Here is a 144,179-nt window from a genome sequence, read left to right as displayed (position 1 = left end):
CTTAAAACACACTACACAGACCATCCGCGTCCTGTAATTTGGACAGTTTTGTAATAATTCTATATCATTTCCCTTAGATTCTAATGCTCCGCAGGTATACAACGAAAGAATGAACATGAAGAAATCCACGATCACATGAAATTTTGTGCAAGAGTCACAAAATGCACGAAATTTTTTTCTTTTCATTTTTCTTTTAGTAATATCATCGTCTGCCCCCATTAAACCTTGTAGTTTCGTCCGGAGCATAAAAAAATGGCACAAGAAGTATTTACAAGGGGATGAACACCCACTCAAGTACCGACAAAGAGGAGACTGACAATTCACTGTGTTGCCCACCTCAACTCTTTCATCGCCCATCTCAGCTCGAAGTCCCTGCCAAGGAGCAAGCTCAGCCCTGAGACTTGCAGGGACTCCAATCTGGCGTCGTAACTCAGCTGCTCCGCTGACACAATCCGCTCGCCATTCACAATCACGTCGCTCACCGGGCCAGAAACCCCCAAAAATCTGATGCTCTGCAGGACCAATCCCTGCTCAAGGGCGTAGTTGCCAGCGATGACACGGCTCACCAGGCTTCCTGAGTGCAAGGACCTCTCGGCGAAGAACTGCACGAATGTGGAAGACCCATCCTGGATGCCCATCTCAATATCGACGCCACTGTCCACAAACAGCTTGCCTGAGGCCGAGGCGGAGGCATCTGCGCTGAAAACCACAACTAAAGTGAATGGGGTCTTCTTCACTTCGGCCGATGTTAAGCGAGCCTCTTGCATCGGCAGAATCTGGCCTTCGCTGACGTGAACGTTGATCGAATCTGCCGGTGCGGGTAACATGCGTCTCTCGCCAGTGCTGACAATTTTTGAGAAATCGAATAGATTGTACCAAGTGCCCTTGGGAAAGTACGCGTTCACGGAGGTGAGCCCCTCAGCCACAATTGGGGAAATCAATACGCTTCTCCCCAGCAGAAACTGGTCGTTGATTGCCAATGTGTTGAGATCTTTGGGGAACGAAAAGAAAAGGGCGCGGGCAATGGGTGCGCCGCTCTTGGTGGCCTCGAACATTAGGGTGTAGAGATGCGGTAGAAGGCGGTAACGAAGCCCAAGGGCTTTTCTCGAGGCTTCCGCGACAGACTCCCAGATGTATGGTTCGTGAGAATTCGTCCCAAGGGCGGCATGGTTTCGAGAGAAAGGGTAAAATGCACCCAGTTGCATCCACCTTCTGCATAGCTCTTCCGTCGTGTTGCCTGCGAAGCCACAGATGTCCGCGCCCACCATCGGGACGCCGAACATGCCCGAGTTGATGACGCTCACGATGGAGTATTTCAAATCTTCCCAAGTGGCTTTGTTGTCACCCGTCCAGTGCGCGGTGTGCGCACCCGAGCCCACAAACGTCGATCTGGAGAGGATGAATGGCCGCTTCCCTGTAACATCCCTCAGCGTTTTTTGTGTTGCAATGGATTCACACAACCCGTACAGGTTGTGCGCGTCGTACTCCAATACTCCATTGTAATGTTTGACGGTCATGGCGATAGTTTTGACGCCAAGGTTGTCGTACGTCCCAACGTGATTGATTTTGTAAGGAGGGTCGTCAAAGCGCGATGTGCCGTTCACACAGTGCAATAGGCATCGATCGTTATCACTGTCGTTTTTGCCCATCCCAAGGGTCAATGTATCAAACGAGCAAGCAGATCCGGTGCAGAAATTCGAAGCTTCGTTCATATCGATCCAGAGCCCGTCGAACGGCACCTTGTCGAAGAAATCAGCTATCTCTTGAGTCCACCACGAAGATGCTTTCGGATGAAGAAAGTCCGGGAAGTAGACTGGACCAGGCCATACCTGCGCCAGATAGTTATTCCCAAACTCGTTCTTCAGGAAGATGTCGTCCTTCAAGCCGCGCTCCAGCGTGCTGTAATTCTTGTAGCCAACACTAATTCCTGCGGTTCACAACCCATTCATGCTTCATGCAAATCAGAGCGTAAATCCAATCGACACTCAGTCTTTCAAGAAAGACACTCGTTTCGATAGATACATCTGTCATTTAACTTCCAGTTCGTAACAAGACAGAAGGAAAACGGTAATTGAAAGGGAGCGTGGAGACTCCATGAAAAAAATTCTCACCAGGATCAAGAATTACGATATATTGTTGTCCATTAGCGTGAAGCTCCTTGACAAACTCCCGGACTGTGTTCTCGTCGTACCGGACGGGGTCGAAGGTGAAGTCCTTGTATGCATCCATGTAGTCGATGTCATTCCAGATGGTGTCGAGAGGGATGTTTGCCTTCTTGTAGTTCGCCACCACGTCCTTGATTTCGTCAATGGTTTCGTAACCCCACCTGCACTGATGAAAGCCGAAAGACCAGTAAGGCATGGGTGTGGGTCGGCCGATGAGGTTGGTGTACTGATCAATCACGGCGAGAGGCGCGGGGCCAGCGAAGAAGTAGAAATCCAGCACGCCGCCGATCACGTGGTAAGTCAACATATCTTCCCCAACCCAAATATCCATGCCGTTGCTGTTTAGCATCAACACTCCATGCGTTGCGCCTCCTTCTCTGATGTCCATGTAGAAAGGGTACGCGCCGTAGAGGTCGACGTCCACTTTATATGCAGCTATGTCCGTCGCCCACAGAGTGTAGAGCCTGCCTCGAGTAAGGCGAAGGCCATCGGGGCGGGTGCTCTCACCAATTCCAAACAAGGAGTTGTTCCTCGGCAGCTGAGTGGAAATCTCCAAGTATTGGTCCTTGAAAACCATGGAGTTGAAGGCTGGCTCGCCGCTGTCTTGTCGTATAGGCGGAGTCGAATTGAACAAACACTCCCCGGTGGAGGTTCTTGTGATTGCGAAACCAAATGGCTCAACTGTGTACGAAAGCTGTAATTGGCGGTCATTGCGAGCTGGGTCGAGCCCTTCGCTATGTTCCATATCCCTTTCCTTCACATGTGTGACGAGGGAGGAAGAGTCAGGACGCGGAATGATATCCTGAGGGACCTCCCATCTCGCATGTATGGAGTCCGTGATATGCACATGCAGTCGGTCATCGCTATCGTACCTGAAACAACCATTAGGAGTTGCGTCAGTGTGAAAGGCTGCGAAGAGACTGCGGAGTTTGTTTTGAAGAAGACACAATTTGGATATTCGTTGCATACCTGGCGATCATCCGAAGTGGGCTAATGTCGGGGCCATAAATCTCTGTTCCAGTGATGAGTTCCAAATTGGCCACAAAGCCCGACCCATCGTCAAATTCGAAGACGGACGTCATCCGATGACCCGCGCCGAAGCTCCTCAAAGCCTTCGGTGAAAGTGCAGCCGTCAAGTTCAAAAAGCACAGCAGTGCCATGGCAAATGCAATGATCGTGGCTGCCATCCTGTGATCCGAAAGGGCACACTGATACTTGCTCCTAGTAATCGTCACTGTACAAGAGAAAGAGAAAAAATCCACCGCTCCGACGCTGAAACCAACCGTAGCGAGTAGCGACAAAGGCTACACCACAATTTGAGTCTACTTGAGAGAATGTGAACGTGCTCTAAACGTGTCTTGACAAGCTTCTGGACGGCTCTCCCTCAGTGCCTCTCACAATAGATTTGCGTCCAAAAAATCAGGCATACGGCTCAGAGGACCTATACTTCTTGTCGTTGACAAGGACTAGTCGTCACCTAGCTCGAAAGCCGAAAATAATTTCATGAATTTTTAAGCGAGCCCCCCTTAGAAAAGTTCAAGATTTCTATGTCTGCCTGCGTGACTACCGACGTAGAGGAAGAACCGGCCACTTCCACAACTTCGTATCTTCTGTTGAAGGACCCCATTAATCGCGAAACACACCTACAAATCAGGAACCAAGGACCAAATGAGAGGATGCCATCTGCCAGGATAGCATCTCCACTTACCGTGAAGGTCTGAACGTCATGGTAACGTGCGGCTTCCACCCCATCAGCGGGCATCAATCGAGCATCCTCTTCTTTACTCGATGTCGCGGTCACCAAATTGTGAAGCTACTCCACGAAATCGACTGCATATTGGATTGTATCTGCATGCCAAGCACCCAAGTTGCGTCTGAATCGCTTGACTCTGGAGAGCCGTGAACTCAAATAGTGTCCGTTCAAACACCTGCTAATGCAACAAGGACGACGTGACGACGCCGATTATCCACCGCATCACACAGACGAACGGGGCCTTGTGGCTCCACCCGCTTGCTGCATCCCTGAAATCAAATACTCAAATCGCGGAGATTTGGACAGCACCACTCGGTCCAGTGCAACGTCATTTACCATCCCCTCGTCGTAGTCCTGAAACATCATGTCCCTTGAGATTGGATTGTGAGGCTTAGACTTAAAACGCTGTCAAAAAAAAAAAAAAAAAAAAAAAAAACAACAACAACAACAGTCAGGAAAACTCAAAATTCATCTCGAAACAAGCAGTATTCGATGGTGAGAAGGTCTCGATTGAGAAACTGTAGTAGTAGGAACTTGTAACCCCATTCTGAACCGATCGTGGCAGTCGCGCATAGAGTGTGGACCACCTCTGGCAGTACAACTCGCTGTGCGCATTTCCTCTGCATCCTCAAAAGTACGCCGACCCCACCAAAATCCTGGTTAGTCGGGGCGAATGCGCGTCGTGGGTTCTGTTCCGGTCAGCTCCTAATCGTTCTTTTTAACCATTCGATGGTGCCTATTGGCGTGAAATCCAGACTGCGAGATCAGTGTCCTCTACGGCCCGACGGCGACGAAACGAAGGAGGTGAAACAAAAGACGAACCTCTTAAATCGTAAAAAGTAATACCCCCACCCCTCCGCATTGGGAACACTACGTTCCCATCCCTGATACGTTCCCATGCATGTCCAGTACTGTTCACTGTGTGTGCTGGGTCAAAACATGAGAACGTGGTTCCCCACTTCTACAAGAATGACTGGTCCAGAGGCTCATGCAGCCGGGGGGGAAAAAGAGCAAGTGGAAAGTGAATGGTAAAAGTAAAAGGTAACAATGATTCGGAAGGCACAACGACTTGCGGTGGTTCTTGTTTGTTGACAGAAACGCTATAAGTGTGTGCACTGATGGATGAATGAATAATTTATGCGTTCTCGTCCACAATTATTCATCCATTTACGGTCTCCATCCTCACGGGAATTGATCTGAGTGGCCTGATTGGCTCATGTGATGTATAAATAGTGCAGCCAAGCCAATCCACACGACGAGAGTAAATCTAGCACCCAACATCTGGTCGAACTAATGTGCTATGTACTGTGGGTTGGGATGTCAACACTCTAGAATAATAATATTGAAGGAATTAGGCAAGCTATGTCCATTGAAGGAGGGGGGGCTGTTGGGAGAGTTTATGACATTGAGCCACAGCCCAAACCCTAATCTTGAATCTAAATTAATTTCGCCTTAATGCAGCAGACTCTCCCAGACAATTTATTTAATGGTGGATAATAATAATAAATAGAAACATAGCCTGAAGCGAAATTCACTGGGGTAGTTAGCCTGACAGTGAGAACGGGGACTTTGTATCACACGTGGACTCACAGGTGGCGGATGCTGCTATTGCCAGCATGGAGAAATGCTTTTTGGCGGGCGGGCGGAGTTGCCCTAAAATTGATGCTTTTGATTGCATGCTTTACAGAAGGTTGCAGAGCTTCTCTTTTTACACGAGGCAAAGCCAATATGATATGGGTAAATGGCCATAACTTATACTTTAGTATGATTATTATTATTATTAGTTTTCTTTATGTTGTAATCATAAAAAATATATATTATATTTAAGTGGGACTTTGAGAACTATCACATAGACCTTTCAAGGCATTTTGTAATAAAGGCAAGGTGTGTGCATTTCTTTCAATATGATTCTTAGTGTTCTATATAGAGATATGGAAGACCTTCGGAATATTCCAGCATTGCTTCCATGGTGTTTAATATTATTATAGAGAATCCACCACTTCATGGGATTTTGGGCCATGGTAACATCTAAACCATATTTTTATACCTTTAGGTGGGATGATTCTTTATACATTTATTTTTTTGAAATCTTTTATCTCCCTTTCACCGGACTCAAATCATGAAGTATGGTGTTACTAATTTTATGAATGTTCAATTAATTACGTGTTTGATGAATGGAATGGATCACATCAAAATACATAATTTAAAACTTAACAATGCATTTAAATTGAAAAAATATTTAAATTTTATAGTATTAATATATAGTACATATTTAGTATTTGTATACACAATAAGTATATATTCACCTAATCAGGGTTAGCATAATTACTATGGTGTTTAAGTGCTACCATGATTGTATATATATCTTCGTTGCTTTGTCATATAAATTTATCTTTTATCCTTCTACCAAATTGTGAAATACTAACATAGTATCAAAGTAGTTATAATCTAAGGATAAGTTTTAATTATTTATCTTTTGTTAAACTTAGTTCTAGAAGTAGTTTCAAGGATTATATTATAGATTCAAAAGCAAACCATTATTATAATGGACTCCTTAGCAATTTTTCACAATGTTGTGTTGTGACACGGATAATAGGTGGAAGAGTAAAGAAACATTATATTATAGAAGATCTTATTTCAAAATATTGTAACAAATTATCTTAGAAATATAGAAAATAGTCAAAAGATAGTAAAACTAGAAGTGCAAATGTTGTCTTTTGCAAAGTAAGCTTCTATTTACTTTGTAAGGCCATAAATATTAGTAAAATATTTTATGGTTTAGATTAAAGGCTAAATCATTAAAATAATATAGATCCAATATTATAGTGAAGATTTCAATGAGATGACTTATTAGTAGGATTATTTTACAATTTTGTGAATCCACATTGGATGAATGTTGTACTACCATTGTCTCATAAATTGAATGGTCTAGATATAGATAAATGAAGGGCTAAGATACTTCCAACAAAGACTTGAGCTTATAAGAGGGTGTTAGTATAAAGTATATATTTAATATTTATATACACACCAAGTATATATTCACCTAATTAGAATTAGCATAATTATTATGATGATTGAGTGTCACAATAATTGTATATATAAGTTTGTAGCTTTGCCATATAAATTTAACTTTTATCCTTTTATTAAATTACAAGATTCTAACATATAAAAAATTAATATAGAATCAAATTCCACTACATTATAGTATTTGTATCTGAAATTTTCATAAGATTCTAAGGTAATTTATTTTATAATTTCTTTTTTCTTTGGTTAATTGATTCATGTATATATCTATATATATATATATATCAAATTATATGACACAAATTTTAAGTACATATATTTTAAGCTGATGGTTACAAATAGGTTGTAATAAACTTGAATATCATGTAAGATTCAAGTAGTACAATAAAACTAAAGTATCATATACTTTATAAAAAACTTGATTAAAGATCAAGGTATAAAGTTGGTAATTGTGCATCTTAATTCATTCCACACCAAAGTTGTCTTATATAATACCTAGGATTTTCAACATGAAAATTTATCATTAAAAATATCTAAAAATAGATATATGTGTAATTTCATTTAAAGAAAATGCAATTTTGTGCAAATTTTCAACTTTCACATTTTTTTCAATAAAAAAAATATCACTTTGAAGATGAACCAAAATACAATCAACAGATTAATTTTAGTAAACATGGTGCATTTAACAGTTAAACCTTTGTTGAATATTTATGTAATTGTAATCTTGTGTGTATATGGTTATACATACTTATATATATATATATATATATGTAAGTGCTTTAGGCCATACTAGCTACTTCAAAATCACTTCAGATTTATTAGAATTTCAATTTCATTTATTCAATGTTTTCTAATATGGTTTATTATTTTTCTATGATAAATCAGGGATAAATTTCAATATATATATATATATATATATATATGGATCTTCACATTCATACAAACAAACAACTAAAGAAATATCTTATTGTGTTGATAAATGTCATACACATCATACTCATATGACCTAGAATCTTCACTAAAACTGATTAAAAGTAACCTCTATTCTTGTTCAAGTAAATAATCAATGTTACTGAGAGGAGTCTTTAAATTACTACTATCATTTTTAATTCAACTAAAACATAAATATTTTGAATACTTTCAAAATTCAAATAAATAAATGCAATCCATAGAATGAAGTTGAATTTTCAAAGCAATAAAACCAGAAACATTTCTTAATCTAATACTATTGTTCAACTCCAATAAAAAAGCTACATTACTCATAATTTCATAACTTTGAATTTTTTGAGAAACTCATGTCTATTTGTAAGCATTCTTTGTAGGTTGGAAACTGACAGTACAACTGGGAAAAAACTGCTCTTGGTAATATATACATACAGACATTTTATGCATTGTTGATCAAGAAAGCTAGTTTGAAAACCCAAATTCTGAATCCCCAAAGATCCTCACCATTATATTACCAAGTAAAGGCTGAACGTGTTGGGTGCTTTGCCATATTAATTTGAAGAGGGTTCAAATGCAGCCTTCACCATGAGAACTGATATCAAGCATTCTCAGTTTTATCTTTTCCCCATCCAGGAGATTACTAAGTAAACCCACGCCACAGACATGAAGAGAAGTGCAACACAAAAATATCGTAGCAAACTAATTCCGATGTTCTTCTGTAGAGAGATATATATATTCGGTGAAGACAGACTAGCAAACCATTGTCATGGTTGAAGCAATGCCACAGTGTCTTATCTTCTACATACTATACTGCGACACCTGACATTCTCAAACTTCATGAAATCCTATCCATCTGTATATCACAACAGATGCCACCCTCAAAAGCTGACTTACCTGCAGTCAAGCACAAAACAAAGGTGCCATGGTCTGACAAGTGAATTACTGGCTGCTGCTGTGGTTGGAAAACGAGAGATTCCATTAACAAAGAAATATTTGATTGCAGTTGTCGAATTCTCAACAGTGAATATGCTTTCGGCAATGTGAAGCTAGGAGAAATGACATTCCCTGTCTTGTAAAATCCGATAAATCACCACCTGTCAGACTAGGGACACCAAATTAGCTTATTCCATACACACTACTTGGTATCATTCAAACAACGTAGTTTAAACTTCCTGTGACAAAGGCTTACTAGAAGACTCCATCACAAAAATGAAATATTTCGCTCTCTGAAACTATCAATCACAGCCGCTTTGCCAGATACCACACTGTCGGCCGTTGTAACAAAATGTTGGACATCACTTGACCCAACACCCGAAGTTTGCACGTTTTTCATCGTGGAACTGCACAGGTTATGCTCAAGTCAGATCGTGCTTCAGCATCGAGAAGTCGGACATGACCCTTCCAAGTGACATAACTTCTTCTTGTGTGACACACCCTTTCCAGACTTGTGATTGGAAACAAACTATCCAGAAAAAGGTATTAGGTCAAGGCTCCGTGGGACTGTTACGTAATCCAAGGTTAGGATCGCAGGGGCGCCATGTGGGCTACTATCACCTCAAATCATTCCACCCACTGATCACCGCAAATCTCTAGTGAACCAGCATCGCGTTGCATCACCTTCAAGTGCCCAGGTCCGACGATTAGAGAAAAGCGATTTTCTGTGAACACGAAATCTGTGTATCTTCACATCAAGTGCCTTTCGCTCTCTCTCGCTTCACACGAGCTACACCACATTCTACTAGACCCATTTTAGCGATGACGGTGATTTGAACGACACCAGCGAATCACGAGATGCGTTGTGAGCACCCATTGTCTGACGCATTTGATCCATAGCCATGACCATGAATTTGGAACTTTAGCTTCACTGAGAAGAAGCATGGCGATCGGTAAACCTGTTGGGCACATGCAAAACAAACACACACACACACACGATACTCACACTTCACCGACTGGTGCTGTCGGTGAAATTGTTTCCGCGACTTTGTGTTGGCGGTTGCGATGTCCCACTTTTTAAAACACTACTATTTTATTTTCTGAGGGAAAGTCAGGACGTTTTACTTTTCATAACATCCATCTTACTAGTGATACATGTTTGCGATATGTTCTGACATTTCTTTACAAACACATTTAGGACTGAAAAGATTTTTTGAAAATGAGTAAACACATAATCCGCAATCAAATTGATCTTTTAGAAAGGCTCGAATCTCTACGAAGTAACCGCACAATGTTTCTATAAAGTACTTTGAGCATTTTTGTAAAACTTCAAAAATCTACATTGTATAATTTTTAAAATGTTTATGGTGCAATAAAATTCTATATATATTTTTATATTTATATTTATTTATATGTTTATATATTACCAGCGTGAGCAACATTTATTTATGATTTTCTTGCATTTACAAAACATTCTAAAAGCATCAATAAAATACATGTGCTGTTACAACTAGATTCACGTTCTTGATGGATTATTTTAGCCATTCGCAGGCTTTTATTTAATCATTTAAAACCTTTATGACAAGTACAAAAACATGTATGTGTATATATATATATATATATATATATATATAACTGGTTTAAAACGCCTGAATTATAAACAAACAAAAACACCACTGTACTCACACTTCATCGCTAAATCTGCAACACCATTGGCAAGTTCACTATTGCGATGTCACACACTCATCAAACTTTGGCGTCTTGTCAAACTGCAGTTCACACAAACAAGCACCACACCGTCGAAGATCATTGTCACCAGTAGCAACAATAGCTTCCATTCGATATGTTTCTGATCTGTAAAGAGTGCACAAATCACATTGTTTGTGCACCAGCAACGACGACGAGGGGGTTTGAGATTGTCATGGCTAGAATGCAAGGCTGCGCTAGATCCGAGGCATGGTGCTATGGAAACAATCAGTGAAAGCCTCAGATGGAGCACCAGTGACTAGAAGTTTGACGTCAAAGAGGAGTTGGAAAAAGAGACCACACCGCGGATTGCTAGCACTAAAGGTAACACCTTGCCATGGACGTTGCTGCTGCCTGCGCCGTTCAGTTCAAGAGCATCACTTCGAAGAATCTGGAGAATGTAGGAGAAGATGGGTTGCTGTGTGCATCACGAGTGGACTAGGAGACGGGAGTGGTACCCACATGCGGAATCCGTTGGATGAGACAACGATGTGCACCGTCGTCGACAACCTTGCAAGATTCGAAGAGGCGGCGGATGAGGAGAATCTGAATCTCTCCCGTAGGATTGTGAGACAATGCGGTGATGGCCCGTGACAGGCAGCCAAAGTTCAAATTCCGCATGGTGAAGAGGTGTATATGCCGTCGTTGTTATCGAAGCTTACGTATGCTAAGGAGCTTCTCGTTAAATTTGGTCGGGGTATTCTGGTTTGTAAGCTCATCGCATCCGGAGTTCGTAGTCTAGGTGGCGGTCTCGAGGTTGTTCATAGTGTTATTTCATCTGATAAACTTGATGTCATGTTATCCTTTTCTTTCAAAGGCAGTTTGCATTCATCGTGATTGAACAACAATAACGTCAATAATAACCCAACCGTTGAGGTTATGTTCAGTGGCGTGAAAGTAGATCCAATGTTGATCTCCACGACTCTCCACGACGAAGCGCCATTATGTCATCTGTTGCGTATATCCTAAATCGGCAATACAGATAGCTTGAAACACAGTAAGTTTTGGTCTTCATATCCATCGGCTTCTTCCTGAAAGTTACGTTGTCGCAAGGCATTGGGATCATAGTCCGCAAGGTGCAGGAATTTGTGGTCAAGCTTTCACCCTGGATTCATGTTGCGGTTCCTAGACATTGACGATGGTGTCGGTCAGTCGCCGTAAGTAGTGGTCATAACCAAAACTTGCCTCACAACTGACTGTGGATGTGTAAATCTCCTCGTCCTCCTCGTTCTCCTCTGTTTGTTTAATTCAAGTGGGTCTCGACATTGTGATTGTCCGCTCATGTGGTTCAAGAAAGCCAATCGCTAGCTTAAAAAACGCAGCTGCTGCTGCTCAGCAACAACCAGACAAGTTCAACATGCGAGACGAAGATTTCCCCCCGTTGCTGCTAGTCTCCAAGGCCAGCCTCACAAGAAATCATGAAGAAATCAAATTATTATTTTTTTCAAATGAATTTGAATAGATTTAATTATTTATTTAATTATTTGTGTGTGTGTGCGTATATATACACATACTCAAGTACAATAGTATGCCATTGGGCACACAAAAGTCGTAGATCTTTCTAGCCTTCTTTTATGTATGTTTATGTATGCATGTATATTATACAATTTTCTCACATGCTACATAAAGAAAATAAAAGGAATGAATGTATATATAAATATGCATATTAAATAATCAAATTGCAACAAGTCATTTATTTTAAAACCAGATTACTAGATAGTTTTAAATGTTGTTATATTCAGTATTTATTTATTTATTTTGTTTGGTACCTTGAATCTTGCATGCATATGTATGTATATGTGTATGTATGTATGTATATTACTAGGCAGTATTAAAATTTTAATGAAATTCAGAATGATTTTTACAAAGTCGCATTTCCACCATCAAATTGCAATAGCACACTGTTGATAAAATATATAAGCATGTGTTTTTATTGTTACGATACTTATCTTATGTAAGCAAATTTGTATCTATACAAATTACCAATCTCAAAAATTTGTATAAATCATTCAAGCATCGTTTTATTTTTAATACTATTTATAATTCTTTAATCTTAATAGTTTGAATTATATGCAAAATTATATTGCTTTTTAATAATATTGATTTACTCTAACAATCATAATCCAGTTTAACCCATCAATGAACTTCTTACCTTAAAAATTGGATGTGATGGTTGATAACTTTAGTCCATGTATCCAAATTACTCATTTTATTTAATGCGTAATTTCATTTGTTGTGGAACTCTTCTTTTTTGTTAAAAGTATGAACGATTTTTTTATTTTAAGAAGCATGCTATTAAAATAATATAAATCCAAAATTGAAAGTATGTTTACTTGTTACTTTATCTTCTTGTGTTCTTTTGCATTACAAGATTTCCAATATATATATTTCCTAAATATAATAAAATATTGGAAATATTTAGAATATATATATATTTAGGAATATTTTATTATATTTTTTAAATATAAAATACTTTATGTAAACTCGACTATTAACAGTACCTTAAGTGAACTATGTAGTAAATATGTAAAAGACAATAAAAACACCAAAAGCTTTGTCACAAATTCACAATGGATAGTTGAATATTATTCAACTTAACAACTCTCTCAAAAAGCCATAATGTTCCTCTGCACGATAAATAGATGTCTTAAACTTTGAAATTCAATGAATATTTGTATTCTTTGCATCATATCCAATGTTCCTTGCAGTATAGTTATGAAATTGACACAGGTCATGAATTCCTTAGCACTTACAAAAATTGCTTAACATTTAATGAAGTTAACACAATTGTATGAAAAAAGGACATGCAAATAAATTAACAAATAAATAGGGATGTGCACAATCAGCACATCACATCAAAGACGAGCAGAATGATGCATAATACACATAAAATATATATAAATAAAAGGAATTGTTAAATTGACCCAACCATTTTTTCATTGGTTTTCAATCAATATTGATCCATTTAACAATTTCTTATATATATATATATATATATATATATAAACTGTTGTATTGGGTGGGGGAGGGATCATAGATACTTCCCATAATTACTCCCTTTCCAACCTTATTTATTGTTCGCCCAGCTGTTAAGTTCACACTTCAAACTTAACTTTAACGCTAATAAATACACACGTGGCGATGCTTGGGCCTGGAGCTCCCCACTTGTGGAAGAAGTGGTGAGCACGCATATACATGAACCAGCCGAACCTTTGGTCATCAGCGCTCCTTGGGAGTCCGTTCCACACGAAAACCAGAAGGGAGGGGAGGCGAAAATCCTTCGACGCAGATTACACACGGAACTGTACTCTGCACACGTGGCTCCTCCGTACATAGAAAAAAGGAAAAAGGTGTGGAATCCATCCTCCTCGTGTTTTTGTTGTTGTTGTTATTGTTCTTCTTCTTCCCATCACCGCCCGCCGCATGGACTCGGGGATCGAGCGGGCGTTCTCGGGTCGCCAGTATCAATGCAGACAACTCTGAGTAGGACGAAAGCCTAAAATTGCCACTAGAGACCAATTGCACTCACAGATGGGGAGTAGAGATAGAGAGAGCGAAAGCAGTGTGGTGAAGAAGCTCACAGTGACGAAAAACCCTCTCTCTCTGTTTCTGTCTCTCGCTTCACGAATAAACCGTTCGTCGTGGTGCGGAACCTCCGTGAGATCTCTCGACGGAGTCAATTCTCAAGCCACCCGCGAACGCACAGAACTGGCAACTTGGTGAGCAAGTGGATGCGATTGCGGGCGGTCTGAGGCGGTTAAGGAAACCCCATTCCCGAAGGACTGGAAATCTCAGGTTCGGGGGGCCCTTATCCCTTCCGTCGGGATACTTCGCCAGCCAGCAAACCTACTGTGCTCCCTCCTTCTCATCCACGCAATTGCTGTGCGTGTGCGATCGACGTTATGATTTTAGGGCTGACTTGGCGGGTGCAGCACAAGATTCAGGGAATGGGGGAACCGCTTGACGTTTGATTGAGAGATTCTAAAGCCTGTAATCTCATGACGTGGCTAGTAAACGACTTCGGCCTATTTTTTCCATGAGCTTCTTCGTGCTTGTAAATTCTTCTCACTTCATCAGAGTTAATTTTCCCACTGATGTTTTCTTTTTCTCTTTTCGATATTCTCAACGTCTTCCTGCAGTCAAAGTGCAGCCTTTTAACCCTATTCTGGTGATGAAGCATTTTGCAGGCGTTTCAAGCGGTTTGCTCCACTTTAGGGTTTAACTGTTGGGGGAGGGGGGGGGGGTGTGTGCACGTCTTCACGACTTTGGGAGTTGAATGGGTGCAGTTGGTAATAACTGGAGCTTTCAACTAATACTTATTTTATGGAAAAGGAAAATAAATAAAATTTATCATTAAGAGAGAGTTGTGCCACAAGCATCACTGAATGTGTTCTTATCATCAAGTGCTCGTGTTGGACAACAAAGGACAACAATGGACATTTCGAATTTTGTATTAGTAGTATCCTGATTGTCTTTTTTCTTAGACATGTACCCATCTTCAAATTTGGTGGAAATTAACAATAGCACAAATGATATTAACATTTACAATATATGCATGTTGGTGTTTTTCTTATTGTATTTTGGGCACTGCACCCTCTGACAAGCATAAACGCAGAATCACGCTACATTCTAGGTTTCTCTTTTTGAAAAATTAATATACAAGAGTTATGCACAAAAGATAATATATGTATTTTTTAAAAAATGTGAATCAAATTGTCTTTACTTGAGTGCTGATGTCAACACTGTCAACAACAAAAACATTCTTGAAATGAGAACATAGTATTTACAAATGAACAGAAATCAACACGTGCATGGAGTTACTTATTAAATTTAAGCCAAGTTCTGATTTTTTATTTATTTTTTATTTTAATTTTCCTTCCTTTGGATTAAAAAAATATAAAAAAAACCTGCATCAATATTCAAGTTTATCTTACAACCTGGAAATTAAAATAATTTTTTTATTACTTTTGATGGATTTGTATATTCTAATCCTCTTTGCTAATACTTGTTTTCAATAGCCGTGTTCCATGAATCAACCTAAAAATAAACAAATAAATAAATCCTACAACAACACATAAATAAACAAATAAACCAACAACAACACATAATAAATGCACTAAACATTTTCCACTTCGGAAGCTCTCCCTTTTGTAAAACAGTATTTCCAGTGCAGGGGATTTTATTTTTTACTGATTGAAAGGGAAGAAGTACAAGTAAGAATGAAAACAAATAAATAAATAAATAAATATGTGGAGAAAAGAAAAAAAGGACGCAAATTTCAAAAGTAAAAAGACACTGCCTTGTGTACTGGGATGAGAAAATTGTGCGTTGAGAATTGGATGAATATACGAGATGAATGTACGGGATGAATCGTATACGGATGAAGAAAAATTCATCCACGAACTACATCGAAAGAGTCCTTTATCATCGACATGGAAATTCATTAACGAGTCTATACAAGGTAGAAAAGAGCGGACACGAAAACCTGACCTGGAGGAGGAGGAGGACAGGAGTGAGAGAGAGGAAAGAAGTCCCCTGGTGTGAATTCGGAAGGACGAATGAACCATGTCATCCATCCACATAATGAATAAACGTGGTTTGGGCTTCATCATCCATGTTGGAATTTTGTAGGACTGGTGAAGAACCTGCAATTTCTCCAGAGAAAGCAAGATGACGAAACCCATGAAGCGCAAGGAGCAGCATGGTACGCCATTCTACTAAGATGGGGCAATTTGCCCCAGGGTAGTAAAGTTACATAATTAAATTAAAATTAAAAAAATTATACGAGTAGTGAGCTCCCTCAGAGGACGGGGGAGGCGGACGAAGGCGTGGGCCCCAGAGAAACTTAACAATGCGAGGAACGGAACGCGCGTTCAGGTCGTGGCAGGGAAGTGGACGGCACAGGCGGTGAACTGCTCATAAGCGTCGTCCGTCGTCGGTCTCTACCCAACGTGGAACGGACGCAGCCGCCAGAACACGTCGACGGTGACTGTAGGGAGGTCGGGAAAGCCTTGGGTGAGAGCCAGAGGAGGAGGGAGTTGAGGAGAGAGACAAGTGGTAAAGGGCGGCTATGTGCCAATGGGGAAAGCGCACAGCGTCGTCCCTCTGCCAAACCAGCCTCCCTCTCTCCCTCCTGTTGCCCGCTTTGCCTCCGTGCTACCCTTGCCTCCCTCCCTCGCACCGATCTCACCCTCCTCCCTCTCTTCCTGCAGCTCATACATACGCTGCAGACGTTGTTGTCCCCTTCTCCTTCCCCTTCGACCTCCCCTTCCCTCCGCCACACCGGACCCCCTCTCCCTTCCCTCCCTCCCTCCCTCCCTTCTTCATTGCCTCCTGGGAATACTTACCCTTTTACTTCATCGGCGTCTCGCTTTGCTGGGCAGGCTCCTCTCTCCAACCCACGGCATTCGTCTAGGCCTTCCCTTTAGGTGAGTTTGTATGTTTCGTAGAGCAGTCCGACCGCTTATCGCCTGTATTTGATACCAAGTCTAGCACCAGCAGCAGCAGCGATACCGTCAAAAGCCTCTCGTAGGTGAACTTTTTGTGACTTGACACGGCATGTGAGGTTTGTTTAGCTGCGTTTACGAGTTCCAGAGGCGGGCGAAGTGTTTTGCCTGAGGGTTGAGTTGGCGGCCGAGTGATTCATTACATTTCTTTATTGGTCAATGAGAGAGACGTTCTTGAAGTGTGTATGAATGAGCGTCGATGGGGTTGTGCTTTAGTGTGGGAGGGTTGTTGGGAGCTTAATGTTGGCGGTTGTGATGCTGAGGAGCAGGTCATACGAAAGTGATGAAATGTGAGGATGGAGTGTTCCTTTTTTACGGAGTTGGTAGCACTGAGAGTATAAATGAATGTGAGTAAGCGGTTGAGAATGTGTTGTTGTTTGACGTGAGGCTCACCTTGACATGGTGGTGTAGGAATATAAGTTCAATGGCTGAGGCTGGAAGTCCTGGCAGTCAAGACAGTCCACACTCGGATGATTACGGGGGTAACCATGGGAGTGGTGAGAGGGATAACTCCAGCGTTCGCGAGCAGGATCGTTTCCTGCCAATCGCTAATATTAGCCGCATCATGAAGAAGGCGTTGCCTGCTAATGCCAAGATTGCCAAAGATGCGAAGGAGACAGTTCAAGAGTGTGTTTCCGAATTCATCAGTTTCATCACGAGCGAGTATCCATTTGATATGGTTTTTCGGTGTCATATGTCGCATGTTGCCCTTGTCTTACTGTTTCTTTACGTCCGCTAATGTGGCCGTTGGACCGTAATAACGTTGGCGTTAAGTTACTGAAGCAGTTCTATTACCTCCCGTAACTTTCTTATGGAGTTAGGTTCACTCAATTGTTCCTGGTTTCGATGTCCTTTCGTCTTACTTCCTGCTTGTGTTGTACCTTGCATTCTTAGCTGAGGAAACTTGCCGTTAATGATTTCTACCGAATTCAACAGTTCGTAACATGCACAACAGCTATGTTTCTTTGCTTAGATCCCCCAATTCTGTTCCAGTTTCAGCTTTTAGCCGCTTTTCAGTTACATGTCTGCAGTCCGGAACAAATTCTTGTGAGTCGATACTTTCTGCTCCGCAACATGCAAGTTGTCTGGTTCGTGTGACTGGCTTTTCTCATAACATCACAGTGCCTTAGATCATCATTGTGCGGGTTGTCATAATATGATTGTGTCTGCTGAAGAAACGGTGATTGTCTTTGTGTCTCTTCGTTTCATAGTGGAGTCTATTTTGGTTTGATGGTTTCTTTGATCATGTGTACAATGTAAAACTTGGCGTTATTTTTGTTTGTCCTCCCTGCACCGCATTGTCTGCCGTTTTCCTTGACCTATTACAGAGCTAGCGACAAGTGTCAGCGGGAAAAGAGAAAGACGATCAATGGAGATGATTTACTTTGGGCCATGAGCACATTAGGGTTTGAAGACTACGTCGAGCCGCTGAAGGTTTACCTTCACAAGTACAGAGAGGTACTTTCGCTGTTATCTGTTCGCTCCTTTCTCAAGACCTGCTTGACTGCTCTATCTTTCTCCTACAGTTTGGTTACCTTTATTTTGGTCTGCTCCCGAAGCTCCCTTACATGCATGCAGGAGTCTCTTAATATGTGGTATGTGTTTAATTATTCCACAACACTTGTCCAACCCTAACTTGTATGCTGCTTTCAAGGTAATGAGTAGGTCAGGATTTTTGCAGTGAAAGAGCACTAGTATTTTGCTTATGGTTGATTGCTCAGAGCATTTTTTAGATCATCGCTGCAGCATGAATTCAAGGACTAATTCATTTTCATTGGCATGTGTGGTAAATCGACTCGGTTGGCTTCCAGACTGAGGTATGCTAGACCTTCACTATTATCACTATGTTCCATGTGGGAGTACTGTGGCTGTGTTGATGGTATTTTGTTGTTCTGCATTTTTAGAGCCATATTTTGATTAATGTGTTCTGAACAATGAACTAAAATGAAGTGAACTGTAGTAATTATGTCGTAAGAGGCAATACTGTACCACAGCCAGGAGTTTGTCATCTTGCTGATGGTTCTGTAAATTGCCCTGGTATGATCCAGCGGTATTTCTACTACTATTTGGTTGTGCTGAAGGAATTAATATTGCATTCCATATCTCTATGCTGTGACAGAGTTCAAACAGTTTTATCATTTATCATTTTATTTTACTGAACTATAAGTATAGATGCTTTCACAATTTCATACGTTCAGCATTTCTTTATACCTTCGTTGGTGGTGTAGGGTGCTCTGACGAACAAGGCTGGTGAATCATCTTCTGGCAAGAAGGAGGGAAGTGGCATGGTATCTCCTGGCGTTCAGGTGGGCTTGTAATGCTGCTCTTACTTGATTTTAGATCGAGTCTTAGATTTTGAAGGCCCTGCATGTTCTGTGCCAAGACTTTTTCTCTGAAGGACTGGTGAAGGTGCTGTTCGGCTCATACATCAATCACTCCTTTTAGTATTGTTGACGTACAATCAGGAATGCCAGATTGTGTACTTGAAAGGATGGTCGAGTCTACCCTTTCATTTTGTGGATCTACAGTAATGGACTTTTGAGCAAAGTGAATAACATTCAGCTAATCAGCGAGTGCATAGCCCAGAAAGGTTCAGAGCATTAATAATCAGTTAGATTTTTGCAATGATTTGAAAGTCTTTACGTTTTCTACAATTGGCCAAGTGCTATTGCACCTCGTTGTGTGGAAGAGCTTGTGTGATTCTTGCTAACTGTCGTTCTCGATTGTTAGATGGTGCAGCAAGGAGGCTATAACCCTTACATGCAAGCGCAGGTTTGTTTGGTTTTACCCTCGTTTATTCTTGCATTTTTTTCGTTTCTTGTGTTTATGATTGTGTGTTTTACGTGAATTTTGTTATGAAGTTCAGTCTACAATGCAAGATGTGTTCATTGTGAACAGCTGTGCATTGCTGTATGTGTACGAATTTCATGTTTCATTATTGTTAAGTGTTAATTTGGCACTTAAACTAATTTTGTTGGCAAAAGTAAAAGCTGATCAAGCTGTGACAGCGTTAGTTTCGTATATTGAATCATGCACTTGACTATTGCTACTTCTCCTGGAATGGATTGGTTTGCAGATGATGAATCCTGGCAACTACCAGGTTCAACATTATTAGTATTACAGGCTTCTGTTTCTGCATCTTTGAAATGACAAGGTTTGTTTTCTTTCTTCGCAATTAGTTCTGGCTTTGCTTCTTGTTGTTGTTGTTTTGCTATTGCTGCTGTCTTCTTTTTCTTTGTTTCTTTTAGGTGTCCTGCATATTTTTAGTTAAGGATTGATGGCCGTGATATGCACTATTGATCATGCAGATGCAGCAACTGATGATGGGAGCTCCTGGGTGAAAGTTGTAAATCTGTGTAAAGGCATTCGACTCTCCTTGTAGATGAAGATTAGGGAGTAACCCAGAAACCCATAGTCCTTTAGGTGTAGAGAGCTTATGGGGAACGGTCAGTTTTACGTGACGATTGAGTTAGCATAAGGAAAAGAAGAGGAAGTTAGTCGTGGATGCACTTCTGGTTTTGACAGTTCTACCCTAGCTGCTCATTTTAGATGCTGTCTGCGGAAAAATCGGAGGGCTTTTTGAGCTCCAGTCAGCACAGCGTCAGTTAGGGGATCAAGCAGTGAGGAATTTGTCAGCATTTTTTTCAACATGCTGCTGACCCAGTGCGGGAACTGTACAATCTTTGGAAAAAAAGAAATGAACCTTGTTGTCTTTGTTCTGACAGCAATTGAATAGTATATTACAGCTTTGTTGTCCTCGCATAGTGACATGAATATGTGGAGCTGTGAGGAAAGGTTTGAGAAAGTGCAAAGGATCAGTTGTATCATTGTGGTCTGATTCTATCAATTGTTGATCTAAGTAGAACTAGTTCTTGCTGTTCAGAAGTTTGTAATTTGTTGGTACCTGTGACTTTCGAAGGGATACGTAATTTTTTTGGGGTGCTACAAAGGACAATTAGTCAGTTCTCGGGTCATGTTGCATCGTATTTTTTTCACAATTATCTTCTGTCGATTTAGGCACGTGAGAGAGTCCAACTATCTATCTCAGGAAGGGTCTGCAACAGCGTTTGCAGTAATTAATCGCAGGTGAGTCATGGATTGTATGATGTGATGGGATAAGAGAATCTCTTCTGTAGCAGTTAATCTAGATCATGTCCAACTTTAGTTTTTATCTTCTCTCTCTTTCATGAGGATTTAATCGGAGAAAGATCTTGCAGGAGTTGAATATGTCCCAAGTGTACTGCAAAAAGAGGGAGTACTTTTGCATTCGAGATGTACACACGTGTACATCGGGACATATTCGAGGTGTCCCGATGCAAGTTTATCGTTTGTAGTAGAGTGATTGGAGGATGGTTTCGATCGGACCCGATATCCACGAATGCAGACTACTTGGTCGATCTTGTCTCCTGGTGGTGAGTATCGTAAGGCACACCTTACCATCTCTCGTCCTGGTGATGCAATTTAGTTTTTCTCTGAAACTCGATGCTTAACAGTGGAAAATTCAATAAGAGTTGAAATTCATGAGCAAGTAGGTGCCTTGTGCACATCTGATTCTTTAGGATCCTTGGATCTCTTTTCATGCCAACTACTGAAGCATGCGTGTGGCTGGCTCGTTTATTTTTTTGTATGTTTATTTTTATTTATTTTTTGTTTTTTCCGGGAACTAAGAGTTAACCCCTATTCAAAGGTGTTATTGAATTATAGAAAAAGTATGGGTACATGCTGTAGCATTTATTTCAAGGATCTATATTTAGATGGGAAATGTATGTTTTTGACGTATTTCTTATGAATGTACATCTAGCTATCTCGTTTGTTGTTTCAAATCTATTTGTAAACTCTGGAAGTTACTTTTGTTCAATGTGATCACTTTGAGGGTGTCTTCTATGTTATATTATTATTATTATTATTATTATGTAATCTTAAATAATACTTTTCTATTTTGAAATGTGTGTTTTTTTTGGTCTAAAGTCATCATTTTATTTATTTATTTATTTATTTGCTTTCAATTTGTCTTCAAAAGTAGATATTTACAATTAGGGGTTACAAAACTCCTGTATAAGTGATCGGTTTAATTTTTTAAAAAGTTGCTTGTTAAAAGTCTTAAGTGAGCTATGGATATTGTGAAGGATTTTGTTGAATTTATTATTGAGTGATGTTGTAAAGTGTTTTTTTTGGTTGATAGCATGGTTAATTGTTAAATATATTTCTACATTCCAAAGTCTTTGGAATGTAGAAATATTGATTAGATATTGACAACGAAGGTAAATGGGAAAAATAGTAGCCATTGGAGATTTTATTATTTGATGATTTTGCTTCACAAGATGTATTTTAGAAAGTAATTTTTGATGATAATGGTTTAAAATTGATTTAATGTTTTAATTTTTTTTCCTCTCTAATACATGTTATTTAATTAACTATATAGATGCTTTGAAGTTTGTTATATATTAAAATAAAATGTTTGTGTTTCTATCTTGCTTTAAAAAATAGAAAGAAAAAATATAAATATTTTTAATTATTTTGGTTGGAGATTTTAACATGATTTTTTTAGATTGAATATTTATACCTCTTGTCTAAAAAATTCTAGATAATATCAAAAATCTTGTGTGATAAAGTTATAATTTGAGGAATTAGTAGAAAGGTTATAAAATTAAACAATTTTGGTTTTTCATCTTAGAAAGTGCTAAGTTTTCATTTATCATATCTTTAATATGATTGATGCCTATTTTATATAGCCCAATATTATCTCTTATATAAAACAGCTTAAGGGGGGACAAATATACATGACAAACTCGGGAGATAAAGTAGTCTAGTAATTGTTTGCATGCTTCATTGTTTTCATAAAAAAAAAAAAAAAAAAAAAAAAAAAACCAAAATTGGAATTTACAGGGCTTGTTAACATTGATTGTATTAAAAGACCATATTGAAATGCATGATAATATTTTGTTGCTACAACTATAAGCATATTATAAACTTTGCTCAATTGTAACTTGGTCTCTAGTCCATTGTAGGGGAGTTACATGGGGGGATAGGCTTCTCATCTTAATGACTTTTCATCTTAATGACTTCTCAAAGGTCTCTATGAAGAGGTTACATGTATTAAAATTCATTGTAGTGCTTATATGCACAACTTTGTGGTAGAATGGAGAGTTTTTGCCTAAAATTACCAAAGTACAGCATTTGAGTTTTTTAAATGCTTTTGAAAATGTCATTCCTCCTACAATCATATTTGTATATAGTATGCAACAAATAAGGTTTCAATTTGGTTTATTTGGTAATAGTTGAAGCTGGGCTATAATAGAAGTTGTAGTATATGCCAACAAGATACAAACATCCTTCAATCATTGATTCCATACTTGCAATTACAAACATCAAATTAATAGATTCATATTTTTTTTACTTTCCTGAGAACTGATGTATTTTGATCGTGGTACAACAGATTTTTATTATAGATATTGATGTCCAAGGGCTCAAGCAATGACAAAGAAAGCTTTGAAGGCAACATATATTTTTATCAAGCCTCTAGCTCATGAAGAAGTATTCAAGAGGCATCTTCAAGAAATATAATTACCAATGCTCATTTCATTTGGAGTTGTACTTGGTAGTGATTATTATTATTATTATTATTTTATTCCTTTAGCTGTGGTTGATCATATGTTGGTATAGTTTGTGCATGGAATTTCATAGGCATAGAAACAAAGGAATAAATTTAAAATCATTTGAGAGGGGCCAAGCAAGAACTTAAGCATGCCAAAGACCCCATTTTGTTCAACTACATTCATGTGAAAAATGCATTTTCTCCATTGATACATGTAAAACATTGTATACATTTGAAAACACTATATACTTTGAAGATTTGCAGTTGTATTTGTATTCAATTACAAATACAATTTCCAATAACAGTGTATGTTGTTTCATTGGTTTGTGTGTTTTAGGTGGATTATTTTCTCTACATATACTTAGATTATGATTCATGCAATATTAAGGAGTATTTAAATCCCCCTAAGTACTCCTAGATGTTTTTTTTTGTTTGATTCAAATATTTGATGTGCAATTATTTAGAAAACATCAATCCTATAGCACATAGTGAAGCAAAGTCTCGACTTAAAGTTCTAAGTTTAAGTTGGTGAGTAAGTTAGGTGGTGATGGGTAGTAGCTAAATATGGAAACATATGTAGTGTAGATAAAACATGCTTACATGCTAAAGCAAAGGCTGTCGAGATCACAAAACAAAAGATAGAAATAGAGGCAATGTTGCTGAATGAGAAGAGGTGGAATGAGAAGAGGCCCAAGATGAGATGCAGCAGGTGGGCATGGAAGTTGCTAATTGGAGTTAAGAAGTCAAGAGTCTACATGGATGCAAAGAAGAGAAAAGGCAATCAAATTCTAGAGACTAAAAAATGCCAAAACAGTTCCACTTCATTATTGTTCATCCTATGAACATCTTTCTCCTCTCAAACTTTGCTGCACAAAATGCCAATCCATCCATCCACTTACACATGGCTGATAGTGGAGAAGCTTAATCAGAGAGGGAGGAGATAGAACTACTTAAGAAGCTAACAATTGTAATTCACTCCCAATCATGTAAGTTCAATTTGAAACAATATTCCTCAATCTAGTAAATGACTTTTATTAATAATAAATAGTCATATAGGTTACAACATACTGAAGATTCAATTTTTGATGACAACAACACAAGTTTAACTAGTTGATTTTAAGATAGTTGTTTTAATAAAATTGAAGTCAAATTTATATCTCAATAGATGATTTGAAATAAATCATGATTATCTAAGAGATTATTCTTGAGATTTTTGACATCATTTCACTATTTTTTGCAAATAAATTTTAATACATTAAATATAATCACATGTCTTAAAAATATTTTATTAATTTTTAAATATATAGATTCTATCTTATATAAATTTTTAATTGTTGTGCTAGTTGAATTCAATATTAGATACATTTAGCACTTGGAATTAACTTTTTAATATATTTTTTAACATCTAACTATTTATTAGTGCATTTAAAACCAATTCTAAGTAAAATTGGTGAAGGTTTTTTTTGGAAAATCATCAATTAGTAAAACATTAAGATCCCAAAATTTTAAATGTTTGTGTTGCTTCTTTTTTTAACATATATGAACTTTATTAATGATCAAAAAAAGTCCTTTAGGTCCTTAAAAGTGCTATTCTATATAATAACAAAATATATTATAGAAGCTAAAATTATATAATTAACAATTAAGTTCTATTCTATAATGTTAAATATAATTTTAATAACAATATTTTATTTCTTCTTTATTTAAATTAATTATTAATATATAAATATAAATATAAATAATATATATATATATATATATATGTATTACTTAAAAATAAAAATTTTATTTATTTATTTATTAAAGTACCAAAATAAATATAGTTTTTTTAAAATTAATACAAAAAATTTAAAAAGAGTTTAAAGATGTGATTATGATAAGTATCAAAATTACATAATAATAATAAAAATAATAATTCTTTTTTGATTTTATATTTTTCTTCAAAACTTTTATTATATTAATTATAGAATTACATCAATTTAAATAATATATAAGATTTTAATAGATAAGATTCTCTTGAATATTTTAATAAATTTTATTAAGCTTATATATATATATATCTAAGAATATCAATAAACTATGGACTAAAATCTAAAACTTTAAAATATTTAATAAAGAATTCTAAAATATGTAGTTATAATATTTAATAAATTTAATTAGAAATAAATAAATAAATAAACTTTTTTTGATATTTATTAACAGATGATCTCATGCACTAATGTTATATTATGCAAAGATATTTTAAGAAGAAGAAATATTGCTCAACTCTAAATTTTTTTATAAGATAGATTAATTATTTTTTAATAAGTATTTATAATATTCTTTATAATAAATATAATAATAGAAAGGTATATATTTGCTAGATACTTCTTTGTCATTATTGACATATTTTTGTGTAAATTTATGAAGATAAAAAAATTTATATGAAATTATGAAAATAAAAATAGAACTTTAAGTAATAATGTGAAAGTCCTAAAATTATAATTTTTAATGAAGGTCAACAAACCATACAATCTTTAAGACTGTTGAGACCATTAAATGTAGTTGGTGCTCTCTATAATATTTACTGTGGATTACAATAAATATTGTAGCTACAGTATTTAGAGTCTAATGGAGAAGTACTATTTATCCTCTCCTCTTTTCTCTTCTTGTATACGAGATACAACCAGATCAATAGATTTTTGGGTGTGAAGCTCTCTCTCCTTAGAAACCCTCTTATGTATATGACTTACTACTACTCTTGTGTGTATGTATGACTTACTATTACTCTTGTGTCTTTCTAAACATTTTCAACACGTTATCAGTACGACTCTCTTCTACACACTATCACAATTTTTTGCTCTAGTCTTTGACTCTTCAAACCTATTGATACCCTTGCTTAGTGTTTGCTTAATGATCTTGTTCTTCTTACTGGCCCCTCATACATTAGCTTGCTTAGAGCACTTGTTCCACTCTCTGCCCTGCTTGCTTAGAATACTTGATCCAGCCCAACTCCACCCTAGCTTGCTCCCTACTCCTTGCTTCCTACTGTGTCCCGCCCTTGCTTCGTACTGCTGCCGTCCTACCGCTGCTTGCTGCGCCATTTTATTGTTGTTCTATTGCCTTAATCTAAAATCTCTTTAAAATATATATATATATATATATATATATATATATATATATATATATATATTTTCAAGTTTAAGTTTATCATTTTATTTGACTTTATATTTTAAGGTACGTTTTACTCAACTTTTCTACTTGATCTTGTATTTTCTTTACAGATTTATTTATAATGAATGCTTCAACATCTTCAACTGCTTCTACTATGATTCCAACTATTACCAGTGCATCCCAACATTTTCAAGCTCTTTTATTTCCACCATTGACTATGGATGGAAACAATTATCTATTATGGACAAAAATGGCAAAAACAAATTTATTTATAGAACAACTCTCGAATGCCATTATGTTTGAAGAATCTCCTACAATAAGTATTTCTTTATCTCTTGCTATTTGTTGGAAAGCACTTCTTCTCCTTTGTTGTCATCTTGTACCTGCATTACAACATCAATATTTGGAAATAGAAGATCCTGCAGAACTTTGGAAGAATCTTAAATCTAAGTTTGATCATCAAAAGACCATTTTTCTTCCACGTGCGTGTCATAATTGGACACATTTACATGTCTTGGATTTTCCAAATTTAAATGCTTTCAATAGTGAAATGTATAGTATTGTCTCATAATTACGATTATGTGGACAAAGCATTTTTGAAGAAGAAATGATTGAAAAAACTTTCTCTATATTTCCTCATGTATCTGCTGTGCTTGCATAATAATATATGAACATGAAATTTCACAGTCATTCTGATCTCATGTCCTATCTACTTTTTGTGAAGAAACAAAATGAGCTACTCTTGTGCAATGCGGAAGCTCGTCCTATTGTAACTACAATTCCAGAATCTCATGCACTTAATATTTTAAAATCTAAGAAAAAATTATATAAACATGAATAACATGCTCATAAGTATCAAGGTAGTCATAGTCAAAACCATTTCTATCCATATGGAAAGAATAAACATTCTACTATTAATTATAGTAGAAAATAAAAATCAGAGATGCATTCTTGCCATACGTGTGGAACGATTGGACATTTAGCACATGCATGCCGTACTTCAGAATATTTTATTAAAATATTCTAAGAAAATAAGAAATTACGAGCTGAAGCTCGTGAAGTTCATACCAGGATGTGTCTATGGATTCAATTGGTGTTGATGACTTAGAGGCTTATATGAATGATAGAACCTATGGTGATGAATCAAATGATGTACTCATTGATTCTTCAACAACACATACTATCTTGTAAGATAGATGATTTTTTATTGAAAAATCTTCAACTTGGCAAACTAAAAATATGGTGACCATAGTTAGAGTAAATTTATTTTGTTTCCAAGAGGGCATAGCGATGGTAAAATTACCTACTTGTTCCATCATAAAATATAAACATGCGATGTTTGCACTCTCAGCACCTCAGAGTTTGATCAGCTACCGAGATGTGCGTATTAATGGTTATGTTAGGGACATAGTCTTTAGAACCTTCTAGAGACAAGTTTCTAGAACCTTCTAAAAATAAGTCTCTAAAACCTTCTAGAAGCTTCTTAGTTGGTAGAAGATGTTAGAGACATAGTCCTTAGAACCTTCTAGAGATAAGTTTCTAGAACCTTCTAGAAGTAAGTCTCTAGAACCTTCTAGAAGCTTCCTAGTTGGTAGAAGTCGCTTGAGAAGATTCCTAAATAGGAGTATATATTGAAATCGAGGCTGAAGAGTTCTTTAGTCTCGACAATACATCTCTTGGAGCTCTAGCTCACCTCTCTGGTGTTGTTCTTGTATTCATCCGATTAATCTAGTTCTTGCCACTTCTTCTTGAACTTCTTGTTAGATCTCGAGTCTGTATTTCTGTGTCCATGACAGTTTGTCAAGACTTCACTCACCTCAGATATCAGAGCTAGTTTCTTCCTCGTTAGAGTGTAGATTACTCCTATGCTTGGAAGTGTACTAGCATTTTAGAGGTTGTGGATTATCCTCCTCTAAACTGATACTTCTTTTGTTACAATATTGGAGTCTTATTCTTCTTGGAGAGAGTGGATTACCCCTTTTCTTGAAGCTATTAAGGCATTTTAGAGATTGTGGAGTACCCTCCTTTAAACCAATATTGTCTTCTTGTACACTCATTTCTATCCTTCTCTTATAATGGCCGGAGGCCAAAACATTAGTATGACGAAAAGTTCGGAGCCCAAGTTGGATGCTATCATGAATGCCTTAGCTACGTTATCGCAAAGAACTGCAAAGATTGAAGGAGTCGTGGCAAGGCTTCATAATGATGGAGCATCTGGGATGGCACAATCTAGGTTGCACCAGCCTCAAATTTCTACACTTGGAGAAGCAACTTTGCCTCAGGTTCGACAAGCACCGCTAGTTCTACAATATAAGGAGCCCCGAGTTAGCCTTTCGAACAAGTTCGATGGTATGTGTTCCAAGTTTCGAGGATTCATCAATCAAATCAGATTGATAACAGTTTTAGAGCCTGAACGCTATCCAACGGAGGAGTCACGTGTTGGGCTTGTTGGAACCTTACTTACAGGACAAGCTCTATCATGGTTTGATCCTTTGTTTGAGAAACGATCGTCCATACTAAACAACTTTGAAATCTTTTTGGAGGTGTTTGCGGAAGCATTTGGTGAACATGACAAGGTTCGATGGACTACAACAAAGATTCGGTTACTAGGACAAGGGATGCGCTCTACATCAGTCTATGCATCGGACTTCAGGTAATTAGCATGCGACATCAATTGGGATGAAGAAGCGTTGATGAGTCAATTCTATTGGGGTTTAAGGGATGATGTGAAGGATTTGCTGTTAACTCTTCCTAATCTACAAATGCTCAACGAAGCTATTAGCCAAGCTGTGAAGTGCGATAACCGCCTATTCCAATGCCGACAAGACCAATGTTCAAGACAACATATGGTTCGCCACGCCCCAACTATGTCGACAAGCAGCGTGAATTCACATTCAGAGGTAGAAGACATGCAAATTGATGCGGTACGTGTCAAATCCCTTATCCTAGAAGAAAAAAAACGGCGTACGGAGGAAGGTTTATGCTTGTATTATGATGAAAAAGGCCACAAAGTTAGAAACTGCCCCAAGAAGAAAAATCAACATATTGTCAGGACTAGGGGCACATTTGTTCAAGAAAACGAGGATGCCCAGCCACAATAAGAATCGTGCGGCTGGACAGTGAAATATTGCAACAACAACCAAGTTTCTTTCTTTCCGCTCAACCTGTCTTTTGCTTTATAATCCCTTTGCTAATTAGCCCTCAGAAATTGAGAACCTTAGCATTATTAGATTTAGGAGTATCTGCTTGTTTCTTATACGAAGAATTTGGGAAGTGTCATAAGATCCCTTTAGTACAAAAATCCAAACCTGTTCACGTGGAGGTTATAGATGGGCGACCTTTATTGTCTGGTAGTGTCACCCATGAATCAGAACCTATAGAAGTGACGTTTAAGGGCCATAGTAGTCATATTATTTTCAATATTATTAGAACTTCATCAAATCCTGTTATTCTTGGTCTTTCCTGGTTGGAAAAGCATAACCCATTCATAGATTGGAGGTTGCGAAAGATCACATTTCCCACAAAACCATCCAAGAGCAAGCCTAGTAAAAAATCCCGAATAGAGAAATCTTTATTCATTGAAGCAAGAGCGTTTATAAGTTCGTCTAACAAAGGCACATCGTTTATCATTTATGCGGCTCCAACTACCGGGGAGAAGACCTCGACAACAAGTATACCTGAGCAATATAAGGATTTTAAAGACGTGTTTCAAAAGAAAAATGCCGACATGCTAGCGGAACACAAACTATATGATTGCGCCATAGACTTACAAGAAAGAGCACAACCGCCTTTTGGCCCAATCTACAATCTATCGCAGATAGAGTCGACAGAGTTACGGAAGTACATCGACGAGAATCTAGCCAAGAACTTCATTCGTCATTCAAAATCGTCAACTGGAGCACCCACCTTATTTGTAAAGAAGAAAGATGGCTCATTGCGGATGTGTGTAGACTATCGAGGCCACATCAAGGTAACAAAGAAGAATTGTTATCCGCTACCCTTGATTTCTAGTCTCTAAGAACAACTTGGACGTGTAAGGATCTTTACAAAAATTGATCTAAGGGGAGCTTACAACCTCGTACGAATCAAGGAAGGAGATGAGTGGAAGACAGCGTTTCGTACAAGGTATGGCCATTTTGAGTATAATGTCATGCCTTTTGGTCTTACCAATGCTCTAGCGGTCTTTTAACATATGATGAATGATATTTTCTGAGAGCACCTTGACGATTTTGTTGTCATCTATTTGGATGATATTATGATATTCTCCAAAAATGAGGAAGAGCATGAAAAGCACGTTCGTTTGGTCTTGGAGAAACTACGCGAGCAAGAACTATATGCCAAGTTGGAGAAGTGTTTATTTCACCAAATAGAGATGGAGTTTTTGGGATTCGTTGCGACGACGGAAGGCTTGAAAATGGACCCCAAGAAGGTGGAAGCAATCGTGTCCTGGGAGGTTCCGAAGACGGTGACAGAAGTACAATGCTTTCTTAGCTTTGCCAACTTCAATCAGATCTTCATCAAGAATTACTCTCAAGTTGCTGCTTCTCTCACTCGGTTGACATACAAGAATAAGCTGGAATGAAGACCTCTAGCAGAGAAGGCGTTTCAAGACCTAAAAATTCCTTTTATTACGGCTCCAATCTTGATACATTCAGCCTTTACAAAGGCCTTTTATTTAGAAATTGATGCTTCGGATTTTGCTTTAGGAGCTGTACTTTCAGAAATGGGAGAAGACAAGAAACTCCATCCGGTTACATTCTATTCTCGAAAGTTCTCTGCTGCTGAAATCAATTATGAGATCCATGATAAGGAACTTCTTGCTATAGTGGATTCTTTCCAAGAATGGCGTCATTTTCTTGAAGGAGCTGCACAGCCAGTGACCGTATACATAGATCACAAGAAATTGGAGTATTTCATGTCCGTTTGAGTTCTAAATCGACGTCAAGCTCGGTGGAGTATTTTGCTATCTAGGTTAGATTTTGTTATCACTTATCGGCCTGGAAAGCAACAAGGACTATCTGATGCCTTATCGAGGAGATCGTATCTTGTACCAAAGGCTGTAGAAGCAACGTTTGATCAACAATGTATGATATTGTTGAAGCCAGAGCAATTTCAGCTTTGCGCTACTATTAATCCAATTGATGCTGACTTCCTGAATCAAGTACGTGCCGTGACCATTGAAGATTCAGTTGCCATTGATATTAAGCAGTATGCCAATGACGACAAGTTCAAGGTGGAGGGAGATCTTTTATACTTTGAGGAGCGATTATTTATCCCAAAAGGACTAGCATGACTCCGAGTCCTTCAATCTCGCCACGATTTTTCAGCTGTGGGACATTTTGGATTCAAGAAGACCTTGGAGCTTATTTCTCAAGATTTTTGGTGGCCCCAAATGTGGAAGGATGTGAAAGATTTTTTCCTCTCTTGCGACATCTGTTCAAGATCGAAGAATCCTCGGCATTGCCCTAATGGACTCCTACAGCCATTGTCGATTCTACGTTGACCATGGTTTTCAATTTCCATGGACTTCATCACAGACCTGCTATCATCGAACTCATTTGACAACATCTTGGTCATGGTAGATCGGCTTACAAAGATGGCGCACTTTGTCCCTTGCAAGAAGATATCATCCAGTGAAGTCACAGCAAGGTTCTTTCTTGATAATGTGTATCGATATCATGGACTACCAGATGATATCGTATTAGATCGAGGAACCCAATTTGTATCAAAGTTTTGGAGATCTCTCTTCGAGATACTAAAGGTGGATATGAAGCTTTCTTCGGCTTTTCATCCTCAAATTGATGGCCAAATGGAACGGGTGAACCAAGTCTTGGAACAATACTTACGATGCAGCATCAACTATCAGTAAGACGATTGGATCACATATCTGCCGCTAGTCGAGTTTACATGTAACAACACCCTCCATGCGTCGACTCAATACATATTATTATTTTTCAACTATGGATATCATCCAAAGCTTGATTTATTGAGTCCGTCAACAAATAACAATCGAGCAGCTAAAGGATTTACAAAACAACTATCAGAGCTTCAAAATATGTTGAAGCTTCAATTACAATCCGCTCAAGAATCCTACAAAGCGTCTGCAGATAGATTTCGGAATTAAGCACCTACTTTCAAAATTAGAAATAAAATATGGCTTCTTCGACGGAATATCAAGACCAAGCGTCCATGTGATAAGTTGGACTATCAAAGATTGGGACTATTTATCATCCAGAAGTAAATCAATCCAGTGGCGTACCGTCTGGAATTACCGATTTCTATGAAGGTACATCCAGTCTTTCATGTTTCTCTGTTGGAGCCTTATCGAGAGTCGCTTTTCTTTGAAGAGTGCAATGTCCGCCACCTAGTATTGAGATCGAGAACCATGAGGAATACGAGGTTGAAAAGGTACTGGATTCACGGCAAAGATGGGGCAAGTTGGAGTATCTTGTTCATTGGTGCGGCTATGACATTAATGAGCGAACGTGGAAGCCAGCTGAAAATCTCGCCAATGCACCGCAAAAGGTACAGGAGTTTCATCAACAATATCCTCATAAACCTAAGCCGGTTCGACGATAGCTTCCTTCTGAAAGTTGCTCACCCAAGAATATAAGAAAGGGAGAGAACACCACCAAAATTCATAGTTGTTGTAGTTATTTTCTCCAAGATAAAATAGAATTTTTTCAATAGCCATAGTTTGGTCTTCTGATATGGATAGCCAAGAGATAGATACTATGCCAGTCAGATTATCTCAACCGACTAGCTCACGAAGGTGACCTCGAGATGAAGAACCGCCTATACCACAATGACGACGGAGGATACCGAGTAACCGATCATTGGTGATTGTATTTGAGTCCGAGCCTGCTTACAATGGTCAGCCAGAAGGTGAATTTGCAGGATAATTTCACAATGAGGACACCGAAGTTCATGCTTGGTCAAAAGTTGAAGGAGTGGGCCTCTACCATTGGCTTCAAGGGCCGATGAACCACTTGCCTTGTGAACAATAGTTGGAATTCATAGCAGACATCATACAACAGATCTTTATTTTCTTGCGTTGGTAGTGATTAACAACAACATTGCTTCTCAGAGACCTCGAAGCTAAAAGAAGGGGTGATGTTAGGTACATAGTCCTTAGAACCTTCTAGAGACAAGTTTCTAGAACCTTCTAGAAGTAAGTCTCTGAAACCTTCTAGAAGCTTCTTAGTTGGTAGAAGATGTTAGAGACATAGTCCTTAGAACCTTTTAGAGATAAGTTTCTAGAACCTTCTAGAAGTAAGTCTCTGGAACCTTCTAGAAGCTTCTTAATTGGTAGAAGTCGCTTGAGAAGCTTCCTAAATAGGAGTATATATTAGAATCGAGGCTGAAGAGTTCTTTAGTCTCGACAACACATCTCTTGGAGCTCTAGCTCACCTCTCTGTTGTTGTTCTTGTATTCATCTGATTAATCTAGTTCTTGCCAGTTCTTCTTGAACTTCTTGTTAGATCTCAAATCTGTGTTTCTGTGTCCATGACAGGTTGTCATGTCTTGACTGCCACTTTAAATAAAAAAGAGGTTTTCGTTTTTACGAAGAACCATAAAATTATTGAAAAATCTTTTGCTATAGAAAATGGTTTATACCAAATTATGATTCGGCCTCCCATTATATTTAATTTTGCATCATCTATCTCAAAGAGTCGTGTTTCTCTCTGGCATGAATGGTTGAAATATCTAGGATCCACATTATTTAGAAAAATCATTATATGTATATCTGGGTACAATTTAAAGCCTGCAGATGTAGATTCTATGGAATTATGTTGTGCATGCCTGCAAGGTAAAATGATTACTCAACCTTCAATTTGGAAACTTCCACAAGAATTACCACCAATGCTTGAAAGATTGCATGGTGATATTTATAGTCCTATTAATCCAATATCAAGACCATCTCATTATTTTTTGGTCCTTGTTGATGCATCAGGTAAACAATCACATGTTTCATTATTATCAATTCGAAACATGGTGTTTGCCAATCTTATATTTATGCTTATTCGATTTTGGGTACATTTTCTTGATTATCCTATAAAAATATTGCGTGTGGATAATACAAAAGAATTTGCATCAAAGTCTTTTGAAGACTGTTGTACTGCAACATGAATCGAGTTTATATATTGTGTTCCATATGAACATACTCAAAATGGACTTGCAGAGTCATTTATAAAGTGTATACAACTCATTACCCGGCCACTCTTCTTTTATGAAAATCTACTTGCATCTATGTGAGATCATGCAGTTTTACATGTTGCAGCATTAATACGCCTCTGCCCTTCTTCTCTTGAAATTATTTCACCACATGAGCTCATTTTGGGTCGTGTTCCAAATGTATCTTACTTATGAGTATTTGGTTTCCGTGCTTGGATTCGAATACTAGAACTTCAATGACGTACCATTGGAGCTCATCGACAAGAAGGCATATATGTTGGTTTTGATTCACCAAGCATTATTCGTATCATTAATCCATCAACTGGCACATTATTACGTGCATGTTTGTAAAATTGTCGTTTTGAAGAAACTGTATTTCCATCTCTTCAAGGAGGAGTATCCAATCAATAAAGAAATAAAGTACTCATATTTGAAGCACCAGAAATGTTTACAATAAATTCTAATCCTAGGACATCTTTAGCAGTTACTGAAGTTGCTAAGATTTTGCATTTAAAATGGATTGCGGTGTTGTATTGTAACACGAGTATACTCTGAAAATATAAAGAAAGAGGACTTTTATTAATGTTCAATTACCTCGAATATTGGGAGCAACGACCAATTCCAGTGCAAATACTGGGAGGCCAGGGTCAGTCACCCCGTTGCAGTCAGCCGGGGCATACTGAAATGCTCCGTTCAATTCCAATAACGGGAGTCAGCAGAAAGAAAAAGGACCAATTCACACGACGGGTGAGCTTGGTTCGAAGAGCCAATTGGATCCAATTTCAAGAATCCAATCCGAGCCCTCTTACCCAATATGAGACCTGAATTGGTCGGGCAACTCAATACAATCTAATTAGAGGAAAATCCAGGTCTTACTATGGGGCTCAGCTAATCTGACGCGAAGCACCTATTTGATCCAATTACGGGAACATCTGGGTCTTATCATTGGACTCTTTTCCAATATGAGACCTGAATTAGTCGTGCGACTCAATGTGGTCTGGATTACGGGCTCCGATTCTGTTTCAGGCTGTTCCGTCCCTTGTGCCGTTCCAAGAACGTCCTTTCGGTAAAAAGATTTCTCAAAGGTAAAAACAGAGGAGAAAGCTCTGACGGCAAGAGCCAATTTTGGATCTAAGCCTTGATGGCGAGAGCCAATTTCGGATCCAAGCTCTGACGGTGGGAGCCAATTTCGGATCCAAGACGGAAGATTGAAGAAATTCAGAGGATAAGGTTAAGGGAGGGAATAAGTTTTAGGAGGTTTTTTTTTATGGATTTTTAGGATCGAGAGAGCTAGCTCCATGCTTCGGGCAGGGAAAGAAGACAGAGAATTGGTTTTTTTTTTCTTCATAGGGTTTTGGGAAGACTGAGGCAATCGTTGCTGAAGTCAGTGTTGTAATGGTAAATCGGGATTTTAATGAAGTGGGTTTGATTACTCTTGACTATTTTGTGAAATCGAATTACGTCTGTGATGAAGAATTAAAAAGGTGTTTATAGGATTGAGTATGCGGAGTGAATGAAATTTATTGGATTAATCTAACAACACAGTTAGTGGATACAAGATCGTGAGTATAAAGCGGTGTCGAAGATTAGCAGTTTGGGTTGTTCGGGGTTCACTATAACGTCTAGAGACCTACTGGCCGGGACAAAAAGGACTTTGACGAGCAGTCGAAGGGCATCCGTATAGATTTACGGTGTATTCTTGCAGTCGTTTATATTCCAACAGTCAAAAACTGATAGACTGCTTGACTATTGGCGAATCTCTATACTACCTTCTACAGCCAGACGCCCGGCGCGTTCTCGAGCAGGAAAGCACGTAATACGATAAAAGTGGTGAACCCGACGTGAAAGCTTGAGGTGGAAGGTATTGGATTTCGATTGATTTTATCTTTATTTTATGGAAAATAAAAATAAAAATTTTGAAGTATTTTTGGGAGGAGTTTCTGGTGGGGATTCTTCTAAAAGACAAGGTATGCACATGGATTCGTCTATTGCTAGTATGTTTCAAGCCTTCTCATTATCAATGCAGCAACAACAAAGCAATGATCGAAAGGAAGCTTTGGCAACCGAAGCATTGCAAGCAGTGGTCAATAAAATTGATCAATTTGATGGGAGGAATATTTCAAGGTATTTAAAATGTTATGTTCGTGAAATGGAATTAAATCAGGTTTCTGAGAAGAAAATGGTTGAATTATTTGGACTTGCCATGATACTGGAGATAAGAGACCACATTACATCGATTACGGATCGTTATGGGAATTCATGGGAGGTTTTTTCACATGCATTGAAAGACGAATATTTCTTAGAAGATGCTGATCGCGTTACTAAGAAGCTGTTTCTAGAATGGATTGAACGGCCCAATAAGAATTTGCAAGCAACAGAGCTACTAAGGGAATTTGAGAGGCAGTACTCTCAATTGTCGAAGGTAGAAAAATTGACATTGGAGCCGAACAAAGTTGATCTATTTCTTCAAGCTGCTGATGGAGAATTACAAAGGAAATTAGAACTCCTTCTTGAAGACAAAGAAGAAGATGAAGGATTGACAACAAAGTAGAAGAACGTTGAAGATGCGGTGGAGTTGCTTACAAAATGAGAAAGGAGGAAGGATAGGAGCAATATTCCGAAAATAATACAAGCACCCAAAGCTCCAGTAAGTACAACACCACCAACAATGCCTACAGTTCAACCTTCGACATCCTTATCAAAGAAAGCAGATATGGGGATGGAAGAAATTATACGAGAAATGCGAGATCTTCAAATCAAATTGGCAAGACTTCAAGAGAATACTTCTATAAACAATTCAAAGAATGTTTCAAAACAAGGATATGTACAAAGATGCATTTGGTGTGATGACGCTTCACACACTAGAAAAGATTGCAATGAATTTAATAATATGATACGGCAGGGAATTATTTGCTGGAAAGATGGAAAGATAGCATTGAAAGATAGGGATGATCTTCTTCAAACCAAACAACCAACAAATGAAAAGAATAGGTATAATCAATGAGTACATTTTGAAGATAATAGTGACAAAGAAATGGAAACTTTGAGCCATTATACTCGAAAGTATTGGACAAAGGCAACTACTGAGGTATTGGTGAAAGTAGGAGATATAGAAGAACCAATTGTTGCTTTAGTCGACCATGGTTCTGAAATAAATCTCATGTCTAAAGATCTTTATAAGAAGCAAAAATGGCCAATTGATATGGAGCATGGATGGGCAATTCGAGCAGCTAATAACACACGGGGCGAATTATATGGAGCTTGTCCAGATGTCAGAATTTGGATTGGAGAAGTTGCGACGGAGCAACATTTCTTTGTTCAAGATACAACGTCTTATCCGTTGATTTTAGGACAACCTTATATTATGGCAATACGGATGGAAACAAAAGTACTTGACGATGGTTCTGCTTATGCAAGAGTACGGAGCGAAGATGGGAGGAAAGTTGTACAATTTCTAACAGTACCTCCTAACTATGAACAGAATCGAGATAGGTTAAGGGAGAAACCATTGCCAAAGATTGTTGAAGGATTTAAGGATTTTGGGGAGGTACCACTATAAAGCGAGATTATGGAGGTACAAAAGAGGAGGTACTCTCGCGAGATGAAGGTGCCTTTGATGCGAGTTTTATTGGTATATTGGAGAATGGAAATATTATGTATAAGAAACTTAATGATTTTAAAAAAAAAGAAAGAAAAAGATTATATGATATTGAAGGAGAATTACGCAAGTTAGGTACATTGCAAGATGATGAGAGGATTTTAGGTGTTTATGAAGAAAATGGACTGGAAGATTCATTGGAATTGATTACATCTATTGGATTAAGGGATAATGATAAGATTTTTGAGATTCATTCAAGAGAGGTTTATACCATACTTGAATCTTTTCAAGCACCAGAAGTCACTGTAGAGATGAGATATAAAACGACAGATAAAAAGGTAAAGCGTGTTTCCGGGCCATTGCCAGAAGATTCTAAAGAACAAATGGGAGAAGCATCAAAAGAAGCAAGTTTAAGAGATCCAATGAGTATTGGACATCAGTTTACTAAAGAAAATTTTGAAGAATTGAAGATTGGTTCTGATGGTTCTTTATTGTCGGAGGAAATTACTTGCTTCAAAAAGATGTTGGCTAAACAAGGTAGATCGTTTGCCTTCAAATCTCATGAAATTGGGTGTATAGATCCGAATATTATAACACCTATGGATATCTTCACTGTACCACATGTACCTTGGAATCTAAGACCGATTCTAGTACCGAGGCACATTTACCTAAATTGATTGAGCTATTAAAAGAAAAGATAAAGATGAAAATATTGGAACCCTCGTTTGCGCCGTATTCTAGTCGATGGTTTACGGTACCTAAGAAGAATGGGTCACTACGGTTTATTCAAGATATGCAATCGGTGAATGCAGTAACTGTCAAGAATGCAGGAATTGGACCTATTGTGGATGAATTTGCTGAGGCGTTTGCTGGAAGGGCGATCTATTCAATGGGTGACTTGTATTCAGGTTATGATCAATTTTAACTTGCCGAAGGAAGTAGAGATATGACAACAATGAGGACACCACTTGGATTGGTTAGAATGTGCACTCTTCCTCAAGGCGCGACCAACTCAGTTGCGCATATGATGAATGGGATGAATAAGGTATTGAGAGATTTTATTCCAGAAAAGACTATGCCTTTTCTGGATGATGTTCCTATAAAAGGGTGTAGAGAAGGAGACAAGGATGAAACTTTAGATACGAGGGGGTGTCGCAAATATGTTGTTGATCATATACAAGATTGTGAAAAGATTTTAACTCGGCTTGGAGAAGTTCATCTTACATTATCGGGTATGAAGTCCATATTTGGAGTACGAGAGGTTGTAATTGTTGGACATTTATGTGGATCTTACGGAAGAAAACCAGATCCGACTAAAGTTGATGCAATTGGAAGAATGAAAGAGGATTGTGATTCTTTAACAGAGGTTTGCAGGTTTTTAGGTGCATGTGTATTTTATCGAATCTGGATCCCTCATTTTGCTCACATAGCAGATCCATTATATGAACTGTTACGCAAGGGCTACCGATTTAAATGGGAAGAAAGGCATATTCAAGCAATGCAAAGATTGAAGAAATTATTGATGTCACCTCCAATATTGAGGAAGGTTGATTATAAGTGCAATAGATTAGTGATTCTTACTGTGGACGCTAGTCCAATTGCCATTGGATGGGCTGTGGGTCAAGATGATTCAAATGGAAATAGATTTGCAGTTCGATTTGAGGCTAAAGTTTTAAGTATTCGTCAACGTGCATATTTGTAAGTCAAAAGAGAACTTTGGGGAGTCGTTTTGGCTATGAAAGCTGAAAAGGACTATTTGATTGGGGCAGTAGTAGTAATTGAAACAGATTGCTTGCCATTGCTTGGAATGATTATTAACTGTTCAACGCCAGATATTACAATGTTGAGATGGATTGCTTTTATTAAGTCACTAAATCCTGAATTTAAGCATATTACTGGGAAGGACAATTTAGTAGCAGACATGCTATCTCAAGCAAGATACGAGAGGGAGGACGAAATGGTTGAAGACATTGATGATATCGGATTGAAATTCTATTCAATATCAAATCTCAACAGAGAAGACAAGCTATTTCTTGAAGAATCTTATGAAGGAGAATTATTGGATATTGGTCATTACTTGAATACCTTGACTAAGCAGGACAATTGGTCTACAGAAAAATTCAAACAAATAAGAAAAAAAACATATGGATTTTTACTTCGAGATGGATTCTTATGGAAGAGACCGAAGAAAGGAATTGGGATGCTACGACGAGTGATAGGCAAAAAGGAAGAAAAACTAAAATTATTAAAGGAGTTTCATGATAGTTTATGGGCAGGGCATAGAGGAATCTGGACTACTTTTGCTAAACTCAAGGAACGATATTGGTGGAAAAATATGTATCGAGATGTGCTCTCATTTGTAGAGTCATGTGAAATCTGTCAATCGTATTCTAATATCCGACATCGAGATGGTCTTCATCCTACGTATCCTCTGGCTATTCATTTTAAATGGATTGTTGATTTGGTTATTATGCCGGTTGGGTTATGGCAGATGAGATATTTGGTTTTAGCTCGTGAAGATTTATCAAATCAAGTAGAAGGAAGAACATTGAGGACAAAATCTACAGAGAGGATTTGTAGGTTTTTGCTTCAAGATGTCATTTGCTGCTACAGATGCGTAGGAAAAATCACTGCAAATCATGGAGAATTAAATGCACAAGAAGTTCGTAAGTTCTTTGAAAGATGTGGGGTTAAACTATCAGTGACTAATGCTTATAATCCGGAAGGGAATCCAAAAAGCGAACGCGGTCATCCACCGATTGTGAAAGCATTAATTAAAGCTTGTAATGGGAAAGTTAGAGAGTGGCCACGGCTTTTGTCATTTGCATTATAGGCTGATCGAACAACACATAGTTTGGTGACAGGATATATGCCAGTAGAACTTATGACAGGTCAAAAATCAATTATGCCGATTGAAGAAAAGGTACTTACTTGGAGTATGCTACCATGGAAAGATGGATTGACAAGAGAAGAACTTCTGGCTATTAGGATTCGACAATTGGAGCAAAGATCGGAAGATGTGCAGATAGCATTGGAAAGGTTAAAAAGAACAAGGTTACGAAACAAGGCGCGATTTGACAAGTAACATCGATTGAAACCTAAAGCAATCGAAGAAGGTGACTGGGTACTTGTTTATGACAATAGTCTGGATAATCAACATAGTACTTTGCGGAAATTTTCAAAACGTTGGTTTGGACCATATGTAGTAACAACTGTTCATGATAATGCGACTTACTCGTTACGGGAGTTAGATGGTACAAAATTGAAAATACCAATTGTAGGGAAGCGAGTAAAAATATTTAAACGAAGACACGTAGAGATGAATATGGAAGACCTTAATGAAGGTATAGAGATTCCGTAGCAAGAAGATGAAAGTGATTTGGATAATGAAGGTGACAAAGACGAATTGGACAAAGACGTAGAGGATATATTCTAAATCAAACAACAATTGGGTAAACTGGTGCATACCGGAGGATGCACATGTTCAGAGGGGGTGGATGTCGTGTTGTAACACGAGTATACTGTGAAAATATAAAGAAAGAGGACTTTTATTAATGTTTAGTTACCTCGAATATTGAGAACAATGACCAATTCCAGTGCAAATACTGGGAGGTCAGGGTCAGCCACCCCATTACAGTCAGCCGGAGCATACTGAAATACTCCATTTGATTCCAATAACGGGAGTCAGCAGAAAGGAAAAGGACCAATTCACACGACAGGTGAGCCTGGTTCGAAGAGCCAATTGGATCCAATTTCAAGAATCCAATCCGGATCCTCTTACCCAATATGAGACCTGAATTGGTCATGCAATCCAATACAGTCTAATTAGAGGAGAATCCAGGTCTTACTATGGGCCTCAGCCAATCTGACGCGAAGTACCAATTTGATCCAATTACGGGAACATCCGGGTCTTACTATTGGACTCTTTCCCAATATGAGACCTGAATTAGTCGTGCGACTCAATGTGATCCCGATTACGGGCTCCGATTCCGTTTCAGGCTGTTCCGTCCCTTGTGCCGTTCCAGGAACGTCTTTTCGGTAAAAAGATTTCTTAAAGATAAAAACAGAGGAGAAAGCTCTAACGGTGAGAGCCAATTTCGGATCTAAGCCTTGATGGCGAGAGCCAATTTTGGATCCAAGCTCTGACGGTGGGAGCCAATTCCGGATCCAAGATGGAAGATTGAAGAAATTCAGAGGATAAGGTTAGGGGAGGGAATAAGTTTTAGGAGGTTATTTTTTATGGATTTTTGGGATCGAGAGAGCTAACTCCATACTTCGGGCGGGGAAAGAAGACAAAGAATTGGGTTTTTTTTTCTTCATAGGGTTTTGGGAAGACTAAGGCAATCGTTGCTGAAGTCAGTGTTGTAATGGTAAATCGGGATTTTAATGAAGTGGGTTTGATTACTCTTGACTATTTTGTGAAATCGAATTACGTCTGTGATGAAGAATTAAAAGGGTGTTTATAGGATTGAGTATGCGGAGTGAATGAAATTTATTGGGTTAATCTAACGAGACAGTCAGTGGATACAAGATCGTGAGTATAAAGCGATGTCGAAGATTAGCAGTTTGGGTTGTTCGGGGTTCACTGTAATGTCTAGAGACCTACCGGCCAGGACAAAAAAGACTTTGGCGAGCAGTCGAAGGACATCCGTATAGATTTACGGTGTATTCTTGCAATCGTTTATATTCCAACAGTCAAAAACTGATAGACTGCTTGACTATTCGCGAATCTCCATACTACCTTCTACAGCCAGACGCCCGGCACGTTCTCGAGCAAGAAAGCATGTAATACGATAGCGGATGGAACACCTGATGGCTTCAATGATGCACCTAGAATTACAAGAGTTTCTATTAATGAGGCTCAAAATGCAGCTGCTCAGATTGCAGTGCCATTGACTACAATACCTCAAGTTATAACAACAACAACTAAAAGAACTCGTGGACCAGATAAGCAACCACGTAAAAAGAAAGCTATAAAATTAACTATTCTTGGTATTATTTCTTAAGAAATTGCCACTCATCTTGTAGGACTACCAATTCATGATGATATATCCATGCATAATGTACCTTCAATTCCTATGAAAAACAATCTTAGAATAGGAAGGAACAAGAACAAGTTGAGTAAAGAATTATCTATTCTATATTGTGCTACAAATGATATTTGGGACAGACCATCTATTACAGTAGATGAATCATTTGCATATATGATTATAGAAGCCCTTTCTTGTAAGGAAGACGATCTTGAACCTCAAACCATCGAAGAAGTGATGCATCGCTCAGATTGGTCAAAATAGAAAACTGCTATTGAGGAGGAATATGCCTCTTTGTGAAAGAGGAAAGTCTTTGGTCCAGTTGTAGACACTCTTACATCTCACCTTGTGGAATATAAAATGGTATTAATATGCAAGCAAGATGCTCAAGGCCAAATAATCCGCTATAAAGCTCGTCTTGTTGCTCAAGGATTTACTCAATGATTTGGCATTGATTATGAATCCACATATTTTCCAATCATGGATTCAATTACATTTCAATATATTATTGGAATGACAATTCATGCCACCCTTGAGATGCATCTCATGGATGTAGTAACTGCATATTTATATGGTTCTCTTGATGTAAATATTTATATAAAAGTTCTACCTAGCTTAGAAATAGGAACTCCAAATCAACCCACTCCAAGAAAATATCGAGGTATTAAATTATGTAAGGCCTTGTATGGTTTAAAATAATCCGAATGAATGTGGTATCAATGTCTTCAAGATTATTTAATTACAAATAATTTTATAAGTGATCTACTAATCCCTTGTTTGTTTATCAAACGAGATAAAATTGGTTTTGTGATCATCGCTGTATATGTTGATGATCTTAACCTAGTGGATACTACATCTGCATGTGTTATAGCTACAAACCTACTTATACATGAATTTGAGATGAAAATGCTAGGAAAAATAACTTTCTGCATTGGTCTTCAGGTTATGCATCTAACAGATGGTAGCATTTTTTTCTATCAACTAATGTATATTAGATGAATCTGGTGAAGATTCAATATGATTGATGCTTATCCATTGTCAACACCAATGGTTGGACGTGGTCGTGATGATCATGATCCATACCGTCCATGCAAGAAAGAGAAGAAAATATTGAGAGACCAATATCCATACCTCACAGCGATTAGAGTACTTTTGTATTTAGCTACATCTATAAGACCAGATATTGCATTTGTATTTAGTGTTCTTGCAAGACATAGTGCATGTCCAACACTATGACATTAGAATGGCATCAAACATTTATTATGTTATTTAAAAGATACTGAAGACTTGGGATTATACTACACACAATTCGCAGATCCCAAATTAGTTGGATATTGTGATGCAGGATATAAATCTGATATTGCAACAGCTAAATCTCAAACATGATATGTATTCTTAAGACATGAAGCTGCAATATCATGGAGATCAGTGAAACAAAAAATAACTACAACTTCATCCAACCATGTAGAAATTATTGCCTTACATGAAGCATCTCGAGAATGTATTTGGTTGCTATCAATTGATAAATTCATTCAAACAACCTGTGGATTTTCATATGATGATTCTCCAACTATCTTGCATGAAGATAATAGTGCTTGTATTGCACAGATGCAAGTTGATTTCATTAAAGGCAACAGGACAAAGCATATTGATTCAAAGTATTTTAATTATACTCATAACTTGATTACTGATCAAGCACTTATAATTAAGAAAATTGAATCTACAAATAACCTTGCTGATCTCTTCACTAAAGCTTTCCAATTAAGCAACCATCGTGGACTTACTTATGGCATTGATATGCGGCGACTTGCTTTTCTTGAATAAGAAAGTTAATGAGCTCTTTAAATAATTAAAGAAAATGATGTTGTACTCTTTTTCCTTCATCTATGGTTTTGTCCTTAAATAAAATAAGATTTTCTTAGATAAGGTTTTAATGAGGCAACAGTTGTTGATCTTGCAAGATCACAGAAAAGTATAGATCATGATTCTATAAAAATTTTATATTATGTAAATATTATGATGAGCGAGGAGGAGGGTTGAGATCATTAAATGTAGCCGACGCTCTCCATAATATTTACTGTAGACTACAATAAATATTATAGCTACAGTACCTAGACTCTAGTGGAGAAGTACTGTTTATCCTCTTTTCTTTTCTCTTCTTGTATATGAGACACAACCAGATCAATAGATTTTTGGGTGTGAAGCTCTCTCTCCTTAGAAACCCTCTTGTGTGTATCTTATTACTACTCTTGTGTGTGTGTATAACTTACTATTACTCTTATGTCTTTCTAAACATTCTCAACAAAGACATTAGATGTCCTTTAGTAATCAGGCAAAAGATTTTGAAGAATTCAAATCTTATATCAACAAGACGGATTTTTTTTCCTATATTAGAACAAATTAATTCTCAATAAAGTTTTTGATTTTTTAACTATTAAGATAATCAAATAAATAAAGAATATTATTAAAAGATATATTTTTAGATTATACATATTAGAAATAAATTTAATAAAATCTAAAACCAAAAAAGAAATTAAATATGATGTATAATTTTAAAATTTTTCATATTATATTTTTATATTTTGAAATAAAATTTTGATATCAAGATTAAGTTTTGTATAATAATACATATCACAATAGAAAATTATAAAAAAAATAGAATATATTTTAAAACATAATAAATATTATATTATGATAATTTTTTTTTATTATGTGAATGAATTTTATTTACATTAAATGAATATGTATTCTTTTGAAGTTCAATGGATATGTATTATTTTGATTTATTTAATTTAGAATAAAATCAATAGAATAAAAACATAAATATATTTTAAATTTTTATATACACATTTTTAAGGCATCTTGCTAAATTTCTATGGAGATAATATTATTAGCTTTTCAAAAAAAAATACATAATGGCGAATTAATATCTAATAATATATTTATTACAATTAATATAAAAATATTATTTTTGAATTAATTATTTAAAAATAATTCAAATTCTTATAATTTGGATATAGTAATTAAATTAATAATATAAATGTATTAAATAAACAATATATTTATTGATATAGTAATTAAATAAATAATATTTAATTAATAATAATATATATATAATCTTCTTTTAAAATATTACTAAATTATTTATATATTTAGTGACATTTCTTCGTAGGATTATTACATTTTATTTTTTGATATTATAGTTTTATATCTTGATTGAATTTATATAGATCCAAATAGAAGTTGTATCTATTAAAGCATGTTTTTACACAAATGTATATTATCATAGTATAGTTATTTAGGTATAAAAAATAAACTATAGTAAGAAATTAATGCAAACAACCTTGTCAAATTGATAGGGTTTTAACTTGTTATTAAAATTAAAGAATATGCATGCACATTAAAATTTAGGAGTAGAATAAATTAAGCAATAAACAAAATTTTGTAACAATGTAAAATGATGATTTTTTTATAAAGATGCAAAAGAATTTAAGAGTAAAATTGCTAATATAATTATAAAAAGAATTGAAAAGATGGATAATGATATCAATTTAGAGTTTCAACTAAATTTTTCTTTTCTTTCTATGTTAAAATTTAGAAAAATTAAAATAAAAATTTAAGAAATTATTTTTAAAAAATAATTTCAATCTTATTAAGTTTTTTGAAAAAAAAAAAATAATAAATTTAAAAATCTTATTGACAATCTACTTGAATATCTCATAGAATCGTTTTAATGTGTGTACAACCTAACTCATGTCTTTGTAGCTTGTAGAACTATATAGTTTTATCTATGTCCATAACACCATGGTTTTGCAATAATAATAATTCTTTTAAACAATAACTTTATAAACATAGAATTTTGACATTTATTGTGTATTTATAATTTAACATTCAAAAATAAAAAATGATTACATTTAATAATATATATGGGAATTATTAAATTGACCCAGATATTTACTAAATCAATCCACCCATCATCATTGGTTGAAGATCCAACCAATATGGATCCAACAATGGAGAATATTTTGATGATGGTTTAGATGGGTGGATTGATTTAGTAAATGCTTGGATCAATTTAACAATTCCATGTCTCTCTATATATATACAAAAACATTAATAAATATATGATAATTTGGGATTTATAACCTTGTCTAATGCCTAAGATCATTTTATTCCACACATAATCTAAAGTCCCACAACTATTAAATTGCAATATCTATTAGCCACAACCCTTTCATGTAACCGTTTTTGTGAAATAATATCGACACTGCAGTTTGTTTTAAAATATAGTTGTACAATAACAATCCATCAATACATAATAATATAAATATAAAACTACACTATACATTTTAGAAATCAGTTACCCTTATTTGAAATATATTTTCACATCACATAAATTTGCATGTGCAATCTACTAATTCATCATGAAAGATACAAATCCATTCTAAAGCAATTTCCTAAAAAACTAAATCCACAAATTCACAAAAAAAATCATTTCTTATATATTTTTTTAATGTTTTGTTTTGGGGGGCAATAAAAAAAAAGCAATATTCCTACTTTGAACCCCATCAAACACCTTGTAAGTAAAATACCCAAGTCCAAGGTCCATAATCAGGGCAAGTCACCACAAGCTTCCCGTTGGAGGGAAACCCAGAGACTGGCTTATAAACAACCCGAATCTTCCCGCTCTTTTTTGGCGCCATTTTCTCTCCCTTCGCGACCAAAAACGCGGGATTGTCCAACACGTAGACATAACTCACCACGTCATTGAACACGTTGCGGAAGCTGACGTAGCCCTTGCCACCTAAGCAAATTATCGGTCCCTGTGGGACGGGGTCGTGGCAGCTTCCGAGAAGCTGCACACGGTAACAGCCACCCGCAGCGTGGGACACGGTCATAAGGGCCTGGGCGGCATTAGCGACGACCCAGGGCTCATAGGTCACAACGACCTCCACGGTGAGGCCGTCTAGATCCGCGGGGCCGGCATCGACGGTGGAGCGCTCCAGCAGAAACCCTAACGCGCGCGCCTCCGGGCCAAGCGAGCACGCGTACTGCGCCTTCGCTGCAAGGTAGTGCACGAACTGGAATCTCTGCGTGTGCCTGTTGCCCAGATTCACGTCGAAGTGCATCGGAGGCTCTGCCCCTGCTTGCTCCGCGCACAGCCTCAGCTCATACTCGTAATCGCCCAGAATTTCGCTGCTCAGCGTGAGACTCGCTGTTCTGTCGCACACCAGGATGAGCCGAACCGTGATGTCCATGGCTCCCGTTTCGTAAGGTTGGATCTCCAGACTGCTCGGGACTCTCACCTGGGTGGGTTTTCACATGGGCAGGACTTGGGGTTTTAGTTTGTGGGCTTCGGAGGAATGGGGTTGCCTACGTCAATCTGTGCTTCGTGGAATTCGCTTAGTGTGACTAACATGACTGGTTTCCTAATGTGGAGAGTTTTTGGGTTTGATGGTTACTTACCTCTGGATCAGCACACTTTACTGCGAAGTTCAGCATTATGTCCAAAGGATTTGTAAAAGAAAGAGTGTGGATGCGGAGTTCTCTCGTGAAGGTGTGGAATTGAATCGTCGCGCATTTGTCTGCATGTCTCACGTTGAAAGTGAGATCGAACCACGAAAACTCCCTCGTTTCATCGTTCAGAAACTTGGTTTTGCATCGATACGCCCCGGGCTTGTGAGCGCTGAACCACAGCGTCACCTCTCTCGGAGCTAATCCGGGTACATCAATTATAGGAGGCCCTTCCAGTGTGGTGATTGGAGTGTATCCTGGCTCCATGGGCGTACTCACGACCAGTCTCATTTGTTGCGGCAACTTCGTCCAATTGACGACAGTCAAAACGAAGTCCATCTTTTTCCTGGACTCCACTTCATACGACAGAGTGCCGTCAGGTAAAGGATCTAGAGCAGTCCCCCTAAGTCCGTAGAACAACGCATTCCCATCCGGAAGCGCAAACAGAATGGACCCCTCATGCTGGGGTTCATTCAGCGGCCCGGTCATCTTCATGGGCTTGTAGTGGACCTCGTACTCGACAGTCTCGCCTGGTGGCACCGCCATCACACTGCTTCCAGTGAAGTATTTGTGCGTGATCTTCGGGTACAGACACCATGGCGCCGTGGTGGCGTTGACGAGGGGGATGGTTTTGGTGACTGATCCACGCACTGGGCATTCGAAGGTGTAGCTCTCCGGTAGCTCGCTCTCCATGCACGCGCCGGTGACGGTGAGATACAACGTTTGGCCGCCGACTGTTGTGCACCCTATTCTCTCCAGTCTGATGTCATATAAGACAGAAGATGGGTGGAAGGTAATGTCGATGTTCGCAATCTGATGTGGACCCAGATACCCATCTTTTGGATAAAATGACAACTCCGACATCCACGTATCTGTGTCCCACGTATACAATGAGCCAAGCTCACCGACATTCTCAATCTGCACAACCGCATTTTGTGCGCAGTTTCCACCGACACATGTGAGTCCTCGCTACTTTGTTATGTTAACATATGTATGTACTTCTGTATTTATAACTTGAAAGAGAACAGATCCATTAGAAGTAGTTTAAGGTACTAGTTTGTAGGGATGACATGGTACTGTGGAATTTGAAATCAGGTTTGGTTTTTATTAGGTGTAGGATTTGCATGTCCTGTGAACGTGATAATGGATGTTAAAAATTTGCAAGGTATGAGTATTCAGATTTACTTGTAAACGCATAGTTTTTTTGGATCCTAGAATGATTGTGCCAAAGTGGAGGACATATGTGCTTAGAATGAAATCAGTTCCAATTCCCATTCCATTCAGCGAAAACAACACAATGTCTAGTCCTGCCATATCCATTGGCACAATCTCCACAAATCTTGGTACACGTTGCTTTGGAGCAAATACCACTTCACATATTCCAATCTGTACATACATTTAAAAAAAAAATTGAATTGAAAACCTTAATTTTCTTATTTTACATATTAGAATACCTAAAGTATGTGAAACATAATCAAGAAATGAAATCCATTTTAATCATTCATCTATTGATAAGTTTGTTATGTTTGTTTTTGTACTTTGTAATTTTGTTTGAAGTTTCACCTGATGGGGTTTCAAGCGAAGACCATTGCATGGTAATAATTCAATATCAATTGCATTCAGATTTTGATGACTTGGTTCAAATGAAATTGGCAATAAGGCCTCACTTTTATTAATGATGGAAACCTAAGAATGACATACATTTATGGTATTAGTTACATTGTTGCACATCTTGCTGCATTGCTACAATGTTAAGCTCAATTAGAAGGTAAAACAAACATACTAAAGATTTCTATATTAAGATATGATTTGATATAAATGTGTCAATTAAAAACAATGCTGATCATTGTCAAAAATAAGACCAGTCTTCCTTCTTCTTTTTTTTTCACAGAAAATCTTCAAAAATGATTTAGTATCTGGTTGAAAGTAGAATTTTAAAATCTATAAGGATCAAACACAGCCACTTGTAGATTGGGTTATGTGAAACATACCTTTATAATTTTAACTTCACCCATGTGAACATCACCAAATGATATAACTTTTTGAGATGAATCAACAAGTTCAACAATCATGGGTGTTCCTTCACCATGAACCCACACACTCATTGTGTCTAATCCATTTATCAAAAAATTTATCCTCTCATTATACTGGACATATGCTTGTGGCATGAATTTGATGATTAAAGAGTCCTGTTGACCTCCATCCATCATCCATGTTGTAGGTGGCACTTCTAATTGTGGTGTGGTGTTGTATAAACATTCAACATGATTATGTTCTGCTCCCATGTTCGTTGCTAGCAACATACATGATGGGGCTTCTCTTGTGGGTATATGTAAGAATGTGGGTCCAAAATCAAAGTGATACCAACTAAAGCTGATTGTTGCTCGATAACACAATCCATTTAATAGTATTCTGTAGTAATTGCTCTTAAAAACCTACAAGTAGAAGAACAAGTACTGTTTAATATTTTGTTATATCAGAAGACATGTGACTCATTTGCAGAAGCAACATATTTTTAAATGATAAATTAATCTATGACTTTTATAACGTTTCTTTTTGTTTTTTTGTTTGAATAATCAAATTTTGTGTGCCTAGTGAGAGCGTAGATAGGAAGCATTTAATGTCAAGAAGCAGTTATTTACATGAACCTTTTACTTAATTTTTTTTAGATCTAGTTTTTCTATTGCTCAAATAATCATGAATTATATAATTAATCAATGAAAAATATACATAATAGTTTTTTTTAGAAACATTACTTTGCATATCACTGGAAAATTCACAACAGGCCCAATTGTCGCTGGAGTAAAAGTCATTTCACAAACTATTTTTTCTTCAGGATGAATGACTCCAACCAAAGGAACAACAACCACCTCTTTTGTTTTCCCAATAAGCCAAAGAAACTCAAAAGAAAAGACACCCGTATTTGTGAGTATAAATTTTCTGAACACTCTATCATTGATGAGCACATCATTGAAATTTACAATGTGGGGCTCAGAAGCTGATAATTGCAATGGCAAAGAATCCTCTACAATTTCCAAGGAAATTTTATCGTGCACTGTATAACCTTCTCCTTTCACATTCATGTTTATTATGAAGGAGCTTTTTATATGGCACAATACATTGAAGTTTTGTTTCCCTTGACAAGTAGGAGCATAAGTCACAACAATTTCTATGCTTTTGTTACTCGGAACAACACCTTGAAGGGGCTCAAAAATCAGATCAGGAACAACCACAATTTCATTGTGAAGCCATCCATGCATATCTTTTGCATACACACCAACATCACGCTTCCGCTGATAGTTTTGTTTGTCAAATCTGAATGGGAAGGGTGAATCCTCATTGTTGTTTAATTTAACTATGAGTTGGCGGTTTTCACCCACTAGTACACGACCAAAATTTATTGTTTGTGTGTCAATAGTTAAATCTGGTTTTTCAACTTTGCCAACTAAAAGGAATGGGACTTGTATACCCGCCTCCGGAATTGTGAAAGTCCAAAAACTCTCTACCAAATCAACCTTGTTTGGCACATATTCAAAACCCATTTCATGTGATTTTCCTTCTTCAATGACACCTGTTTTGCACAAACACCTGTGCATAAGATCCCACAATCACATTTTTAATTTCATATATATTTAAAAGCATTTCTCACATTGTAAGCCAAGTTGTGATTTAAAAAAATATAAAATAGATTCATACATCCTATTACAATGTGTTTTTTTTTACAACTACTTATTAGTTTATTACATTTAAAGGCATTCTTTGCATTTGCATGTGATGTACCAAACTATAAATACATGTTGTGTGAATTAATTAGAAGCATTTAATTGTGTAATTTCAAAAGTTTAGAATACTATCCCAAAAATCTCACAATAGGTTTCAAACAGTTATGAATATGATAGAATGACCATCAATCGTTTTTACTTTTAAGGGTTAATATACATGATTGCAGAATTACTCATTTTTTTCCCTTAGATTATTGTTAGTATCATTTGTAGTTTAAAATGTATGGATTATTTAAAATTAAGTTATTAGACTATATTTTCTATACTAAGTAATAATCAGGTCTATTCAAATTACATTCATGTGTTTTTTAAAACTACATACATACATACACACACACAATGTGGTCATTTACAGAAGCAAATCTAATGTACCTGAATGGATTAGAAAGATAACTCAGCACAAGATTGTGATCAAGTTCATCTTCATGCCATTCTTGTGGAGGATCTGGAACTTGTTCCCATTCAAAACTGTATGTCATGTTTGTGGGGTTAATTGCCACAAAGGTCTTTATGTTTTGAACATTCAAGCCCAATGACCCAAACTCAATCACATTTGCTTTTGGATCCAAAGGTCTTGTATACTCACTTGGCCCACCCAGACCGGCATTTCGTTGCAATCCTAGAAGATAGTCACTCTTTGGCAAATTAAAATGGCACCATGGTCGGAGCACGTTGCCTGTAAGAGGAATGTTGATGCTATTGTACCCTGAATCCAAATACTCAATATCACACACCAAAACCCTTGTGCAATCTTCCACCTCACGAGGCCCAAAGGTAACTATGATGGTTGAAGTGGCTCCACCACCAACCTCACATGGTGAATCTACAAAATACATCTCATGCTCACCGGGGCATCCATTGTGTTTCACAATCCTCCACCTCAATGGTAACCTTGTACTACTCAAGTTTCTTATGGTGAAGGAATGAGTCCGTGATTGAAACATTGTAGTTGCTTTGAAGTGGATTGCATTGCAAGTGCATTCATATCTTGAAGAATCCGCAACCGCATGCAAATTGAGAGTTAGGGTTTTGTTGGAGCCTTGGACTATTTGGTGGGATGGCTCAATAGGAACTACTTGTAAATCAAGGTTGGATGATAATTCTATACCTTTCTTGGGTGTTTTGGAGCCCAAGGCTTTACCCACATTCTTCTCTTGACTTGTGGCTACCATGGCCAAGTTTGGTGTTGAGGAATCCCAATCCAAAAGATTATTTTCATTCTCAAACTCAATGTTGTATAAAGCAACACTGATATCCATTTCTACTTGTGTTGGTTTTTTTGGGAAAAAAGTAACCAAGATTATTTTGGATGCACCAGCATGGATGTGGCCTACGGCCGGATTGAAGGTGAAGTTTTCAATCACCGGCCAAGAGAATTTCCAATGCTTGTCAATGGAGTTGTTTATCATGGTTAGAGGCATAGTCCTTGGGAAGCCGAATCCACTATCATCAAACCACACATGGTTTTCTTGGTTCCCTGGAAACCCTATGCATTCTACTTCCTCACAATAGCCTTCACCAGTGATAAGTATACTTAGACTTGCATAAGGATTGTGTTGTATATCAAATTTTATTTCTCTTTCATATGTCTCTCCAACTTGAGGTATGAATGTTACAAGAAATGTTTCTTTTTCTTTTGGTTTTATGGATATTGTTTGTCCCGGTGAAAATGGGGTTTCTATGATTCCTTGTTGGTGGCTTAATATGGTCCATGGAACACCTCCTCCTTTAATGTCAATGGTAGTTATGGCTGGTACAATGCCCTTATTTTGAACCTAGTGGGATAAAACCAAGTTTTCATGCTATAAGATTGTTGTTGGTTTTTTTGAGATCATTCAGTATCTTGTTATCATATCAAAAAAATAATAAAAAAAAGAGTAATAGTCATATCTCACAACAAAATAAATTAAAGAAAACTGAAAATTGCAAGAGATTTGCTCATTTTCAATCTTTAGAAAAATTCTTCAATTACTGTACTTTTTTGTATATAGGTTCTTAAATTTCTACATGGAAGGAATTAAAATAAAAATATGTTATTATTATAATTAATTTTTTCTTAATTGATAATTACATCTAGTCGAAGAAAAAAATACCATCAAAAAAATTAAGACATTAATATAGATAGTTAAAAGGTTCAGAATTAATTTATTTTTAAAATTTAATTTATGTTCACTCTTTTACATTTTTCAGTCTGCATTTCACTCTCTTATTCTTGTCTATTCATTCTCAATAGAAGTATCATTTTTAACTGCAAATCTATGGTTATAGACCAAGATATTTTACACAATACATGAGAAAAACTATTGATATCTGTGAATCGGAATTTCACGTGAGATCAAATAAATCAATCTCAATAATTCATTTAAAATTATACATTCAAATTAACAATTCTTAACAATGCATGAATGCACTATTTTATTTAGGGTCAACAAAATCAAAAAGGTATTTTCACCAAATTTTCTAATGTTTATATTTGGATTGAGTATTTATTTATTTACTTATCTAGATTAAGGATACGTTAATCAATAATTCAGGTCAAATTATTTTTGATGCAACATAATATGATTTTTTTAAAGAAGCAATAAAAAAATAAAAACCTGGAATGATTTAGTCATTGTCTTCCCTATGCGAAGTTGAGGGAACTTTAACCAAACTGCTCCTGAAGGAGAATATGTATTTGGTTTGATTATTTGTAGTTGAGGCAATGTTCCTTCTCCTCGTAGTTGGCATTTGAACATTTTTGTTTTCAAATTATCACCTCCATCCCTAACAACAGCTTCAAATATGGCAGTATAACATTGCATTGAAAGTGGTTGAAATGCACAACACACATGCCTGCTCATTGCATAAAAAACATAATTAGTAAGTGCCACTCAAATGTAGTTTTTCAAAATTTTCAACTTAGATTTTGTAATTCACACAAACTTGTTTTTAGCTGCATAGGATTTTGAATCATATGTATATATATATATATATATATACACACAGACATACACACACATAAATAATTGAATCACATGTTTTTTTTAATTACTTTATCTATTTTTATTACAGTACCAAATCTTTTTGAGACAATTACCGAAATTCATGTGGTGGAATTTTCAATTCTTTAGGTTGTACAGACATTGCAAATGGATCTTCATATGGGACTTGTGTTTCAATTTCTTGCTTAATTGGAGTGATTGTGAAATCTACATAGCAAGGTACTTTGAATGGATTCTCTATCCGGAAGTTCGCTTCAACCTTGCGACCTATGGGCGCATTTGCAACTTTTGATTTGGAAGCATCACCAATGAATCTAACGGTTGGTTTTGGAGCGGCTTTTGAAGATCCTCCATCAAAAGGTCTATCACAATCTATAATGAATGTCCCAAATGAGAATACATGATCTTCTCTAGAATATATACCATATGGTGGCGTCATCGCTAGGTTTTCAAATCTATCCACTATTGAATGTTCTTCAAATATGACATCTGGTGTTGTTATAATCCCCGGAAGTTTAGACTCTCCAGATAATTCATACACAATATTGGTAGGAAACTTGATAGGATCTCTATTTGCAATATTGATCATAAGTTGTTCGGTATATATTGTTGGCTCTTGAGGACTTTTGAACACCACTTTTATATCAACTTTATCTCCAGGTAAGATATTGCCACTAGCAAGACTCACATTAAAGCTTTGCAATTCTAATGAGGGCCCTCCTCCTCCTCCTCTTCCACCTCCACCTTTAGAGTTTGTTTTGTTCTTCTCACTTTTATTTGTTTTTGAAGTGGCAGTGGTCTTGGTTGTTGCGAAAGTTTTTGATGTTCTTCGAGTAGCTCCACTAGCCATGGATGCAGCATCTGATTTTTTTTTTGAAGTGTCTGAGTAGCCAGTGGCTGTTGGGCTTGTGATGGTGAAATCAAACGGAAAGAATCCTTTGTTGATTATTTTTAGGGTTTGTTCCTCGGATACATGGCCCGCAATCACATAACCAAAGTGAAGCCCTCGAGGAGGAAGTAATAAAAACTTTGAATGCACAGCTATGATATCCAAAAGAATGGTGAGTGTTGTTTCAACTTTTTTTGTTTCTGACCCTATTAAGCAGAGTTGCAGATCTTTTGATTGCTTTAATTCTATTTCATGTACCAACTTCTTCTCTTTGTTGAATTCTATGTCAATCTAAGAGCAAAAAACAATGTAAATTCTTTGATCATAATCACAGTTTACTAGAGCTCTTGTTGTCCATTCACATACTTTTCATGGTATGCAATTATCAACTTTTTGGTATGTAATTATTCATAACAATATCTATTAGCTTAATTTTTAAACAATGATTATGATAATAATATTAATAATAACACCTCATGTCAAATAATCAAACCACAAATATATACACTTCAAATTATCCAACCAACTATTGCATATATACATTATGTATGTCTCTCTCTTTATCTATATATATATATATATATATATACAAATAACAATATTGTTATTATTCACGTAGTCTTTTACCTTTATTTGTCCATTTGAACCAATTTCTCCTTTTGATGGAGTACACAAGAAGAGATCATGGATCATCAATGTACGCGGCACAAATTCAAAACATATCACATGCTTTCTTTTGTTTTCCAACACAATTTGTTTGGTTTGACTATCAGCAACCAATACTGTACCAAAGTCAAGTCTATTATCACTTGGAGTCCCATTATGAAGGTTGGGATATGTCACAATCACATCCAATACATAAGCTTCAGCAGTGGTTGACAAAATAAGTTCTTGTTCTGTTATATGATTTGGGTCTTTGCTATCACATACCTATTACCATGAAAATTAACATATATTTTAAATTTAATTAAATTATATTTTTCAGATTTAATTTTATCTTTTAGCAATTGGAATTTGGTGTATCATGATTCATCATTTACCTTTCTTTATATAAATACCCAATAAACACAGCTGCTCAAGGAAGTTTAAAATGTAATATTTGAAGACTTATTAAAGTTTTTTTTTTAATAGTAAAGCCCAAATGGTACATAACTCAGAAGTGCATACGTCTATTTGTAAGAATTTAATAAATTAATACTGCCTCGATCAAAATAATGATTGGATTTCATTTTTGTTACAGTATTAAAAAATAAAAAATAAAATGAAAAACACACACACACACACACACACACAACTTGTTGTTACAAAAATTCTATCATTTATGTTATAAGTTTCTATTATTAACGTTAAAATAATTAAGAATGCTGATTATTTACATGAAAGATGATTGTTTGATTGAAAACTTGTTCTTTGATGGCTTTGAAACATATTTTAAGTTCATGTGAACCTTTGGATATTATCTCTCCAGTACTTGAAAGTATAACAAATTCTTCTGGCAATTTCTCAAAATCATGAATTGTCCATTTTATTTTTAACTCTGATATATTTCTACATTCATAAAATAATTTTAATTTACTTGCACAGTTAATTTAAAGGAATATATATTAAGTATTGTCCATTTTTCCAATAATTTATGTGCATGAAATTATTGTAGAATAATAAATTTCTGTGGGATATCAATTTCAATAGTAAAAGAATATTATAACATATAGGTATATGTATAATTTCAGATTTATATTTTATAGTTAAAACACTCAAGATATATATTTTATTATAGGAAAATATTTATGAATTTAATCATGTCTACATAAACATATTTTAAAACATTAACATCTCTTTCTATAATACAAAGGTTAATTTAATTATTGATTCCACTTTTTTCTTTTTTCTTTTTAAGGTAAAGTGTGTACTTGATTATTATTGATTTAGTAGTTGTACATCCCATCACAACTCGTCCAAATGCAAGGGTTGACGGATTTAATTCAATTTTTGGTGTATCCGCATAACACAATACTTTATATATTAATGGTGTAGGATTATTTGAGATTGTTCCAACTAATTTATAGCATTGTTTTCCTTGCAAATTCTGTTAGCATTTATTTGAATAATTAAAAAAAATACATCATTTTTAGTATTTTGATGAAATAGTTACTTATTTAGAATTTAAACTTTTTTCTATGTTACAGACATATGAATGTACAAAAATAAAATAAGAATTCATTTTGTATTTTGTATTTTTAAAATTTTCAAGCACAACAAATTCATATAACTTCATTTTGGTGTTAATAATATAATTAATTTTTTTTGAAAATTTTAGAGATTATCATAATAAATTATGATGAATTTTGTACTCATTTTTATAATTTTAATCACAAAAAATATCACTTAAAATTAAGAATTTCCTTCCATCACAAACCATGACTTATAAAAAGAAATATGAAAAATAAAATCAAGAAAAAAAATCTTCAAAATATGGAACAGTATTATTTTCTTCAATATGTTTCATTACTTTGTCAAAGTTATAAGAAGCCTACTTTAACAAATGTTTGCATTCAGCACTTATTAAAATTTACCTATTTGAATTATTCTCTGTCACTTATTGCAAGTAGTAAAACATGTATTCTATGAACTATCTCAATTTTGGAAGTTATTGTAAGATATTAAAGTTTAAAATTCATTCTAAATAATCCAGTGATTCATCTTATTTTCTTTCCTTTTCTATTGTTCATATGATTCCAATCATAAATTTTAGTCAAATGGAAATTCATTATCAATTTCAAATCTAATGTAACGTTTGAAATTATGTTACCTTGGATGGATAAGAATAAATACATACATCACCACGTCCATCAAGCTTTATATCCAATGTTTTAGGATAAATAATAAAAGGTGCATTGTCTCCACTGTGCAGTGACTTGCTTTTGGCAGAAGCAGAAGTTTTAGCTCCTTTTTTGGGAGATGAAATAACACCACCACCAGACAACGGAGCTACTAAAGAGGAATTCATTTCATCATCTATTATGAGCTCAAATTCAACATGAGCATCAAATTGTCCAATATTCTCAAGATCAATTCTATAACAATGTTCCGTATCATGTGTATTTGGAAAGTCACTTGGTAATGGAGTTGTATTTATTGGACCAAAATCTATGGTTTGGTTTAAAATTGTTTTTAAAGTCCGACTATATGTTGGAGTCATTCCATGACATGGAGACGTCAGATGGTTTTTGCTTGGAGAGGTAACATGACGAAGTTGAAGACGCGGGATATCACAAAGTCCTTGAACATTCAAAGTGGCATATCCTTGTCCACCTAATACCTCAAATTTAAAAACATGTTCAAACTCTTCAATGATCGTAGACCAAAAAACCAAAGCCAATTCTATAGATGAATTTTCCGGAATCATCCATCTTGTCTTTTTCGCATATCCCACGGGAATTGCGCTGTGACCTTGTGCTGGAAGTACTTTCTTTTCTTTTTCTTTTTTATCCTTTTCCTTCTCTTTTTTATCTGGTTCATTTCTTTCATTTTGTTTTGTAATGAAAGAAAAAGGAAAGTTGGGATCTTTGTTCAATTTCCTAAGTGGAGGTTTTTTCAACACTTGAAATGTTTCTGGTTGTGGGCAATACATGTCATGGTCCCATGGCATTGGAAGTGATGCAACAATTAGTTCATGTATTGTTTTTTGATCTTGCATACTATCCACATTAGTTAATAGTAATTTGGTGCCCAATGCTTTTGCCTCTGTGGGTGAAGAAACCCCACTTATTTCTTTCAATACCTCTTTGTCAAATATATAATATCTATCAACTTCATCTGAGGTTGGATACGCCAAATACCATGGATAAGGCATGTCAAATCTCTTGGGTGGAATCAAAAGCTTGCTATCAATTTCAACTCCATCAATTAGCACTAACTTTGGAACATACCCATCAACACCTTCTAATCCAACTTTGCTAGAATTATTGTTTTCTTGTGCATTCTCACGTTTCTCCATACTAATTGTTGTTTCCATTTTATTTCCTTCAATTTTGCTTTCAACGTCTTTTTTAGAAGAATCATATTTATATATTTGAGCATGATGTTGATCTTCTAAGTCTAGATATCTATGATAAAGCCTTCTTTTTCTTGCTTGCATATTAATGAAGTAAACCATTTGGTCACCTTTCCACACAATGCTTGGCTTTGGTTCATCAGAAGACTTTTCTTCTGTAGAGGCTACTTCTTCTCGACTAAGTCCAACACCATTCAATAAACATCCAATGAGAATTACCATAGGAACATGTGTTGAATTAAGCCCGTCAAAGATCACACCATTATTGGATCCCGGTTGATCTAAACTAGCCTTGAAGAAGGCCTCGAGGCATGTTTTGTAATCTTCCACCGCCTCCTCTAAAGGCAATTTAGGATGAATTGTGTCAACTCCTTTGACATTCTTCAATGAATCTGCCTTTTTGGCATTCTTAGATGGATTGACTTCTTTTGTATTCTTTGGTGAATTGGCTTTTTTAACATTCTTGGATGAATTAGATTCTTTGATGTTCTTAGATGAATCTATTTCTTTGGGATTCTTAAATGGATCTGCTTCTTTAAAATTCTTCAAAGAATCCACCTGTTCTGGCAATGGTAATACTAATTTTCCTTCTTTAATGGCAGTGACTATGAAATCATTAACATCCACAATAGGGCATTTGTATTGTTTTGCTAATAGCCTTGCTTGTGTAGACTTTCCAGAGAAAGGTGCGCCATATATCACTATCAACGGCCCAACTTCAGAAGGGAATGAAGTGAGATTTGGAATTTCTTCCGTTTTATTATTCATAAGATCATCCCAAAATGGTTCTCCTACTTTACGCACTTTGACATGCATAACCCCATCTTCATTATACTTTTGACAATCATGCAATGCTTGATCTTCAATTAGATATTGCTCATCAAAATCCAATGAATAAATCTCAATTGGGTTATTTGACAAGTTGCATATGACAAATGGAACAATTGTTGGAGCTTGAGCATTGGGCAATATTGGTTCAAGTTCCATATTGGTGGGGTTAATTTGTATTGCTTGATAACTACTTGTCCCCATACAATGAATAACTTCCATTTCTTCATTGTCCTTTATTTGAATAAAAATCTCAGTCATGTATTGTGTTTTTAGAGGTTTGTAGATTGGTGAGAACTCTATCTGATCATGAGAAGCTTGGATTCATCAATTTTTGATAATGGATAAAATCTATTTGAATACTTAAAATGTAGAGAGATCATGATTCTATTTTCAACAAGAATAATAATAATAATAATAAAAACAGATTTTCTTAAGTTAATATCAAAATGTTCATGGGTTAGATATAGTATTGTAACCTGCACATCCATAGTTTCATTGGGATGCAAAATTGCAGTGTTTGGTACAAGCTTAAAATATGGCCAATCACGTAAAAGACCAACATTGACATTTGTTGTTTCTGGAGTTGGTTTTTTCATTTTCCACTCAACAACAGCCTCTCCAACATTTTTAAATCGTACATACCAGATCTATTACATAATATAAAAGGTTATTTCCAATGATTTGATATCTAATAAAATTAAAGTTAAAATTGAAATCAAAAGTTAAAAAATAATACTCACAAACATAAAATGAATTCTCAAATTTTGATCATCTTTAGGGCTGCATATTATAGAGAAAAATTCAAAAACTTATTATAAAAAGCTATACATATTTCATTTTTGTTAGAATATATCCACCTTACAACATGAAACTTGCACAACACCAAAATCAATATATTTATGGGATATATGAAGTTGTGGTAATATCACATTTGCTTTCAATAATAATATGGTCACTGGTCCCTAGTTTCACGTTGATGAAAGCACATAAAATTTAATATCATTTTTATCCACAACATACATGCTTTTAAGGTATTTATCTTAACATCGTAAATATATATATATATATATATACACACATATTGGAACTAAAGCAGCAATCTATCAGCGCTTCCATTTCACATTGAATTCAGTGATACAATTAAGGTCAAAACACAAAAGAGAATTGAAATAAACTGTTTCTACCTCCTTCACATTCATTTGTACCCAAACATGAACAGGTCCAAGGGAACATTTGGGAATCATAGTTTGAAATGTAATCCAAAGTTGAGTGCCTTTGTGGTGATTAGGTTCACCAGGTATGACAAGTGTCTTATCAGGTTGAATGTAGAATCCTTTGGAGTTTGCTTCTGTTTTATCAACCTTAAAAACTACTGGAAAGTTTGCACCATTGTATAACATCAAAGGCAATGTTTTCTTCCCACCCATTAGTACATCTTGAAAGTCCAATTCAAATTGGTTGCACACCAAAGCTTGAATATTGACATCAAGTTTTTGTTTTGGTGGGACATTCACAACAACATTGTCACTAATTTCCAAAGGTGGAGGCAAGTCATGTTCATGGTGTTGAATACCACCAATATTTTCATCAATCTTATCCTCCATCTTATCAAATTCTTTGCTTCTTTCATCATCTTTAGGTTCTTGAGCTAGTATCCCTTCTGATGCAAATGCTACCTTTTTAAGTCTCATCAAGGATGAAGGTCTATGGATAGCAAAAGTTTTCTTTTTGGGTTGCTCTTTTTCTTTTGTGAGAGTGGACTCTTTTTGCAAAATAGACTTCCGAAGCTTGTACAAGTTCTCAACTCTAGTTTTCTCCATTTTGTCCATAAAACTGTGGCGCAGCCAGTGTAGGCCTTTTCTGGAACTCGTTTCCATGGCCATCAAAGAAACAGGGCCCGTGAGAGGCGACCACGACTTCCGATGCAGGTTGTGCATGCATGTGAGGTCTTTACTATGGTCGTGCTCCTCTGCTTCTTCATCGGAGGATAAATCTTCATCATCCCTCAATGTGAAGAAGGGCACATGTGGTAGTGGTTCATAGAATCCTTCAAGCACCACAAGCTTGTCTACCTCAGCATCAATGTCTTCAATCAATTGTTGTAAAGTTTCATTCTCTTCTTCCGAGACCTATTTCAGGATATTAGTATGCCTCACAATTTGCATCTATATATATATATATATAAACACACTCACACATATTATTTTCAATCATTTTTTTTTTCATGTTAGTAAGAGGAATTATTTGAGACAAAACTAGTTACTCTATCATGTTGTTACAAAAACAAGGGTAATTTATTTATTTTGGACTTTTTGTCTTTTGAATTTATTATGTTGAATTTTAGGAAATGAAAATGGAAAAGGATGATTTCAGATTGAAACCTCCTCTGAAATGTTGGATTCTTTGCTTTCTTCATCTGTGCCAAAATGAGTTTCTACAGGGAAAGCAAGAGTGGATGCCCTCAGTGCCACGGCACATGTTTTATGAGCTGGCACTCGGCGCCCGTACAGTTTCGCAATCCTTACTTCCTCAGCCTTTGCCATAATACTTTGTCGAAGCCATGGGAGACCTTTCACCTTTTCTGAATGCATTTTTGAAAGGGGACCTGTATAATACAATAATTGAGAATGTGTTATCTATCTATACACATACACACACACACAAACAAACACACCATTTTCAAATTTTATTCCAATTCAAAAAAAAACTTACTTCATACAAACATCTATCAAATTTGAAGAATTTATCTACTACTTAATAGACCCACATTGTTAAAAATGAATGTTCCATTACCATGCATTACCCATATCTTTCTTTCTTTATGTTTTCAATTACCTGTGATGGAAGACCATGATTTTCTATGGTAGCTATGCCCACAAGAGTAATCTGATTGCTCAAACTCAAGGTGATGTTTGTTCTCCTCGTCTTGTTGAGCATCAAGACGTCTTTTGAAGAAACTTGGTCTTTTCCATGGAAGTTTTTTCCCTTTTTCTTTTGACATGGGAGAAAATTTCCCCGTGGTAGGAGATTGAGATTTGTGGTGATATTTGTGCTTACAATTTGAAGAATCATGGTTGGATTGTTCATGAATTTCTAGGCTTGAATCATGTTTTTGGTTGCCATCATTAACATCCACCATTTCCACCATTTTAGTTGTGCCTCGTCTTGATTTCAACAATACATTTGTGTTATTATCATCACTGTCATCATCTTCATCATCTTCTTCTGAGCTTCCAGAACTTTCATGTATGGTTTCTTCTTCAAAATTAGTCTTCAGCTCCTTAACATCCACTTCAAAAACATTTAGATTTTGCTTCTTCTTAAGTTTTGCAATTGTGTCATCAATCCACCTTTGAATTACTATCCTCCGAGCTTGTTCTACATAGCCCAAAAATTGGCGGTTACGCACACGAGGAGCTTCAATCCAAATGCTTGGATAGGATCCTTCTCCAACAACATTTATTGTGTGAGGTGGAAAATATGCCACTTGCATGAAGAACTCTTCCTTAAATTTAAGGGGTATTCCTAGATTCAATTACGCGACAACTTGAATTGAGTGTGAAAACAATGAAACAAAAATATTTTAATTTATTTCAGATCTCACATTGTGTGAGCCATAACTGAGTTATTCAGTTATCAAGAACTGAAATTCAATGATAATCATTTCGTGATTTTGAAACTGTTGATACATTATGATGAAATGTACAATATATATATATATATATATATATATATAAAAGAAACAATTCAACATACATTTAAAATAAGGAAAACCATTATGTGTGTGTGTGTGTATATATATATATATATATATTCATTCATTTACCTGGAGTTACTCGACAATTAAATCGTTGTCTTGTACCACCTTGCAAAAGTCCAGTGAGAGGAACAATAGAAATGGTTCCTTTCCTTATTATTGGGCTCAAATCAACTTCAAATGCAAAATTAATTTTCCCTTTATTTGTCAACACAAGGTTTTTATCAGACGTGGTTTTGTTGAATAACTTTTTCCCAACATTTAAACTTATGTTGTTTACAGAATATTTGATGATAGATGACTCAGCCTCCAAAGCAAGAAAATATTCAGGTCCATTCTCAACCTACAACATGTTTGTGTGCTTTTGATTAATTTTCTCATGGATGGAATTTATATATATATATATATATATATATCCAAATTTTCAACATGAATTTCATGAAACAAATTCTAAACTCCAATGTTTTCACAGCATTCCATGTGGATTTCACAAAATAGTCAAAAAAATTGGAGTGTTGATTTTAATGGTTCACAAAATATTGAAAACAATATATCTTTGTAGTATTGAATTTCTGAGATCATTAATACAAGAATAATTGCAAAATGGTGAGTAGTAATTTTATTGTTGTTGTAGCTGAATGCATTATATGAAACATAGTATAGAATAAGTTATTTTTATAACTATCATGATAGTTATTGTATCTTATATGATTTGTTTATTTTTTTTATTTTTTTAATGAATTCCTTAGAGTAAATCCCCAAGTCCAGCACAAAATCCCACAGAATGTATTATTGAATGGCCAATTCTTTTTTGATTGAAGAATAAAGACAATTAATACCTATTCAGTCTTCCACTATACCATGTAAAACAAAAATTATACACACACACATACATCAATAGAAATCCTTGGCAATATTTTATGATCTGTAGGATCTGAATAACAATTATTGATTAGTTCAAAAATATGTGTGATTTTTATTGTGTTTATAATATTACCCAGAAGAAGAAAACATTTGTGTTCAATTTTTAAATATGAAGCTGTAAAAGGAGGATGGATGAGTAGAGAAATGAATAAAAAATGTTTTGTTTTTTTGCTTTTTTTTTGCGTACCCGGCATACTGCAACAGCATGGACAGAATAGCCAGGAAAAGCATAGAAAGATGCTTCCACTATTTGTTGTTCACCGGGATCTAATGTGGCTCGAATAGGAAGTAGATCAAATATTTCATTCAATGGGATTGTAAGCCCTTTGGATTTGCTTAGAGCCTCCTCCGAGACTTTGATGTCTTCACTTGGATTGTGGTTGTAGAAGCTCCATGCATAACTCACTTGCATGGCACTTGGGTTCTTAATCCTCATTTGAAGCCTTTTACAAGTGTGCTCTATGACGGCACTATTGCAAATACCACTTAATCAACTTTGGCTTGATGTTATTTCTTTGCCCATTATTGGTATGTGTATATATATTACAAAGTGGTTTCGATCATACAATATATTTTTTTAAAATCTTTAATTAGGTTGTATCAAAACTTTTGTAAACCAAATTAAGAATTTATTCATGTTCAGTCTTAAACATTTGATTTAAAAATTATCAGTTAATGTAAATTATTTGAAAAAAATCAAGATGAAATTATAAACCATATCACAACATGATAGTTTTTGTGCCACTCACTCAAAATTCAATTGATTGGTTGATAGTTCTAAGGCAGGAAAGTGTATCTCTCCAACCATATCAAGTATATCTCGGTTCACTGTATTGGTATACACAACTTCAAATTTTCCCAAACAAAACGTGCTTTTTTTAACCATGGGAGTTTGCCACTCAAGCCACAAGTCCAATGTAATACACTGGGTAGGTTCCAAAGTGGCTTCGCATTTGTTGCACCCAAACGGCGGTTTCACCAAAAACTTCATGTTCAATGTATCAACAAATACATTTTGGCATGTCAATTGTACAACACTTCTATCCGGATGTGGTTTTCCATCATTAAGTTGAACAAATCGAAGCTCTTGCTTAGAAAATAATACTTTGGTACCCACAACCTCCGCATCTACTTCCAATTTGTATGTTTGTTCCTTTTGTGTTTTGGTTACAACATGGCACACAAATGTTTCTTTCACATAACCGGTTGCTTGAAATGTTCCTGTTGAGTGTTAAATTACAAAATCATGATCTAATTTCACTTGCCATTGTTTCATGATACTCATCAAATAAGCTTAGTTTGATTGCAACTAGATAATTGATTTTATAAAATTAGATGTATCATATAGATCCATTGTCTTATACTTACCTATATATTGAAATTAAATAGCAAAATGTAATAAAAGTCATCAAATGTGATATGGATCTTGCTTATCACCTGTGCATTGAAAAGTGAATTTAGTGTGAGGTGCAACAGAAGCTTTGAGTGGCACAAATGAAAACACACGCTTGTTGAGAGATTTCTTAGTTTCATTGTCTACATTCCAAGTTAGGGTTTGGATGCAGCGGCCTTGGTTATTGATTTCAAAAGCTTTTGTTACAACACTATGGCTAAGTTGGGTTCCAAAGTGTAGACTCCCATTGGCCAATGCTTCAGATGTAAGTGTAGAGCCAAGACCAATTCCTATCAAAGTCACAAAATATTGGCCTCCTTCTTCTACAGTGATTGAAACCTTGTCAACAAATCTCCTTGTATCGTCAAGACAAGCAATTACCTGATAAACTCTCATGCATTTCACAAACCATGTTATGCTGTTCAATTTAGTTTATTTTTTGAAAAAATAATTAGATACTCCTGATGCTTGGGCAAAAAGAATTGTTGTTATATATATATATATATATATATATTTGAATGATTGTTCAGATTTATGGACACATTTGTAATATTGTTACAATGCCATGGTTTGAAACTTACTCTGACTTCTAGAGAGTCAAATGGTGCAATTGTGGCTTTCAAAGTATCCAATTTGAAAATGTAAACTTTGTTTTCTAAATTGAAGGAAGCGGGGATACAACACATGTTTCTAATGACAAAGCTTTGTGTATGATTTTCAAGCACAGGAATGCGGCCAAAGTCCAAAGTCAGTGGCCATTTTTGGTCATCCTCAATGCAATCTCGGCCTGGGATCAATCTTGATGGAGCATCCCATCCACTCTGCTCCAATTTCAATATTGGACCTGTTCATTTATTACACAATCTTTATTCATGAAATCTCAACATCTTGTATACGTTTTCAAATGAACTTTGTAAGCACCAAAATGTCCAAATCTTTATTTTTAAAGATGCAAAATCCTCCTCAATTCCTCAATTTATATTTATATATCCATACACTTGCATAGCTTCACATTATTACCAACATCAATATTATTTATTGTTATTGTTGTGATGATTATTATTACTATTATTATTATTATTATTATTATATTCATTCATTCATTTAAATAAAAATAGAATAACCTATGGATAAAGCTTCAATGCGGATAGGAATTCTTTGTTCATAAATTCCACTGCCCGGATTACAAATAATTGTGGTCGCAAATGAGATTTCACCCAGAACACGTGTGGCAAGCATGAATTCAATTGAGGTGGACGATTTTCCGGGCACAACAACATTTTCAACATCCTTTGCTGTAAGTTTGGCAAGGATCTGGGTTTGTGGGTCTTGCAAGTCAATGGCAAATGTTCCCATTACATCTGAATCATTGATGATCTCACACGTTTTGACATAGTTGTATTGTATGAAGCATGTTCCAAAATCAATGTAATCGTCATTTGGTACCAACTGCTTGATCATTTTGGACACACTAGGTGCATTAGTTTCAAACTCTTACTACCAAAAATATTTTTTAATACAAAAAAAAAGAAAAAAGTGTAAATGAAACACATCTACTAGTTTGTATTCTTTATTTCTTCATATATACATACAAACCAATCATTTGTTCAATCAAACTAAAATAGCAGGAAAAATCAAAATCAAAATCAAAATCAAATAGCCATGTTTGAGAATTGTGTAAACTAGGAGATGCTGATGTACTTTTGCAACTATAGCTTTTGCTGATAAACTGATGATCTTGTACACTTCATTAATTTCAGACAAAAATATGTGTAATGATCCCACATAATTTTGAACAGCAGTGGGACTTAAAGACACAGTCACCAGCTTTGATGTCTACAATTGAAAATTGAAACAAAATAGTTTAATATCTTGAGACCAATTGGAGAAAAGAGAGAAAGAATTACACAAGTGTAAACTCAAACCTTTGTTTATGTATTCTTAGAACTATACATTTATAAAGAATTGAAAATATTACTTATTAGTTTATTTGACAAATTAATTATAGAAATCGGATCTTACTTGAGCTTGGATATCGTGAAATTCTTCTGATATCATAAACCCATTCCTGTCATCATCTTGCACAATGTGTAATCTGAAGTGTAGTAAAGCTTCACTACAATTGGAGATTTTAAAAGTGGATTTGGAGCAAAAACTTAATCCAATAACACCAAAGTCAATTTCTTCTACATTGATGTGTATCAAAGGATTTCCAACACACCCTCGGAAATGTAAAGTAGGGTTGTATTGAGCACCATCAACACTCCATACAAACTTGTTTTCAAAACTCCCACGTAATTGTGTAAAGCATTTCACTTTGATGGGGCATGCTTTGTTTATTGGAACAAGCCCTTCCGCCAATGTAAATTGAAAACACACCTCCTTTGTATCTGTGCAACAAAGTTGAAAATTTGCCTGCATTTGTTTTGGAAATACACATATAAAAACAAATATTACCAAGTTATATATATATATATATATATATTTCTATGTTTTGAAGATCTGAAATATATTTTTGAGTACATTTTTTCCTGTTATGTATAATAAGTGGGTATTTTTTCTTATATCATGTATTAAAAACAAAACCAATAAAAAAGGAGCACCCACTTCCATTTCTCCTAAGTTCTTGAGTTGTATTTCATATTCATATGTAGCAAAAAGATGGAGTTCTTGTAGGTCCAGCTTGCATGGGAAAAATTGTGCTATAGGCCCAATCCCACATCCTTCCAAATGAACCACTAATTTTTCAGACTTTCCAGAAATTTTGCAATAAGCCTTGCAATAGTATCTACACAAAACAATAGCACATTGATGATGTGACCATTATTTAGTTATTTATTTCTAATTTGATAGTTTCTACATGCACCTATTACCACTCAAATCAGCAAACATTTCTTAACAAAACAAAAACAAAATCCTTAGTTTGAAATAATGGTAGTAACAACAATAACAATAATTCTTTACTATTATTTTTTATTGTGATAATGGGAAGTGCAGCTGCTACTTGTGAGCACGTGGAGGCATGAATGTGATAGTGATCTCTGTTCGACTATTTGGCCAACATTCTCCATGCCCGGGACTCAATGCAAAAGCCTACAAATGACATGCCAAACACTGTTAAGTATGTGGCTATATATATATATATATATATAAAGGAAATGCTAATAGACCCATGTTTTTACTATATAGACTCATTCTTGATGAAGAATATGGTAATCATGATGAATATGGTTGGTTTTATTAATTGCAGATCCAATTGTGGAGAAATGAATCTAGAGGTCATTTTGATTTTGTTTTGTTTTGTTTTTGATTTTTGATTTTTTTATGGTTAGGATGGGTGAGTCAATTTAGTAAAAACTTGTGTCTATTTAACATTCCCTTGTATATATATTCAAAATCACAATATTTTCTCTAATTTGCAACATTTTTTTGTATTGCTTTAAATATATATATATATATATATATAGAATTGTAAGCATGATATACAGTTTGGATGCCATCGTTTTCATCACTGTGGGTTGCAGAGACTGGTCTCTCAGGTGTGGTGCTGCCATTGGAATCAGCATATTTGTCGTGAGTGAACAGATCTCGTCCTTGACTACAACCCTTGTCTGAAGTTGTCACTGATACTAAATAGGCCGCATCTTCATTCTCAGTTGCAAATCTGGCCAAGCCCGTTCATGAGAAACCTGCCATATTCAGTCATTGAACATTTTGATATTATGTGTTTCTGCTTAACACTCTTTCTAAAATAACTGATCCACAACCCTCTTTTCCTCCTTTTTTTTTTCACTATGTATATGTTGTTTAAAATACATAATTGCCAAGTCTACTACAAACGCTTTTTTTTTAGTCTTTGTGGACATTTTCATGCAAGATGAAAATATAAAAAGAATGATTAAAAAAAGATTTTTTTTTTTTTTTTTTTTTTTTGAGATGCTCCTTCAAATAGATGATATTTGAGAAACAATTCTGTTTTTGAATGATTGAATTATTCTGTTATAAGTTGTAGTTATACAGTAATCTATCTGTCTGTTGATAGAGAATTAAAATAAAAATAAAAATGTAAATAGTAAATAGTAAAAGTTAGAAACGTGTGATATATAATGAAATCTGATGGATAGACAACTGATGGAAAATTACAAGTAATAATAAAAATGTTGGAATAATTGAATTACATGTATGAATAATAAATATTTTTTTCTCACTTTATTAAGAAATAGCTAACCAACTAAATAAATAAACAATGTTTCTTTTTCTTTTTATTTTTTTTACATTATAGAGAGTGATAATTGTAGAATTTAATCAGTAATTTCTTCATGAAAACAAAGCACTTGGAGTGATGAATTTAGGGTGCCTTACTTCTCCCAAAGGAAGTATGCAACTGTGGAGGAGTAGTTTTGCACATGTATCACCATTTGTGATTTTCTCCCCACATATGTGGGCACTGCTATTGCAGTATCTGCAGATATTCCCACATCCAACTAAGCCCCATTGAGAATACTTGTTAGATTACAACACCAGAATTGTGTTCAATAATAACAACAATGATAATAATAAAATTAAATAATTAAAAAGAAAAAAAAATACATTAGACACCATAAGTTGTTATATATCAAATACTCATTCACGTTGAGTATATGCAAGCTTATTTTTAAAAGTTGACTTTACATGACTCTGATCTAATGAAACATTTTAGACCCACCACATACTAATACTAGTAACAAAACCCTAAATACTGTGCATGGAAACATATGAATGCATTACAAAATCCAATGCTTCAGAGAAATCCAAGCTTCACTACAATTGCTATTGTGAAGAAGAGGGGAAGAGAATGGTTACCTCCAAACCCATACCATAAAGTTTGCAATACATTCTTTCAATGTTGCGATTGTAAGCAACTATAAGCTCTCCTTCATGAGCTCCCACCAACAGTGGTCGAAATTGAACATAAACTTCTAAAAAGTTCTCAGGTTCTATGACACCTCTTGTTGGAAAAACAGCAAAGTACCCATTTACTTGTAATGTAAACTCCGCTGATTTGGTGCCCAAGTTGCGGAGCATAACATTTTTGGTGTATACTAGATGAGCAGGAGTTTGTGGAAAATAAATTTCATCGGGAAGGTCCAATATTGCTATTCCCATACCCACATGGCCAAACACCAATTCAATGCTTAAAACATACTACTGAAAAGTTTTGCTCTAATTTTGCAAGGTTTGATTACCACAAAGTTACAAGATGTGGAACATTCACCTTGTTCTTCCTTACAAGTAGATAAGTAAATAAAATTTTACATTAAAAAAGTGAAAAATATCAAACTTAAAGAGTATTCTATGCATTGAAGTTTTTCAAAATATCAATTTATAAATTTTTGTAGATTTTCACATAAATTGAATAGTTCAGCTCTTTTATCATGATACATCTTCACATCATGAATTTACTTGATTTTTCTTTAATTATTCTTTAAAGTAAAAAGAAATAAAGAAATTTGAACACAGTTTAATGTTTATTTATTTTTATTATAATTAGAATTTTCTCAAGGCACAATTCTGTTGTACCTCGAGCTCCATGGCAAATCACAGGCACCTCAAATTTTTCGCGTTCAGTGACCACCACTATAGAGGCTTCTTGGTCATCTTCATTCTCAGGGCAAAAATTAACAATGAATTGCATCTGTTGCATTGTTTGAAAATCATAATTAATCACAACTTTCAAATCAATCTAATCTTAAGTACATTCATACACAAGCATCTAAACGATTTTCAAGTGATATAAATTTCATTTATTGCAAACTTTTAAATATATATATATATATACACACACACATGTATACATTATTACATATATTGTACTCAAATTGTGCCAATTATTAGGTTAAACCACATCAACAATCAAAATTATAATTCAAAGTTCTGGATTATTTATTGCAATTAATATTTGTAGGGTTTTGTAAGTTGGTAGAATACCTCCATTCCAGGTGCAACTTTGCTTGTGCCTTGTTCATCAAATATGCTAAGATCATTGTTATCAACAGGTGTATACAACTGCACATTGAGGTACCCAGATAGAAGTGGTAACACTTGAACCCGCCTTGCCATCTACAATTCCAAAACACAAGTTTTAGGGTTCGACTCTGAAAATCTTTGTATCTATGGACAAGGTTTTACTTTGTGCTTAGTGAAAAAATTAGGGTTTAATAAGCAATCTATCACAAAGGTTGATTAAAGACTGAACTAAAAATTCTCAAAAATTTGAGGTTAATGCAAAAAATTAATCTAATTGAGTTTTTTAAACAATTCCTATGCATGTATATATATATATATATATATATATATGTGTGTGTGTGTGTGTGTGTATCTTTGTGTGCATGTATGTAATTTGAATTGAATCTTTGAAGGAATGAAAACAAGAACCTTGTCATTGTTCCGGAGGTTGAAAACTTGTGAATATTGCTGGAAAGGCTTGAAGTTTCTAAACACAATCTCAGGTGGAAATGGTTGAAACAGGGGGCAATCTTTCTTCACAAAAGATGATTCCTATCAGCATCAAAAACCAAAGCAACATGATCCAGCTAATCTTCTAATTTGGCTCTGCAATGCTTTTTCAGCAAATCATTGGAGCACAATAATATTCTGAATTAAAAACATTTGTTAAACAGTTACCAAATACTTTTTGTCGCAAAAATTATGATGCTCAATGATGTGAGGCTTTGTCCTGATAGAGCCATCACCATATGACACCTGTGGATGCAATTTTGCTTCTACAACTTCACTTGGTTTTCTCTGCAAGTCATGCATAATGCAATTTCATCAAAATCATTTTCTGAACTAAAGTTATATTTACTATGATTGATTTTGTGTGCATGTATATGTGCATATATATGATGAAAAATAAGCTCAAAACATGGAACCAAACAAAAAGTACAGATTGTTAAAATCATGGTTAAAATATGAGTTGCTGATAGACAATTTGCTTTCATGAACCCAATTCAACCTTCCATGTGAAAATTGGAGTTATATGCATATCTGTATATAGAGAGAAATATTCCTTGACTTTTCATTCTTACCTTGAATACATTGGGACAAGGGTCTCCATATGACTTGTATTTAACAGTTGATGCTGGAGCACCTGTGCTTTTCTTCCTCAATTTTGGCATCTCATGCTGCCTATTAACATGCAGGTTTGGGGCAGCTCTGTTTAGCAATTGGGGGTTATCTATTTTCTTCAGAATCCTTTCTCTTGATGGCTCCATTGAAGTGCACTAAAGCATTTCAAATTGAAATCTTCAAATCAGACTCTTAAAAAAAATTATGCAACTTGGAGAATGACATGTTAAACTGTTATACAGATCCCAAATTATGGTGACTGTAGTGGCAAATTTGTGCAATAAAAGCAAGAAATGTTTGAGACAATAGGTGAAATGATATAGAAAAAACATTACTGGCTTTGAGAGTATCTGTAGATAAATGTTAAAAGCAACCAATTCCTTGACATCACATTGCTCAGGCTTGGACACTAGGTGAGAATTTGAAAACCCTAGATTGAAGAAAGCTTAACCTATTTAATTATTAACAAGTTATGATAGTATTTTATAATTGAGAATCCAGTTAAATTTCATTATATTTATTAAGAAAATCATAATAAGAAAAAAAAAGTATATTTTAAGATTTAGGTTTAAAGCAGTTGTGGACCAAAAAGAAACAGTTGGTCACATACATACTGTAAACTAAATTAAAAGATTCTAACAACCACAAAATTTTGAATAGTATAAAAATATACATTATGTGAATTACATGTTACTTTGTTCTTCCCATTCAATTTAATTCTTCTTAATATTTAACCATTTCAACACAAAAAGAAAATTGATTGGATCTTGAGCACATGGAATTGATGGTAGACAGACAATCTTGTAGTGTTTACAGCTATAAACTATAATTTAAGAGAATGATATTTTTTAATTATTTAATTAAAAGAAACCTATTACTCATCTGTAAAAGAAATATAAACTTTAGAATAATTAGAAATAGGCTCCATCCAAAGGTCCTTTGTCATAAGTAAGATAAATGGTATCCAAAATTTATTGACTATTAATAAATAAATAAAATTAAAACGTGAAATATTGTACCAAAATTTGAATTTGGACCACATTATTCTTTTGAATTAAATATTAAATATTAAATATGATCTTTATCAAAATACATATAAACTTTCTATTATATGATTGCTAAATATTATATGTTTAGAAAAATTTTATTTTTTAAAATTGATTTTAAAAATAAAAATTAATGAATAATTATCTATTTAATTTAAACTACACAAAAATTAATGTGGGTAAAATTTTAATTTATATTGCATAGGTAACATAGTACATTTAAAACAATGTTGTAATATGTAAATAGAGCATTGTCATCTAATAAAAAAAATTGAGTTAAATAGCAATAATAAGATATAAAATAAAACTATGTATAATTTAAATTTTTATTTCTAAATAAAATAATTTTATTTCTAAATAAAATAATTTTATTTCTAAATAAAATAATTTTATTTTTTTAAAATAAAATTATGTAAATATGATTATATTTTGTATCAAATTATAATATATAAGTTTCTTGAAATATGTATTGATACTTCAAATATTAAATTACATAAATTTTATGAAACAAATATAACAACTTATAATTTTTTTTTCATATAATGTTTTTATAAAATCTAATTATATATTTGTAGAATTTATTGATTTACACACACAAAAATAAAAAATTTAAATAGTATTCAGCCTTAAAATGAAAATATATTTACTAATCTTAAAATTAGATTTTTTCTTCTTTTTTTGTTGTCATATGGCTATTGGGTAGAAGAAGAAATATATATATATATATATATATATAAGAGCTTAATTTAAATTATAGTAAAATATTATTTTAGAAAATATATGTAAAACTTAGGGAAGTGGTAAAAATAATTTAGCATGAATGTTATCTTTTTATTAAAAGACTTCTAATTATTTTGTAGGGTCATAAACAAGATGGAATAAAGTAGGTTAACAAAAATAATATTATTGGAATTTTTAAGTAAAAGTAAAGAGTAGCTTTTAGAAAAATTGAAATAAGAAAAACCTTAGATCAATACTTAAGGTTTGATTCAATTTTTTTATTTCTATTTTTATTTTTTTACTTACTAAGGATTTGATTAAGTTTTAATTGGGATTTACTTACGATTTTTTTGAAATTGGCTAGGATTTGCTAAGTATTTTTTTAAGGTCTCTTTATGATTATTTGTGATTTTTTTATGATTATTTAATGATTTCTTCAGGATTTCATTTGGTTGATTACCAAATCTTTAGGAATTAGTTAAGCTTATTAAAGATTGTTAAGATTTATTTGAAGCTGATTAGAGTATGATAAGATATTTTTAGGATTTTAAAAAAGTTGATAAGATGGACTTAGCATAATTAGAAGCTTATTTAAGTTGTTTAAAATTACCAAAAAGTTGTTCCTAAACACCTTATGCATTTTTTTGGAGGTTATAAATTCAACTTTAAATCAAATCACAAATAATCATACCTATAAATAATCATATCACACACACACCCACCTAAGCCCTACACCTGAGTCAGATTCTGCAATGCTTTGTGCTGCAGAGTGGTTGTCAGGAAGGGTTTTTTGCCCCAACTCCTTTCTGCCCTTGCTGCTTCTATTTTGTAGTTGTTGCAGCTCTTGGTAGTATTCGTCGAGTAGTGGGTCGAGCTCTGTTGCCCAGCGTTGATCTGAGGCAGGAAGTTAACATCTTCATGAGCTCTGTCTTTGCAGTGCAGTGCACGCTTCTCCACATGTTTCTGTGTGGATAGCTGGGTGTTGAGTATCCAGGCTCCCTTTGGAAAGTCTGCTCTGTCTGCAAGCATTCCTTGACCTATACGTGGTGGAGATAAAACTGTTTGACTGTGATTTGACAGCAGCGGCCTATCATGTGGCGCTGGTTGCCAGGACACCCACGAGTGGGTTCAGGTTTCATTATTGAATGGGTTTTGAGCGCAGAACTGATAAGTCACGGGAGTAGATTCGTGGCTTCAACGATGTTGTGGCTGATGCAGTGGTTTTTCTTGGGTGATGCGGTAATTCATGGTGAAGGATGGCACTCGGGATCAACACCATGTAGACAATGGAATGGTAATGTGGACGAAGCGGCACTCTAGTTAGTGCTGCCAAGAAGCTTCAACCGTTACATGCTGATTCTGAGTCTGTTACTGCTCCAGCTATGGATTCCGATCGCCTTCCTGCACCAACTGTAGATACTTACGGCCACATGTCCTATCAAGAGGACCCTAATTTACATAACACAACGTGCAGATCTGAATAACCATATATTAGGTTCTGGTATTGTCTGGAATCCACGAGGTCGCCACTGAAACCACCGCACTCATCGTTGATGTTGGCGCTCTCTACAACCAGGGCTTGCACAGCAAGCATTAAAATCCTTTAGTGGAGGATCTCCATCACACCCTTGCTGGGAATAGATCTGAATGACGACGAAAGTTAGAACCAGTCAGTACCCATGAATAATTGCTGTATGGCATCCCAACTTAAAAGGTATGGAATACTGAGGCTGGAAGCAAAGAAGAAAGAAATGCCGTAGTTTCAAAGACTCACCATATCGGTTAACACGAGCGGTTGAGGATGTCGAAGACTAGCTCCAAGAAAAGCTACACATGAAAGACAACGAGCAGTGCAACCACCTTTGAGGTCATGCATTACCTTTAGCTCGCGCACAAGTTATTTATGGCTCTAATTCACAGCACACTCTAGTCTACAGTTAGACTTGGGATCAGATTATGAGCAACTAAATCATCCAGAAGCTCCCCCCATCGTTGCTCGGTCGACCCCGTGAACCCAATCGACATGCGCACAAGCCCTAGGGAAATATCTGAAGCAGATTTTCCCTCATTCGTCAACCCCGAACTCGTGCTCGATGCCTAGCTCGACGTGAGCGTGTCATGGTAATCCAAACTCACCGCTATCCAACCGAAATGGGCACCATTCTGCAAATATCGCATTAAATTCTGCGCGGTCTCTTTGGTGTCCAAATACAAGCACACCATACCGCCACAGTCGTGGCAGTCATTCAAGAGCTTCGTCGTTAGCGCGTGCTGAGGGTGGTTCGGCAGTCCAAGGTAGATTGCCTTCAATCCCAGCTCCTTCAAACGCTTGGCATAGAGTAAAGCACGAATTTCAAACTCCCTCATCCGAATCGAGAGGTGCGGGTTGCGAAGGCTAACCTGGAATGCGGCATGAGGATCCACCGTCGGGCCCAAAAGCATGAGTGGACCATGGTGCAGGTCCATCATTGAGCTGATTAGCTCAACTGGACCGTACACCGCTCCCGCGATGATAAGCCCCGCGCCGCTAATGTACTTCGACAAACTGTGCACGACTACGACGGTGCCTGATCTAGCTGGAGAGAGCAGCAGAGGCGCGAATGTGTTATCCACAACTACCGTCAAGCCCCGACTGTGCCAGATGCGCTAGCACTGGAATGTTTGCCACAAACAGCAGCGGATTCGACAACGATTCAAAGTAGAGCACCTTCGAATTTGGCTGCACGGCACCCTGCATGGCCTCCAAGTCGTTAACATCTATGAAGGTTGCCCAGATGTTGAAAATACGAGGGAGAAAATGCGCCAGCAACGCATGCGTGCCTCCGAAGAGATGGTTTGACACCACGACCTGATCCCCGCTGCTGCAAAGCTGAAGCATGAAAGACGCTATGGCGGACATGCCGCTCATGGTGCAATACGCGGCCTCCATGTCCTCGTCGACCGCCATTTTGCGGCCCAAGCTTCGCATTGTCGGATTGAAGTGACGGCTGTACAGGTACAGTCCTTGGTCGGTGCCGAGCTCTCCCGAAAACAGCTTATTCAGTCTCTGGGGCAATATGATGGCAAACGTCGAGGATGCCTCGATCGCCCCATTCACCCCACCGTATTGCCCGAGCCCATGACGTGCCCCCGCTAGATTTTGCACTGGGTTCGGGAATTTCTTGATTGCAGGACTGGTCTTCTCCGTTTCCATGTCGGTATCTGCTCGATCTCCCAGTCCGCGTTTTCACGAAGCGAAATGCGGCTTCGACTCCCCATTGCTCATAGACATGACGATTCCTGTTTTGATACTACGATTCTCTCTAGACAGTTTCGTCCCTTTCTGCGATACTTCGACCAAAATCGGCCAACTGCAGAAAATCCCGACTGTGAAACCAATTACGGAGCTACCAAATGTTTTCTGACTCCGACCATAGATCGACGCCAGATCTGACCAGACTTGGATGCGATTGCAGACTTGACTCCAGGATTGCGAAATGGCCACCGGATATTGACGCGAACACTTTGCAAATTCAATCGGTCAGTCGGTTACGCCGATCGATCTGGCAGGTGAATGGAATTTATTCATCACCTGCTCTCGATGCACAATTGACGACAGCAAAGGCAGCTACCGAGGTCGTACACTTCTCCCGACCTCATTGATTCATCCACGTGCTTCGCAATCGGGTTCCGGCGACCTTCACGAAGCGTGTCGATGGTGGTCCTGCAGGGCCAGTGTCATGAACAATCTGCAATGAATGAGGCGCCAGGCCAGGCATGAGACTCAACCACACTCACGCATGGATTGCGCAAGTGGAGGAGCTAGATCGCCACTTAAGATGATGAAGATTCCGTTCCTATAGATAGAAGATTAAACATAAAACAAATCAGCTCACACAACACACAAAACCTCTCTGGTGTGATATTTACCAAAGGTCCACATCTCATATCTTCGTCTTCTTCTTCTTTTTTTTTCGTCTGCTTCTTCTACAGATTCTTCTACTTCTTCTTCTCTGTCGCTCAAAGGAGGGCTCCCTCGCGGGGTCAATCTCCATGTCTCGCCCAATTTCGTTTCGTTGCGAAGGTGTACCTCGTGGTGTCGCTCGCGCAAACTGAAGCTCCGACGCTGGCCGACCGCAGCGATCATCCATGATGGTGGATGAATGTGTTTTCCATATTTTTCCCGTCGTTCATTCATCCCCTAGAGGTTCGTGTTCTCTTCCGCAAGTGAAACGATTCACCCAAATGAGTTTTATCTTGTTATTCTTTTTTTTGTTTTTGTGGGTCCTGCACGAGGCATTGCTTTTTTGAAGTAGAATTAAAACCTGATTTCTTGGAGGAGGGATAAAGATATTAAATTGTTGTTGTGGGCGGGAGAATTATCACGTTTTATTGGAACTCCTAAGTTGGATAAAAAAATAGGGCTTCTTGTGGACTATTATTAGTATCCTTGCTTTTCTTGCTTTGAAATTACTACAAGAGTTTTCAAATTCTTTAAGATCTTAAATTTTTCTCGAGCTTAACATGGAGAATTCCACAAATGAATATGCAGCAATTGAGAGGATAAAGAAGAGATTGTCTTTCCAAAAAAGTCATCCATAGATATATATATTAATTTTGAAATGTGAACAAAAGGCAACTCTTTACTAATTATGTTCTATGGTTGATTAATGCATTTCTAATTTTTAAAAATAAAAATAAAAAATTTTGTGATTATGTATGTTTCTCTTTTGCAACTTAAGTGAAACGTTTCACCCAAATGTGTATTACAAAATATACTTACTCAGGATTGTTTTTTACATGTTTTGTTTTGATTGTTTGTTTTTTTTTTCTTTTGTTTGTTTGTTTGTTTGTTTGTTTTCTTTTTGACTTCATTCATTAGACACAAAATTTCTTGCGATAATTTAATTTGCCATTAGCAAAATTATGTAATATTATGAAGTAAAATTTTATACATTTAATAAAATATAGAATATGCTTTTAATTTTACTTACATCAATCAATTGTTTTAGGTCATTCTAGTTGTAAATATTCAATAAATAAATAGATAATAATTTTGATTCAGCAAAAGGTTGATAAAACATAAAGTCAACTTGGTATAGGTATTGGGTATAATAATCTTGTAATTAAAAATTATAATGTGAAATTTTTTTTATGAAAATATATTTTTTGGTATTAAATAAGATGTATTTTTTGTGATATTAAATTTATTTTAATTTTTTTGTATCATGTGTATAATATTAAATAAATAAATAATAATTTTGATTCAGCAAAAGGTTGATAAAACATAAATTCAACTTGCTATAGGTATTGGGTATAATAAACTTGTAATTAAAAATTATAATGTAAAAAAAGTTTTATGAAAATACATTTTATGGTATTAAATGAGATGTATTTTTTGTGATATAAAATTTATTTTTATTTTTTTGTATCATGTGTATAATATTAAATAAATAAATAATAATTTTGATTCAGCAAAAGGTTGATAAAACATAAAGTCAACTTGGTATAGGTATTGGGTATAATATACTTGTAATTAAAAATTATAATGTAAAAAAAGTTTGATGTAAAAATATTTTGGCATTAAATAAGATGTATTTTTTGTGATATTAAATTTATTTTAATTTTTTTGTACCATGTGTATAATATTGAATAAATAAATAATAATTTTGATTCAGCAAAAGGTTGATAAAACATAAAGTCAACTTGGTATAGGTATTGGATATAATAAACTTGTAATTAAAAATTATTATGTGAAAAAACATTTATGAAAATATATTTTTTGGTATTAAATAAGATGTATCTTTTGTGATATTAAATTTATTTTAATTTTTTTGTATCATGTGTATAATATTAAATAAATAAATAATAATTTTGATTCAGCAAAAGGTTGATAAAACATAAAGTCAACTTGGTATAGGTATTGGGTATAATATACTTGTAATTAGAAATTATAATGTGAAAAAAGTTTTATGAAAATATATTTTGGCATTAAATAAGATGTATTTTTTGTGATATTAAATTTATTTTTATTTTTTTGTATCATGTGTATAATATTAAATAAATAAATAATAATTTTGATTCAGATAAAGGTTTATTAAACATAATGTCAACTTGGTATAGGTATTGGGTATAATATACTAGTAATTAAAAATTATAATGTAAAAAAAGTTTGATGTAAAAATATTTTGGCATTAAATAAGATGTATTTTTTGTGATATTATTATTATTATTTTTTTTTTTTTTGTGTCATGTGTATAATATTTTCTAAATCAGAGAAGTTAGAATGAATTACTTGAATAGAAGATTTAGTGTTTGCATAGAAAATTTTAGTTTTGCAAAAAACGGAAATATTTTTCAATAAAATTTAAGTATTTCCAAACCATTGATTGTGCATAAGCTTTTCATTTGAAGGATAATATAAATGAAATCAAAGTCAAATATCTTCTCTCAACGATCCAAAGAGGTGCTATTAAATCAAAAGTAACCAAAAAGATATTAGTCAAACTATAAGATATAAATAGGTGACTTTTAGATTTTAATATTTAGATTAAATTTAAATATAACATATGTTAGAATTAAATGATAATTAAAATTTATAAAGAATAATACTTTATTTTTAATTTTTGTAAATATGTGTGTTTGACTCCACATCTTTAAATGTCTAAATAAATGTATAAACTAGAATACAATGTGTTATGCATGATATAATAAAATAGAAAACATTCATAATAATCTATTGAAGATAAACTAGAAAAATTATTATTTTAGTCTTTAAGTATTTATTTAAGTAAAATGGCTTATTGTTAAACAACTTCATTTACTTTCAAATTTATAGTTGTTATATTGATGTTCCAATTAAAATTATTTATATCACTTTGTAATAGATTTTGTATAATTTTTTTATTTAAAATTAAAATTAGAAAATAAAATTATAATTAAAAAAATTTACACAATAGAAATTAAGAGGCGTAAAAAGAATCAAATCAAATAAAAGTTAATAAAACCAAAATATACAAACCAAGCACTTTAATCTTTTGATATGAAAAATATATATATATATATATATATATACATATATTTACTCTTATACAATATAGAGCAACTTAAAAAATATTTTTAATATATATCAAATTGAAATTAAAATCAATTCTTCTTTAACATACACAAACATGCACACATGTTAGGAATATAATCCTTAGAACCTTCTAGAGTAGAACCTTCTAGAAGCAAGTCTCTGGAACCTTCTAGAAGCTTCTTAGTTAGTAGAAGATATTAGGGACATAGTCTTTAGAACCTTCTAGAGATAAGTTTCTAGAACCTTCTAGAAGCAAGTCTCTGGAACCTTCTAAAAGCTTCCTAGTTGGTAGAAGTTGCTTGAGAAGCTTCCTAAATAGAAGTATATATTGGAATCGAGGCTGAAGAGTTCTTCAGTCTCGACAACACATCTCTTGGAGCTCTAGCTCACCTCTCTGGTATTGTTCTTGTATTCATCTGATTAATCTACTTCTTGCCAGTTCTTCTTGAACTTCTTGTTAGATCTCGAGTCTGTATTTCTGTGTCCGTGACAGTTTGTCGAGACTTCACTCACCTTAGATATCAGAGTTAGTTTCTTCTTTGTTAGAGTGTGGATAACCCCTCTGCTTGGAAGTGTACTAGCATTTTAGAGGTTGCGGATTATCCTCCTCTAAACTGATACTTCTTTTGTTACAATATTGGAGTCTTATTCTTCTTGGAGAGAGTGGATTACCCCTTTTCTTGAAGCTACTAAGGCATTTTAGAGGTTGTAGAGTACCCTCCTTTAAATCAATATTGTCTTCTTGTAGAGTCATTTCTGTCCTTCTCTTAGAATGGCCAGGGGCGAAGACATTAGTATGACGAAAAGTTCGGAGTCCAAGTTGGAGGCTATCATGAATGCCCTCGCTATGTTATCGCAAAGAACTGCAGAGATTGAAGGAGTCGTGGCAAGGCTTCATAATGATGGAGCATCTGGGATGGCACAATCTAGTTTGCACCAGCCTCAAATTTCTGCACTTGGAGAAGCACCTTTACCTCAGGTTCGACAAGCACCGCTGGTTCTAAAACATAAAGAACCCCGAGTTAGCCTTCCGGACAAGTTCGATGGTACGCGTTCCAAGTTTCGAAGATTCGTCAATCAACTCAGATTGATAACAGTTTTACAGCCCGAACGCTATCCAACGGAGGAGTCACGTATTGGGCTTATTGGAACCTTACTTACAAGATAAGCTCTATCATGGTTTGCTCCTTTGTTTGAGAAACGATCGCCCATACTAAACAACTTTGAAACCTTTTTGGAGGCATTTGCGGAAGCATTTGGTAAACACAACAAGGTTCGATGGACTACAACAAAGATCTGGTCACTACGACAAGGGATGCACTCTATATCAGTCTATGCATCAGACTTCAGGTAATTAGCATGCGACATCAATTGGGACGAAGAAGCGTTGATGAGTCAATTCTATTGGAGTTTAAGGGACGATGTGAAGGATTTAATGTTAACTCTTCCTGATCCACAAATGCTCAACGAAGCTATTAGCCAAGCTGTGAAGTGCGATAATCGCCTATTCCAACGTCGCTCAGACCAACGTTCAAGACAACATACAATTTGCCACGCCCCAACTATGTTGGCAAGCAGTGTGAATTCACATTTTGAAGTTGAAGACATGCAAATTGATGCGGTACGTGTCAAATCCTTTACCCTAGAAGAAAAAAAACGACGTATGGAGGAAGGTCTATGCTTGTATTGCAGTGAAGAAGGCTACAAAGTTGGAAACTGCTCCAAGAAGAAAAATCGACGTATTGTCAAGATAAGGGGCCCGTTTATTCAGGAAAGTGAGGATGCCCAGCCACAATAGGAACAGTGCGGCTGGACAATGAAATATCGCAACAACAACCAGGTTCCTTTCTTTCCGCTCAACCTGCCCTTTGTTTTATAATCCCTTTGCTTATTGGCCCTCAGAAACTGAGAACCTTAGCATTATTAGATTCAGGAACATCTGCATATTTCTTAGACGAAGAATTTGCGAAGCATCATAAGATCTTTTTAGTACAAAAATCCAAACCTGTTCACATTGAGGTCATAGATGGGCGACCTTTATTGTCTAGTAGTGTCACCCATGAATCAGAACCTATAGAAGTGATGTTTAAGGGCCATAGTAGTCATATTATTTTCAATATTATTAGAACTCCATCAAATCCTATTATTCTTGGTCTTTCCTGGTTAAAAAAGCATAACCCATCCATAGATTGGAAGTTGCGGAAAATGACCTTTCCCACAAAACCACCCAAAAACAAGCCTAGTAGAAAACCCCGAATAGAGAAATCCTTATTTATTGGAGCAAGAACTTTTATAAGATCGTCTAAGGAAGGCACACCGTTTGTCTTTTATGTAGTTCCAACTACCAGGAAGAATATCTCGACAACAAGTATATCTAAGCAATATAAGGATTTTAAAGACGTGTTTCAAAAGAAAAATGCCGACATGCTATCGGAACACAAACCATATGATTGCACCATAGACTTACAGGAAGGAGCACCACCGCCTTTTGGTCCAATCTACAATCTATCGCAGATAGAGTTGGTAGAGTTGCGGAAGTACATCGATAAGTATCTGACTAAGAACTTCATTCGTCATTCAAAATCGTCAACTGGAGTACCCATCTTATTTGTGAAGAAGAAAGATGGCTCATTGCGGATGTGCGTGGACTATCGAGGCCTCAACAAAGTAACAAAGAAGAATCATTACCCGTTATCCTTGATTTCTGATCTCTTAGAATAACTTTGATGTGCAAGGATTTTTACAAAAATGATCTAAGGGGAGCTTACAACCTCATACAAATTAAGGAAGGAGATGAGTGGAAGACAACGTTCCGTACAAGGTATGGCCATTTTGAGTATAATGTCATGCCCTTTGGTCTTACCAATGCTCCAGTGGTCTTTCAACATATGATGAATGACATTTTTCGAGAGTACATTGACGATTTTGTTGTCATCTATTTGGATGATATTCTGATATTTTCCAAAAATGACAAAGAGCATGAAAAGCACGTTCGTTTGGTCTTGGAGAAACTACGCGAGCGAGGAGTATATGCCAAGTTGGAGAATTGTTTATTTCACCAAATAGAGATGGAGTTTTTGGGGTTCGTTGTGACTACGGAAGGCTTGAAGATGGACCCCAAGAAGGTGGAAGCAATCGTGACTTGGGAGGTTCCGAAGATCGTGAGAGATGTTCAATGCTTTCTTGGCTTTGCCAACTTCAATCAGATCTTCATCAAGAATTACTCTCAAGTTGCTGCTTCACTCACTCGGTTGACATACAAGGATAAGCTGGAATGGGGACCTCTAGCAGAGAAGGCGTTTCAAGACCTAAAAATCGCATTTACTACGGCTCCAATCTTGGTACATTTAGACATTACAAAGGCCTTTTATTTAGAAACTGATGCTTCAGATTTTGTTTTAAGAGCTGTACTTTCACAAATGGAAGAAGACAAGAAGCTCCATTCGGTTGCATTCTATTCTCGAAAGTTCTCTGCTGCTGAAATCAATTATGAGATCAATGATAAGGAACTTCTTGCTATAGTGGATTCTTCCCAAGAATGGCATCATTTTCTTGAAGGAGCTGCACACCCAGTGACCCTAAACATAGATCATAAGAATTTGGAGTAGTATTTCATGTCGGCTCAAGTTCTAAATTGATGTCAAGCTCGATGGAGTATGTTGCTATTTAGGTTCGATTTTGTTATCACTTATCGACCTAGAAAGCTGCAAGGACTATCTGATGCCTTATCGAGGAGATCGTATCTTGTACCAAAGGTTAGAGAAGCAGCGTTTGATGAACAATGTACGACGTTGTTGAAGCCAGAGCAATTTCAGCTTTGCGCTAGTATTAATCCAATTGATGCTGACTTCTTGAATCAAGTACCTGTCGCGACCATTAAAGATTCAGTAGCCATTGATATCAAGCAACGTGCCAATGACGACAAATTCAAGGTGGAGGGAGATCTTTTATATTTTGACGAGTGATTGTATATCCCAAAAGGACCAACACGACTCCGAGTTCTTCAATCTCGCCACGATTTTCCAAGTGCGGGGTATTTTGGATTCAACAAGACCTTGGAGCTTATTTCTCGAGATTTTTGGTGGCCCCAAATGTGGAAGGATGTGAAAGATTTTGCCCTCTCCTACGACATCTGTTCAAGATCCAAGAATCCTTGGCATCGCCCTTATGGACTCCTATAGCCATTATCGATTCCACGTCGATCATGGTCTTCAGTTTCCATGGACTTCATCATGGATCTTCCATCATCGAACTTATTTGAGAGCATCTTTGTCGTGGTAGATTGGCTTATAAAGATGGCACACTTTGTTCCTTGCAAGAAGACATCGTCCAATGAAGTCACAGCAAGGCTCTTTCTCGATAATGTGTATCGATATCATGGACTATCAGATGATATTGTATCAGATCAAGGAACCCAGTTCGTATCAAAGTTTTGGAGATCTCTCTTTAAAATACTGAAGATGGATATCAAGCTTTCTTCGGCTTTTCATCCTAAAACTGACGGCCAAATGGAACGGGTGAACCAAGTCTTGGAACAATACTTACGATGCAGCATCAACTATCAGCAAGACGATTGGACCACATATCTGTCGCTAGTCGAGTTTGCATATAACAACACCCTCTATGCGTCGACTCAATACACACCATTCTTTTCCAACTATGGGTATCATCCGAAGCTTGATTTATTGAGTCCGTCAACAAATAACAATCCAGTACCTGAAAGATTTACGAAACAACTATTAGAACTTCAAAATACATTGAAGCTTCAATTACAATCTGCTCAAGAATCCTACAAGGCGTTTGCAGATAGATTTTGGAATCAAGCACCTACTTTCAAAATTGGAGATAAAGCATGGCTTCTTAGATGGAATATCAAGACTAAGCGACCATGTGATAAGTTGGACTATCAAAGATTGGGACCATTTATCATCCAGAAGCAAATCAATCCAGTGGCGTACTGTCTGGAATTACCGGCTTCTATGAAGGTACATCCAGTCTTTCATATTTCTCTGTTAGAGCCTTATCGAGAGTCGTCTTTTCCTAGAAGAGTACAATGTCCGCCACCTAGTATTGAGATCGAGAACCACGAGGAATACGAGGTTGGAAAGGTACTAGATTCACAACGAAGGTGGAGCAAGTTGAAGTATCTTATTCATTGCTGCGGCTACGACATTAATGAGCGAACGTGGGAGCCAGTTGAAAATCTCGCCAATGTGTCGGAAAAGGTATAGGAGTTTCATCAACAACATCATCAACAACCTAATTCGGTTCGACGATAGCTTCCTTCTGAATCTTGCTCACCCTAGAATATAAGAAAGGGGGAGAGCACCACCAAAATTCGTAGTTGTTGTAGTTATTTTCTCCAAGATAAAATAGAATTTTTTCAGTAGCTATAGTTTGGTCTTCTGATATGGATAGCCAAGAGATAGATACTATGCCAGTTAGATTATCTCAACCGACTAGCTGACGAAGGCGATCTCGAGATGAAGAACCGCCTACACCACGATGACGACGGAGGATACCGAGTAACCAATCATTGGTGATTGTATTTGAGTCCGAGCCTTCTTACGATGGTCAGCCAGAAGGCGTGTTTGTAGGACAATTTCACAATGAGGACACGGAAGTTCATGCTTGATCAGAAGTTGAAAGAGTGGGCCTCTATCATTGGCTTCAAGGGTCGATGAACCACTTGCCTCGTGAACAACAGTCGGAGTTCATAGCAGATGTTATGCGACAGATCTTCATTTTCTTGTGTTGGTACTGATCAACAACATTGCTTCTCAGAGACCTCGAAGCTAAAGGAGGGGGTGATGTTAGGGACATAATCCTTAGAACCTTCTAGAGACAAGTTTCTAGAACCTTCTAGAAGTAAGTCTCTGGAACCTTCTAGAAGCTTCTTAGTTAGTAGAAGATATTAGGGACATAGTCCTTAGAACCTTCTAGAGATAAGTTTTTAGAACCTTCTAGAAGCAAATCTCTGGAACCTTCTAGAAGCTTCCTAGTTGGTAGAAGTTGCTTGAGAAGCTTCCTAAATAGAAGTATATATTAGAATCGAGGCTGAAGAGTTCTTCAGTCTCAACAACACATCTCTTGGAGCTCTAGCTCACCTCTTTAGTGTTGTTTTCATCTGATTAATCTAATTCTTGCCAGTTCTTCTTGAACTTCTTGTTAGATCTCGAGTCTGTATCCGCTCACCTTTCTGTGTCCGTGACAACACATTGAAAAATTGAAAGTGCATTCATTCAACACTTTGTGACATAGTCTTCACCTCATCTACAAATATAACCCCACTTTCCATATTGTTACTCCAACTCTATAGTAATTAAGACTTACAAATTAATCATCAAAGACAGACATATGTATATATATATACTTACCTACTCATTGATCATAAAAGTATATTCATATATGTATATATATATATATATATATATAGTGAGAGAGAGAGAGAGAGAGAGAGAGAAATGCGATGTCACAATGGGAAGAGAAGAGAAGGCAGTTCAGAGTGGAGTGAAGCACATGCTTTGTTACAAACCTCACAATCTTGTAAACTACCCAGTTGCCAAGAGTCACAGACATCGCATTCCAGGCTTCCGCATTCAACGCACACATCACTCAGCTGCAATAATACAACAGCAGCAATAATACAACACAATACGGTCCAACGCAACGAAACTCATGCTATGCTGCAGCTGCTGTCGAGACAGATCGACAATGAATACATCTAGACACACACACACTCACTCACTCACTCACACTCTCTCTCTCCCCCCACTGTACTACAGCAGTTGTGAAGAGAGGGAGGGAGGGCGGGACCCACATCGGGAGATGGGGTCCACGCAGTCGGTTTCTCCTCCTTGCACCCAAGTCCGCCCACGTGCACATTCCGTCACGGTGTGTGCAGTGTGTGTGTGTGTGTTGGGGCAGGGGTGCCGGCTCCGCCCACCCGACATCGGGGAATCCGCCCTGCTTATTTGCTTCACAGTTCAGCTTTAGATTGGATGGCCCCGATCTTGTGAGATCCCGGATACGATCCCGATGGGCCCGCCGATGGTCCCCCACTTGTCGATCGTTGGTGATGGCTTTACCGACACCGCTGTCGACATCCCGGTCCCAGTTGGTGAGATGAGGGCAATTCGTGGAGGGCAGCTTCATTTTGTCCATTCAATTTTTGGTTCTCACAAAAATACAGTTCTTTAGTTGCAGCATTGCCGACTGCAAACCTTTGTGTGGTAACTTGTGTGATGCAACGAATAATCATGTCACTGACATTGAGTAATGCTACAACGATGCTGATGTGTGCGATGCTGATGTGTGTCGACCTGGATCCTTTGTGGATTAGCTGAGCGTGCTGATGGGCCATTCAGAATTTGGATGGTGAGATCGTCACGTCGTTGAGGAAGATGTTTGTGGTTTTCACTGCCGGAGCGAAACTTGAATTCTTACCTTGCATCGAGGGAGACCAGGAGCACTATTCACGCCTGTTGAATTCGGTTCATGGACAAAGGGGGTACGTTCGCTCCATTCATTTGAATGTTAATATTCTCGCTGGACCGTGGGTTAAGTATGCACATCGAAATACTTCAGTTTCGATGTACAAACTTTCGTCCATGTGAGTTACCGGAAGGGGTCCGGTTTATCCCAAAATCCAAAAGTCAAATAATACGGTTTTGACAAAATAATTGGTTTTTTTTCAAAATTCGAACGCTGGTTTATTTCTCACATTTTCAAACCAACGTTCAAAAAGTCAATCTCGTTGTATACAAAAGTAGATTCAAGTATTTAGGTAACATATCTAAATAGTTCACATAATTGTTCATATGACTGTTCATATAACTGTTCAGAGCACATCGAGCACACTCGTCGTAAGATTTCAAAAACATCCATTGACCCCATCTTTCGACCAGTCAGCAAAAGCGTACACAAGTCAAATTACAGTCACCAAGTGGAGGTTGATTTAAAGGAACTTACAAGGAAGCATGTAGTCTGCTCCATAAACACGCGCATCAGAATCACGGCCTACAGTGTTACGGTTTCCAATTCAAGCCGTTTGTCGATCACTGTAGTAATCGAATATTGTATAACTACCACCTGCAGTATTTTTCTTTTTACTGAAACTTTGAGGAATGGCGTGGTGAATATGCATTTGTCGCAGAAATTCTCACTCATCTATTAACTTGCGATGAAAGTTAGAACTTTCACGGATTCTCCTCAATCCTCAGATGCTCCCAATAATTGTTCGAGCAAACACTATGCAGGATGTTTCCACTGGCAAGTGTCAATGGGTCTCTTGATAATTGAGCTCTGTTGACAATCTGCATCCACCTCTCAATAACCGCCCACTCTTTTTGATACAGTTTCGACTTCCTTTAGAGGGCCCACGTCTCAAGCGGAGGTTCTGATATACTATAGTGCATGACGAGAGTAAAATTCAGACTTGCGCTGATCTGGACACAGCGGGGATGTACAAGGAGCACAAATCAATATGGTATCCCAATAATGTCAGCATGGTCCATGAAGTCGTCACCATCGGTACAGAAGTGAAGTATATTCTGCAGTTGTTGGGGTAAACCGAAACCACTAATCTCGTTTGATCAATTGCGGTAACGAGTGGCCAATTCAATTTGCTCGGCAGAAGCCCTATAACACGGACAAGTCCTTCGGTCCTTGCCGCAGCGGCTAATCCAACATAGATTGGCTTAATAAACAGTTCTATCATGGAGGCATTACTCATGTTTCCCAGTCACTGAAACCTGCAAAACTTACAGTTGATCAAATTCATATGGAAAAACGTGGTTCTGTATTGTTGTTCCATGACTCAGCTGATTTCATTTGTGAACTCAGTGGGAGTGTGGAGGCGAACATGCAACGTCATGAAACTCTTCATGCTTGATACCATTGCTCTCAAGCTTGACAACTTGAACATGAGCTCAAGACACCTTGAAGTGAAGATGGTGAAAGTTTTTCTCCATGGTTTTAAGTGCGTGATGTTGTAAGATGAGAATTAGGGTTGAGGTCATTAGTGAGCGTGTGGGATTTTTCGTTTGAAGTCAGGAGTTTGCAACTTAGTAATAACACTTTGGAAGAATCTCAACCCTGTTCTTTCCCTTTGCCATGTGCCACTATGAAATTTTCCACCAAAACCATGATGAAATAGGTTCCAAAGTGTAAGCACTTTTTTCTCTGTAGTGAACCCAACGTGGTTTAGGCTACACAATGGTTTTGAAAGTCAGAGTTTAGTATAATCGTTTATGCATTTAAAGTTAAAAGAACTAAAGTTTGACTTCTCCGTACAAGGTTGTGGAGCCGTGTCAAACCTCGCATTAAAATATCATTTCAAACATTTGACTTTGACTTATAGCTGTTGACCTCAAACCTAGGTAACAGAGTCAATGATTAATCACCTCAGCTTTGCCTTGGCACAAGGGGAGCTGAGTTCCTGCACCGATGGACTATGGACCCACCGCCTTTTAATAGTCATCTCACGCTTACCACAGCAAATAGTTGATTCATATTATTTACGATATTATTACTTGAATGAGTATATCACATTTATGGTGCTTCCTACCAAAGCTTTAGCTGAATACCAACTACCCTTGTTTTGTGGAAACCTACAATTTCAGTGTTAACGGCATGCATTTTGTTTAACCTTGGTAACATATCGATGACAGGGTAACATGTAGAATTTGGAAAGTAGACTACTGTGTGTTTGTACACACGTTGTACTCCGAATGAGTATGTTTATAACCATTTTTATTTTTATTATTTTACCTTCATTTTAGAGAACACCAAAAGTGATTGCAATAATAGTTGATGCATCATGTGCTGAACGTGGAGGAAAAAACGGTAATGAAAAAGCAGTATAATTTCATATTAAGATAACTATTAGACGCACATATGCATGTATGCATGTATGCATATATGTGTGTACATATATATAAATCTAACAAACATGTAAGTCTGAATGTATATTAGAAATGATTTTATGTATGATTTCTCATTTTGTACACAACAAGCATGACTACAAATAACGGCAATGAACTTACGTCCCCATCACATCTACTCAACCAAACAGAATCACGACAGAACATTTACAAACAGTAAAATAATATAAATAAAGAAAGAAAGACAGATAGAAAAGCAAGGGCATGCTTGCAAGATTCATTATTAAAAAAAGTCAACAGATAATGGGACCAAGTCAACGTCGAGCATGCTGAGGAAGCGAACACCAGAGGATAAGACCGTGTTAAGGAGCACACAAAAGCAATCCAAAGTGAGCAGGATGCGAAGCAATAATCCTGCATTAGCGAAGGGACGGAGAAACCCATAGATCCACGGCGCACCTGCAGTCACTGTACTCGCAGGGCGGCCACGCTGCTGCAGGTCGCGGCTGCGGAACAAGGAAAACGAGAGGCAGGCCCGCAAATCGGATTGCACAATTTCGGGGAAATCATGAACGCAAACAGACTGGAACTGGTAAAGAAAGTTTGCCCCCACCCCAGCTCCCGACGCTTATCATCATTGCCATATTCGGTGCCCAGTCTGAGCCACTGGGCAAGGGGGTTGGGTCGATCGGGTGCCGCAAATTCAATCCGCTATGGGGGTGTGTTCCACACATCTAGCGTAGCATCCGTCGTTCCGGCGATGGGGATGGCAATTCAACGCATATGAACCGTGGCCCCGCCTTGTGGCGCGTCACAGGGCCGTGATACCGTCTCCGGAAAGTCACCCCATTGACCTGCGAGAGATCTAGATGCCGTGCCCTCCCGCTGCGCCGGCATCGAGGTACTGCACAGTTCTTTAAGTACAATGCATCGATGGCTGTGCGGTGCAGGGTGCCGAGTATTTATGCCTTCGCGATCGTTGTGTACTTTAGTTCCATTTCGAGTGCTTTCCCCTCAGTCATTATCCCCATACGATACGGTGGGATCGCCAGTACGCGTAGGGTGCGAGGTCGAGCTTCCGGATTTGGCCGACATGTTGTAACTTGTACTTGACTACCCAGACTTCGTGTGGTTTTCGACTCGTTGCCTAGACTTCGTTGTGCTTCAGGTTCTTCGTGACTGCGGACCTGTGAATTACTAGCGCTGGGCAGAAGGCGGTGTGAATGGCTGGAAAGAGTGGACAATTGTAGATGCAAGGAAGCTTGTAAGCTTGTTCAGCACTGTGCTGCATCATCCTCTGCGACAGCGGAATCAACGAGATTTTTGATCGATTGTATAGTTACTCTTGGAGCTTGTGAGCACGAACACTTGTGCTGATTGCGAAAGGAAAATTAGTAGGGGAGGATGTCAATTTATCAAGGAGGTTTGGTGGCTGCCTTGTTGGCCGTGGCCATCTCATTGACGTGCTTAAGCAGCCATGCAGAGGCTCAAGGGCTTGCCGTCGGCTATTACACTAACTCCTGTCCCACGGTAGAAACCATAATTTATAATTCAATGTGGGATTCGTACACTCGGGACCCTACAACCGCTCCTGGCGTTTTGCGCCTCGCATTTCATGACTGCTTCGTTCGTGTGAGTTCCAACTCCATTGTTGTGTCTTTGTCTGTAAATTATGTCCTCCCATCAAATATGAAGTATGCATTAACTTCATCAACTGAACATGTTACGACACTCTAGGATTGTACGTCATGATCCTACGTGACCAGCATCCCAAATTGGAAATTTTGTCGGTATAGAGTGTGGACATGTACTGGCTCATGTTGTGATTGACGAGCAACCTAAATTGCGTTCCAGGGCTGTGATGCTTCGGTGTTGCTAGACGGAGTAGATTCGGAGAAAGCGGCGGCAGTCAATGTGAACCTGCATGGATTTGACGCTATAGATGCGGCTAAAACAGCGGTGGAGGATGCATGCCCAGGAACTGTTTCCTGCGCCGATATCTTGCAGTACGCAGCTCGTGATAGTGTCTTGCTGGTAAGTTGGTACTGATTTCTCCTCTGCATACGGTAGTCACTTCAAGAAATTCTTTATTCAATACCTGAAAGAGGGAGCTAGGACTACGCAGTGGTAAGACGCTCTGTCGTCACGACACCAACTGTGCTCAGCATTGAGTAAAGATAGCAGCAAGACTGGTTGAATTTACCAGTTGACCTGTGACTTGGCTGTTCAACATTGCAAGAGAATTCAAATCTTGGTGAGAAAGAATCACAAGGAAGTCGAATTGTGAGCTTAATATATGCTTTACAGTGGTTAATGAAAATCAAGATTGTTGATGGCGTTACTGATGGGTTTACAATTTTGTCATGGCTATCGCAGACCGGAGGTGAGGGCTGGGATGTGTCTGGTGGGAGGAGGGATGGATTTACATCAAGTTCTGCAGATCCCCCTCTAGAGCTGCCTCTCCAAACCATGACAGTGCCCGAGCTTCTTGCTAATTTCGCGGCCAAGAACTTGAACGCTGCACACATGGTCGCCCTGTCGGGCAGTCACTCAATCGGTGTTGCTCACTGCCAATTCATCGTTGATCGTCTATACAATTATCCCAACAGTGCAACAGGATCCGACCCTTCCCTTCCAGCCGACCTCTTAGAATTCCTTAAGACACAGTGTCCTGACTCCGCCGCAACTCCCGAAATCAACATTGACGAGGTCTCCCCAGGCACCTTTGACTCCCAATACTTCGATAACATCATCAGGAACAGGGGGGTGATAGCATCCGATCAGCACCTGATGGACCACACCTCCACCCAGGGCGAAGTGGCGGCCAACAATGGACCCGCTTTCGGCGGCAATTTTGGTAGGGCAATGGTGGTTATGGCTCGGTTCAATGTTTTAACTGGATCTGCCGGTCAGATTCGTACCAATTGCCGACAAGTTAATTAGATCGACCACAGATTAGCATCACGTCAGTTGCCTGAACACTGGAACATCCCAGGCAATGCAGGCATGTTGGAACAATCAGTATATAAAACTGTATAAACAGCTAGAAAGTGTACCATGATTGTTGGAGGCTCAGCATGAGCGTCATTCTTGTCGTTCAAAATAAAAGTGGAGTGAATTGTCTCAAACAGACAAGGTTTTCAGTACGCTGGACATAACTCAATCGCATTGATCGGGAATCTAGGCTCAATGGCTGAAAGTTGGGCGATACCTGCTAGATGTCCATCACATTCACATATTTGTCTAAGAAATTTCACTCCTGAAAGCAATATAGCTTTCAGCACGGTCTTCATCACTTTGAGGTGAAGCAAGGTTTCCAGGGAAAATGGAGTTGCACAAAAGCGCTAAAGAGGCAATTTATGATGAAGTCGTATTCTTACATCTCCGGAGGAGAAAGCAAGCCTGAAGCAACACAACATAACATACTGGAACAATCGGACATACAATCTATCAGTGCAACCCAACATAACATACTGGATCACCTACTCTCAGACGCGGATATTATTTAAACCTTGATCCTAGAAATGTGTTCACAAACCTAGGAGAAATGACTTGATAAAATTCAAACATTATGAATGAACAATCATCTCTAAACAGATTCAAAATATTTCATTCATTTAGCATTGCTACAAGGTTATATAAATTAAGTTCACACATACGGACTATGCAACTCTACTGGAACTAAAAGCACAAACCTGGCCAATGAGCGGGATATCAAGGTGAGCAAACTGGCTAACAACTTCCACGTCTGCCTGAGCTTCCTCAAGAGTCTCACGAGCTGCACCTTCAGCAGCTGACTCCCCAAGCTCCATGTACCCTGCTGGCAATGTCCTGATAACCGCTGTGCAGTCAGCACTTAATGCAAGCACAGGCACAAATCATTCCTTGAAATTAGTTATCCTTCTGTTTCACGAAGTATTGTCGAATTACGGAGGAAGTCAACAAAATTCTACGAATGGAATATTAAGTCCTCTTCCCAATTCTGTAGAATCTTACTGCTGATCAGTTCCTCAGTCCGTCTTGCAATTGTTCTATGGCTATACGGGATCTCACCAAAGACCCTGCGAAGGCTCAATGCTCCTTCTGCAAAGTAGCACCTAGTTCTCATGCTCCACAAGACAACCCACCACCTGATGCAAATATAACGGCACGAAATGTCAGCGATCGACAGAAGAGATCAAAATCTTCTCCATGGAACCTCTCCAAGTTCACTAATGAGTAAATGCAGAGCAAGTCTTTCACAATAAGAGATGGTCACATACATACCATCTTAGGATTCTGATAATATATTACACCACACATGGAACAAACAAACCGCATTTCATGCTCACCCTCTGGTATCCGTTGCTCCATCGCCCCTCCACACTTCGGGCAGAAGTTTATCAATGGTCTAATTACCTGCAGGAACTACTGGTTAGATCCTATCTGAGAATTAGAGAGATAAAGCCCGCAAAGCACCTACTGCACGTAACCATCCAATATGAATACTTCTAAAAACCAGCATGTAAACCTTTGGAGCATGTAGAAAATAGAGAAAAACCTCACAAACCTGAGGTCTTGCTTTCACATTGTCAGAACTAGACGTATCCACGGCACTGAGGTTCTCAGAAATCACCACCGGAACGTCCCCAGTCTTCGACATTCTGCCTGCGACAACGTCCAAGCCGCTTTTGCTTGAGTTGCTTATCGCACGATCCCTTGCAAACCTCCTGTCGAGATTTCGAGACCTCCAAGACGAACCAAACCCACCAACAACTTCACGGCCGTGTACCTGAACCCTGATATAATAACTTTTCCCACCCCTCCTGAAGAAAGTCCCACAGGTGCCAGCAACAAGCACCAATGCGTCGTGGACAACGACACAGTAGGAAAGCAATGCGCCGCGATGCAGACGATCGACGTACACCTGGTAGGAAGCAATTATCGTGTTAAACAGCCCACAACTTAATACAAAACCCAAACCTCATCAATCCTTCCTTGTCAATCTCATCAGATTTCCTCGTCCCAAGTCCCGAGAAGTCATTAGAGCGCACCCAACACAGCGCCTGCCTTTTCCTAACAACAAAGAAAGCCTGCAACAGTAAAGAGTCCAATCCTCGACCAAACTGCTCATTGAAGAGTCGCTGTAATATTTACCTTGCCATAGCCACTCCCTCCTCCTTTACTTTCCTTTCCATTTCTTTGCGGCACGGCTTCTTTCCGCAGTTTTCTTTCCTTCGTCGTCTCTCTCGCGGCCTTGTCTCATTGCTTCCAACCACGTGGGGATCAACGTGTCAGCCTCTTGGGTGCATTGGGATTCAGCAGATGAGGGGGAGGGGACTCAACACGCCCTTTGTTGAATCAGTGGTGAGATTGTTCTTGCGGTGTAGCCCGTTGTGAATTGGATCGGAAGTTAGCAAGTGAAGCAGTGGCGAGCTTTAATCTTAACAGGGTTGTATTAATCAAGTATGTTACTCAAATTTCTAGCTCCTGTTTTCTATCACGGCTCTGTATTGCGTCTGCGTGAGATCTCTGGTGCAATTTCCTGGTGAACAATTTTGAAAGTATGTCTTTGGTCGATTGAATGTCGTGGAAATCATTCGAACTTTGTGTTTTAGAAAGTGATGAGAGATTGGAGCTTAGGGTTAATAGTGGCTCTTTCTGTCATCAGTATCCCCAATTCGATCTAGTATTGTGACTTTGTGCAGTTTTGTGAGGTTTGTCTCAGATTGTCGCGAGGGTTGGTGGTATTGCTGAAGCAAAGTGCAACATAGCCGTGAAAGGTCGTCTCGGTTACTGGTTGTAAGGTATAGAGTTAGATTCTTTGCGTTCCTGACCATCATAGGTAGGAAAAATCGTTGCAAATCTTTTACTATCAATCATGTTAACATCTCGTTGTGAGAAAATGAAGTCGTCAAGCTGACTGGCCAAGATATCGCGCCGGAGCCGTGATCACGGTAGGGTCGTAGTTGTAATTCAATGTTAGCCGGTTATGATTGTCGTCGAATCTTTTCTGTTCAGCCCTTGAGGGCACAAATATGTGTCCTATTGCACCCGTGAGTTTCCTGAGGCTTAATTTCATTAGCTCCTTTGAAGACACGAGTTGGTTGTTGATGAGCAGGTAAGTGGGAAGCATGTGTCTACCATGGCTATTTGGTGGCGGGGACTCAGGCCCTGAACATTCGGCTCCTGCTGGACCAGCAAGTCATGGACCAGCTAACGCATCACATGGCAATCCACCGCCACCTCCATCCCGGCCTCACCACTCACACAACTAGACTTTGGCAGACGCCATGAGGTCGGTCAAAATCCTTTCCGCAAAGATATGCTTTCACATGTCTGCCTCTCGTACTTTTAAGTGCTTCCTTGTTGTATGCACAGGACTATGAGATGCCGCGTAGTGTAGATAAATGTTTTTCGTTTGAGGAACGCTTGTGGAATCTTAAGAATTTAGCACGTGTTGTGCTTAATATGTTCATTTAGGACTTGTAAGGGGCTTATCAGTTATTTCTTCTTAATTTATGTCGGAAATGTTTTTTCCACTGGAAGATGCAAAGAATTTTTGTATTGTCAAGTCATGTGGTTTGCTTGTGTCCAGAGTTATCCACAGCTCAGCGAATTTTTGAAGTGCTCTGGGTTTTTGGCACATTTCTCCAGGGATACCTACGCGAGAGTTGGAAACTCGAGACGTGCTGCTTCCAATCGCAGCTATAGACATTGTTCCATAGACCTGCTTGTAAAGAAGTAGCACTTGGTCCTTGTTTGGTATTGTGAAGGAGGTATTCCTGTTACTTCATATGTGTTCATAAAAACCACACATCTCAAGTATGTGCGATTCGGAGGCCTCCTCGACTCGTTTTCTTGATATTTTTTGTAATTTGTTTGTTTGTTTTGTTTTGTTTTTTATTTTTATTTACTTTCGTGTGGTACATTAAGCTGGACCTTGATGCCTGGCTCGCTAAAGTATAATTTCAGCTAGAAAAATGGACTTGCCGTTATTGTACGCAGATGAGACTTTGCAAGTTAAAAACCTTAAGTATATCTTTGACACCTTGCAAACTAAAGGTTTTTCAACTAACCTTAACGTTACTAACTCAACCTCCAACATTAATATGTAATTTTTCCTTGTTAATTAAAGTCTAAATATCTTAAATTGTGTCACCCCTTGAACATAAATTTGATATATGCAAAATAAAATAAAATAAAGCAAATGCAGATTATTAAAACATGAACGTTATAGCTATTAGAATTATTTTGGTGATTGAGGTGTGTGACTAAGAAATAGTTGAGAAAAATTGAAAGTAAATACATAAAACTATGGGTTGTGTGATGTTTCAAGTATTGCCTATATATTATCTTTGTACTACCTCTCTTGCATTTACAAACTGTAATAAAAAGTGATATAATATAAACAAAAAGACGTAGAAAGAAACTGGAGGACAATTTTAATTCTATCAAGTGATAGATATAATCTATACATATCACAAAAAAGAAAAAAGAAAAAAATCAAACAAAGTAGCACAAAATTTGTGAAAACTTATCTACACAAGTTTTTATTTTTATTTTTATTTTTATTTATTTTTTATTACTTCTATGTAGATGAAACAGACCATGCCAATCAAATAATTATATGTATTATTTCTAGACTTTGATAATCCATTACACTGGAATTGCTATTTTCTCCTACTAAGTATTCACGTAGAATCCTTGAAGCCATGCATTGTGGGCACGAATTTTACCCTTCATTAGTGGAGCAAGGTGGTTCTATCCTTGATGTCACCCCCTTCCCAAGGGACGCATTCTCAGCCACACGTTCTAACTGAGGATTCACGAAAAAACGCCGACGGAGTAGCCCCGTTTTATTGACGTCGTCCGACGACCGCTGCCCTCCTGGGACTTTATCGTTCGTTCATTTGTTCGTTCGTCCAAGTCCATCCGTCGACATTATCTTCTTATCAACTCGACTTCCCCCACCAATGTTTTAGGGTTTAAGGGCCTTATGCCACCTCCATCCGAATTTAGCCTCTGTTTCCAAGCAGACGGTCTTTTCTCCCATTTCCTCACTTTTCCCTTCGATCTCTGGACTTAATGAGGGTTGAATTCTAGCCTGCACTAGCGCCTCGCACTAAAATTTCAGTCTCCCAGCCGGTGAGTGCATGCTGAATAATGGTGTAACACGCTAATGGGGGGTGGATTTTAGCGGCCCTGTTGTTGATGGCAGGCCTTAGTTGCTATTTCGGATTTGTGGTTTGTCTGGGCTGGTTTCTGATTTAGGTTGGATTTCGGATTTTATTTGGGTGTTGGGATGCAACTTGGCGATCATCGATCAAATCGTGGGATTGAACTTCGGTTTGAGTGCGAAGATGGGATTCTGGGCAACATTGTCAGCTGGTGAGGAATTGAATTGGGTGTGTGTGTGTGTGTGCATGTGAGTGGTATTGTAAGCAGGAGGGGGAGGTGAGGTGAAAGATGAAGCTCTTGCGGCTGAACAAAGCGCCAGCCGCTATCGTGTCGGAGCTTACGACGATGGCGCCTATGAAATACAAGATCTGTTATTTTTTGAATTGGAATGATGTGGGATATAACGTGGTCGCATCCAAGAGAGTGTTTTCTACGCTGCGGAGAGTGAGCCAAGATTACCAGGGGTTGTTGTTGCCGAGGCATGGAAACAGACTCACGACGTCTCGTTCTTTGCCGTCTTCTTCGTTTCAATCGTCCCAATTCTCAACGTCTCATTTGCCGGCCCAGAAAGGTAAAAAGAAGCTGGCGGTTCCAAGAGCTGCAGGAACAAGTTTACAAGATCTCTTCAAGCAAGACTTACAGTCGTCCTCACCGTTCAATGTTGACCCATCGTATGTAGCTTTTTCCCTCCAAATTTTCTCAGAGATTCACACCTCTATTTGGACATTGATTCTGCTGGAATTTTGAAACTCGACCGTCCGTGGATTAATTACAGTGTTGCGTTTCTGGTAGATTGTATAATTTTTCCCGAGAACGGTATCACATTCGAACTGGGGACCGTGATTCTGTAGGAATGTATGTTCTGGAGGACAGAAATGTGCTATTCGTATCCATGTTTTGGATGCTGTATTCTGAAAGAGTTGGGAATGTGGGATCCAGGGCGACAGTTGTGCCTTACCTGGAGGACTCATCCCGAAGGGTGGACGGTGGGAAGTTGTACGTGGAGACTTATGGGTGCCAGATGAACGTGAATGATATGGAAATAGTGCTCGCTATTATGAAAGACTCAGGATATACAGAGATTGTTCAAACACCTGAAGAGTCGGACATTATCTTTATCAATACGTGTGCAATCAGAGAGAACGCCGAACATAAAATCTGGCACCGGCTCAATTACTTCAAGCACTTGAAATCCCGGTGTGTGAATTAATTGGTTTCTAGAGCTTTACTTTGCTTCTTTTTAGTTGCGACGGTGAACTTTGTAACATCCTTATGATTGTATCAACACCTAATTCTACTTTTATGAAATTCTGTTATTCAGGTGGAATCGTGATCCTGCTACAAGTGCTACCCGTCCAGCCAAGCCTCCCAAGGTTGCAGTGCTGGGCTGCATGGCTGAACGTTTGAAGGAGAAACTGATCGTTGCTGACAAAATGGTGGACGTAGTTTGTGGGCCTGACGCTTACAGGTGAGTGTAGTTTGTTGATTGTGAGTTTTAGCTAAGATTTGACTATTCCTTTCCTTTCGTTGGGAATGTTGGCGGAACGTCATCCTGTGGCTGTCTTGCTAAGACCGCTGACGCGATGGTTGCTCACAGGGATCTTCCTCGCCTTCTCTCTCTTGTCGATGAAGGTCAAACTGGTATCAACACTCTGTTGTCTCTCGAAGAAACGTACGCAGACGTCTCACCGGTGCGAATTGCAAAGAATTCTGTGACTGCTTTCGTATCAGTCATGCGCGGCTGCAACAATATGTGCTCATTCTGCATCGTACCTTTCACACGAGGCAGGGAGCGTTCACGTCCTGTTAGTTCAATTGCACGGGAGGTAAGTTTGACGGTTTTTTTAACATTTATTCGTTTCCTATAGTGAAGGTTTGTTATTGTGGTCATTTCTTATGCTAAGATTTTTTTTTTTTTTTTTTTTTTTTTTTTTTTCCTTTTTCTTTTTCAATTGAGTTCAGGTAGGCGAGCTCTGGGAGCAGGGTGTAAAGGAAGTGATATTGCTTGGTCAAAATGTTAATAGTTACAACGACACTAGCGAAATAGATGGAGGAGATGAAAATGGTAGCTTGTTATCGCTTAGCACTTTAGGAGTAGAAGAGGGGAAAGAAAGCCAGCTCCCTCCCATTATGGAGTCCAGCTTCGGAGACAAGAAAGCCAAGTACATGTCAACTCTGAGCCCTGGGTTTTCTACCATTTACAAAACCAAGGAACTTGGATTGAGTTTCGCACACCTTCTTGACGTCCTGTCATCTCAATATCCAGAAATGAGATTTCGGTTCACATCCCCACATCCCAAGGACTTTCCTGATGATTTACTGTTTCTGATGCGGGATCGACCCAACATCTGTAACATGGTTCACCTTCCAGCACAAAGTGGAAGCACCAGAGTGTTGGAGAGAATGAGACGTGGATATACAAGAGAAGCCTATTTGGCTTGCGTTGACAGGATACGGATGATCATTCCTGATGTGAGCATAAGCAGCGACTTCATTTCTGGTTAGTCCTCCCCAGCCTCCAACCCTTTAACACATTGCAAGAATAACCAGCATTTTGCTATGTTTGTGTCTTGTTTTTCATGTCACTATCGGAACTTATGTAACGTTCTAATGTATACCCGTTTTTCCTTTTCATAACATTACGTAAATTTATTTACCTGAAGCTAGAATAACTATTTTAATTTGTAGTGACTTCAGTGTAATACAAATTTAAGGAGTAATTTGATACAACTAGCTTCTTATTCCCAACAGTATCTACTTAGTCATAGGTTCCGTATATGTTTCATAGTTGTCGACTTGTATGCTTAAACTGTGCAGGCTTCTGCGGGGAGACTGAGGAAGATCATCAGGATACTCTTAAATTGGTAGCTGAAGTGGGTTACGACATGGCCTATATGTTCGCTTACAGTATGAGAGAAAAGACTCACGCTCACCGGAATTATGAGGATGATGTACCTGAGCCTGTCAAGAACAGACGACTTGCAGAAATGATAACCACTTTTCGGGAAACAACTCTGCCAAGGTTCACATCCCAGTTACAGACAATGCAGCTAGTGCTCGTAGAAGGTCCTAACAAGCGAGCTCCAGAAACTGAACTGGTTGGGAAGAGTGACAAGGGGCATAGAGTCATTTTTCCTAAAGTGCCTGTCATGGATGGACTCTCTGCAGCCGAGGTCTCTGAAGAGGGCTGTAATCCGTTCGACAGGAAAGCTTGCCAGGAGATGGTGGACTTGAAGCCTGGAGATTTTGTCGAAGTGTATATTACCGAGACAACTCATGCCTCACTTCGAGGAGAACCTTTGTTGAGGACTAGCATTACACAATTTCATGAAAAATATAGTTAGAGTATAGTATCAACTTGCAGCAAGTTTCTTCAAGGATCTGACTGTATGGTTGGTGTTTTGCTGGAGAGGTTTGCAATATCTCATTCTTTATCGAGGCAAGATGGGTTGTCGATTCTATTGTTTACAATAATTTTGTCCTCTTATTTATGGGTGTCAAAACATTCTGGTGAGAATGCAGGGAGTGACTGGTCAGTGATCCCGAGAATTAGTCCTCTTAACTACAGAGAGCTTGACACTTTGCTTCCTCTGTCTAGTTCTTGTACTTTTTCAGTTTTTAAAGTATGTATAGATAAGAAAGGAAAGACATGGATGTCATTGATTTTTTACATACAAACTCCCTGAAAGGAAAAGAGACCAGGGTGAGTAGCAACATCTGTACTGAGAAACGTTCTTATGGTACCCCTTCAATTCATAATTAATCTTGTTTTGATGAAATTGGGATTTTTGGAAATGAGTGTTAGATTTACTAAGTTTTAGTGTTTCTTAAGACATGATTTTTTGTTTATTGGGTAGAGATGCGTTGTATATTCGAATATAAATTCTACATATATCAGCAAAATATTATGAAATTGTTATTTTGTTGGTGTTGTTGATTTATGTTTTATGTTTAAAGGATAGAATAATTCTATTGCCAGGTATCAACACAAAATCCCAATCTGATTGTAAATAGCATCTAATATCTATGAGCACTATATAAATATAATCCATATATATATTAAAATAAATTAGATTCAATATTTATGATCAAAGTTTTCTAAACAACAAAACTTTGATCATAAATAAACAATTTCAGTACATACTTTTTACACATAACATTTCTTTTGTTTGCTTTTGAGGTATATAAGCAATATATAGGCATGTATTTTAAATTGCAAACAATTGATTACATGTAAAGTTTAATAAATTTGTGCATTTTGATAAATCAACCAATAATAGATTTTTAAAATAATAATTATTTTAAGTAATTTTTATTATTAATATAATTGTTAATATATAAAATATAGATTTTTAAATGATGTAGGCTTTGATTAAAAAATATTAAAAGTACAAGTTTATACTTCAATCATAAATAAATATTTTTTAAAAAAAAGTTATAAAAAGGTAATAGAAAGAAGAAATTAAATTAGAATATGCTACAATTGTCACATAATTATTATTAATATATACATAGACTAAAATGTCACAAAAAAAAAAGACTAAATAAAAGAATTCATAGGATTTAGGATAATTTAAGTCTTTTTTTTTTGTATGTATTACTAGCAAGATTGAATTTTTTTTGTCCAAGTTGAAAGGAACAATTTTCTATCAAAAGAAAGGTGCGACAAGGCTATTCCTTGGCATCATAGCTATTCAACTTGGTTGGCAAAATACTCTTATCCAAATGTGTATTAGTTTCTCTTCAATTACACCAAGCTATTATCCAATAGTTTTTTAGATATCAATTGATAAATGTTAAACCAATGGCTTTTGCTAATTGGGTATTAGATCTAGCTTGGTAACTCATCCCTCATTTTAAATGGTATATGGGATTGAAAATATGAGACAAAATTGAAAGAGTTTGGACTATTAAGGACATGAATTTTAAAGAACCTAAATCTCAACATACTCTTGTGTAACTCTAAAAGAATAGATATTCACTCAAAACTAATATAGTATTGAAACTAGAATAGCTATTATTAAAGATAAGAAGATTAGAAAGTTTTGAAACAAGACTAAGGACTAAAAAGACATGGATAAGAGTGAAGAAGCCTTTATTCTTGCTTCCATATATACTATCTAACTAAAAGCTATGTGGCAATGTTTTACATGACCTCCAATACATGTCCAACTTGCAAGACACATGTCTAACTCATAAAATAAGTTTCTTATATATTTCCCACATAATTAGCTTGTTTCGTAAGCTATTAGCACATACAACATGTGGCTAACTTGTTGGCCAAGTTTCTAATCTATTAATCAATTACAAACACATTTAAAGTCAAATATGTGTCTATGAAGCTTCTAAAAAGCTTTGCCACAAGATAATATCAAATCTACTTATATTTATCTTTTATTTAACACTTCTTATTTAGATAAATATGTATATTTGTGATATTATTCTTCCTTCTAGGAACAAGTCCCATAAGAAGTAGTCATCATATGTTGAGAAAGTCTAAGATGCAACAAATTGTGTTTGCTAGATACTGTGATTTTTTTTCCGTTTAAAGGTGGTTGATAGGTACTCTCACTTGTCAATAGTGATCTATATCAAGGCAAGAAGACCAACTTGTTATTTGATCATTGTTGAAGTATTTATAACTTACTTCAAATAAATTATTTGGAATAACATCGGGGTAGTTTTTACCTCTAATAGTATCACCAAGCATTGAGAGTCTCCTCTAAAGTCTTGACACTAAATATATTATATTTCACTATCTATTTGAAGAAACATTTGTCATTCTTAAGGATCTTCATTTCTTTTGCATCGTCTTGAAGGTTATAATATCACAATGTCTTATCCAATAATTGAGAAAATAATAATTCTTGATTTGAATCTATTAGTTGTTGGTTCTCCATCTCTTTAGCGCCATAAATATACAAAAACTACAAACAAGGATAGAAGTTCAAATGTAAATTTTCTTAAAATGCAGTTCTTTTAATCCTTTACCTTAGTTTTGATGGATGGTGTTGATAAAAAGTATCAACCTTCTTTATTGTATTTGCAAGATTTTTGGTTGATTCTCAGATATGTTCACTAATACCATATTCATACTAATGAACAAGATATTTTAATCTATTTTGGCACTACCTTGAGTCTAAGATTTCTTAGACTTCATACTCTTGGTTATTATCAATTTTTATAGGAAGAAGTGGTTTTATTGTCTTCTTGGTATATCTATTATCTTATATGGTGCAAAAAGAGACATATGGAATATGGGATAGGTCTTCATAGACTCCAGTAGGTGTAATTAGTAAGTAATTAGATTAATTTGCTCATATATAGGAAATGATCAAAGTTTATAGTAATCCAATTTATTGCAAGGACAAATAGTCTTAATATTATAATGAAGTAATTATATCTTGTTGCCAACATAATATTGAGGTTATTTTTTGCAATAAGCATCCACATTAATCTTTTTTCATTCTTGAGCTTCTTTTAGTTGTGCCTTTATTGTTGCATATAGCTTTGAAAAATAATTTTCCAAATCTTCTATCATAGAATTATCAACTTTTGAAAAGTCAAAGGTATTAAGTTGTAGATAATAGCCATAATTGAGAAAAAAAAAAAAATTCTAAGTAGAAAAATGCATTGTATTATTATAAGCAAACTTTGCCAATGGCAAAAAAATTATCCAATTGTCTTATTGATAGTTAATGGTACACTTCAAATACTATTCTAATACTTAATTCACTTGCTTTGTTTGTCCATCAGTTTGAGGATGGAATACTAAAGATAATTTTATATCCAACTTCAAAATCTTAAAAAGAATTCTCCAAAATCTTGATACGAATTGCATCTTTCTATCCAATATAATATTCCTTAGTAATCTATGATAGCAATAAATGTTATAAAGAAAAAATCTAGTTATTTCTTTATTTGTAATAGATTTTATATATAATACAAAATGTGACATCTTAATGAATCAATCTACTATTACAAATATAGAGTCAAAAGAACTTGAGACTAAAAGTTCCATGATAAAGTTTGTCAAAACAAAAGACTATGATTTTTCTAAAATAGGTAATGGCTGAAAAGTCTGTAAGATCAATGATAAGGAATTTTAATCTTGAACAAATATTACATGATTATAAAAATTCTTTAATTGCCTTTAATATTTGAAGCCAACAAATACCTTTAGATATTAATTCTAAATTTTTGTTGTATCTAAAATGTTCGGTTATTAAAAATTTGTAATGAATTTAAAAAATATATGATTGTACTTCACCATTTCAAAGGTATAATTGTCATTTAAAATGGAATAGGTTATCTTTGAATTCAAAATTAGAAATATCATAAGACTTAAAAGAATTATTTTTAATATCATGAATAAGAAGTTTAGAGAAAATATTTGATTAAATTTTCTTGAAAAAGATTGAATCAACAATTAATGTTGATTTCATTGTTCTAAGATGAAAATACTTTAGTTTTAAGATTTTTTATTTTTTTTTTATTTTTTTTTATTTTTTATTATTATTATTATTATTAAAAGATATATTTTCTTCTTTTGGCACAAGATAAGTATGTCTAAAAAGGGTATTTGATAAACCTTGTTGTTTTCTAGGTTAAAAAATGATTGTGAAATCAAATCTTAATAAAGACATACTCTAATAAGCTTGGAAATGATTTAAAATACATATTAATATAAAATATTTGAGGTTCTTATGAACTATATATATGGTGATTGAATTGGAAACACCTTCTAGATAATAACATCATTCTTGAAATGAATCTATAATTGTAAGAAGTTCTTTGTTGTGAATTTCATAGTTAATTTTAGCTACTAATAATTTTTTGAAATAGAAAGCTATCAAGTGGAGCTTGTCATTTGCTCCTATTTACAATAAAACTATATCTATAGCAAAATCTCATGTATCTATTTTCATAAAGAATGCATTAAAAAAAATGACATAATATAAGATTGGTACAAGAATAAATGATGTCTTTAAAGCTTCAAAAGATGCTCTAGCTTTTTTGCTCCATTCAAATTTGTCTTTATATGTTAGACCTATTAGAAGAGCCACAATTTGAAAAAAGTTCTTAATGAAGATCTAATAATAATTGACAAATTTCAAAAAATATTGTACATCTCTATTTGTTTTTTAGATCTTTTAATTCATGATACTCTAGATCCTTTTAGGATCCATTATAAGGCCATTATTTAAAATGATGTATCATAAGAAGTCAACTTTAGTAGTATAAAATACATACTTTTTCAACTTGGCATATAATCTTGCATCTCTAAGTTTATAAAATACATAACAAATATAAAGTTCTTATTCTTTTGTGTTTTTAGAATAGATTAAGGTATTGTCTAAGTAACAAATAACAAAGTCATAAAAAACTCTTAAAAAACATCATTTATTAGATGTTGAAACATAATTGGTGCATTTATGAATCCAAAAGGCATGATATTATATTCAAAATTCTTATACTTGGTTTAAATCATAATTTTCTATTCATTTTTTTTAAATACATATCAGATTATATGTTCATAGTAGATCTATTTTGATATAGATCTTTGCTTGATTGAATTGATCAAAAAGTCTTGAAATCAAAAGTAAAGGATACTTATTCTTAATAGTGATCTTGTTGAATCTTTAATAGTCTACTTACATCTACAAAGATCAATTTTTTTTTCTTCATAAATAAAATAAGAGCCCCTGTTCAAGATTAAGAATGGTGTATAAAGTTTTTAGCCAAATTCTCGTCAATGTATTTCTTGAGTGTAGCCAAATCATTCTATAATAGCCTATAGATTAGTCCAAATGGAAGTTGAGTTCCTTCTTGAATGAAACATGACCAGACTATCTCAAAAATCAAAGATCCTTCTATTCTTTTAGCAACATAAAATCTCATTACAAAATAGAATAAAATAGAACAAAAAAAAACTGAACAGAATTAAAGAGAATACAACATGAAAGACAAATTGAACAAATAGAAATTGAATAGAAAAAAACTGAGCAAAAGGATGCAAAACCAAATTTTACTAAGAGAAAGGGTCTAAAGCCATACCTGACTAGATGCTCCAAAAGGCCCTGGCCAATTGTTAGGGACATAATCCTTAGAACCTTCTAGAGACAAGTTTCTAGAACCTTCTAGAAGCAAGTCTCTGGAACCTTCTAGAAGCTTCTTAGTTGGTAGAAGATATTAGGGACATAGTCTTTAGAACCTTCTAGAGATAAGTTTCTAGAACCTTCTAGAAGCAAGTCTCTGGAACCTTCTAGAAGCTTCCTAATTGGTAGAAGTTACTTGAGAAGCTTCCTAAATAGAAGTATATATTGGAATCGAGGCTGAAGAGTTCTTCAGTCTCGACAACACATCCCTTAGAGCTCTAGCTCACTTCTCTGGTATTGTTCTTGTATTCATCTGATTAATCTACTTCTTGCCAGTTCTTCTTGAACTTCTTGTTAGATCTCGAGTCTGTATTTCTGTGTCCGTGACAGTTTGTCGAGACTGCACTCACCTCAGATATCAGAGCTAGTTTCTTCTTTGTAAGAGTGTGGATTACCCCTGTACTTGGAAGTATACTAGCATTTTAGAGGTTGCGGATTATCCTCCTCTAAACTGATACTTCTTTTGTTACAATATTGGAGTCTTATTCTTCTTGGAGAGAGTGGATTACCCCTTTTCTTGAAGCTCTTAAGGCATTTTAGAGGTTGCGGAGTACCCTCCTCTAAAACAATATTATCTTTTTGTAGAGTCATTTCTGTCCTTCTCTTAGAATGGCCAGGGGCCAAGACATTAGTATGACGGAAAGTTCAGAGTTCAAGTTGGAGGCAATCATGAATGTCCTCGCTATGTTATCGCAAAGGACTGCAGAGATTGAAGGAGTCGTGGCAAGGCTTTATAATGATGGAGCATCTGGGATGGCACAATCTAGGTTGCACTAGCCTCAAACTTCTATACTTGGAGAAGCAACTTTGCCTCAGGTTCGACAAGCACCGCTGGTTCTACAACATAAGGAGCCCCGAGTTAGCCTTCCGGACAAGTTCGATGGTACGCGTTCCAAGTTTCGAGGATTCGTCAACCAAATCAGATTGATAACAGTTTTACAGCCCGAATGCTATCCAACGGAGGAATCACGTATTGGGCTTGTTGGAACCTTACTTACAGGATAAGCTCTATCATGGTTTGCTCCTTTGTTTGAGAAATGATCGCCCATACTAAACAACTTTGAAACCTTTTTGGAGGCATTTGCGGAAGCATTTGGTAAACACAACAAGGTTCGATGGACTACAACAAAGATCTGGTCACTACGACAAGGGATGCACTCTATATCAGTCTATGCATTAGACTTCAGGCAATTAGCATGCGACATCAATTGGGACGAAGAAGCGTTGATGAGTCAATTCTATTGGAGTTTAAGGGATGATGTGAAGGATTTAATGTTAACTCTTCCTGATCCACAAACGCTCAACGAAGCTATTAGTCAAGCTGTGAAGTGCGATAATCACCTATTCCAATGCCGCCAAGACCAAAATTCAAGACAACATACGATTTGCCATACCCCAACTATGTTGGCAAGCAAGGTGAATTCACATTTTGAGGTAGAAGACATGCAAATTGATGCGGTACGTGTCAAATCCCTTACTCTAGAAGAAAAAAAGCGGCGTATGGAGGAAGGTCTATGCTTGTATTGCAGTGAAGAAGGCCACAAAGTTGGAAACTACTCCAAGAAGTAAAATGGCCATATTGTCAAGACTAGGGGCGCGATTATTCAAGAAAATGAGGATTCCCAGCCACAATAGGAACCGTGCGGCTAGACAGTGAAATATCGCAACAACAACCAGGTTCCTTTCTTTCCGCTCAACCTGCCCTTTGTTTTATAATCCCTTTGCTTATTGGCCCTCAAAAACTGAGAACCTTAGCATTATTAGATTCAGGAACATCTACTTATTTCTTAGACGAAGAATTTGCGAAGCATCATAAGATCCTTTTAGTACAAAAATCCAAACCTGTTCACATTGAGGTTATAGATAGGCGACCTTTATTGTCTAGTAGTGTCACCCATGAATCAGAACCTATAGAAGTGATGTTTAAGGGCCATAGTAGTCATATTATTTTCAATATTATTAGAACTCCATCAAATCCTATTATTCTTGGTCTTTCCTGGTTAAAAAAGCATAACCCATCCATAGATTGGAAGTTGCAGAAGATGACCTTTCCTACAAAACCACCCAAGAGCAAGCCTAGTAGAAAACCCCGAATAGAGAAATCCTTATTTATTGGAGCAAGAACGTTTATAAGATCGTCTAAAGAAGGCACACCGTTTGTCATTTATGCAGTTCCAACTACCGGGAAGAAGATCTCGACAATAAGTATATCTAAGCAATATAAGGATTTTAAAGACGTGTTTCAAAAGAAAAATGCCAACATGCTACCGGAACACGGACCATATGATTACGCAATAGACTTACAGAAAGGAGCACAACCGCCTTTTGGCCCAATCTACAATCTATCGCAGATGGAGTTGGTGGAGTTGCGGAAGTACATCGACGAGAATCTAGCCAAGAACTTCATTCGTCATTCAAAATCGTCAACTGGAGTACCCATCTTATTTGTGAAGAAGAAAGATAACTCATTGCGGATGTGCGTGGACTATGGAGGCCTGAACAAGGTAACAAAGAAGAATCATTACCCGTTACCCTTCATTTCTGGTCTCTTAGAACAACTTGGACGTACAAGGATTTTTACAAAAATGATCTAAGGGGAGCTTACAACCTCGTACAAATTAAGGAAGGAGATGAGTGGAAGACAACGTTCCGTACAAGGTATGGCCATTTTGAGTATAATGTCATGCCCTTTGGTCTTACCAATGCTCCAGCGGTCTTTCAACATATGATGAATGATATTTTGCGAGAGTACCTTGACGATTTTGTTGTCATCTATTTAGATGATATTATGATATTTTCCAAAAATGAGGAAGAGCATGAAAAGATCGTTTGTTTGGTCTTGAAGAAATTACGCAAGTAAGGACTATATGCCAAGTTAGAGAAGTGCTTATTTCACCAAATAGAGATAGAGTTTTTGGGGTTCGTTGTGACTACGGAAGGCTTGAAGATGGATCTCAAGAAGGTAGAAGCAATCGTGTCCTGGGAGGTTCCGAAGACGATGAGAGATGTACAATGCTTTCTTGGCTTTGCCAACTTCTATCAGATCTTCATCAAGAATTATTCTCAAGTTGCTACTCTTCTCACTCGGTTGACATGCAAGGATAAGCTGGAATGGGGACCTGTAGCAGAGAAGGTATTTCAAGACCTAAAAATCCCATTTACTACGGCTCCAATCTTGGTACATTCAGACTTTACAAAGGCCTTTTATTTAGAAATTGATGCTTCGGATTTTGCTTTAGGAGCTGTACTTTCACAAATGGGAGAAGACAAGAAGCTCCATCCGGTTGCATTCTATTCTCGAAAGTTCTCTGCTGCTGAAATCAATTATGAGATCTATGATAAAGAACTTCTTGCTATAGTGGATTCTTTCCAAAAATGGCATCATTTTCTTGTAGGAGCTGCACATCTAGTGACCGTATACACAAATCACAAGAATTTGGAGTATTTCATGTTGACTCGAGTTCTAAATCGACGTCAAGCTCGGTGGAGTATGTTGCTATCTAGGTTCAATTTTGTTATCACTTATCGACCTAAAAAGTAGCAAGGACTATCTGATACCTTATCGAGGAGATCGTGTCTTATACCAAAGGCTAGAAAAGTAACGTTTGATGAACAATGTACGACATTGTTGAAGCTAGAGCAATTTCAGCTTTGCGCTACTATTAATCCAATTGATGCTGACTTCTTGAATCAGGTACCTGCTGCGACCATTAAAGATTCAGTAGCCATTGATATCAAGCAGCATGCCAATGACGACAAATTCAAGGTGGAGGGAGATCTTTTATACTTTGAAGAGCGGTTGTATATCCCAAAAGGACCAGCACGACTCCAAGTTCTTCAATCTCGCCACGATTTTCCAGGTGCGGGGTATTTTGGATTCAACAAGACCTTGGAGCTTATTTCTCGAGATTTTTGGTGGCCCCAAATGTGAAAGGATGTGAAAGATTTTGTCCTCTCCTATGACATCTGTTCAAGATCCAAGAATCCTTGGCATCGCCCTTATGGACTCCTACAGCCATTATCGATTCCACGTCGATCATGGTCTTCAGTTTCCATGGACTTCATCATGGATCTTCCATCATCGAACTTATTTGAGAGCATCTTTGTCGTGGTAGATTGGCTTATAAAGATGGCACACTTTGTTCCTTGCAAGAAGACATCGTCCAATGAAGTCACAGCAAGGCTCTTTCTCGATAATGTGTATCGATATCATGGACTATCAGATGATATTGTATCAGATCAAGGAACCCAGTTCGTATCAAAGTTTTGGAGATCTCTCTTTAAAATACTGAAGATGGATATCAAGCTTTCTTCGGCTTTTCATCCTAAAACTGACGGCCAAATGGAACGGGTGAACCAAGTCTTGGAACAATACTTACGATGCAGCATCAACTATCAGCAAGACGATTGGACCACATATCTGCCGCTAGTCGAGTTTGCATATAACAACACCCTCTATGCGTCGACTCAATACACACCATTCTTTTCCAACTATGGGTATCATCCGAAGCTTGATTTATTGAGTCCGTCAACAAATAACAATCCAGTAGCTGAAAGATTTACGAAACAACTATTAGAGCTTCAAAATACATTGAAGCTTCAATTACAATCTGCTCAAGAATCCTACAAGGCGTTTGCAGATAGATTTTGGAATCAAGCACCTACTTTCAAAATTGGAGATAAAGCATGGCTTCTTCGATGGAATATCAAGACCAAGCGACCATGTGATAAGTTGGACTATCAAAGATTGGGACCATTTATCATCCAGAAGCAAATCAATCCAATGGCGTACCGTCTGGAATTACCGGCTTCTATGAAGGTACATCCAGTCTTTCATGTTTCCCTGTTAGAGCCTTATTGAGAGTCGTCTTTTCCTGGAAGAGTACAATGTCCGCTACCTAGTATTGAGATCGAGAACCACGAGGAATACGAGGTTGAAAAGGTACTGGATTCACGGCGAAGGTAGGGCAAGTTGGAGTATCTTGTTCATTGTTGCGGCTACGACATTAATGAGCGAACATGGGAGCCAGTTGAAAATCTCGCCAATGTGTCGGAAAAGGTACAGGAGTTTCATCAACAACATCCTCAACAACCTAAGTCGGTTCGACGATAGCTTCTTTCTGAAGCTTGCTCACCCTAGAATATTAGAAAGGAGGAGAGCACCACCAAAATTCGTAGTTGTTGTAGTTATTTTCTCCAAGATAAAATAGAATTTTTTCAATAGCCATAGTTTGGTCTTCTGATATGGATAGCCAAGAGATAGATACTATGCCAGTTAGATTATCTCAACCGACTAGCTCACGAAGGCGACCTCGAGATGAAGAACCACCTACACCACGATGACGATGGAGGATACTCAGTAACTGATCACTGGTGATTATATTTGAGTCCGAGCTTGCTTTTGATGGTCAACCAGAAGGCGTGTTTGCAGGACAATTTCACAATGAGGACACGGAAGTTCATGCTTGGTGAGAAGTTGAAGGAGTAGGCCACTACCGTTGGCTTCAAGGGCCCATGAACCACTTGCCTCGTGAACAACAATTGGAGTTCATAGCAGACGTTATGCGATAGATCTTCATTTTCTTGCGTTGGTACTGATCAACAACATTGCTTCTCAGAAACCTCGAAGCTAAAAGAGGAGGTGATGTTAGGGACATAATCCTTAGAACCTTCTAGAGACAAGTTTCTAGAACCTTCTAGAAGTAAGTCTCTGGAACCTTTTAGAAGCTTCTTAGTTGGTAGAAGATATTAGGGACATAGTCCTTAGAACCTTCTAGAGATAAGTTTTTAGAACCTTCTAGAAGCAAGTCTCTGAAACCTTTTAGAAGCTTCCTAATTGGTAGAAGTTACTTGAGAAGCTTCCTAAATAGAAGTATATATTGGAATCGAGGCTGAAGAGTTCTTCAGTCTCGACAATACATCTCTTAGAGCTCTAGCTCACCTCTCTGGTGTTGTTTTCATCTGATTAATCTAGTTCTTGCCAGTTCTTCTTGAACTTCTTGTTAGATCTCGAGTCTGTATTTCTGTGTCCGTGACACCAATCCTATTTATACCTTGGCCTATCACCTTGGACTTTCTAGAATGTTCTTAGGTGGTAGATCCGACTTAAATAACCACATTAAATTCTTTTTTAGAAGGTTCTATAGTGAGCTCTATCTTGATAACCATCCTAAAGCTTTTGGAGAAGGTTCGATGATGGATCCTACATAAATAATTGCCCTAAAATCTTTCTAAAATATTCTATGATGGATCCTTTGTGATCCATTAACCTAATCTCAAAATTCTAGAAACTTCCATGGTTCTATCTATCTATACAATTATCTTATCTATAACCTGTTATAGTTAATCTTTGTCTACTTATGCAAAATGTTCTTATTTTATTCTTGATGGTATCTCAAAATTGTCTCTTGGCAATGGGTGTGGTTTAGTGCAAGTTCTCGATTTGTATCATGAATAGGATAATCTTTTTAAAGAACTTTGTACTAAAGTTGTGGACGTCCGCTCCAATTTCAAAGGTTGCAATGCTCCAAAATGTTGTCTACTTCATATTCTTATTGGTCATCAACTACAATTGATGGTGGTGGTAGTTAATGTTGATTCGGAAAGCACTTTGGCTTGGTATGATATTTCTTTAGATGCAAAACATAGAAGACTAGATGGACCCGAATATGTGGCAAAAATTTGAGGTGATATGCAACATCAGAAATCACTACAAAAATGTGGAAGGGTCTAAGCTACCAAGGTGCTAGTTTACGGATTTGAATTGATATATGAAGTGGCAAATTAGCGTTGGAGAATAATACCTTATCATCCTTTCAAAAAGTCTTGTATTGTTGATGGTTCTTCGCATATTACTTTTGTTGATTTTGTACAACAAAGAGGTAGTGCCAAGCCTCTTGTAAGGCCATTGTAAGCCATTGTATAAATTATTCTATTATCAGATTGTTGATGTTGATGGAACAATGAAGAGTTGTTGGCATAATTGGATGTTGATCGATATTCAAGAAAAATAGTGAATGACTTATACTTTCTTAAATACTATCATTGTAAGCAAATTCTAAGGGCGTCAAGTATTCATCCCAATCATTATGATGAACCATCACAAATGTCCACAACATATCCTCTAAAGTCCAATTTACATGCTTTATTTGTCCATCTATTTCGGAATGGAAGATTGTAGAGATGATAAGTCGTGTACCTAATAGCCTAAATAAGGCTTACTAAAAACTTCCCATGAAGCGTGGATCTCAATCTGAAACGATGACACGAGATAATCTATGGTGAGAAGAGACGATATTAAAGAAGACTTGTACAAGCATTGGAGCATCAATATCTAAGCGTATCGCGATCAAGTGAAGTTGCTTTGAGAATTGATCTACAAAGATGGCAAGTGCAATATGATTATGAGGCATCTGCAATAAACATATAATGAGATCTATAGCCACCTACTCCCAACTTGTCGTAGATAGAAAAATTAGCTGCAATAGTTTAGGAGACGCCATATTGTATACTTTATTACATTGATATAACTCATTAGAACGTACAAAGATTCAAATATCATGATCCAAACCTATCCAAAACCATATCCTTAAGATCCATTCTAGGAACTTCTCTCATCCCAGATGTCCAAATATTGGGATGACATGTCCTTCTTGAAGTATGTGCATCCAGAGTTTAGCATTGTTGGATATATAAATTTACTTCTTGAAATAGAAGAAGCCATCATTAAGAATGTAATCTTGATATTATATATTGTCTACCTTTAGTCGATCGCTAACCATCTTGAAATAAGTATCTTATTGCATAACTTTCTTCCATTCTGCCTCTTTGATTAGATCTGAAATGATACTACTAATGGTAGTGACTTTTGCTTTGTCTTCTAATTCGTCCTTTAAATCTAATCTCCGTGATAAATTGTCTAGCACAGTATGTTGTTGCCCTTGCTTATACTCAAGTTGGATATCAAAAAATTGTAATTGTTCTTTTTGACAATAATGCCACAATTTTATATTTTTTAGATACAAATTATGTAAGAAGGATTGATGGTCAGTCCAAACAACCAGTGGCTTTTCCAATAGATAGTCTTGCCACACCTTTGTGGCATGTGCAATTGCTAATTGCTTTAAATTATATGTAGAGTAATTGCGCTCTATCCTTTTGAGCTTGTGTGATTCATACGCCATAGGTTGAAGGCCCCTACCAAAGTCTTATTGAAGGACCGCTCTAATAGCAAAGTCGAAAGCATCAATGTCAAATGTACAAGAGAGATTAGGATCATACGGTTGCAATATTGGAACAATAATAAGTGTCTCCTTCAACTTATCAAAGGTATTTTACTGCTCTAGTTTCTATTCAAATGCAGCACCCTTTTCCAATAGGTTTGTCAATGATGCAACAATGTGAGCAAATTGCCAAACAAAACAGTGATAGTATCCAAATTGGCCTAAAAAGGAGCAAACTTTAGAAGCATTTTTAGGGGTTGACCAATCCTCCACTACTTTTATCTTATCTTATCCAAACACACACCTTCAAAGGACACCACATGCCCCAAGAAGGTGACTTCCAACTTCCAAAGTTCATATTTTGATTGCTTCTAATAGAAACAACTATCTTGCAACTGGTGTAGCACTTCTCGCAGGTGTTGCTTCTGCTCTTTAGGGATTTTATTATATTCAAGGATATCATCAATGAAGAAAACTACATACTTATCTAAAAAGTCTCGAAAAAACTATTCATGTGACCCATAAAAGAAGATGGAGCATTGGTGAGGCCAAAGGATAAAACTAGCCATTGAAAATGTCTATAATATTTACAAAGAAAAGATGGCATTTTGTATTATATTCTTTCTTGTAATAGGTGTTTGCCAATAGTTGCTCCAAAGATCGAATTTACTAAAGATGGTCTTATCTCAAAGTTGGTCAAGAAGATCATCCATCCATATAAGTGTATATACATTTTTAACAATCTATTTATTGAAACCTCAATAGTTGATGTAATGGCAAAGTCCACCATCTTTCTTAGGTGCAAAGAGTACATGTACTTCCTATAGTGATGTGTTTTCTTGAATGAAGTCTTTCTCTAAGACTTCATCCAATGTCTTCCACAGCTCTTCAAGTTTTTTTGGTACTAGGCGATAAATTGGTTGACTTGCTGGTTTGGTTCTAAGCAATAGTTCTATTTGAAAGAGGGCACCTCGATTAAGAGGTAGGCCACTAGCTAGGTTGGTTGAAAAGACATCCTAATATTCCATTTAAGTTGCTCTGCCATTTTTATTTCTTCGGTTGTCTTTCCCACCACTGACGCAAGACTTGGAACCACGATATATACCATTTGCTCATGCTATAATTACTTCTTTGTAAAAGTCGTCCCTACAAGTAAGCCTTTGGTTGTAAGCTGTCTTTTCTCTTCACTTGATGTGGAGGTACAAAGAGTCATCTCATGTCTTCCATCTTTAAAAGAGATTGTCCTTGCTACCAAATCAACTTTTTTATTTTCTATCTCTAACCATAGCATACCAAGAATAACATTATACCTTAGCTTTGTCACCTTGAATCTCTCTCTTAAGATGTATGTATTTGTCAATCTCAAGGTTTCTTCTTTTTACATCTCATTCAATATGTTTTCTTGGTCATCTGTAAGGTATATACTTCATCCCTCAATTTCCTTGGTTTTAATTCTAAATTGATCAATGATTTCAATTGAGATGTAATTTTTTGTAGAACCACAATCTACACACAGTTAACATGATTGTTCTCTTAGTAGTCCTGTTAGATGCACCAATTGACTCTTTTTATAGTTGTCCAAGGCTATACCATTTGTCTTTGAGAAACAATAGCTGTCCCTAGTATTTGCCTTCCGTGCCTTAATTGGGAAGCCATGTTTTTTTACTCTGACTCATTATTGGCTTGGTGAGTTTTAAGACTGTGAACCTACCTTGTCTTATTGGTACTTACACTTTGACATTTTCAACAACCCTTGATCTAATGGCTTGGCTCCTCATAGTAAAAACATAATTTTTTTTGTATTAATATTTGTCATGTTTGTTGTAGTAATGATCCTTGTAAAACATCAATCTCCATTGGCGTTGGTTGTTGTGCCGTAATATTAGATAGTAATATAGAACTTTGTGCTATAGGTTGTGCTCTATAATTTCTAAAATCTATAGCATCAACTCTCTCTGTAATCCAAATTGCCTCTTTGAATTTTTGTAGATCCTTTAGCTCGACTTCTTGCTGGATTCTAGATTTCAAACCTTGTAGGAATCAATCTATTATCTTCGCTTTGAAAACATTGCCAATTTGGAGATATATGGACTTGAATCAGAAGATATAATCTTGTATTGACCTAGCTTGTGTAAGATTTATCAACTCATCGTGTGTTATTTTTTTTTGCATTTATGGACCGAAATTGATTCCTTAACTCGGTCTCAAACTCCTCCCAGCCAAAAAATCCACCTTAAACCTCATAATTTTGAACTTGATATTGCCACCAAATAGCTGCCGCATCTCTCAAATAGCTGGTTGCATATATAATTCTTTCACTGGTATTTGTCTCAGATAGTTAGAGGTATTGTCACATTTTGAAGAGCCATTGATATACATCTTGTTTTGAAGTTTCAAAATATGTACTAGGCTTACTTACTTTCAATCTAGTAGATGTTGACTCCCTCGTCCTCGAGGCTTCTATTTGTCCTTGCAAGGTAGCTATTTAGCCTAAGAGGTGTTGTATTTGAGCCTCCATTTGGGATTACTTTGTCATATCTTTCATACTATAATTTCTCCATTTGACTCCATTATTATAATATCTTTTCACCTCCTAATTGACTTTTTAAGAGTAACTTGTGGTAGCTTCAATACAATATCTAATGTGACCATAACAATTGACTTTGGACTAAATGATGACTATTGATACATTGTCATATTACGTGAAGTCTTATTTGAGAATGTATTGGACACTTGGTTGTGAAAAGTAAAAAGAAATTGAAAAAATAAGTTCCTAATAACTCTAATAGAATTTTAAATAAACTCTAATTAAACCTTAACAATATTAATCAAGTTTTAATCAAATCCAAAAGAAATCTGAAATAGATTGAAAAAGAAACATGAAGAAATTATAAATTAATCTTAAAAAAAATGCATATATAAAAAAATAATCCTAAAAATATAACAAAGATATCTTTAAATTTTAAAAATAAAAATTCAAGAACCTTAATCAAATCCTAGACCAAATCCTAATCCTAACCAAATCTTAATCCTAATCCTAACCAAATCTTAATTCAAACCAAATCCTAATCCAAACCAAATTCTAATCCAAACCAAATTCTAATCCAAACCAAATCTTAATCAAATTTTAAATCTCAAATAAATTTCTAATAACCTTATAATAGATTTTGAAATTCAATAATTAATATTTAAACCATTGATTTTAATTCAAATTTTGTATATTTTTTTCTAATTATATTAAAAATAAGTATAAAAAAATTGAAGAGAATTAAATTTACCAAATAGAAAATAATCTCAAAAATGTGCTCGAGTGTTGCCCAGCCTCCTTCTTTGACCTTGATGCCAATCTCTTAGAGCCAATTACTCCTAATTAAACCATTGTTGTAATGTAATATGATTATATAGTGAAATTATAATAAAAATTAAAATTTTAATTAATATCTAATTATCTTGATTTAATAATAATTCAAGGTATCTAAACATGGCTTTTATAAAAGCCTCTTAGGTTATTTTCTTATCTTAATAATTAGTAGGTTGAAGGTTGGTTAATACTTTTACCTTCTAGGTTGTAGAGACTCTTTTATTACCTTAGAAAGACCATAAATTGATAAAATCAGGTTAGAAGAGATAAATAATTAGTATGGTTGATACTAAGGTTAAATCAAGCATAAGATTTGGCTAAAAAATCCTTAAAATAAGTTAGATTGATATTGAGGAGTTGACCATTTGTAAAAGAGGATCAAAATCAAACCTTTGGCCACTAAAATGATTGCCTAGGAAAAATTAGGTTTTTCATTTGAAGATCAAAGATAAGGATTTGAGAGCTAGATTAGAGCTTCTTCTAGAGACACAAGGTTGATTTTGGTAGGATTTGTGGGCACTTGGTAATTATTGTTGAAAGTCAAGGTTTGTATTAGTAATTTGGGATTTGTACAATGAAATTAGGATTAGCACTTTCGGCTAGTTTGTAAAATTGGTTTTACATCTACCATTCAAATTTTGATAGTACTTGGTTAATTAGGTGTTCTAAGTATATGTAAAATTTTGTGATAATCCAACGGTGCAATTGGGAGATATTTAGATTTTGATGCAAGAACATATTGGAAGTTGACAATTTGGGGTTGAGAAGGATTTCTATGATATCTAGAGATCTAGTAAATGGATCAAGATGAAAATTGGCATGGTATTAGAAGACTTGAAGGTCAAGCTATACAGCAATTTTTAGTTGAAGTTAATGGTTGAAAAAGGAGAAAACACTGCTGAAATTTCTACATTATCTTTCAAGTTGACAGCTAAGTGACATCAGTGCAATTTTTGGAAGTTTTCTCACAATTTATAAGTTTGATTGGGCTGAAATTTCTTGAGGAATACTTACATTGATAATTTTATACAAAATTTCACATTAAGTGGACAATCAGATTAGAAGATACAGCTTGTCAAAGCTCACTGATTAAAATTAGGGCTAACAAAAAAAAATCTAAATTACTTAAATATGAAAGTAACAAGGTAATTAGGGTTTATGTATGATTGAGGCTACTAAGAAGAGTTTTTTTTTAAGCACTTTTGAATTGAAATTTGAAATATATTTACTAAGAAAAAGGGTTTAAAGCCATACTTGACTAGATGCTCCAAAAGGCCCTGATTAGTCCTATTTATACCTTGTCCTATTACCCTGGACTTTTTAGAATATTCCTAGGTGGTGGATCCAACCTAAAAAACTACCTTAAATTCCTTTTTTAGAAGGTTCTATGGTAGGTCCTATCTTGATAATCACCCTAAGATTTTTTTAGAAAGTTCTATGATGGATCCTATCTAAATAACCACCCTAAAATCTTTCTAGAATGTTCTACGATGGGTCCTTCGTGGTCCACTAACCTAACCTTAAAATTCTAGAAACTTCCATGGTTCTATCTATCTATACAATTATCTTATCTATACCTTGTTACATTGAAGATCAATGAAACAATGATAAGAACAATGTTCTAAAAAAATAACTTCATTCTTTTTCTAAAAAATAACTTAATAATCTTGTTATTGACTTAGAATGTAACTTATAATCTTTTTCCATCAAAAATAGGTATGGCATATATAGCAAAATTTAATCCTTTTTTTGCAGCATGCATAAAAGCTCTCACACCTATTAATAAGGATTTTAATGTATTTGATTTATAGATTTTTATTTGATTAGAAAAATCCTAGTTTAAATTATAAAGCAAAATCAAGATTATAAGAAATTCCATCTATTTGAAGTTTATATTTTTTTAGCCATAATAATCCTAAAATAATTGGCTTAAAAGGATATTTAATCATAGTAAATATTACTAAGCTATTATAATTACTAATTGCTACATCAAAAGGAATAATTTTATAGATGATATTTTTAAAAAATAACAAATGACCATCTATTGTTTCTATGTGCATAGGTTTAGTTTTTTTAATTAAGGATATTTCTTATTTTTTAACAAAGTTTTTGTCTATAAAACAGATTCAAGGTCTTAACTCTAATAAGGCTAAGACTTTGTGATTTTTTGGTATTAAACAAATTTCTACTATAAAATAAGGTGAAAAATTTGAGGAAAAGATATAATTTTTACTAGATTTTGCACAAGATTTTAGTCATATAATTTCTATTATAGTTAAAAAAATTGATTTTTTGACACACTGTCTTCTTTGTAAATCATGTTTTTCATTTTGTGATTGCATTACTTCTTTACACAATGTTGAGTAGTGTGCTTAGGTTCTCCATAATATAAGAACAATCCTTCTTGACAATGTCAAGTCTTTTTTTATCCAGTAAGAGTTTTAAAACATACCAGGTCAATTTATATAGGTTCTAATCCTAATGAATAAGCTTTTATGAATTTAGAAGTTGTTGCCATGATTTGATTTATACCTCTTCAACCAAAACTTTGTTCTTGGCATCTTACAAAGAATTGATTTTTGCATAAAATGGCTTGAGCAATAAATTACTTTAATAAGTCTACTCTTGGTATTTTCAATAATAATTTTTTGCCATTATATATTAACTCATATCAAAATTGATTAATAAAGGCCTTATTATTCCAATCTATATTGCAAGCAAGGTTTTAGAATTCAACAATATATATGGTCGTGAAATGTGATCCTTATTATAAAGATACTAGTTTGGTTTCTACTATCTTTTTTAATCACTTTCTTCAAATGTAGCCATAAAGACTTTTAAGAATGAATTTAAATTATAGAATAATTATAAATTCTTTTGTATTAAAGGTACAAATAAATTTTAAAAAAATACTTTCAAAGAGAAGTGCATCTATGAATCCAACTTGAGTAATTCCATCAAAATATTGAAAATGATACAAATTTAAATAAAACTTTATTTATTATAGAAATCTTCAAGACTTTGATCTAGTTCCATGAAACTTCTTTGACATACTTATACTTGTCTCTCTTATACTTGTAGTAATAAGACTTCTCAGATTTAATTCTAAACTTGATTTTTTTGCTTCTTTTAATTACAAAACTTCTTAATATAGACTTTAAACTTCATTATTGACCTCTTCCATAAGCATTGAAATACTACCTCCATGATTGATGTTAGAGATATGTGAAATTTCCATCCTAAGAATGTTAATAAGCTTGTGAAGATTTGTAATGGTTGCAAATCTATTTTCACTTCTGCTAAAAGTAGCATCCATAATTTTTCCTTCTATAGACAGCTCAAACAAATCTATAAGACAAATTAGAGGAAAGTAATTTACAACCTCTAATATCAAGTAAAAATTTCCACAAAGAAAGATAGTCTACTCTCTTTAAAAAAAAAATTACTATTAGGCAACTAAAATATTGAATTGAAGGTAGATAGTTTGCAATCTTCAAAATAAAATAATAGAACTAGGATAGTCTATTCACATCTAAAAACAAGACAAGAATAATGAGTTGGCATTCTTGTCAAATTATCAAGGACATAAATTTTGAAGAACCAAAATTTCAATATATTCTTATATAATTCAAAAAGAATAGATATTCATTCAAAACTAATATAGTATTGAAACTAGAATAGATATTATTAAAGATAATAAAATTAAAAAGTCTTGAAATAAGACTAAAGACTAAAAAAGCATTGACAAGAGTGAAAAAAGCTTCACTTTTGTCTCTATATATACTATCTAACTAAAAGCTATGTGGTGACATTTTGTAGGACCTCCAACACGTATCTAACTTGCAACACTCATGTCTAACTTATAAGATAAGTTTCCTATATGTGCCCTACATAGTTAGCTTGTTTCTCAAGCTATTAGCACATGTGATATGTGGCTAATTTTTTGGCTAAGTTTCTAACTTATTTATCAGCTACAAACACGTCTAAAATCAAATACGTATCTATGAAGCTTATAAGAAGCTTTGCCACAAGATAATATCAAACCTACTTATATTTATCTTTTATCTAATACTTCTTATTTAGATAAATATGCATGTTCATGACATGGACTCATATGTATGAGTTTCTTTAGATCAATCCTTCTACTTCCTTCTAAAATATATAGAGTTAATTTTTTTTGTAGGATCTTCTATTTTTCTTAACTAAAATTTATCTAAAATTCTATTAAATGAGTATTATTTACTCAAATAGTATTTATTGGATTAAAAATAATTTTAAAGGTCCAATAGTTATCATATCTATAAAAGAAATAATATCCACTTATTATATTATATTTATTTTATAGATTTATCTAGATTTTTTTCTATATATGTTTTTTAATTATTTTAAAAAATATATTGTAATATAACAAGATTTTTCTAAAAATCAATGATTGAATTAGCTTATATAAATCAAAATTTAATCATCTTCTTGTTGTGGTGTTCCAACTCTCTTTAGAATATGTCAAAGTGGAAGAAATAATTAATTTTTCTTTTTTCTTCCTATAGAAATATTTATTTTTAAAAACAAATATTGAATTTAGAATCCTTTTCTTTGATTAAAAATAAAATCAAAAAACTCTTACTTAAACAAGAGACATGTGGTACAAAGATATGGTGGTTAATACATAGAGGGATAAAATTAATTTAAATATTGATATTAATTATACAATATGTCAACTTCAAAAGTCTAAATCCAATTTCTATTAATTTTAGAAGTATCACCAAGCCTAATGTATTTCAAATTGAGCTACTTTTCTATTATAAAAATTAATGTCCAACTCTTACAATTAGAATCTTTCACAATCCTTTACTTAACAAGAAGTTATATTTGTGGTAATTTGTTTTTTAGATTTAAGGATTTTTGTAAGATTTAGTCCTTGTTAAGAGATCCTTGCTTATGGACTATTTGAATTTAAAAAACCAAGTTTATTTTGAAAATGAAGTATAGAGAACATTCTATATAAAAAGTATAGTTTGGTAGGGTTTAATTGATTATGGAAAAAAAGTTTTTAAATATGTCAAGAAAAAATTAGAAAAAAATATTAACAACATAAGTTTTATCTTTTCTAAAAATAAAATAGTTCTTAAATTATAAATTTTATATTTGATTCCAAAAGTGACAAAGTAATTAAATGAAACTTTAGAATTCTTCAAAATAGAAAGATATTATAGAAGAGATTAAATGAGCTTGAAGTATTAGTTTTTTTGTACTCTTAGCTCTATTATTGGTTATAAAAAATTAAGAAGTTTGATGTAATTGAATACATTCGAAAAAAATAAAAAAATAAAAAAAATAAAAATTAATTCATAATCTTTTAATATAAAGATTTTAAGAGATTGTGAAATATTCTAATTTATTTATAATTGTAGAAGGTTTAAGAAGGATTTTAGAATCTATCTTTGTAGCAAGCAATTAATTTTCATGGTTGCATTGTGTATCATATATTTTTGTTATAATCAATTAAAAAAGTCAAATTTTTACAAAATACACTTTTTAAGATCAACTAACCGATTAAGCAATTGGATTCACAAGTCCTTTAAGGACTCTTAGATTAAATGTGCTAGTAGATGACTTGATGAAAGGTGCACTTATCATGGTACTAAGTACATCAAGTATTCCTAGTGCTAATGCAAAAGCTAATTTAGCAAAAATAGTTTTAAGAGTCTACAATTATGAGAAAATTTTAGAGTTTTTGGAAAGAATGAAGTTTCCAAAAAACTAAATGCATGCAAAGCCTTTTATGAATCCTACAAGGACATTTTTTTCCATGCCTCAAATGATTGTGCTTAGATATTAGATTTGTTTGTTGGTCTAATAGTATAATGATTTCAAATGTCATCAAATTTCATAATCCTAATGTGGGTATCATTTCTAGTGTTCCTAGTATTCCTTTCATTTTTTTTCAACATTCTTCATTTCACTCTTTCTTATCTTTAGTGTAAAGATCAAGTAAGTATCTACAATGTTGCTCTCTCAATTATAGTTTAGCTATATCCACACTTTACTTTTTGCTTTTCCATACATTAACCTAAACCTGTCAAATGGTTTTCTCTTACCTTTCAAATTGATTAAGAAAGTCCAGTTCAAACAAATTGATTAAGAAAGCCTTTGCTCCCTGAAGTGTTTCAAGCCATCACAAGAATACATCAATCATATGAATAAATTTAAAGTTCTCTTAATTAAATTTGCATAAAGCTCAAATCTCACTGGGTGTTTCTCATGCACCGGTAATGCTGCAGCGATTTGATATCGCAATTGTGATGAAACGCTGAACCATTTTTTCTTTTCATACAAGAAACTTAGGAACACTCAATTACTGTGTCTTGAAAGAAATCGGTGCAGTCTCAAGCTTACACCATTAGATTGAAAACATCTCTTGCCTACTTCCAATATTATTGACCGAAATAATACCTCATATTTTTCATTACTTTAACGCTTTGATGAACACTATCTGGGGCCTGACAGTTGAATGGCTTCAATATCCCATGAAGAGTCCTCAACTAATTCACAGTACCTACGTGGGAGCAAGGCCTCTCTACTTCTTCGGCTTTCAACTTCACACCATTGTTCCCACCTCTCAGCCAGGCCATCGCCCTCCAGCATTCGCACCACATCCAACATTTTGGGACGCTCAGTAGGTAGCATTTGGGTGCACAACAGAGCCACCTGTGGTATCGCATGTGGAGCACAGTTGGATTAATACAATTAACCGTAGCAATTTCAAAAACTTCATTCGTCAGAGTATATGGAAGAAATTATAATCTTATTAACGCCAAGAGTACACACCAAATGTCAACAAACTTCAGGGAGCAAAGACTTTCCTTACCTGCACCATCTCCTCAAGCTCAAGTGAATTGTATTCTGACTTGAAGTCCACATCCACCAATAAGTCTAGCCGTTTCTCAGCTTGAAGTTTCTTCACCTGTTAATCAGGTCATATAGAGTCACAATCAGGCATTCAAGAATGGACCAGCTTGTGGACCTATTGACGAGGTTATAGAAATCAGGAACTAATACGTAATAAGATTCCAGTTCTCCAATTACTTCCTGGTATAGAAAGAATCACTATGATACAAATAAAATTTTATTTCCCTCAACCACATTCAAAATGGAAACAAAGAACCGAAATGAGGGTCACAGAGAAAATCACCCAGTCCAGAAGCATCATGTCATTCTGCCTGGAAAGACGGCCGAACCCAAATGCCCTTTGTCCAGTAATGAGCTCTAGCAATAGCACGCCATACCCAAAGACATCTGTCTTTTCCGAAGACTGGCCAGTGGAGAGGTACTCTGGCGCAATGTGCCCTACTGTGCCTCGGACTGCAGTTGTAACATGAGAGTTTCGATGGTCCAACAGTTTAGCAAGTCCAAAATCACCCACAACTGCTTCATATCCTTCATCAAGTAATATATTTGCAGCTTTCACATCCCGGTGAATGATCTTCGGGTCGCAATGCTCGTGTAAATAAAGTAGCCCCCGTGCCGCTCCAAGGGCAATGCATTTGCGTGTCGGCCAGTCTAAGGCTGGCTTGCCACCAACGATGTCTGCCAATGCCAAAAAAAGGTTAATATCAATGACAATGGAATAAGAGAAAATTTACAATTTGGTTCATGAATTCATATTAATACTGATAGTGTTGGATCTGAATTATAAGAATTTTGAAGTTTAACATTCCAAAATCCCCGAATCATTTACTAAAAAGCAAACAGTAAGTTGTTTGTGATGATATTTCAAGTTTGGAGACAAATTGGAGAAATTTTCCGACCACGAAGACGAGATGCCACACTCCCATTAGGCATGTAGGGATAAACAAGCAGTCGCTCAGTTGGGGTCATGCAAAATCCTCGTAATCGCAGAAGATTACGATGTACTGCCAGCGAGATCATTTCAACTTCAGTTTGAAATTGCATTTCATGGCCAGGACTGCCTTCACCCTTCAACCGCTTCACAGCTACAATTGAGCCGTCACATAAATATCCCTTGTAGACATTTCCAAAACCACCTTTTCCAAGAATGTTCTTTGTGTTGAAGTTATCAGTTGCAATTTGGAGCTCTCGAAATGAGAATTTTTTGAGCTGCCCAAGTAATACATCAGGGTCCTGTTGCTCTGGAACAATACATTCAAGGATATCAAGCTAGAGAGATGCTGAAATGATTAAAGGAAGATCTTAGATCTCGACATAGATTAGGGTGATCAATAAATTCTTCAAGTGATATCCAAATTTCTACTCTGCTAATGTTTAACGATGATGAGCACGATTCGGCAACGTGCTATTGGTTAGTGCAACTAGTACCATTCACATCGAAGAAGATTTGTTTTGAATTGCGACGACGCCACCATAGAAGTCCCAGCATAAAGGAACCAAGTAGCACTGCTACTCCCAATGATAAACCGCATGCTACAGCTGATGTGTTTGCAGATTTTCTGCTTCTAACTGTTGTCATTCATCGGGAAGGTCAGTTCACAAACATATGACGGTCCCTGTTTTAACATTTACACAAGCTAAACCCTTCTTTATCACCTGGTGAACACTGTCCTATCTTCAATTCACCCAACAGTCAAGCAGCTAAAAGAGTTCAAATGAACAGCAAGCAAGACAATATCATAATATACCAATCGACATCCTTTGATTAGGTGAATTAAAATCTTAAAAGGTTGCACTTGCAAGAAGCATCTCTCTTTCAAACCAAACCAACAAAGTGCAGAGTTTTCAAATCATCATGTTTACAAGACAATTCTGAGATGTGTTTTATATGCAGACGTGTAAGGAAATACAACAATCAGTACTAAGGAGACATTAATATGTAAAGAGAAAACATGAATATAGAGTAGAAACTCACTGTTGTCGATATTATTAATATTTGCAGGATTTGGAAGTGGAGGGTCACCAGGACACTCTTTCCTTATAGCTAAACCGCACAAATTGACGTTTCCATCCGTTCTGATAAATCGAACAAAAGTGTCGGTAAGTACCTATTTGTAAAGGTTACTCGATGTTTGAATGAGTACTTAAAATTACGGCAGATCGACAACTCACATTTGTCCCAGCAGGTCAAAATCTTTCAGATCGGACCCGAATGTGAGTATGGCAAGCGTATCTTGTTAATTTTTCAACTTAATGCATCATCAAAATAAAACAGCTGTGCATCGGTATCACATAATAGCTGAAAAAGCTTGATTTGACAGCCTATGTCGTACAGAAATCCTTACATCAAAGTTTTCAATGTCTGATTGCCCACAAAACCCGATAAGTTGTTCTCTGAAACATCCCTGTAATTGAAAAACAGATATAGATGTCACTCACGTTTTGTCGTCAACGATATGAGATCTAACACATTATTATCACTGGAGTTAAAGCCGCCAGGACATACATAGCTTCTAACATTACAATCATGTTCAATATGAATTCTCCCAAGGTCCCCATGAGCTTACAGCGACTGTAAGGAGGACATATTGGCGACAAATGCTGGAAAACTTCCATTGAAATGATTCCCTCTCAAATTTCTGCGGAAAGAAAACACACGTCTTGGATAATAACCTCCAAATTATTCCCCACAATAAAAGGTTCCATTCTTTAATAAACCTGCTATCATTTGATCATGGACCCCGCAACTGTGAAGGCAACAGCGAGACGAAGTTTCAAATAAGGCTCACATTTTGAAATTTCCCTCGGCACCCTACGTTTCTGAGCTAAGGTTTAAAAAACTTGGTAGTTAAAATGAATCATTATTCCTTACTGATGCGAATAGGCAAGGTTACTTTGCCCCATTTGTGTAGAAAAGGACAACGACCAAAAGACATAAACAGCCACTTGGATCCATTAAGTATGGAGGTTGTCTTTCAATAATTCTGTACGCTGAATGAAAAAGTGAAAGCATGAACTTGAACTAAAAGGGAAACGAGAGTGACATTTCCAATGAAGATTTGTGGAGAAGTCTGGAAGAATTTCTTACAGAGATACTAAATTTTTCAGGTTGACAAGGGAGTTGGGGATCGCGCATGAGAAGAGATTCCTGGACAAGTCCAAGACCACAAGCTTTGATAGATTGCCGATCTCTTTGGGAAGCTCACCGGATAACGAGTTGTTGGTTATAATACTGACAGAAGAAACAGCGGTCATGAGCTTGCAAGACGGTGAAAGCATAGGTCCAGCTTGTTTCAATGCTAAGAGTTAGAGAACGAGTTCGGTACCAGGATTAGAGATCAGGTTACTCTAGAAAAACAAATGTACAAAACCTCATATATAAATTCTTTACTGTTACTAAGAAAGAAATATTAGTCATCGAGTTCATTGAGCAGGTTGGATGTACATACAGGCGGTGAAGATTCGAGAGGCTCCCAATGAGAGGGGACAAACTTCCAGATAAACCATTCCTTGGTAGCTCCCTGAACACAGGCAACTGACTATCATTAACTTTCGAGTTCTTCTTTACTTAATTCTTCAGACCACATCAATGCGACAGGCAATATCAGTGTTGAGGTTCATCTGGCTACGTTGGCCCGTACTTTGTGGATTATTGTATCAAACAAAATTAGCACTTGAAGTGAATGTGCAATTCATGAGCCTTCAAGTTGAAATTCTTCACAAAAGCATTTTTTTATGGAGCAAATAAAAATTGCATTCATAGGAAGTAGCACTTACAACCCGTTAATTGAATTATTAGAGTCACAATCGACAAAGGCGAAGGTGCAGGGTGACATATAATTCGAATCCCATGATGCAAGAACGTTCAGAGGATCCTGTAATGCTCGCTTAATTGCAAACAAAGACTTCACTGCGCATTTGCTCCACTACTCAGAGTTAGCTCTTCACCATTCAAGTTTAGAATCAGATTCTGTCCAACTGCGTCAAAAATGCACACTTAAGCTCAAACGAATTTCTGAAATGCTCACTCCCTACGGTACTCTCGACTGAATTCCTCGGGAGCTAATTGTTTCAGGTACTTGGTTGCTCACGATTGCAGGCACACGAATGTAGATGGTTCTAAATGTGAGGGTTAGAATCATGGCAACTTTGTCGCCAAGCATAAAACTGCTTCAGTGACTTTCATTACTCCTCTGATTAGATTTCTTGAAGATTTCGAATTCTCTTTTGTGGACAGGAAACATGGAAAAAGTGGTGAGGAAAACGGAAGAAACATACCTTCAGGATTCCCGTCAAGGGGGTCCACGACTGAAAAGAAAGACGTCAGAACATGGAGCAGTGTGAGCGTACGCCATAGCCACTGCATTCTTGCACCTGGGTCTGGCATGATTCTCCCTTAACTAACTTTTGTTGTCATTTGTGGCAGCTCTTATGCTTCTGCTTGCTGTTCTTGCACTCATTGTAGGTGTGAAGATTCCAGCTGGTTGTCAACAACTTTTCAAGTTTCGCTTCCACTCACTAATTAGAAGTTATTCTGTCTTGGTAATGATCAGGACATTCTTCTCCCCAAAGAGTGGCTGGACAATGGTTCAAGGGAACTAAACTATGCTCAGATTCCCGCAGTCCTGACAATTTCAATCCCTGTCGCAAATCAAACTTGCATTACATTTATTCACGATTGCTCTTGATAACCTGAGGAGATTATATGTACGACGTACCTGGTTCGTGATCACAAAAAGCACCGATTGAGCAGCAAATGTTGTATGATTCTTTTCGTTCCATGTTCTCCGACTACAGAACTTTCCAAGAAGAATGCTTCAAACTTCTACTGATTGCACATTACTCTTCTTACAAAATGCGCTCAACCTGAATTTAGAATTCTCAAGGTGCTAAACGATGTTGAAAAACCGGCACAGGGTTTCGTGCAATTCTCACTTGCAGAATTCCTACAATGCCTGCAAAGATACTGCCTAGCAGAAGCTCATGTTGGCTGAGAGAGTGCTCGATCAGAAAAGATGAAGGTTCCACCAACAAGCTCCGTACAAAAACGCATCATCTAAGCTCAACATCTTTACCTACGATTACAGAACAACTTGCGCATTCCAGTCCTATCACATATATACAGTCCTGCTCCAGCTGACAGAACTCCGTTGAAATCTTTTAAAGCCCGCCAGCTCCAGAAGAGTAAAACTTACAACTGTACTTACAACCTCTGGAAACCTTCCCCTGGAAACCTTCAGCTGCATTGTCCATGGACCCCTCGAGATGAATCATGAAACTGAGGTATCTGTCAGGCTGTATTTAGCGGCACGGGACCTGACAAGATCCCTGTTCTTTGTCAGTCTGTGGGGCAATCCCACTTTTGAAGCTTCTTTGTTGGACAGCTTCCCTGTTCCCCTCTCCAAAGTGCACACTCACCCTGCCTCTGCACGAACCCCTTCGAGAGGGCAGCTACCAAAGTGTACGCAAGCTGTGTGGTAAGGGAACATAGACCATAGCTGCTGCAAGCCACCTATAAAAAAGCAGTTTAGTTCAAGGCAGTAGCAACATCTCTTCCGCTCCACTGCCATTCCTTTCCACCTGTGGAGAGAACCACGATGACATCAATGGTATGAAGAGTGAAGAATACCAGAGATGGTTCCAACTGAAAAAAAAAACAAAAAAAAACAAAAACAAAAACAAACAAATCAAACCAAACCAAACCAAACCAAAAAACCAAAAAAACAAAATAAATAAATAAAATAAATAAAAATAAACGTCCTGACTTCACATCCAGGAACGCATAGTTGCATTTCTCAACACCCACAACAATCTTTTTACTTTATTTCTGTGTTATCAGTTGAAATCAGGAAAAGAACTCTGATCGATTAAATGACAAGTAAACTCAGTCATGGCACGGCAGGTTGGATATGTTGCTCGTCACAACTCACCAGAAGCTTGTGCAAGCTTTGTGGTGAATGAGTGAAATGAAGTACTCTTGAGTGCACTGGAGTCCACAGTGGAGGCTAATCTTAAAGTCATTGAAGGATTCTTCACACTGCTGCTGCAAAAGCATGATTGTGTACTGGAGGGAACTGAAGAGGATTTTCAGCGCCTTTGCATTCTAGAATGTCTTCAGATAACAGTACAGGATGCAGTTATAAACCAGCAGTCCTAAATATCATATCCCTCATTAACTTATAATGCGACCCATAATCTGATGCGTACCAATTTGTCCGTGTCCTTCCCAGATAATCAACACATAGTGCACAAAGCTTGGGTTTGTCTTTGCTGAGCTCACCACATGGCTTGCTTCCTGACTTTGGCAATGATTCCTAAACCATAGGTCAATAGGCTTGTCTTAGTTGAATGGAATAATTTGGCTCACTCATCTCCACTTTTTATTCTTTTTCTCCCCTGTTCCTTTTTCTTAAAAGAAATGCTGCTCAGAACTTAGTTTGTTGATATCAAGTATGCTACACTTCAAAGGTGTGAGAAGCTGCATGCATTGTATTGACAAACACACACATTAGTTTGATTACTATATACTTTACAAGTGTCTGTTAATTGAATTAGAAAGGGTAATGATTGTTGCAATTCTTTTGTAAGATATTTTGCATTAATATGAACTTTAGTGGTTTAAGGTTCTTATGGGTTTTCAAACTACATAGATAGATAGGATATTGTCAATGCCACCCCAATTTTTGTCACTACCACTATAATCTACCATCCATTCAACATATATTTTTATTTTTTTTTGTTTTTATTTTTTATTTTATTTTAATTCCAATAAAATGATTTGAAAGTTATTGATAATAAAAAAGTTCATTGGTTTAAAGATACTGAACAAAGGTGGCATGTTGTGGATAGAAGGTTGCAATGGCAAAAAGTGCAATGACATTAACAATAACTTTATATATATATATATATATACAAAAAATAATTTAATTAAATTTATTTATTTTAGGCTAATAAAAATTATATATAGTATATATATTTATATAATCATATTTATAAAATATTAATATTTTTCTTTCTTATCATATAAATAAATCAATATTATTATTGAGATGATGTTATTTTAGTTCATGTACTAATAAGTGTTTGGTTGAAGATGTGTTTGATAATCAACAATAAAAATAGGTATTGGCTCAATTCTCCAAAAAAATATATTTGAATACTAAGAAAATTTGATAAAACAATTAAAAAGAAATCATAAAAAAATTAATCTAACCAATTTAATCATAAGTTTTTTAAAAAAAGTCCCATAAAAAATAAAAGTTAAATTCAAAATTTTAATAATATATGAGATTTATAGCACAATTGCCAATAAAAATATAAAAAGATGTAATGTATATTAAAGAATAAGCACTATGAAGTTACAACACTTAACATCAATAAGTTTGTATACAAAGAGAGTATGGATTAAGATATCTCTCACTTCCAACACTTATTACTCATAGGTCGTGATTGCTACCCTAATCAACAATTTCTATCCTTTGATGAATATATCTATCCAACATTCTATTGAGACTATCCATTATTATCTTAACTACTATAAAAATATGTCTTTAGTATATTTTCTATACTCGTAAGCTCCTTGATTCATTCATCTATTTTATCTCTTGGCCTTTTTATATATCAAGAGGTAACCTTTTAACTAATAGCAACTTATCTAAAATAATATCCTCTACAATGTTACTTATTCTACTTTCATATTTACTTATATACTTTAACACTTTCACTTTGCTATTAGTCAAAGATTTTTAATCCTAATACCTTTGTCAACATATAATGTCTATTCTTTACTAGTGTCTTTGTCAACAAATCACCAAACATGTCTACTGTTGTACAATACTTCATATCAATCACTTCCATTTCAATCTTCTCTTTTATGAAGTAATATTAAATATTAATGTGCTTGGTCCTTGAATGATGCTTTTAATTCTTTGTAAATAAAAAACATCCTTGATTATCACACTCCATTGGAGTTGCTTTCCTTTGCAATACTCTAATGTCCTCTAGAAGTTGTCTAAGCCATATTGTGTCCATTGTACTATGGCTTGTTGCCATGTATTCTGCTTCTATTCTTGATCTTACAATTATTAGTTATTTCTTGTAATTCCATGAGATAGCTTCTACTCCAACAAAGAATACATATTTTGTTGTTGATCTTCTATCATTTATATCTTTAGTCCAATCCACATCACAATAATCATAGAAACTAATGTTATCACCTCTAAAATTTAATTTGAGATATAAAGTGCCTTTTAAGTATTTCATGATCCTTTTTATGGTTACTCAATGGATTGGTCCAGCCTTTGACATGTATTGATTCACAACACTTACTATATATGCAAGATCTACCCTTGTGTCAACCATTGCATACATAAATGAACCTATTGTTTCTTTGTATAGAACACCTTGTATTTGATCTTCAACTTTAGAAAATTCTTCATCTGTGAGCTTCATCAACTTTAAATTAGCCTCCAAAGGTGTTCCAATAGGCTTAAACTCTTCCATATTAAATCATTTCAATACTTCTTCAATGTACTTGCTTTGGCTCATTGTAATGGTCTTTTTAGTATGATCTCTCACAAACTCCACTTTTAAACAATAGTCAAGCTCTTCCAAAACACTCATCTTATGCTCCTTTTTTAATTTTGCCTTCAATCAATCCATCATCTTTATAATATTGGTTAAGATGATCAAATCATCAACATAGAGGATGACAATCAATATGAATTCACTTGATTCCATCACATGTAAAGAATGATCAAATTCACCCCTTAAAAATCCTTTATTTACAAAGAATATATTAATATGTTGATATCATGCCCTTAGAAATTGCTTAAGTTCATACAAAGTTTTTTTCAACTTAAAAATAAGATATTCTTTCTCTTCTTCTACAAATCCTTGTGGTTGATCCATGTAGATGTCTTCTTTTAGCTTTCCATTTAAGAAAGCCGTCTTCACATCTATTTGATGTATTTCAAAGTCCATTACTGCCCCAATTGCAACAATAGTTTTAATGGTAGTGAATTTCACCACGAGAGCAAATGTTTCATTGAAATCAATAGCAAAAACTTGTGAGTAGTCTTCGGAAATTAATCTAGACTTGTATCTTATAATATTTTCCATTGCATTTTTTTTTGGTTCTAAATACCCACTTACAACCAATTAAAGATCAATTTGGTAGAAGTTGAGTCAATTTTCATGTTCCATTGTCCATGAGTGATTTGTACTCTTCTTCTATCGTATTCTTCTACTTCATAGCATTTGTGGATTTCATTGCATTATACAAACTCAATGGATCAGCAAGAAATATAACATTGGCATGTTCTTCACTTGCTTGAAGAAAGATGTGATTCTTCTACTATGCACCAAGTTATTTTTTATTTCTCAAAAGATATCTCCTTTCACTTGATGAAGCTTAACCTTCTTTTATTCTTAGGTTTCTTGTAAGCTTCTTCTCTCTTAAAACTTATTTTTTCACATTCAAAGGTTGGTACTCATCATCATCATCATCATCATCATCAGCATCATCTTTAACATCTTGATAGTATTCATTATTGGTTTTAGCAATTATAAGCACACTATATTCTACTTTCTTTGATTCTTCATCTTGATTTGAATTTCCACCATCATCAATGTTATCATCATCTTCTTTTTCTTTTATTGAAATTAAAGTTGTGTTTACAAATATACCATTACTCTCACTTAGACACATCTCTGAGTCTTCATAAGCACTCTTATACTCCAAAAACTCTACATCACAATTCTTGATGATCTTCTTAGTTTCTAAACATATTAGCCTATATGCCTTCATATCTTTATAATATCCAAAAAATACACATTTTATACTTTTTGCATCAAGTTTGGACCTCATACAATCTAGTACCTTTACATAGGCAATGCATCCAAAAAAATTCATGTATGAAATAGAAGATGTCTTATTACTTTAAGCTTCTTATGAAGTCATTGATGTAAGTGCACTTATTAGGCACCTATTCCTTGTATCCACTACATTTACCACTGCTTCTGCCCAATATTCATGCCCAAGGTTTTGTGCATGAAGTATACTCTTTGCCATCTCCATAATAGTATGATTTGTTCTTTCAACAACTCCATTTTATTATAGAATATAGGGAGTAGATGATTGTCTTACAACACCTCGAATCTTTAAGAATTCATCAAAATATTTTGATATGTACTCACTTCCATTATCCGTGCACAACACTTTGAACTTGCACTCACGTTGTTTCTCTATAAGAGCTTTAAACTCCTTAAACCTTAAGAAACATTTAGTCTTGACTTCAATGATGTAAATCCATACTTTTCTTAAAAAATTAACAATAAATGTGACAAATTATCTTGCTCCTCCAATTGATGGTGTCTTCATTGGTCGACAAACATCAAAATACATAATTTCCAAAAATTTACTTACACATGTTGCAACTCTTCTTGGAAATAAAGCCTTTTGTTGTTTGCCTTATGTACATCATTTACAAGCAAGTATCAAGGTATTATGGCTGAATTTACAAAGATCCAAGCGACTTACCATAGATTGGAGATCGTTCATGCCTTTGGCATTCAAATGACCAAGTTGTTCATGCCAAATTCCAAACTTATCTTGATCTTGTAGAAAATGAGAAAATGTTGCCACTTCTATTCTATTTACCTTCTTATAATTAACAAAGTAGATGTTGCCATGTCTAAGGCCTTTGAAAATATGTTGTTCACTCAATATCTTCACAAAATATCCATTCTTAGCAAATTAAATCTTACAACCATATGATATAAGTTTGTTGACCAAAAAGAGGTTCTTCTTCATCTTTGGCACATGTAAGACTTCGTTCAATCTAATCCTCTTGATTTGGTTCTTCAAAACAATTTCTACAATAATCGATCCAATTCTAATGACTTATACTATGCTATTGTCTCTCAACCAAACTTTGGTTACTAAAATTTCTTCATAAGTGTCAAATGAATACTTGTATAGTATCATGTACTTAGTAGCACCCAAATTTATAATCCACTTAGACATAGCAACCATGGAGGCTACTTCACTTACTATAAAAGCATAATCATCTCTATCAAAGTTATCACAAGCATTATTTGTATTTTTTTTTATCTCTTTTCTTGGTTTTGTAGCAATTCATAGCAAAGTGATTTGATTTTTTATAAATATAGTAATTTCTCATGTTATATTTTAAATTATTACATTGATGACAATAGTTACTTTTGCCTTGTCTTAAAAATAAAGTTGAATCATCACTTTGAAGCTTCTTTTCTTTTCTCTTACTCACTTCATAGGCAAGCTTTGACGTGACATAATTCATAATAAGCTCCTTAATGTTGATAGATTCTAATGCCTTAATGAGATAGTTGTAGGACTCAGAAATGCTCACGAGCAATCTCAACACAATATCTTTATTATTAATTAACTTGTCAACAAGTTCTAGTTATTTGCAAGTGCTTTTACCTTATTGACATGACCTATGAGGTCATTTTCTTCTTCAATCTTTACTGTTAAAAACTTCCTCTTTGTCTAGAGAATATTGGCAAGGTTTTTATTCACATAGATGTTGTAAAAAGTCTTCTATACTTATGCTAATCTATTGCAAGCAATTATATGTGAAGAATTGGCATCATCCAAATTTGATGCAATCATGCCAAAAGTCTTCTTTTCACAATGTTTGTACTCCTTCTTCATCTTGACATCAATATTGTCACTTAGAGTTTCTTCATTTTTATCTACAATGTCCTAAAGGTCCAATAAATCCAACAAAAGCTCCAATCTTTTCTTCCAATGATAGAAGTTGTAACCCCTAAACTTCTCAATCACTCTCAAACCTTCACTTTTACTTCAAGCCATATCTAAAAAAGAGATGTATCAAAGAAAATCAAGAAAAAGAGAAGAAAGAAATTTCAAAATCAACAAGAAGATGTTGGTGCCTTCAAAAACTGAGAATACCTTCTTTGTAAGTGAATAAGTAATATCACTCTTAAATCACTCTCAACTTCACTTATAGGACTTTTTATAAGTCTTATATTCTATTTAAACATCTTCTATAAGCTTTGCTACTCCTCAATCATCCCTCTTCTTTCATAAAATACTTCTAATCTCATAAAACACTTCTTATTACTATAAGAGGATCTCAAAAGTAGTTTACTATATAAAACCACAATTTTAGATCACAAATGATGTAAATCAGCAAAGAAACACAATACTAGTGTTTAAAACATTATTTTTAAGGTATGTAACAATCTCCAAAACTATTAATACACTTAATAACAAGTAAGATCAAAACTACATCAACAACTAGATGCAATAATAGAGTTAGATGATACCAATTCTTAACATCAGCAACAACCTAAAGTTCTACTGCTTACAACAAGTAAGACTTTAAAGAACTTCAAAATTCACAACTAAAAATGAATGGGCTCATAACCTATTGAAGAACAAGTATTATGAAGTCACAATACTTAGCATCAGTAAGATTGCATACAAAGAGAGTATGGAGTAAGATATCTCTCACTTCCAATATCCATTATTTATAAGTGCTGGTTATTGTCCTAATAGACAACTTCCATCTTTTGATGAATACATCTATCCAACATTCTACCGAGACTATCTATTATTATCTTATCTACTATAAAAATATACCTTAAGCATATTTTTTATACTCTTAAGATCCTTGGTCTATTCATCTACTTTATCTCTTGGCCTTCTTACATACCAAGAGCCAACCCTTTCACCAATAGCAATTTACCTAAAATAATATCTTCTATAATGTTATTTATTATATTTTCACATTTATTTATATATTTTAATAATATGTACAAATAAAAGTCTAAAATTATAATAATAATATATTTATAAATTATGAATGATAAATTATAATACATCAAAGACAATAAGATTATACATACACATATATATATTAAAAAATTTACACAATAAAGCATCATGTGGATTAATTATTATTCATTAGTATTTTAAAATAATATTTCAAGCTTGCCACTTTTTAAACAAGAAAAAATATTAAAATAAATTTGTGAAACTATAAAATCACCATAGATAATGAATGATAAATTGTTAATACTACCAAATGGACATTACATAATGAGGTTATATTACCTTAAGACCATTGCATTGAATAAGATTGTGCTCCTAGTTTTACACAAGTTGCTTCATGGCTGTGAAGCAAATTCTTAATTATTTGTAATGTATAGAGTTTTGCAATGTATATGCATTAAATTTAGCTTATTATTTTTAATATGGTAAATGAGACAATATCCAAGTAATTCGAAATAATGCAATAATTCTGCTACTATATATATATATATATATATATAACAATCAGTTTTTGGTTGCTCTTCATTTTTATACAAGCAAACCAAAAAAATTTAAAGATTTTTTCTATATATATAGAGAGAGAATTGTTATATTGAACCAAGCATTTACTAAATCGACCCATCCATTCTAACTTTCATCAAAAAAAATCTCTATTGCTGGATTTGTATTAGTTGAAAACCAATGAAAAAATAGTTGGCTTTGCAACCAATGATGATGGGTAGGTTGATTTAATAAATGCATGGGTCAATTTAACAATTCCCTATCCATATATGTATTATATCTGAGCTGGCAGTAAAGCTGTAGAGGTGGGTGGGGTGGGGGAGGGGGTAGTGGAACTGATGCACTGGGCCAACTGACATGGCAGAGTTTGTTTGTGCTCCTGCTTGTTGGTGTCAGCGCTTGTCCACCAATGCCATCAAGGATATGAACAAGAATTAAAATTACTTTCCCTCAAAATAAAAAAGGGTGTAGATACAGAGAACGACATAATATTGTACACTAGAACCTACAATTAGATGTGTGTGCTTGTGTGTGCTTGTGTGTATCTGTATGTGTATATTTATATTCTGTGTTATCAGATCTGCTACTGGAAGGTCATTTTCCAGCATGTTTGCTTTGAGATCAGGTGGCTTGCATGAATAAGCACGACATTTTTATTTTTATTTTTATTTGTTAAATCTTGCGCTGAAACATACATTTTTGTATCGTGAGAGAGGAATCATGACGTGGAGCAGTTGTGTGCTGGGAACAAGGAACCTGGTTTATCAGCTTCACTGAGAATAATGATAGTATTAGTTACAGCAGGAGGAGTAGGAATAGTACTGTAGGCAGAGATCAATTTCCGATTTGATTTTAATTACCACTGCTTCAACAGGAAAATAACAATAATAATAACAACAACAACAATAATAATAAAGTTGTTCATAGAATTGGGTCCCCTCCTCCCCCCATCATAAACTACTTAGTTTCTAAAGTAGTGGGATCAAATCATCTCGGTTTCAAACTAGTTTTTGGAGATGTGTTTGAGAGTTGCAGCATCAATGAGTAGTTCTCTACAGAGTGAAATGATTTGGTCATATAAACGGCACCAATCCCTTTCTTTCCTCCTCCTCGTTGCGCCTTTCCCTTGTTTTTAAAAAACCAGACAAACACTGAAGTAGTGTTATTGAAATTAATATCCTTGTGAGCCCACCCCCAAGTTAGTATCCAGTGAGGACAAAAGAAAGTTACTGCTCTGGCAGCATGACTTTGTGGCTTTGTGGGTTATACTCATCCAGAGGAGAAGCTAATCCAAATGGCTCTCTGCTTAGGACTGCAATACCTCTGTAGCTTTTGAAGGGGTATTGTTTTGTTTTCTCACACTGACAGAATCTCACACACACACTCTCTGTCTCTCTCCCTGCATCTAGAGGAGCATGTTCAGCAGTACATTCAAGTTAGTTTGGAAGTTGAACCCCATATA

At 35.9% G+C, this 144,179-nt stretch overlaps 7 protein-coding genes, 3 long non-coding RNA genes and 1 pseudogene across 33 annotated transcripts in view; 5 read left to right on the top strand and 6 right to left on the bottom strand.

Annotated features, from left to right (window-relative positions):
* LOC112279965 (alpha-xylosidase 1) overlaps positions 1-4,411 on the bottom strand; it is a 4,717-nt gene extending 306 nt beyond the window's left edge. The window contains exons 1-5 of one of the 4 annotated variants that reach the window (XM_090248723.1): positions 4,255-4,403; positions 3,874-4,013; positions 3,135-3,399; positions 2,112-3,037; positions 1-1,927 (exon numbers count right to left, since the gene is read on the bottom strand). The exon at positions 1-1,927 is cut by the window's left edge and continues 306 nt beyond it. In XM_090248723.1, coding sequence (XP_090104849.1) covers positions 321-1,927; positions 2,112-3,037; positions 3,135-3,352 — 2,751 coding nt within the window. In that variant the 5' untranslated portion in view covers positions 3,353-3,399; positions 3,874-4,013; positions 4,255-4,403 and the 3' untranslated portion in view covers positions 1-320. Of the gene's footprint in view, positions 1,928-2,111; positions 3,038-3,134; positions 3,400-3,873 lie in introns of all 4 variants that reach the window. The other 3 variants (XM_090248722.1, XM_024514799.3, XM_024514794.3) reach the window with 3 other exon arrangements.
* Positions 4,412-10,677: 6,266 nt separating this feature from the next.
* Positions 10,678-13,541, bottom strand: LOC149989500 (uncharacterized). The gene is made up of 4 exons (XR_016502074.1): positions 13,496-13,541; positions 13,068-13,193; positions 12,719-12,809; positions 10,678-12,467 (listed from the first exon to the last, which is right to left on the bottom strand). It is a non-coding gene; the product is annotated as an uncharacterized LOC149989500 (long non-coding RNA).
* Positions 13,542-14,481: 940 nt separating this feature from the next.
* LOC149989499 (uncharacterized) lies at positions 14,482-15,379 on the top strand. The gene is made up of 2 exons (XR_016502075.1): positions 14,482-14,620; positions 14,754-15,379. It is a non-coding gene; the product is annotated as an uncharacterized LOC149989499 (long non-coding RNA).
* Positions 15,380-16,584: 1,205 nt separating this feature from the next.
* On the top strand, positions 16,585-20,810 carry LOC112279242 (uncharacterized). Its single transcript, XM_073532686.2, has 7 exons — positions 16,585-16,994; positions 17,484-17,735; positions 18,401-18,889; positions 19,301-19,378; positions 19,803-19,844; positions 20,149-20,226; positions 20,381-20,810. The coding sequence occupies exons 1-3, from the start codon at positions 16,645-16,647 to the stop codon at positions 18,705-18,707; spliced, it is 909 nt and encodes a 302-aa protein (XP_073388787.1). The 5' UTR covers positions 16,585-16,644; the 3' UTR covers positions 18,708-18,889; positions 19,301-19,378; positions 19,803-19,844; positions 20,149-20,226; positions 20,381-20,810.
* Positions 20,811-47,926: 27,116 nt separating this feature from the next.
* LOC112279558 (uncharacterized) lies at positions 47,927-75,539 on the bottom strand. 2 transcript variants are annotated; one of them, XM_073532385.2, is made up of 37 exons: positions 75,194-75,539; positions 74,819-75,013; positions 74,415-74,534; positions 74,166-74,288; positions 73,719-73,850; positions 73,311-73,425; positions 72,594-72,886; positions 72,114-72,235; positions 71,238-71,415; positions 70,756-70,844; positions 70,359-70,539; positions 69,774-70,166; positions 69,453-69,587; positions 68,876-69,200; positions 68,333-68,595; positions 67,796-68,132; positions 67,108-67,579; positions 66,546-66,828; positions 65,504-65,777; positions 64,513-65,202; positions 64,059-64,282; positions 62,862-63,806; positions 62,535-62,639; positions 62,154-62,324; positions 59,602-61,977; positions 58,703-58,878; positions 58,169-58,340; positions 57,420-57,722; positions 55,999-57,083; positions 55,517-55,754; positions 53,292-54,694; positions 51,894-52,725; positions 51,129-51,572; positions 50,701-50,823; positions 50,323-50,523; positions 49,090-50,055; positions 47,927-48,929 (listed from the first exon to the last, which is right to left on the bottom strand). In XM_073532385.2, the coding sequence occupies exons 2-37, from the start codon at positions 75,002-75,004 to the stop codon at positions 48,192-48,194; spliced, it is 15,213 nt and encodes a 5,070-aa protein (XP_073388486.1). In that variant the 5' UTR covers positions 75,005-75,013; positions 75,194-75,539; the 3' UTR covers positions 47,927-48,191. The 2 variants fall into 2 exon arrangements, with proteins under 2 accessions (XP_073388486.1, XP_073388488.1); XM_073532387.1 differs by lacking the exons at positions 73,311-73,425; positions 73,719-73,850; positions 74,166-74,288; ... (1 more) ...; positions 74,819-75,013; positions 75,194-75,539 and having other exon boundaries at positions 72,114-72,213; positions 72,594-72,732.
* A 2,901-nt stretch (positions 75,540-78,440) lies between these two features.
* On the bottom strand, positions 78,441-79,943 carry LOC141045224 (methionine gamma-lyase pseudogene; annotated as a pseudogene).
* Positions 79,944-94,568: 14,625 nt separating this feature from the next.
* LOC112279353 (peroxidase 5) lies at positions 94,569-96,711 on the top strand. Its single transcript, XM_024513721.3, has 3 exons — positions 94,569-95,197; positions 95,420-95,599; positions 95,942-96,711. Exons 1-3 carry the CDS (start codon positions 94,970-94,972, stop codon positions 96,506-96,508), a joined length of 975 nt encoding a protein of 324 aa, XP_024369489.1. The 5' UTR covers positions 94,569-94,969; the 3' UTR covers positions 96,509-96,711.
* Positions 95,840-98,684, bottom strand: LOC112279837 (nudix hydrolase 23, chloroplastic-like). Of its 15 annotated transcripts, XR_016502068.1 has the most exons (7): positions 98,599-98,684; positions 98,115-98,471; positions 97,897-97,963; positions 97,619-97,695; positions 97,261-97,396; positions 96,622-96,776; positions 95,840-96,467 (listed from the first exon to the last, which is right to left on the bottom strand). XR_016502068.1 is itself a non-coding variant. In XM_090248716.1 (5 exons), exons 3-5 carry the CDS (start codon positions 97,671-97,673, stop codon positions 96,752-96,754), a joined length of 273 nt encoding a protein of 90 aa, XP_090104842.1. In that variant the 5' UTR covers positions 97,674-97,695; positions 97,897-97,963; positions 98,115-98,667; the 3' UTR covers positions 96,640-96,751. The 15 variants fall into 15 exon arrangements, 8 of the variants coding, with proteins under 8 accessions (XP_090104847.1, XP_090104844.1, XP_090104842.1 ...); XR_016502072.1 differs by having other exon boundaries at positions 98,115-98,667; XR_016502067.1 differs by having other exon boundaries at positions 95,840-96,990; positions 97,261-97,695.
* A 227-nt stretch (positions 98,685-98,911) lies between these two features.
* On the top strand, positions 98,912-100,389 carry LOC141045183 (uncharacterized). Its single transcript, XR_012217145.2, has 3 exons — positions 98,912-99,010; positions 99,666-99,842; positions 100,202-100,389. It is a non-coding gene; the product is annotated as an uncharacterized LOC141045183 (long non-coding RNA).
* A 1,143-nt stretch (positions 100,390-101,532) lies between these two features.
* On the top strand, positions 101,533-105,520 carry LOC112279352 (CDK5RAP1-like protein). 2 transcript variants are annotated; one of them, XM_024513719.3, is made up of 7 exons: positions 101,533-101,692; positions 101,993-102,396; positions 102,665-102,922; positions 103,047-103,193; positions 103,323-103,551; positions 103,688-104,225; positions 104,543-105,520. In XM_024513719.3, exons 2-7 carry the CDS (start codon positions 102,014-102,016, stop codon positions 105,067-105,069), a joined length of 2,082 nt encoding a protein of 693 aa, XP_024369487.1. In that variant the 5' UTR covers positions 101,533-101,692; positions 101,993-102,013; the 3' UTR covers positions 105,070-105,520. The 2 variants fall into 2 exon arrangements, with proteins under 2 accessions (XP_024369487.1, XP_024369488.1); XM_024513720.3 differs by having other exon boundaries at positions 101,551-101,692; positions 101,990-102,396.
* A 23,243-nt stretch (positions 105,521-128,763) lies between these two features.
* Positions 128,764-134,629, bottom strand: LOC112279514 (somatic embryogenesis receptor kinase 1). 5 transcript variants are annotated; one of them, XM_024514027.3, is made up of 13 exons: positions 134,094-134,629; positions 133,654-133,952; positions 133,153-133,285; positions 132,825-132,896; positions 132,464-132,607; positions 131,943-132,014; positions 131,721-131,780; positions 131,351-131,451; positions 130,804-130,944; positions 130,275-130,616; positions 129,659-130,053; positions 129,335-129,430; positions 128,764-129,174 (listed from the first exon to the last, which is right to left on the bottom strand). In XM_024514027.3, the coding sequence occupies exons 2-13, from the start codon at positions 133,760-133,762 to the stop codon at positions 128,956-128,958; spliced, it is 1,884 nt and encodes a 627-aa protein (XP_024369795.1). In that variant the 5' UTR covers positions 133,763-133,952; positions 134,094-134,629; the 3' UTR covers positions 128,764-128,955. The 5 variants fall into 5 exon arrangements, with proteins under 5 accessions (XP_024369795.1, XP_024369798.1, XP_090104835.1 ...); XM_024514030.3 differs by having other exon boundaries at positions 133,654-133,869; positions 134,094-134,576; XM_090248709.1 differs by having other exon boundaries at positions 133,654-134,000; positions 134,094-134,452.
* Positions 134,630-144,179: the final 9,550 nt, after the last annotated feature.

Source organism: Physcomitrium patens, chromosome 3, assembly GCF_059467195.1.
Source record: "Physcomitrium patens ecotype Gransden chromosome 3, ASM5946719v1, whole genome shotgun sequence".
Classification (NCBI taxonomy): Eukaryota; Viridiplantae; Streptophyta; class Bryopsida; order Funariales; family Funariaceae; genus Physcomitrium; species Physcomitrium patens.
The sequence above is the reverse complement of the archived record's forward strand: the minus strand, read 5'-3'. Positions and strand labels throughout refer to the sequence as shown.

Coding starts and splice junctions, on each gene's coding strand:
- LOC112279353 (XM_024513721.3), top strand. CDS start 94,970: ATGTCAATTTATCAAGGAGGTTTGGTGGCTGCCTTGTTGGCCGTGGCC. Junction 95,198..95,419: donor TTCATGACTGCTTCGTTCGT/GTGAGTTCCAAC, acceptor ATTGCGTTCCAG/GGCTGTGATGCTTCGGTGTT. Junction 95,600..95,941: donor CTCGTGATAGTGTCTTGCTG/GTAAGTTGGTAC, acceptor TGGCTATCGCAG/ACCGGAGGTGAGGGCTGGGA.
- LOC112279352 (XM_024513719.3), top strand. CDS start 102,014: ATGAAGCTCTTGCGGCTGAACAAAGCGCCAGCCGCTATCGTGTCGGAG. Junction 102,397..102,664: donor CCGTTCAATGTTGACCCATC/GTATGTAGCTTT, acceptor TGTGGGATCCAG/GGCGACAGTTGTGCCTTACC. Junction 103,194..103,322: donor TGTGGGCCTGACGCTTACAG/GTGAGTGTAGTT, acceptor GGTTGCTCACAG/GGATCTTCCTCGCCTTCTCT.
- LOC112279242 (XM_073532686.2), top strand. CDS start 16,645: ATGGGGAAAGCGCACAGCGTCGTCCCTCTGCCAAACCAGCCTCCCTCT. Junction 16,995..17,483: donor CGTCTAGGCCTTCCCTTTAG/GTGAGTTTGTAT, acceptor ATGGTGGTGTAG/GAATATAAGTTCAATGGCTG. Junction 17,736..18,400: donor ATCAGTTTCATCACGAGCGA/GTATCCATTTGA, acceptor GACCTATTACAG/AGCTAGCGACAAGTGTCAGC.
- LOC112279558 (XM_073532385.2), bottom strand. CDS start 75,004: ATGGAGCCATCAAGAGAAAGGATTCTGAAGAAAATAGATAACCCCCAA. Junction 68,596..68,875: donor CATTGAAGCTTTATCCATAG/GTTATTCTATTT, acceptor ATAAATGAACAG/GTCCAATATTGAAATTGGAG. Junction 62,325..62,534: donor TGCAAGTTTCATGTTGTAAG/GTGGATATATTC, acceptor ATTATGTAATAG/ATCTGGTATGTACGATTTAA.
- LOC112279514 (XM_024514027.3), bottom strand. CDS start 133,762: ATGCCAGACCCAGGTGCAAGAATGCAGTGGCTATGGCGTACGCTCACA. Junction 132,897..133,152: donor AATAATTCAATTAACGGGTT/GTAAGTGCTACT, acceptor GCCTGTGTTCAG/GGAGCTACCAAGGAATGGTT. Junction 131,452..131,720: donor CAGACATTGAAAACTTTGAT/GTAAGGATTTCT, acceptor TCGATTTATCAG/AACGGATGGAAACGTCAATT.
- LOC112279837 (XM_090248714.1), bottom strand. CDS start 97,673: ATGAGAACTAGGTGCTACTTTGCAGAAGGAGCATTGAGCCTTCGCAGG. Junction 97,397..97,561: donor GACTGAGGAACTGATCAGCA/GTAAGATTCTAC, acceptor AGCGGTTATCAG/GACATTGCCAGCAGGGTACA. Junction 96,968..97,260: donor ATATCCCGCTCATTGGCCAG/GTTTGTGCTTTT, acceptor GTGTTGCTTCAG/GCTTGCTTTCTCCTCCGGAG.